At 57.9% G+C, this 142,863-nt stretch overlaps 5 protein-coding genes across 7 annotated transcripts in view; 2 read left to right on the top strand and 3 right to left on the bottom strand.

Annotated features, from left to right (window-relative positions):
• LOC135894801 (myosin-6) overlaps window positions 1-14,745 on the bottom strand; it is a 35,107-nt gene extending 20,362 nt beyond the window's left edge. For both annotated transcript variants that reach the window (XM_065422894.1, XM_065422895.1), the window contains exons 1-14: window positions 14,545-14,745; window positions 13,966-14,109; window positions 12,865-13,021; window positions 7,193-7,220; window positions 6,970-7,078; window positions 6,708-6,800; window positions 6,095-6,158; window positions 5,718-5,816; window positions 5,444-5,547; window positions 3,621-3,759; window positions 3,185-3,303; window positions 2,170-2,319; window positions 893-1,063; window positions 1-209 (exon numbers count right to left, since the gene is read on the bottom strand). The exon at window positions 1-209 is cut by the window's left edge. In XM_065422894.1, coding sequence (XP_065278966.1) covers window positions 1-209; window positions 893-1,063; window positions 2,170-2,319; window positions 3,185-3,303; window positions 3,621-3,759; window positions 5,444-5,547; window positions 5,718-5,816; window positions 6,095-6,158; window positions 6,708-6,800; window positions 6,970-7,078; window positions 7,193-7,220; window positions 12,865-13,021; window positions 13,966-14,109; window positions 14,545-14,745 — 1,787 coding nt within the window. The remainder of the gene's footprint in view (window positions 210-892; window positions 1,064-2,169; window positions 2,320-3,184; window positions 3,304-3,620; window positions 3,760-5,443; window positions 5,548-5,717; window positions 5,817-6,094; window positions 6,159-6,707; window positions 6,801-6,969; window positions 7,079-7,192; window positions 7,221-12,864; window positions 13,022-13,965; window positions 14,110-14,544) is intronic.
• On the top strand, window positions 4,706-5,359 carry LOC135894807 (guanine nucleotide exchange factor subunit RIC1-like; the record flags this gene model as incomplete). Its single annotated transcript, XM_065422904.1, has 1 exon — window positions 4,706-5,359. A coding segment is annotated over one exon (654 nt), but the record flags the coding sequence as incomplete, so codon positions are not given.
• A 66,590-nt stretch (window positions 14,746-81,335) lies between the features above and the next one.
• LOC135894802 (myosin-7) lies at window positions 81,336-108,134 on the bottom strand. 2 transcript variants are annotated; one of them, XM_065422896.1, is made up of 38 exons: window positions 107,934-108,134; window positions 107,339-107,482; window positions 105,817-105,973; window positions 105,270-105,297; window positions 104,804-104,915; window positions 104,345-104,437; window positions 103,761-103,824; window positions 103,545-103,643; window positions 102,757-102,860; window positions 102,498-102,636; window positions 102,280-102,398; window positions 101,315-101,464; window positions 100,855-101,025; window positions 99,584-99,893; window positions 99,338-99,411; window positions 98,862-98,949; window positions 98,054-98,171; window positions 97,829-97,952; window positions 97,309-97,445; window positions 96,926-97,181; window positions 96,436-96,678; window positions 95,852-96,028; window positions 95,427-95,572; window positions 95,144-95,234; window positions 93,883-94,272; window positions 93,459-93,585; window positions 92,408-92,532; window positions 91,831-92,021; window positions 90,565-90,748; window positions 88,763-88,928; window positions 88,494-88,618; window positions 86,148-86,456; window positions 85,799-86,002; window positions 84,400-84,525; window positions 83,998-84,273; window positions 82,076-82,171; window positions 81,513-81,647; window positions 81,336-81,356 (listed from the first exon to the last, which is right to left on the bottom strand). In XM_065422896.1, the coding sequence occupies exons 1-38, from the start codon at window positions 108,132-108,134 to the stop codon at window positions 81,336-81,338; spliced, it is 5,820 nt and encodes a 1,939-aa protein (XP_065278968.1). The 2 variants fall into 2 exon arrangements, with proteins under 2 accessions (XP_065278968.1, XP_065278969.1); XM_065422897.1 differs by having other exon boundaries at window positions 81,336-81,353.
• A 17,988-nt stretch (window positions 108,135-126,122) lies between these two features.
• Window positions 126,123-129,767, top strand: NGDN (neuroguidin). The gene is given in 12 exon segments (XM_065422903.1): window positions 126,123-126,232; window positions 126,234-126,441; window positions 126,822-126,881; window positions 126,971-127,042; window positions 127,297-127,434; window positions 127,911-127,995; window positions 128,080-128,132; window positions 128,358-128,472; window positions 128,727-128,895; window positions 129,109-129,265; window positions 129,348-129,408; window positions 129,644-129,767. Coding segments are annotated over 12 exon segments (1,245 nt in total). The 3' UTR covers window positions 129,661-129,767.
• A 1,062-nt stretch (window positions 129,768-130,829) lies between these two features.
• THTPA (thiamine triphosphatase) lies at window positions 130,830-131,961 on the bottom strand. The gene is given in 5 exon segments (XM_065422881.1): window positions 130,830-130,961; window positions 130,963-131,034; window positions 131,036-131,148; window positions 131,229-131,669; window positions 131,718-131,961. Coding segments are annotated over 5 exon segments (1,002 nt in total).
• Between the last annotated feature and the right edge of the window lie 10,902 nt (window positions 131,962-142,863).

The raw sequence follows: 142,863 nt of genomic DNA, 5'->3' as shown, positions 1-142,863 counted from the left end.
TTCTGCAGCCAGCCAGTGATATTGTAGTCCACCGTGCCGGCATAGTGGATGAGGGAGAAATGCGCCTCCGGCTTCCCCTTGATGTTCCGTGGCTTGCCGAAGTTCCCTGACTTGCCCAGGTGGTTGTCGTAAAGCTTGGCCTTGAAGGTTATGTCCGACGCCTTGGGGAACATGCACTCCTCCTCCAGGATGGACATGATGCCCATGGGCTGGTGGGGGGATGGAGAGAAGAGAAGAGAAGAGAAGAGAGGATAGAGTGAGAGAAGAGATGGATAGCATGAGAAAGGAAGAGAAGTATAAAAGGAGAGTTAAGAGAGAAAGGATGAGCAGAAGAGGAGAAGAGATGAATACAATGAGGAAGGGAAAGAAGAAAAGGATAGAATGAGAGAGAAGAAAAATAAAAGAGAAGGGATGGATAGAACAAGAAGAAAAGAGAGAGAATAGAAAAGAAAGAATGGGAAAGTAAAAGAGAGAGTTCAGTTTTAAGATTAAGAGACTGGCTGCCTCAAGGAGGTGGGGAATGGGACATGGAAGAGGTCTCTTTATGCCTGACCTGACCCAGGTCCACCCAAGCTGAGCCCAAGAGGGTCAAGTTGTTTTCTGACCCAACCCCGATCCTTCCCCCGACCCTGAGTCAGTGCCCCTGCCTCCTGTCCATGGGCTTGGCATGGCGCCAGTGGCTGCGTGCCCCGCACCTGCCATCCGCTGCCCCCTGCCGCACTGGGTGTGCTGCGGTGCCAACCCCCCGGGCAGGAGGAGGAGAGCCAACCTGATCTGAACCCCACACTTGTAGCTGGATCCCACCAGGCTTGGGTTGGGCTGCAGGGCTCTAGGACATGGGACCTTTCCCCTCTAGGGGGCGCCAGGAGGGGGCTGTCTCAGGGGGAGGTACCTTCTCGATGAGGTCTATGCAGGCCTGCAGGTCCATGCCGAAGTCGATGAACTCCCACTCGATCCCCTCCTTCTTGTACTCCTCCTGCTCCAGCACGAACATGTGGTGGTTGAAGAACTGCTGCAGCTTCTCGTTGGTGAAGTTGATGCAGAGCTGCTCGAAGCTGTTGAACTGGGGAGGAGGTTGGGGAACAAGAGACGAATGAGAACAAAAAGTGCCTCTGCTATGGAGAGCCCAGAGCTCAGGGGTTTGCCAACGTTTTTTCTGGCAACCCAGTTGAATAAATTGTTGATGCCCATGACCCGACGGAGCTGGGGATGAGGGGTTTGAGGTGTGGGAGGGGCTCAGGGCTGGGGCAGAGGGTGGGGGTGCAGGGGTGAGGGCTGCAGGGTGGGGCCAGGAATGAGGGGTTCAGGGTGTGGGAGGGGCTCTGGACTGGGGCAGGGGGTTGGGGTGTAGGAGGGGGGTCAGGGCTCTGAGCTGGAGGTGTAGGCTCTGGGGTAGGGCTGGGGATGACGGCTTTGGGGTGCAGGAGGGGTTCTGGGTCTGGGGAGGCTCAGGGCTGGGGTAGAGGATTGGGGTGCAGGGGTGGGGCATGGGCTTAACTGTGGTGGCTCCCGGTCAGTGGCGCAGCAGGGGTGCTAAGACAGGCTTCCCGCCTGTCCTGGCACTGCGGACCGCGCTCTGCCCTGGAAACGGCCAGCAGCAAGTCTAGCTCCTAGGTGGAGGTGTGCAAGCAGGTCCGCGAGGCTCTCGCCTGCAGGCACTGCCCCCCCACAGGAACTGCCTCCCAGTGCGGAGTCAGTGCTCCTGGCGGGGGCAGCGCATGGCGCTCCGTGGCCCCCCCACCTAGGAACCGCACCTGCTGTTGGCCACTTCCGGGGCTCATCACTGTCTCAGAACAAGTAGGGACTAGCCTGCCTTAGCTGAGCAGCGCCGCTGATGGGACTTTTTACGGCCTGGTCGGTGGTGCTGACCAAAGCCGCCACGACTCAGTGCCTTACATTCCGTGACCCAGTCCTGGGTCGTAACCCGCAGTTTGAAAACCACTGCCATAGAGGCATCTGGGGAAGACATACCAGAGTGTAACTGCGTCTACCAGGTGGTGCTTTTCTATGGAGCCACCTAATGGAGGAAGGGAGGAACTGCACCACAGCCAGCACTCCCTACAGCGCCCTCTGCTGGGAGAGGCTGGGGCTGGAGTAGCTGGGAGCTCCCCCACAGCCAGTGCCCCTGCCCTGCTCCCTACAGTGCCCCCTGCTGGGGGAATCACTTACATCGAAGATCTCAAAGCCAGCAATGTCCAGCACCCCGATGAAATACTGACGCGGCTGCTTCGTCTCGAGGGTGTTGTTGATCCTGGTCACCATCCAGCCGAACATCTTCTCATACACAGACTTGGCCAGGGCTCCGATAGAGTAATACACCTGCGGGGGATCGCCAGAGGTATGTCAGAGATAGGGAGGAGGGGTAAGTGTTTGAGGAGAAAAGAATGGGGTGAGACATGTGTGAGCTCTGGAAAGAAAGAAAGGAAGAAAGAAAGAAAGAAAGAAAGAAAGAAAGAAAGAAAGAAAGAAAGATGGAGGAAGGAAGGGAGGGAGGGAGGGAGGAACGAAGGAAGGAAGGGAGGGAGGAAGGAAGGAAGAAGGAAGGAAGGGAGGAAGGGAGGGAGGAAGGAAGGGAAGGAGGGAGGAAGGAACGAAGGAAGGAAGGGAGGAAGGAAGGGAGGAGGGCGGAAGGAAGGAAGGGAGGAAGGAATAGAGGAAGGAAGGGATGGAGGAAGGAAGGGAGGGAGGGAGGGAGGGATAGAGGTAGGGAGAGAGGAAGGAAGGGATGGAGGAAGGAAGGAAGGGAGGAGGGGGGAAGGAAGGAAGGGATAGAGGTAGGGAGAGAGGAAGGAAGGGATGGAGGAAGGAAGGAAGGGAGGAGGGGGGAAGGAAGGAAGGAAGGGATAGAGGTAGGGAGGGAGGAAGGAAGGGATAGAGGGAGGAAGGAAGGGAGGGAGGAAGGAAGGAAGGGATAGAGGAAGGAAGGGATAGAGGAAGGAAGGGAGGAGGGGGAAGGAAGGAAGGGAGGGAGGAGGGGGAAGGAAGGGAGGGAGGGAGGAGGGGGGAAGGGATAGAGGTAGGGAGGAAGGAAGGGATAGAGGAAGGAAGGGAGGGAGGAAGGAAGGGAGGAGGGGGAAGGGATAGAGGTAGGGAGGAAGGAAGGAAGGGAGGAAGGAAGGGAGGAGGGGGGAAGGGATAGAGGTAGGGAGGGAGGCAGGGAGGGAGGAGGGGAGTGGAGTCTCACCTGCTGGACATTCTGCCCCTTGGTGACATACTCATTCCCCACCTTGACCCGGGGGTGACACAGCCCCTTCAGCAGGTCGGCCGAGTTCAGCCCCATCAGGTAGGCGGATTTATCCGCATCTGCAGGTGGAGAGACGTGGGCAGTGATCCCTATGTGTGACCACACCTCTCCTGCTTCCTCCCCTTTGCCTCCCAGTGGTCCCTCCCCACACCACCATCCCCTCAACCCCCTTGAACACCCCACCCGCTGTGGTCCCTGCACCCCACCTCCTGCCGAGTGTCCCCCCCACTCCCTGGATCTTCCCGCTGTTTTCTGGTGGTCCCTCCTCCCTCTGCGTTCCTGGAGGCCCCCAGTGGTCCCCTCCCTGCATGGCTCACTCTTCTCATTGGTGTCCCCCATAATCCATCCCTCCCCCCTGTGCCTGCCCCCTGCCCACCCTCAGTGCCGTCGGGCTCAGCCTGCTCCTCGCGCTGCTTCTGCTTGAACTTCATGTTTCCGAAGTGCATGATGGCGCCCGTCAGCTTGTAGACCCCGACCTTCTCCTCGGGCGTGAAGCCCAACACGTCGAACGCGCTCTGGGGACCCAGGTGGGGGGAGGGAAGGGATGGAGGGTCAGGTTCAGGGCAGCCTCTCCTCCAACCCCAATGCTGCATGATGTGCCTTAAGGGGCTTGGAGACTCTTTAGTGCGGAGGAGGGGACTGAGTCCTCATTCCCCCCATCCTTCAATGCCATTGTCCATCCATCTATCACTACACACGTCCCTCCATCCATCCTCCCACCCTCCATCTGTCCCTCCTTCCCCACACACAGTCTTCCATCCACCCACCAACTGTCCATCCATTGTTCCCCATACGCACCCCTCTATCAATCCATACACTCACCAACCGCCCATCCCCTATTCCCTATAGATACCCCTCCAGCCATGCATCGATCCCCACATGCATCCATCCATCCCCACATGCACCCATCCATCCATCCATCCATCCTTCCATCCCCATACACACCCATCCATCCATCCATCCATCCATCCATCCATCCATCCATCCATCCCCATACGCACCCATCCATCCATCCATCCCCACATGCACCCATCCATCCATCCATCCCCATACACACCCATCCATCCATCCCCATACGCACCCTTCCTCCCATCCATCCATCCATCCCCAGACACACCCTTCCTCCCATCCATCCATCCATCCCCACATGCACCCTTCCTCCCATCCATCCACCCACCAACTGTCCATCCATTGTTCCCCATACGCACCCCTCTATCCATCCATACACTCACCAACTGCCCATCCACTATTCCCTATAGATACCCCTCCATCCATGCATCCATCCCCACATGCACCCTTCCTCCCATCCATCCATCCATCCATCCCCATACGCACCCTTCCTCCCATCCATCCATCCATCCCCATATGCACCCTTCCTCCCATCCATCCATCCATCCATCCCCATACACACCCTTCCTCCCATCCATCCATCCATCCCCATACACACCCTTCCTCCCATCCATCCATCCATCCATCCATCCCCATACACACCCTTCCTCCCATCCATCCATCCATCCATCCATCCATCCATCCATCCATCCATCCATCCATCCATCCATCCATCCCCATATGCACCCTTCCTCCTATCCATCCATCCATCCATCCATCCATCCATCCATCCATCCATCCCCATATGCACCCTTCCTCCTATCAATCCATCCATCCATCCCTCCCCATATCCATCCATCCATCCATCCCCATACGCACCCTTCCTCCCATCCATCCATCCATCCATCCCCATATGCACCCATCCATCCATCCATCCATCCATCCATCCATCCCCATACACACCCTTCCTCCCATCCATCCATCCATCCCCATACACACCCTTCCTCCCATCCATCCATCCATCCATCCATCCATCCCCATACACACCCTTCCTCCCATCCATCCATCCATCCATCCATCCATCCATCCATCCATCCATCCATCCATCCATCCATCCATCCCCATATGCACCCTTCCTCCCATCCATCCATCCATCCATCCATCCATCCATCCATCCATCCAACTGTTCAGCCAGCCATTCATTTACTCAACTCTTCATCCATCCTCGCAGATGTCTGTCAACACACCCACCCTTCCTGTCATGGTAACTACCCCCTCCCCCCATAACGTATCATCTCCCAGTGGAGCCTTGCCCCAGGGACCCTGAGGCCAGGTCTCTCCCTGCTCCTCCCCCAGCCCGTCATCTCTCACGTCAGTGGCCATCAGCTCCTCGGAGTCATCGATAGAAGCAACAGTCACTTCTCCTTGGGAGACGAAGCTGTAGTCGTACGGGTTGTTTGTGATCAGCATCATGTCTGCTCCAGGTGATTTGGGGGTTGGGGGGAAGGAAGGAAGGTTGGTTGGTTAATGGCTGAATTGATTTCCAGGATTTCCTCAGAGCCCATAGTGGGCCCTGATCCTGGACTCAGAGAAGAGCAACTTGCTATGGGGCATCTTTCCCACTGCTGCCCCCTCACTGACTCACCAAGAAGTTCTGGCTTCTGGTTGGACAGGATCTGGTAGAAGATGTGATAGTTCCTCTCCGCCTTGAGCTGGCAGATGACCCGGGATTTCTCCAGGAGATCTGATAGATAGATAGATAGATAGATAGATAGATAGATAGATAGATAGATAGATAGATAGATAGATGGGTGGATGGGTGGATGGGGATAGATAGATAGCTAGATAGATAGATGGGGTGTGTGGGGAGCTAGATAGATAGATAGATAGATGGGGTGTGTGGGGATAGATAGATAGATAGATAGATAGATAGATAGATAGATAGATAGATAGATAGATAGATAGATAGATGTGGATGGAGAGACAGACAGAGCTGAGAACGTTGACACTCGTCTCACTCACAGGTCTCGATATCAGCTGAAGCCAACTTTCCTGTCGCCCCAAAGTGGATCCGTATGAATTTACCCTAGAGGAAGCGAATGTGACGGGTATGTGGGGTGTGTCCAGTGGGGGAGGGGGGCTGATCCATCAAGGGCAGCCCCACAGATGCCTCCTAACCCAGGCACAGCCCCACAGACCCTCATCCCTGTTGTCACCAGGGCTGGAGCACCCATGGGAAAAAATTAGTGGGTGCTCAGCACCCACGGGCGACCCCGCCAATCAGCTCCTATCCCTCCCAGTGTCTCCCGCCCACCGCGATCAGCTGTTCAGGGCCACGCAGAAGGTGCTGGGGGGCGGGGGAGGAGCGGGGGAGGGACGTGCTGGGGGGATGGGGCAGAAGAGGTGGGAAGAGGCAAGGTGGGGTGGGGCTTTGGGGGCAGGGGTGAAGTGGGGGTGGGGCCTGGGGCGGAGCGGGGTTGAGCACCTCTGGGGAAAGGAGGAAGCCGATGCCTGTGATCCCAGCCCCACACAGACACCTCAGCCATCCAGCCTCCCTCTCCACCGGTACAGTCCCTGGACACACCCACAGAAACACCCCAGACATCTCACCCCCCGCCCCACCCCGGACACTCACGAATCGGGACGAGTTGTCGTTCCGCAAGGTCTTGGCGTTGCCGAAGGCCTCCAGGGCGGGGTTGGCCTGGATGATTTGATCCTCCAGGGTCCCCTGGGACAAAACAGAAGGGGGAGGTTAGAACTGGCTGCAGATCCTCCCCACAACCTCCCCAGCCCACCCCCTGTGGGGCACTGTCATGGGGAAGCTTGCAGCACTGGGGGTACTGAGCTCACAGCGTGGGGGGGTCTGCGGCGGGGTAGCATCAGGGTGGAGGTCTCACCTTGTTGGCGCTGGTCCCTTCTTTCTTGCGGTCGCTGATGGCCGCGATGCTGGCGAAGTACTGGATGACCCGCTTGGTGTTCACCGTCTTCCCTGCGCCGGATTCTCCGCTGGGGAGAGAGAAGGAGGCGAGTGAGATGGGGGGTGGCGCAGGGGGGCAGGAAGCAGTTGGGCCCCCCAGGGGGACAGTGGGTGGGGTGGGTGGGGGGATGATAGGTACTCACGTGATGAGGATGGACTGGTTTTCTCGGTCTGGAAGAGAGAAGAGGGGTTAGTGGGCAGCAGTGGGGGAGTAGGGGGGTGACGGGGGGTGTGAGGGAGATATGGGGTGGCTGGGATTGGAGGGAGGGTGAATGGGTGGGAGGGAGCCAGGACAAGGAGTGGGTAGGGCAGGAGGGGGCGTTAGGTCTGGGAGGGTGGATGAGGAAGGGGTACGGGACAAGAAGGGTGTGAGGGGACGACTGGAGTGGGAGGGAGGTGGGTTGAATTGGGGGGTCAGTTAGGGGGTAGGAAGGATGAGAGGGGGGTGCCCAGGTGTGTGGGTCGGGACAGTGACGTCAGGGACGGGGTGGTGTGTCGGGGAGATGCACCTCTCAGCTTTTGCTGGTAGGTGTTTTTGGCGATGCAGAAGGTGTGTGTGTGTTGGGGGGTTGGGGCTATGGTTATGGCTGGGGTATAGTTAAGGTTATGGTTATGGCTGGGGTATAGTTAAGGTTAGGGTTATATTTATGGTTACGGTAAGGGGTATGTGACGTAGTGGGGATTTTTTCTTGTTATGTTGTATGAGCCTATGTGAGTCTTCCTGTTTTGCATGAATGGTGTGTGTGCCTCAGTTTCCCTGTGCATTGCACCAATGTCTAGGTGGTGGGAATAGGGGTGTGTGACTTTTGCGGGGTTGCTCCAGCTGTCTGCAGGGATGCTATGGCCGCCCCTTCGTAACCTGAGACCCAGGAGGGGGATGGGACCAGGTGACTCTTGGCCCCAAAGCGAGACAAAGGCAGGAGGAGGAGCAACGGGCAGGGCAGGGGCCAGGCGGCTGGAAGCGAGTCAGTCTCGGCTGGCTTGGGGCGCAGGGGGAGGACAAGAGCCCTAGCTCTGGGCTCTCCTCCCCCGGAGATGGACTTGGCTGAAAGTCAGTGATTTCTGTGCTAACAAGCTCTGTTCTGTGCTGTGTTCCTGTCGACTGATAAACCTTCTGTGTTACGCTGGCTGAGAGTCACGTCTGACTGCGGAGTCGGGGGGCAGGGCCCTCTGGCCCCCCCAGGACCCCGCCTGGGCGGACTCGCTGCGGGAAGCGCACGGTGGGGCAGGGGATGCTGAATGCTCCGGGGTCAGACCCAGGAAGGTGGAAGCTGTGGAAGCTTCTTGCCCTGGAGACAGTCTGCTCCGAGAGAGGAGGCTCCCCCCGAGTCCTGCCTGGCTTCGTAGGGAGCAGTTCCAGAGCATCGCCCGGTGACTCCGGGACAATTGGTGCCAGCGGTGGGATAAACTGCACCCCGGGGACAGGGCATCCTGCAGTAAGTGTCTGGGGAGCAGTAAAACGAAGGGGGATCAGTGAGAGACGGGAATGCTGGAGGCTCCAAGAGGTGCGGTTCCAGGAGGCAGAGGAGCCTACGGTTTAACCCCGAGAGAGAGTGGCCCCCCAAGAAGGGCTGTCACACTGAAGGGTTCCTCCCAGGGATCATGGGGAGCGAAGAGACCACAGCCTGTGAGTCCATGAGCACTTGGGAACAGCGTGGAGATGGCCTATAACCGTCTCCTTAAGAAGGACCTTGTAGAGCTGTGCAGAGAGAGATGGCTGCACACTGGAAAGCTCACAGCTGACAGCTCAGTTGGAAGAGGAGGATCACTCTAAGGAGCCGGTTCCTGACCCAGCTGGGGCGCGAGAGAGGCTGGGAACAGTCAGGTGTCCCGGAGACCTGTGTCCCCAACCAGCCGGGGGTCTCCACCGGGTTCCCCGTCAGTGGATCTGGGACGGTTGGAATTGGAGCTAGGATCGAAGGAGTCAGAGGACCATGAGAGACAGCGAAGGCATGAAGCAGAACTGCAGGAGAGACAGAGGCAGCAGGAACAGGCGATGGCTGAGCTGAGAGGCAGAATGACCTGCCCAGGGGTGAGTGGGGATGGACACCGGGCTGCCACTTCCACAGGGAACCTCGACACTAAATTGCTGCCCCAGGTTCAGAAGGGGGGAGATGTAGATGCCTGTCTCGTGGCCTTTGGGGAGGCTGGCAATTGGAACCAGGCTGGGCCTGCAGAAAGGCTCCGGTGTCTAGCCCTTTTCCTGGGTCCCAAGACCATAGAGCTGTTTAGCCAGATGGGTGGGGTGGTGGACAGGCTCCCACTCCTGGCCCAGGCCTATATGTCTGTGTGGAGTCTCCTGGGCTCAGGCTCCTCGCAACCCCAGTGGGAGCAGAAGGTGGTGGTCAATGGGGAGACGTTCCTGGGGTGGCGAGACCCTGGGACAGAGAGAACTGTTGTCAGGCCCCATGTGGTGCAGCCGCAGATGCTGAGGGGCTGGGTGACCTGGGTGAAGGTCCCCGGGATGAAGCCCCTCACCCTGCCTATGGCCGGGATCCCTGTGCAGACCCAGGAGAGGTCGGGCTGGCTGGTCGTTGGGGTTCTCCAAGCTATCGGCTGTGAGGTCCTGTTCGGGGGTGACTGTGTCTGTTTGGGGCAGGATCCAGGCCCTGCTCCTGTAACGGCCGAGGGTTTGAATTTGAATCCAGGGAACCAATCGGCTGAGACTGAAGCGGTCAGTGAAAATGCAAATGACCTGGCTGGCAGGGGGAGGAGCTGCTGGGCTCAGGATACCTGCCTGTCTGTCACCAGAGCCCTTGGGCTCCTTGCCCCCTTGCACACGGGGGAGGTGGCTCACGCTGGCTCTGATGCGGTGAGCAAAGCTGCGGGCTCGCTGCCTGCCCTCACTGGGACAGCAGGGGTAAAGCTGAGCCCAGGGGGTTCGGAGACCCCAGCTGAGTGTGGGGAACCACAGCCGGGTGGGACAGCTGCCAGCCAGGGCTGCCTTGTCCAGAGGGGCAAATGGCCTGGGACAAGGGGAAAGAGCCTTGGGACACCTGCCTGTCCTAGAGGAGCCTGTTCAGTAGATGGCCCTGGGCTTGGTGAGGGACGGATGGGAGGGGGACGCCTCCCCCGATGGAGAATCAGTGGTGGAGCATGTGCTGACTTTCCGGGAAAAGCTCGCTGAGTTCATGGGTCCGGCCAGGGAGAACCTAGCCAGGGCCCAAGGGAGGCAGAGGGTCTGGGACGACCACTCAGCCTATGGCACCGGGGACCAGGTGAGGGTCTCGTCCCGGTGAGGAAGAATAAGCCGGAAGCTGCCTGGGACGGGCCCTTCAAGGTCATCCAGCAGCTGAATGAGGAGAACAAAGTGGTGGAACTGCCCAACCGGGCTCACAGCCACCGAGGGGACCAGGTCAACGTGATAGATACACATTGTGACAGGGAGAGGCTGGTACTGGCCGTGTGTGGCCAGTGGGAGAAGGGGGAAGATCCCCTTGTGGGTCTCTTTCCTGAGAGCCGGACTGTTGCTGAAATCAATTCCCCTCTCTGACCATCTAACCCCTGCCCAGCAGGCAGAGATCAGAGAGATGCTGCATTCGTACCAACAGCTGTTCTCCAACCGGCCTGGGCTCACTAACCGAGCTGTCCGCTGGGTGGAGACGGGAGCCGGCCCGCCCATCAGGTGTTCCCCATTCAGAGTAACTGGGAACACAGCCCAGGCCCTGGAGGGAGAGGTCAGAGACACGCTGACTTTAGGGGTGATCCAGCCACCCACCAGCCCTGGGGCCTCTCCCGTGGTGCTGGTCGCCAGGAAAGATGGGTCGATCTGAGTCTGTGTGGCCTATCGGCAGGCCGGCCCCAGGCACCAGCGGAGGAAGCATGTGCCTGGGGTGGCACATGCTAAGGGGCGGCACAGTCCGGGCAGCTTTTTTGTTTTTGCTTGAGGCGGCAAAAATGGTAGAGCCGGCCCTGCCTATCGGAAGCTCAAAGCCATCACCATGTCTGGTGCCTGCCCATACCTAGGCCTGACGAGATCCTAGATGAGTTGGGGGGCGGACTCGGTATCCCGTGACCACGGATCTCACCAAAGGCTACTGGCAGGTGCTTTTGGATCCAGATGCCAGGTGGAAACCTGCTTTTGTCACCCCTCTGGGGCTGTACAAGTCCCTGGTCCAACCATTCAGGCTCAAGGAGGCGCCGGTCACCTACCAGCACCAGGTGGATCAGTTACTGAGGGGGATGGAGACTTTTACCCTACCGTACATGGATGATATTGGTGTCATTAGCCAGACCTGGGAGGACCATGTGTCCCAGGTGAAGAGGGGGCTGAGTCGCCTCCAGGATGCAGGGCTGACTGTAAAAGTTGGGACGTGCAAGGTGGGGATGGCAGAGGTGTCGTACCTGGGCCACACTTTAGCTCTGTGTCAGCTCCCATCACTGAGCTATGCAGGAAGGGGAAGCCAGACAAGCTGGTCTGGACCGGGCAGTGCCAGAGGGCTCTCTGCACGCTGAAGGAGGATCTGGTCAAGGGCCCGGTGCTGGGAAACCCAGACTTTGACAAGCCCTTTATGGTGTTCACCGATGCCCCAGACACAGGGCTGGGCGCGGTGCCGACGCAGGCCAATGCAAAGGGGGAGAAACACCCCGTTATGTACCTGAGGAGGAAGCTGCTGCCCGGGAGCAGGGCTCTGCGGCCATAGAGAAGGAGTGCCTGGCCATGGTGTGGGCTCTTAAAAGGCTGCAGCCGGATCTATTTGGGCAGCGCTTCACTGTGTACCTGGATCACTCGCCCTGCCGTGGCTGCACCAGATGAGGGGCCAACGCCAAGCCCCTGAGGTGGAGTCTGTCTCTCAGGATTATGAGAGGGAGGTGGTCCACGTTAAGGGGAGTGCAAATGTTATAGCTGATGCTTTGTCCCAGAGAGGGGGGCCTGAACTTCCCCAGGTCACTGGCTAAACTGACCCCGCTCAGTTCAGTCTCGAAGGGGGGAGAGATGTGACTAAGTGGGGATTTTCCCTTGTTATATTGTATGTGAGCCTATGTGAGTCTTACTGTTTGGCATGAATGCTGTGTGTGCCTCAGTTTCCCTGTGCATTGCATCAATGTCTAGGTGGTGGCAATAGGGGTGTGTGACTTTTGCGGGGGCTGCTCCAGCTGCCTGCACAGATGTTATGGCCGCCCCTAACCTGAGACCCAGGAGGGGGGTGGGACCAGGTGACTCTTGGCCCAGGAAGTGAGACAAAGGCCGGAGGAGGAGCAACGGGCAGGGCAGGGGCCAGGCGGCTGGAAGCGAGTCAGTCTCGGCTGGCTTGGGGTGCAGGGGCAGGGCCAGAGCCCAAGATGGACCACCAAGATGGACTCAGCTGAAAGTCAGTGATTTCTGTGCTAACAAGCTCTGTTCTGTGCTGTGTTCCTGTCGACTGATAAACCTTCTGTGTCACGCTGGCTGAGAGTCATGTCTGACTGCGGAGTCAGGGGGGCAGGGCCCTCTGGCCCCCCCAGGACCCCGCCCGGGCGGACTCACTGTGGGAAGCGCACGGTGGGGCAGGGGATGCTGGATGCTCCGGGGTCAGACCCAGGAAGGTGGAAGCTGTGGAAGCTTCTTGCCCTGGAGACAGTCTGCTCCGAGAGAGGAGGCTCCCCCCGAGTCCTGCCTGGCTTCGTAGGGAGCAGTTTCAGAGCATCGCCCAGGGACTCCGTGACAGGGTATAGTTAAGGATAGGGTTATGGCTCAGGTAGAGTTAAGGTTAAGGTTATATTTATGATTATGGTTAGGGGTATAGTTAAGGATAGGGTTACGGCTGGGGTAAAGTTAAGGTTAAGGTTATATTTATGGTTAGGGCTATAGTTAAGGATAGGGTTAGGTCCCTACCCGTCAGCATGTTCTGGTAGGCACTGTCAGAGATGGAGAAGATGTGGGGTGGGGCTTCGCTTCTCTTCTTGCCCCTGTAAGCGGCCACCACCTCCGCATTATAGACCGGTAACCACTTGTAGGGATTGACCGTCACGCAGAACAGCCCCGAGTAGGTCTGGAGAGGGGGAACAGGACAGGAGGAAGGATGGAGAGAGAGCGAGAGAGAAGAATCAAAGCAGCGAGGGAAGGCCCATGGTGAAGAGATTGAGAACCTACCCTAGAGTGAGTGAGAACTGACGGAGAGGGAGAGGATCGGTGCTATGCAGTGGCCCCCCTCCTCTGTTCTAGAACAGGAGACATCTTCCCTTCTTGATCTAGAATGGGAGACGATGCACCGTCTTCTCTATAGAACTGGACATGATGCCCCTCCCCTGATCTAGAAGCAGAGATTCATCCATCTCCCCAATCTAGAATGGGAGACAATGCACCTGCCCCATCTAGAATGGGATAAAACACCTCTTCCCTGATCTAGATCCAGAGACGCACCTGTCTCACCAATATAGAACTAGAGACAAGCCCCACCCACCAAGAATGGAAGAACATACCCCTTCCTTTATCTAGATTAGAAGACAATAACCCTCCCCTGATCTAGAACATGAGATGCCAGAAAGGAAGACAATGTCACATCCTTTGATCTAGAACAGGACTTGATAGATCGGGGAGAAATTATAACAGGAGACAATGCTCACTCTCTGATCTAGAATGGGGGGATGGTCTCTTCTCTAATCTCGAACAGGGGATGACAGCAACAGACCCCCAATCTAACAAGGAACTGGTGACCCCCTTGGTCTAGAACAGGGACAAGAACACCTCTCTCATTCTAGAACAGGAGGGAATTCCCCTGATGTAAAATGGCAGATGATGCCCACCCTGATCTAGAACAGCAGGCTATTCCCCCTGTTCTAGAAGGGAGATGATGCTCCCCCTGATCTAGAAGTCAGCAACTCCCAGAGGGGCATAATGCAGGGTGGAAACCCCAGGAACTCCCCCACCCTATGGGTACCCCAGCAAGGTGTGTGTGGGGGAGCTAGTGGACTGCAGGGCCCTCCCCAGACTCACGTAGATCATCCACGCGGCGTATCGCTCCTTGAGGTTGTAGAGCACGGCCGGCTCGTGCAGGAACGTCAGCATGGCCATGTCCTCAATCTTGTCGAACTTTGGCGGGTTCTGCTGGTGGACGTCCGACTCCTTCACCGTCACCGTCTGGGCAGGAAGAGAGAATCATGGGGGGTCAGGATGGGGGATGGTACTACCTCCACCCAACTGCACCCAGCCATCCTGCTGACCCCTCCACCCCCTCACCAGCTGTGGGGTCAGACCAGCACCCCGCATCTCTGTTTCTTCCAGCCTCCTCCCCTTATTTGGCCTTTAACCCCTAACCCCTGGTGCACCACAGCCTGTCCTCCCCTCTAGCCCCTGACTGCAGTTGCTAATATCAACCCCTCCTTGCCCCATCTTCCCCTTTGACCTCTGACCTCTCACCACCCCTGCCCCTAACCTCCCCTTTGATCTCTGACCCCTCACAGTCCCTGCCCCTCCCCTTTGACCTCTGGCGCCTCACAGTCCCTACCCCTAACCTCCCCTGTGACCCCCTGACCTCACCCACCTGCCCCCCGACTCCGGTGTACCCAGCCTCACCTTGCCGTTCTCGGTCTCGACGGTCACCTTCTCCCCGTCCCGGCTGACGATCTTGCCCTTGACGAACTCCTCCTTGTCGTCGGACACGAAACACTCGCTGCGGAGGTCGAAGATCCGGGTCTGCGCCTCCAGGCGCTCCTTGTCCGACTTCCGCAGGTAGGGGGCAGCCGCCCCGAACTCGGCCATGTGGGCATCACCCATGCTGGGGTGGGGGGAGGGGGAGAGAGCTGGGCAGTGAGAGTGCCCCCTCCCCTGGCGGGCACCCCCCCTGCACCATCAGGGGGGCCAACACCCCAGAGATAGTGCCCCCTGCTGTTCCCCCCCCCACTCCCAGCCCTGGGAACCCCCCTGTGCTGCCAGTGCCCCCCCGTCCCGGGCAGAGCGCCCCCTGCTGTCCGGTCCCTCCTCCCAGCCCTGGGGTCCCCCCCCCTGCCCCACCTAAATTCCCCTCCCCTTCTGTGTGTGTGAGAGACTCACCTAATTAGAGTTTCACAGGAGAGATTGGAAAGACCTGGGTGGGGGGGGGAGAGAGAAAGAGATGGGGGGCAGTTTAGAGTCACCCAAGCCCCCTCCTCAAATCCCCTGCCCATCCCCCCACCCTCTCTCCACAGCCCCTCTCCCCTTCTTCCCCAACCCTGCACTCCCTTCCTCCCCATCCCCCCACCCTGCCTCTCCCCCAACCCACAACAATCCCCCCATCTCCCCACCCTGCCTCTCCCCCCAACCCCCAACAATCCCCCCATCCCCCACCCTGCCTCTCCCCCAACCCCCAACAACCCCCCATCCCCGCCTCTCCCCCAACCCCCAACAATCCCCCCTCCCCCCTCCTGCACCCTGCCTAACCCCTTCCCACCTCCCGCCCCGAGCCCCCCACTCCCTCAACGCAGTGTCCCCCCGCTACCTCCCAGCCCCAGCTACCCCCACCCCAACCTCCCCCTCCCGCCATGGGGTGACCTGGCCCCACATCTCACCAGAGGCAGGTGGGGCAGCCGGAGCCCTGGTGCGATCTGTGTCACCCGGGGCCCTCCGCCCCCCCTTTATACCCCCTGCTCCCCCCCCCCCCGGGAGTGACGGGCCAGGAGCCGGTGTGAACGTGCCCATGAATGGAGCGGCTCAGTCCGCAGACCCCCCCCCCCCGCCTCTGTCCCCCCCTCGGGGCGCATTCCAGAGAGGGGCTGGGAGGGTCCCAGAGGCTGATAACGGGGGGAGGGAGGGGGGGCTGTCAGCGAGAGGGGGGAGGGGGAGAGAGACAGAAATCTCAGCTCCCCTCCCATTGTCCTTCCGCGCCTCTTTCTCCTGCTTGTTTTCATCTTTCCGGGGGTGTCTGACAGATCCCAGCGTGGGGAGTTACTTTCAGCCCCCCGCCCCCGCCGCCTTCTCTGCAGGGCTCTGGACCCACCAGACCCCTTCCAGAGCCAGGGAGGGAACCCAGGAGTCCTGGCTCCCAGCCATCCCCCCGCTCTAACCATTAGACCCCACTCTCCTCCCAGAACTGGGGAGAGAACCCAGGAGTCCGGGCTCCCTGTCCCCCTGCTCTAACCACCAGACTCCACTCCCCTCCCAGAGCCGGGGAGAGAACCCAGGAGTCCTGGCTCCCAGACCACCCCCCCCCCCACTCTAACCACCAGCCCCCACTCCCCTCCCATAGCCAGGGAGAGAACCCAGGAGTCCTGGCTCCCCAGCGGTGTGACACAGAAGTCAGGTCAGACAATTCTGTCTGGTGTTATTACTGTGAGAAGATTTAACATTAACATTAATGTTAATGGTGGGAGGGGGGGGGGTTGAAAGGATCAGAGCCCCTTGATATCCCCTCACACTCATCGCACCCCAGGGCCTTCCTGCCTTTAATTCAGTTTCATTCCTTTCGGTTGCTCCGGGCAAAACGTAGGTCCCATTGTATCCATCCCCCCTGCACCCCTCCATCTCCCCAGACCCCTCATCCCTCCCAGCTCTCTATCCATCTCCCGCGAGGCCCGTCTTCACGCATCCACCCACCGCCCTTCCACCCCTCCAGCTGCTCTTAGTTGTGTAGTTAGGTGGTTGTTGTGCTGTGTTGTTTGCTGGTTCATTCCTTGGGGTCAGTGTAGTTGTGACTTGTTTAGTTGACACTTTGGGGCTGGGTGGCTCCATTAGGAGGTGTCACTTTTCTGCTTGCTTACATTTTCTTTCTCATTTCGAGGCAGTTTCTTTTTGCCTTGGCGGGCTGTTGTGTAGTTGTGTGTGTGTTTCATTAATTGCTTGCTGTTAGAATTGTTTAATTGTCAGTTGTCTGTGGAATTATTTAGTTGTTTGGCTGTTCGCTGTGTTCATTGTTTAGTTGTTTGGTGTGTTAGTTGTTTTGTTTGGTTGTGTTAGTTTTTTGATTGTTGGGTTAGCTGTTTTCTTGTGTTAGGTGTTTCTTTTAGTTTGGTGTGTTGGTTGTTTGGTTGTGTTAGGTTTTGATTGTTGGTTGGGTTAGTTTGGTATGTTAGGTGTTTGTTTATTTGTATTTGCTGATACAGACTAACACGGCTGCTACTCTGAAACCTGTCTTTATTTGTTGTGTTAGTTGTTTGGTATGTCAGTTGTTTTATTGTTTCTTGTGTAGGTTTGTTGCATTAATTATTTAGCGTGCGTTATGTTAGTAGTTTGTTTAGTGTAGTTGTTTGCTCTGTTGTTTAGTGGCTGTATGCTGTGTTAGTTGTTTGCTGTGCTGGTTATTCATTGTGTTAGTTGTGTGCTGTGGCAATTTGGTGTGATAGTTGTTTGGTGTGTTATTTGTTTCTTTCATTGTTGATTCTTTGTTTAGTTGTTTGTCATGTTCATTGGGGTTTCAGTGATTTGGTTGGTTGGTGTGTTCATAGTTTGTTTAGTTACTTGCTGGGTTAGTTGTTTATTTGCGGTGCTACTAGACATTTCTGTCTTTGCTGGGTTAGCTGTTCACTTGTTTGCAGAGCTCATTGGCCACTTATTTTGTTGTTTGGTGCATTGGTTGTTTTGCTGTTTGGATGGTTCAGTTGTGTTTATTGTGTTAGTTGTTGCATTGGTGTGCTAGTTCCTTGCTGTGTCAATTGCTCCTGTGTTGAGTTGTTTAGCTCTTGGGGTGTTGACTCCTGTAGATGTTGGTGTGTTGAGTTGTGTAGCTGTGAGGTGTTCAGTCTTGTAGTTGCTGGGATATGGGGCCCTGTAATTGCTGGAGTGCTGAGTTGTGTGACTGTTGGGGTGATGAATTGTGTAGTTGTTGGGGTGTTGAGTCCTGTAGCTGTTGGGGTGTTGAATTGTATAGTTGTTGAATTGTGTAGTTGTTGGGGGGTTGTGTTGTGTAGTTGTTGAGTTGTGTAGTTGTTGGGGGGTTGCATTGTGTAGTTGTTGAGTTGTGTAGTTGTTGGGGTGATGAATTGTGTAGCTGTTGATGGGTTGAGCTGTGTAGTTGTTGGGGTGTTGAGTCCTGTAGCTGTTGGGGTGTTGAACTGTATAGTTGTTGAGTTGTGTAGTTCTTGGGGGGTTGAATTGTGTAGTTGTTGGGGGGTTGCGTTGCGAAGTTGTTGCGTTGTGTAGTTGTTGAGTTGTGTGGTTCTTCCCTCTCCACGCTGCTCCCTGCTGGGTTCTGTCTCTGTCCGAAGCCCCCAACGCCCCGTCCAGCCCCCAGCCCCATCACCCCAGAGCTGGGGGTTCACCAGGTGCCTGCTGCCCCCCAGGGAGGCTGTTGGGGGGGGGGGGGCGGGACCCGCTCGCTGGCCTCCCCCGGCTCCATCAGCTGCTGTTGTTGACTCAGGCGCTGGGGAGATGCTGGGGGGGGGGACAGGTGCCAAAAGTTGGGCCAGGCCCAGGGGCAGGATGCGGGGGGGGGGGGGGGGGGGGCTCGGGTTTGTCGGGCCTGGGGATTAGCAACTCTTCTGCCTGGGTCGCTCTGAAGGTTTAGGGCAATTTCCTGCCATGCCTCTGTGACAGAGCCCAGGGCCGGGCTGCGGGGGCTGCGGATCGGGAGTGAGGGGCACCGGCCGGGCGGGCGGGGGGCAGGGCCGGGCTGGGGGGGCTGGGGGTCGGGAGTGAGGGGCACCGGCCGGGCGGGGGTGGCAGGGCCGGGCTGTGGGGGCTGTGGGTCGGGACTGAGGGGCACTGGACGGGCGGGGGGGGGGCAGGGCTGGGCTGGGGGGGCTGCGGGTCGGGAGTGAGGGGCACCGGCCAGGCGGGGGGGGGCAGGGCCGGGCAGGGGGCTGTGGGTCGGGAGTGAGGGGCACCGGCCGGGCGGGGGGGGCAGGGCCGGGCTGGGGGCTGTGGGTCGGGAGTGAGGGGCACCGGCCGGGCGGGGGGGGCAGGGCCGGGCTGGGGGCTGTGGGTCGGGAGTGAGGGGCACCGGCCGGGCGGGGGGGGGCAGGGCCGGGCTGGGGGCTGTGGGTCGGGAGTGAGGGGCACCGGCCGGGCGTGGGGGCGGCAGCACATGGAAATTCTCTCACTTCACACCCCGCGGCTGCTGACAGGTCTCCTGCGGGCCCGGCTGCGGCGGCCTGTCCTGCTGTATGGAGACAAAAGAAGCAAGGGGGGGGGCGGGGGGAGGTTCATTATCGCGGAGCCCGGAGCGCCCCGCAGGGGAGGGGGGAACCTGGCTTTGTTCCCCGGACATAATGTCCACTTAGTCCGCGTCAAGTGCCTCCCCCGGGAGAACAACTGCGGCCCTGGGAAAGGTGCGAGATTCCGGGGGGGGGGGTCACTCCCGCCCCGCAGCCCCCCCTCGCTGGCCCTGCCCCCCCCCGCCGGTGCCCCTCACTCCCGCCCCGCAACCCCCTGCTCTTCTACCTCATTGCAACAGCACTGCAAATAACAGGGGCAGGGCTGGGCTGGCAGGGGCTGCGGGTCGGGAGTGAGGGGCACCGGGCGGGCGGGGGGGGGCAGGGCTTGGCTGGCAGGGGCTGCGGGTCGGGAGTGAGGGGCACCGGCAGGATGGGGGGGGCAGGGCAGGGCTAACAGCGGGCTGTGGGTCGGGAGTGAGGGGCCCCGGCAGGGCGGGGGGGGCAGGGCTGGGCTAGCAGGGGGCTGCGGGTCGGGAGTGAGGGGCACTGGCAGGGCTGGGGGGGGGCAGGGCTGGGCTGGCAGGGGGCTGCGGGTCGGGAGTGAGGGGCACTGGCAGGGTTGGGGGGGCAGGGCTGCGCTAGCAGGGGGCTGTGGGTCGGGAGTGAGGGGCCCCGGCAGGGCCGGGCTGGCAGGGGCTGCGGGTCGGGAGTGAGGGGCACTGGCAGGGCTGGGGGGGGGGCAGGGCTGGGCTAGCAGGGGGCTGCGGGTCGGGAGTGAGGGGCACCGGTAGGGCTGGGGGGGGCAGGGCTGGGCTGGCAGGGGGCTGCGGGTCGGGAGTGAGGGGCACCGGCAGGGCGGGGGGGGGCAGGGCTGGGCTGGCAGGGGGCTGTGGGTCGGGAGTGAGGGGCCCCGGCAGGGCCGGGCTGGCAGGGGCTGCGGGTCGGGAGTGAGGGGCACCGGGGGCAGGGGGCTGGGGGGTGTCACACCGGTTTCACCTGCTGGAGTTGGCGCCTCCATTGACGTCAGTGAAATATTTCCCTGGTGAGGGGTGAGGGAGGTGACAGCTGGGGGGGGGGGATCCTGGTGCGATGGGGAAGGGGCGGAGCTGACGGGGGAGGGGAGAAGGGGCTGCAGGAGGAGGACAGGTGGGGAGGGGACTTACGAGGTGGGGGTTTGGGGGAGGTAACGAGGGTTGTGTAGGGCAGGGGGCTGGGGAGACAATGGGGGGGCTGGCAGTGGGGCAGGGGAAGAGGAGGGAGGGCAGAGCCAGAGGGCGGTGGGGGGCTGTATAGGGCAGAACGGGTGGGGAGTCGGGGGCTGCATGGGGCAGAGGGGGCTGGGGGGCTGGGAGGGTAGGAGGCACACGAGGGGTGATCCTTGGAGGGGAGATCCAGAGTCCCCAGTCTTGGGGTCCCGCCCCACTCGCTGCTCCCCCCTCCGGCGTGTGTGGGGGAAAGGACGTGCGGGACAGGAGGGCGCAGGGAGAACAGGCTGCTGGACTCCCCCATCCAGTCCAGTCCGGGGGCGGCAGCGCAGGGGAAGGCGGGTCCATGCGGTGTCCGCGGGGGGGGGGGGGGGGCAGACAGGAGACAAGCGGACAGACAGACAGAGCCTCCGCTGGGAAGCACGTTGATAAACCCCGAGCCTCCGCCCGGACTCCTGGGTCCCATCTCCCTGCCACCCCCCAGGGCAGTCAGCACAACAGAGGGGCAGTTCGGGGGTCTGGACAGTAGGGGGCGCCACGGTGGGGAGTCGGAGGCTGGTGTTTTCTAGAATAGATAGATAGATAGATAGAGGGGGTGTACAGGGATAGATAGATAGATAGATAGATAGATAGATAGATAGATAGATAGATAGAGGGGTGGATGGGGATAGATAGATAGATAGAGGTGGTGGTGGATGGAGATAGATAGATAGATAGAGGGGTGGATGGGGATTGATAGATAGATAGATAGATAGATAGATAGATAGATAGATAGATAGATAGATAGATGATGGGTGGATGGGGATGGATAGATAGAGGGGTGGATGGGGATAGATAGATAGGGAGAGGGTGTGTGTGGAGATAGATAGATAGATAGATAGATAGATAGATAGATAGATAGATAGATAGATAGATAGATAGATAGATAGAGTGGGTGGATGGGGATAGATAGATAGATAGAGGTGGTGGTGGATGGAGATAGATAGATAGATAGAGGGGTGGATGGGGATAGATAGATAGATAGATAGATAGATAGATAGATAGATAGATAGATAGAGGGGTGGATGGGGATAGATAGATAGCTAGAGGGTGTGTGTGGAGATAGATAGATAGATAGATAGATAGATAGATAGATAGATAGATAGATAGATAGAGGGGGTGGATGGGGATAGATAGATAGAGGGGGTGGATGGGGATAGATGGGTGGATGGGGATAGATAGATAGAGGGGGTGCATGGGGATAGATAGATAGCTAGAGGGTGTGTGTGGAGATAGATAGATAGATAGATAGATAGATAGATAGATAGATAGATAGATAGAGGGATGTACAGGGATAGATAGATAGATGGGGTGGATGGGGATGAATGGGGCGATGGATGCAGGGGGCATATGGGGGTAGAGGGGGTGGATGGGGATGGATAGATATGGGGATGAATGGGGGGATGGATGCAGGGGGCGTATGGGGGTCGATGGAGGAGGTGGATGGGGATGAATGGGGGGGATGCAGGAGGCGTATGGGGGTCGATGGAGGAGATGGATGGGGATGAATGGGGGGATGGATGCAGGGGGTGTATGGGGGTAGATAGAGGGGATGGATGGGGATGGATAGATGGATGGTGGGTTCATGGGGATGAATGGGGGGATGGATGCAGGGGGCTTATGGGGGTCGATGGAGGAGGTGGATGGGGATGGATAGATGGGTGGATGGGGATGAAGCGGGAGATGGATGCAAGGGGCGTAAGGGGGTAGATAGAGGGGGTGGATGGGGATGGATAGATGGCTGGTGGGTGGTTGGGGATGAAGGGGGGGATGGATGCAGGGGGCGTATGGGGGTCGATGGAGGAGGTGGATGGGGATGGATAGATGGGTGGATGGGGATGAAGGGGGAGATGGATGCAAGGAGCGTATGGGGGTAGATAGAGGGGGTGGATGGGGATGGATAGATGGCTGGTGGGTGGTTGGGGATGAAGGGGGGGGATGGATGCAGGGGGCGTATGGGGGTCGATGGAGGAGGTGGATGGGGATGGATAGATGGGTGGATGGGGATGAAGGGGGAGATGGATGCAAGGGGCGTATGGGGGTAGATAGAGGGTGTGGATGGGGATGGATAGATGGATGGTGGGTGCATGGGGATGAAGCGGGGGATGGATGCAGGGGGTGTATGGGGGTCGATGGAGGAAGTGGATGGGGATGGATAGATGGGTGAATGGGGATGAAGGGGGGATGGATGCAAGGGGCGTATGGGGGTAGATAGAGGGTGTGGATGGGGATGGATAGATGGATGGTGGGTGAATGGGGATGAAGGGGGGGATGGATGCAGGGGGCGTATGGGGGGTCAATGGAGGAGGTGGATGGGGATAGATAGATGGGTGGATGGGGATGAAGGGGGGGTCGATGCAGAGGGTGCATGGGGGTAGATAGAGGGTGTGGATGGGGATGGATAGATGGATGGTGGGTGCATGGGGATGAAGGGGGGGATGGATGCAGGGGGCATATGGGGGTCGATGGAGGAGGTGGATGGGGATGGATGGGGATGAATGGGGGGATGGATGCAAGGAGCGTATGGGGGTAGATAGAGGGGGTGGATGGGGATGGATAGATGGATGGTGGGTGAATGGGGATGAAGGGGGGGATGGATGCAGGGGGCGTATGGGGGGTCAATGGAGGAGGTGGATGGGGATAGATAGATGGGTGGATGGGGATGAAGGGGGGGTCGATGCAGAGGGTGCATGGGGGTAGATAGAGGGTGTGGATGGGGATGGATAGATGGATGGTGGGTGCATGGGGATGAAGGGGGGGATGGATGCAGGGGGCATATGGGGGTCGATGGAGGAGGTGGATGGGGATGGATGGGGATGAATGGGGGGATGGATGCAAGGAGCGTATGGGGTAGATAGAGGGGGTGGATGGGGATGGATAGATGGATGGTGGGTGAATGGGGATGAAGGGGGGGATGGATGCAGGGGGCGTATGGGGGTCGATGGAGGAGGTGGATGGGGATAGATAGATGGGTGGATGGGGATGAAGAGGGGGTGGATGCAGGGGGTGTATGGGGGTAGATAGAGGGTGTGGATGGGGATGGATGGGGATGAATGGGGGGATTGATGCAAGGAACGTATGGGGCTAGATAGAGGGGGTGGATGGGGATGGATAGATGGCTGGTGGGTGGATGGGGATGAAGGGGGGGATGGATGCAGGGGGCGTATGGGGGTCGATGGAGGAGGTGGATTGGGATAGATAGATGTGTGGATGGGGATGAAGGGGGGGTGGATGCAGGGGGTGCATGGGGGTAGATAGAGGGGGGCGTATCTGCTTCCCCAGCCCGGGGGGAAGGCCCAGAGAGGGTCAGACTGGGAGAGCAGCACACCACGGATAGACCTGGCCTCAATTCCACTCTGCACCCAGCTGTGACGCCTGCCCAGCGCCATCCCCTGCCCGCTGCCGGTCTGAGCGTTCAGCTCCAGTCGGTATGTTCTGATTTATAGTAATCCAGGCTGTGTATATGCCTATGCGTCCATCCACCCACCGCTCCCTCCACCCCTCCATCCATCCGTCCACCCCTCCATCCATCCCCCCACCGCTCCCTCCACCCCTCCATCCATCCATCCACCCCTCCATCCATCCCACCACCGCTCCCTCCACCCCTCCATCCATCCATCCACCCCTCCATCCATCCCCCCACCGCTCCCTCCACCCCTCCATCCATCCATCCACCCCTCCATCCATCTACCCACCGCTCCCTCCACCCCTCCATCCATCCATCCACCCCTCCATCCATCCCCCCACCGCTCCCTCCACCCCTCCATCCATCCATCCACCCCTCCATCCATCCACCCACCGCTCCCTCCACCCCTCCATCCATCCACCCACCTGTCCCCACCCACCCTCCTATCCATCCATCCATCCATCCATCCATCCACCCACCTGTCCCCATCCACCCCCTGCACCCATCCATCCATCCATCCATCCAGCCAGCCAGCCAGCCACCCATCGCTCCCTCTACCCCTCCCTCCATCCCTCCATCCATCCACCCACCGTTCCTTCCATCCATCCATCCATCCATCCATCCATCCATCCATCCACCCCTCTCTCCAGCCTTCACATCTCCAGCCAGCCATCCCCATACACGCCTCTCCCTCCATCCATTCCTTCTTCCATCCATCACCTTTCCATCCATCCATCCCCATACACTCCCCTCTATCCATTCATCCACTCCTCCCTCCACCCCTCCATCCATCCACCCCCCCACCCACTCATCACAGACTTGTCTATCCATCTAGTCATTGTTACCCATTGTTGACCATCTGTGCAGCTAACGGCCTCCAATCCAATAGAGCCCCCTGGATTTTCTTTGCCTTTGACATAGGTTTACATCTAATCAAATCAAGCTTCTGCTAATCCCTCTGACTCATCTCCCTCTCTGGTCTAATCCGGTCAGATAAACCAATCTGTCTCCCCCAATCCCTGCTAAACCCTCAACTCTATTTTTATCAATTTCCCTCTAATCTCTGATTTAATCTCACCCTTTGGTCCCTTTCCATCTCTCTAATCCAGTGGAGCCCAATTGGCCAATCTCCATGGAGCCTGTGTAACTTCTCTGGGTACCACAAATCACGCCGATATTTTATGGAACCATCTATTTTAGGCTTTGTCTTCACTACCCGCCGATCCGGCGGGTAGCAATCGGTCTATCGGGGATCGACTTACCGCGTCTAGTGAAGACGCGGTCAAATCGATCCCTGATCGCTCTGCCGTCGACTCCGGAAATCCACCTCGGCAGGAGGCGGCAGCGGAGTCGGCGGCAGCGCGGCAGCGGTCGACTTTCCCGCGTCCTCACCGCTAGGTAAGCCGACCTAAAATACGCAACTTCAGCTACGGTATTCACGTAGCTGAAGTTGCGTATCTTAGGTCGGACCCCCGCTGCAGTGTAGACCTAGCCTTAGTCTGTGTCCCGATCATAATCTGTCTAAAATGTATGTCATCATCCGTCATATATTGTGGTTATGGATTATAATCTGTGTAATCGAATATATTCTGTCGAATGTCTCTAGCATAATGCATCTGATAGACTATAATTAGAGAGACAAGGTAGATCAGGAAATATCTTTCACTGGACCACCAAGGTCTTCTTCTGGTCCCCAGAAAGATGGACTTTCACCAACGTTATGGTGAGGAAGAGCTCAGCGTAAACTCACAAGTTTGTCTCTTTCACCAAGAGACGTCGGTCTCATAAAAGATATCCCACCTTGTCTCTCTCATCTCAATCCGGCCACACCACCGCTGCAAACAGATTCTCATGGAGGATTTTAGTCTCGTTAATCTATTATAATCTGTGTGAACTCAGTACACCAAAAACCACTCGAATCTGGTGTATTCTGTACTTTGACTAACCTATTATAACTGCTGTAATCGCCATAGCTAGTAGCCTGTGAGCTGTGTGTTCTCATAGCTACGTATCGCCCCGTTTTTCATCTCCCGTGTCCAGCCCTGGAACCAGCGCTAAACTAAACTGTCTCATTTAAAATTGAGGAGGGGAAATGGAGGCACGCTGCACTCCGGCATAGCGGGAAAGGTGGGAATGGGGGAGAAGAGGCCATGGGGCAGTGGGTGGCGCCCCTCCAGACGTTGAGTGGGATGGGAGGGGACATCCAGGGAGTTTCGGGTGGGGTCAGTTGGAGAGATAGAAAGATTGGCCAACAGAAGCAACAAAGTGTGTGACCCAGCCCCCACTGTCACCTATTTTAATCTGACATTCTGGAGAGCTAGATAAAGGGAGGATGGGGGAGGGATAGCTCAGTGGTTTGAGCATTGGCCTACTTAAACCCAGGGTTGTGAGTTCAATCCTTGAGGGGGCCATTTAGGGATCTAGTGCAAAAATCTGTCTGGGGATTAGTCCCCCTTTGAGGAGGGGGTTGGACTAGATGACCTCCTGAGGTCCCTTCTAACCCTGATATTCTGTTACAAAGTCCCAGGCCAAGCCATGTTCATCCAGTGTCTGGCTGTGCATTGCAGCGAACGTCTGGCTGGGCATTGAATCTACTGGCCAATATCTTGCATAGACCCATTCCCAGCAATTTTCAACTTTCTTATAGCCACGCACTTTTCTCCAGTCTCTACTTGGAGCTGTCTGGGCCGCTCTAGTAATCTGTCTCGAGGATATTTATCCACCTGTCATCCCAGCCGTAACATCTATCTGTGTCAGTCCCCTTTACAATGTCCATCCATCCACATCCCCGTCCCCTCTGATCTCGCCTTCCCGGCATGTACACAGCAATTCATCCCTTCATCCTCCCACCCCTCCATCCCCATCAAGAGCCCTCCGTCCCCCATCCCTCCATCCCTATCCACAGCCCTCCATCCCTCCATCCTCCCACCCCTCCATCCCCATCCAGAGCCCTCCGTCCCCCATCCCTCCATCCCCATCCACAGCCATTCATCCCTCCATCCTCCCACCCCTCCATCCCCATCCAGAGCCCTCCATCCTCCCACCCCTACATCCCCATCCACAGCCATTCATCCCTCCAGCCCATCGCTCCATCCCCATCCACAGCCCTCCATCCCTCCATCCTCCCACCCCTCCATCCCCATCCAGAGCCCTCCATCTTCCCACCCCTCCATCCCCATCCACAGCCCTCCATCCTCCCACCCCTCCATCGCCATCGACAGCCATTCATCCCTCCATATTCCCACCCCTCCATCCCCAGAGACAGCAATTCATCCTTCTATCCTCCCACCCTTCCATCCCCATCCACAGCCGTTCATCCCTCCATCCTCCCACCCCTCCATCCCCATCCACAGCCATTCATCCCTCCATCCCCCATCCCTCCATCCCCATCCACAGCCATTCATCCCTCCATCCCCCATCCCTCCATCCCCATCCACAGCCATTCATTCCTCCATCCCTCCATCCCCATCCACAGCCATTCATCCCTCCATCCTCCCACCCCTCCATCCCCATCCAGAGCCCTCCATCCTCCCACCCCTACATCCCCATCCACAGCCATTCATCCCTCCAGCCCATCGCTCCATCCCCATCCACAGCCCTCCATCCCTCCATCCTCCCACCCCTCCATCCCCATCCAGAGCCCTCCATCTTCCCACCCCTCCATCCCCATCCACAGCCCTCCATCCTCCCACCCCTCCATCGCCATCGACAGCCATTCATCCCTCCATACTCCCACCCCTCCATCCCCAGAGACAGCAATTCATCCTTCTATCCTCCCACCCTTCCATCCCCATCCACAGCCGTTCATCCCTCCATCCTCCCACCCCTCCATCCCCATCCACAGCCATTCATCCCTCTGTGACGTTATTGATGTAATCTGGGACCATATAGATCATTGTTGCAACCAAGGTCCTGTAGTGGCACGCAAATCTTGTATAAAGGGGGTCAAATGCGTGTCTAAGACAAGGTTATGGTTTACTGGTTATGATTAGGCTGTCTATATGTGTGTATCAATTTTGTAGTTGAAGTTATGAATATTGGCTCTATACTGCCTGTATTTCAAACTTATGCTATGCTGCTGGGTGACATCCCAGACAAACTGGTGTTAGCTCTGCCTAGCCTGCTTGATGGCCCATTAAGGACCATCAGCTATACAATGGACCCATTGAGAGAAGGCCAATATGCCTTCAGACTCCGCAAAGTATGCAGGGACTGGCCCATGTGACTCCAGACTCCATTTTGCTGTAATTTTCCACAGTAAGAACAAAGAGGTGTTCTTACACATGGAAAAGACTATAAAAGGCTGATGCCTCATCTCCATCTTGTCTTCAATCCTGCTTCATACCTCTGGAGGAACTTTGCTACAAGCTGAAGCTTTGAACAAAGGACTGAGGACCCATCCCAGCGGGGGATGTATTCCAGAGACTTGATTTGAACCTGCAGTTTATTCTATCACTGCTGCAAGCCTGAACCAAGAACTTTGCCATCACTGTATGTAATTGATTCCATTTAACCAGTTCTAACTCTCATCTCTATCTTTTTCCTTTTATGAATAAATCTTTAGATTTTAGATTCTAAAGGATTGGCAACAGCGTGATTTGTGGGTAAGATCTGATTTGTATATTGACCTGGGTCTGGGGCTTGGTCCTTTGGGATCAGGAGAACCTTTTTCTTTTACTGGGGTCTTGGTTTTCATAACCATTTGTCCCCATAACGAGTGGCACTGGTGGTGATACTGGGAAACTGGAGTGCCTAAGGAGATTGCTTGTGAGACTTGCGGTTAGCCAGTGGGGTGAGACCGAAGTCCTCTTAGTCTGGCTGGTTTGGTTTGCCTTAGAGGTGGAAAAAACCCCAGCCTTGGGCTGTAACTGCTCTGTTTGAGCAATTTGTCCTGAGTTGGCACTCTCAGTTGGGTTCCACCAGAACCGCATTGTCACACCCCTATCCCTCCATCCCCATCCACAGCCATTCATTCCTCCATCCCCCATCCCTCCATCCCCATCCACAGCCATTCATCCCTCCATCCCCATCCACAGCCATTCATTCCTCCATCCTCCCACCACTCCATCCCCATCCACAGCCATTCATCCCTCCATCCCCCATCCCTCCATCCCCATACACAGCCATTCATCCCTCCATCCCCATCCACAGCCATTCATCCCTCCATCCCCCATCCCTCCATCCCCATACACAGCCATTCATCCCTCCATCCTACCCCTCCATCCTCATCCACAATCATTCATCCCTCCATCCTCCCACCCCTCCATCCCCATCCACAGCCATTCATCCCTCCATCCTACCCCTCCATCCTCATCCACAGCCATTCATCCCTCCATCCTCCCACCCCTCCATCCCCATCCACAGCCATTCATCCCTCCATCCTCCCACCCCTCCATCCCCATCCACAGCCATTCATCCCTCCATCCTCGCACCCCTCCATCCCCATCCACAGCCATTCATCCCACCATCCCCCCACTCCTCCATCCCATTACACAGTCATTCATCCCTCCATCCTCCCACCCCTCCATCCCCATACACAGTCATTCATCCGTCCATCACCATCCACATCCCTTCATCCTCCACCCCATTGCTGCATCCCCATCCACAGCCATTTAGCCCAATGTACATTCAAACTAATCTATTTCTTTGACCTATTTCAATCTTGAAATCTGGTAATTTCACGGTAACACATAATTGCCTCGAATCTCTTTTTATCCAATTGAATTTAATTGGAATTAGTAAAGTTAATCTTGTTATCTCAGTCTGAACTAATTTAACTATTCATTGTTCTTCAGTATCTATGGAACGATCCCTCCCTCCCTGTGCGATATCCATCCGTCCATACCCATCTGCCGCCACATCATTCATCCATCCCTCCCTGTGTGATATCCATCCGTCCATACCCCTCCCCCTCCACAACAGCCCTCCCTCCCTGTGCGATATCCATCCGTCCATCCCCCTCTCCCTCCACAACATCCCTCCCTCCCTGTGCGATATCCACCCGTCCATCTCCCTCTCCCTCCACATCATCCCTCCCTGTGTGATATCCATCCGTCCATCCCCCTCTCCCTCCACATCATCCCTCCCTGTGCGATATCCATCCGTCCATACCCCTCTGCCGCCACATCATTCATCCATCCCTCCCTGTGTGATATCCATCCGTCCAGCCCCCTCTCCCTCCACATCATCCCTCCCTCCCTGTGCGATATCCATCCGTCCATCCCCCTCTCCCTCCACAACATACATCCCTCCCTGTGTGATATCCATCCGTCCATACCCCTCTCCCTCCACAACATCCATTCCTCCCTATTCGATATCCATCCGTCCATCCCCTTCTCCCGCCACAACATCCCTCCCTGTGTGATATCCATCCGTCCATCCCCTTGTCCCTCTACATCATCCCTCCCTCCCTGTGCGATATCCATCCATCCATCCCCCTCTCCCGCCACAACATCCCTCCATCCCTGTGTGATATCCATCCGTCCATCCCCCTCTCCCGCCACAACAGACCTCCCTCCCTGTGTGATATCCATCCGTCCATCCCCCTCTCCCACTACAACATCCATCCTCCCTGTGCGATATCCATCCGTCCATACCCCTCTCCCTCCACATCATCCCTCCCTCCTTCCCTGTGCGATATCCATCTGTCCATCCCCCTCTCCCTCCACAACATCCATCCTCTCTGTGCGATATCCATCCGTCCATCCCCTTCTCCCGGCACAACATCCCTCCCTGTGTGATATCCATCCGTCCATCCCCACTGCCACCACAACATCCCTCCCTCCCTGTGTGATATCCATCCGTCCATTCCCCTCTCCCTCCACAACATCCCTCCCTGTTCGATATCGATCCGTCCATCCCCCTCTCCCTCCACATCATCCCTCCCTCCCTGTGTGATATCCATCCGTCCATCCCCCTCTCCCGCCACAACATCCATCCTCCCTGTGCGATATCCATCTGTCCATCCCCCTCTCCCGCCACAACATCCCTCCCTCCCTGTGTGATATCCATCCGTCCATCCCCCTCTCCCTCCACATCATCCCTTCCTGTGTGATACCCATCCGTCCATCCCCCTCTCCCTCCACATCATCCCTCCCTGTGTGATATCCATCTGTCGATCCCCGTCTCCCACCAGATCATCCCTCCCTCCTTCCCTGTGTGATATCCATCTGTCCATCCCCCTCTCCCTCCACATCATCCCTCCCTCCTCCCCTGTGCGATATACATCTGTCCATCCCCCTCTCCCTCCACAACATGCATCCGCCCTGTGTGATATCCATCCGTCCATCCCCTTCTCCCGCCACAACATCCCTCCCTGTGTGATATCCATCCGTACATCCCCCCCTCTCCCTCCACAACATTCCTCCCTCCCTGTGTGATATCCATCCGTCCATCCCCCCTCTCCCTCCACATCATCCCACCCTCCCTGTGCGATATGCATCTGTCAATCCCCTTCTCCCTCCACATCATCCCTCCCTGTGTGATATCCATCCGTCCATCCCCCTCTCCCTCGACATCATCCCTCCCTGTGTGATATCCATCCGTCCATCCCCCTCTCCCTCCACATCATCCCTCCCTGTGTGATATCCATCCGTCCATCCCCCTCTCCCGCCACATCATACCTCCCTCCTTCCCTGTGCGATATCCATCTGTCCATCCCCCTCTCCCTCCACAACATCCATCCTCCCTGTGTGATATCCATCCGTCCATCCCCCTCTCCCTCCACATCATCCCTCCCTGTGCGATATCCATCCGTCCATCCCCCTCTCCCTCTAAATCATCCCTCCCTGTGTGATATCCATCCATCCATCCCCCTCTCCCTCCACATGGTCCCTCCCTGTGTGATATCCATCCGTCCATCCCCCTCTCCCTCAACATCATCCCTCCCTGTGTGATATCCATCCGTCCATCTCCCTCTCCCTCCACATCATCCCTCCCTGTGTGATATCCATGCGTCCTACCCCCTCTCCCTCCACAGCATCCCTCCCTGTGTGATATCCACCCGTCCATCCCCCTCTCCCTCCACATCATCCCTCCCTGTGTGATATCCATCCGTCCATCCCCCTCTCCCTCCACAATATCCCTCCCTGTGTGATATCCATCCGTCCATCCCCCTCTCCCTCCACATCATCCCTCCCTGTGCGATATCCATCCGTCCATCCCCCTCTCCCTCAAATTGATCCCTACCTGTGCGATATCCATCCATCCATCCTCCTCTCCCTCCACAACATCCCTCCCTGTGCGATATCCATCCGTCCATCCCCGTCTCCCTCCACATCATCCCTCTCTCCCTCTGTGATATCCATCCGTCCATCCCCCTCTCCCTCCACATCATCGCTCCCTGTGTGATATCCATCCGTCCATCCCCCTCTCCCGCCACATCATACCTCCCTCCTTCCCTGTGCGATATCCATCTGTCCATCCCCCTCTCCCTCCATAACATCCATCCTCCCTGTGTGATATCCATCCGTCCATCCCCTTCTCCCGCCACAACATCCCTCCCTGTGTGATATCCATCCGTCCATCCCCCTCTCCCTCCACATCATCCCTCCCTGTGCGATATCCATCCGTCCATCCCCCTCTCTCTCGAAATCATCCCTCCCTGTGTGATATCCATCTATCCATCCCCCTCTCCCTCCACATGGTCCCTCCCTGTGTGATATCCATCCGTCCATCCCCCTCTCCCTCAACATCATCCCTCCCTGTGTGATATCCATCCGTCCATCTCCCTCTCCCTCCACATCATCCCTCCCTGTGTGATATCCATGCGTCCTACCCCCTCTCCCTCCACAGCATCCCTCCCTGTGTGATATCCACCCGTCCATCCCCCTCTCCCTCCACATCATCCCTCCCTGTGTGATATCCATCCGTCCATCCCCCTCTCCCTCCACAATATCCCTCCCTGTGTGATATCCATCCGTCCATCCCCCTCTCCCTCCACATCATCCCTCCCTGTGCGATATCCATCCGTCCATCCCCCTCTCCCTCAAATTGATCCCTACCTGTGCGATATCCATCCATCCATCCTCCTCTCCCTCCACAACATCCCTCCCTGTGCGATATCCATCCGTCCATCCCCGTCTCCCTCCACATCATCCCTCTCTCCCTGTGCGATATCCACCCGTCAATCCCCCTCTCCCTCCACATCATCCCTCCCTGTGCGATATCCATCCGTCCATCCCCCTCTCCCTCCACATCATCCCTCTCTCCCTCTGTGATATCCATCCGTCCATCCCCCTCTCCCTCCACATCATCGCTCCCTGTGTGATATCCATCCGTCCATCCCCCTCTCCCGCCACATCATACCTCCCTCCTTCCCTGTGCGATATCCATCTGTCCATCCCCCTCTCCCTCCATAACATCCATCCTCCCTGTGTGATATCCATCCGTCCATCCCCTTCTCCCGCCACAACATCCCTCCCTGTGTGATATCCATCCGTCCATCCCCCTCTCCCTCCACATCATCCCTCCCTGTGCGATATCCATCCGTCCATCCCCCTCTCTCTCGAAATCATCCCTCCCTGTGTGATATCCATCTATCCATCCCCCTCTCCCTCCACATGGTCCCTCCCTGTGTGATATCCATCCGTCCATCCCCCTCTCCCTCAACATCATCCCTCCCTGTGTGATATCCATCCATCCATCTCCCTCTCCCTCCACATCATCCCTCCCTGTGTGATATCCATGCGTCCTACCCCCTCTCCCTCCACAACATCCCTCCATGTGTGATATCCACCCGTCCATCCCCCTCTCCCTCCACATCATCCCTCCCTGTGTGATATCCATCCGTCCATCCCCCTCTCCCTCCACAATATCCCTCCCTGTGTGATATCCATCCGTCCATCCCCCTCTCCCTCCACATCATCCCTCCCTGTGCGATATCCATCCGTCCATCCCCCTCTCCCTCAAATTGATCCCTACCTGTGCGATATCCATCCATCCATCCTCCTCTCCCTCCACAACATCCCTCCCTGTGCGATATCCATCCGTCCATCCCCGTCTCCCTCCACATCATCCCTCTCTCCCTCTGTGATATCCATCCGTCCATCCCCCTCTCCCTCCACATCATCGCTCCCTGTGTGATATCCATCCGTCCATCCCCCTCTCCCGCCACATCATACCTCCCTCCTTCCCTGTGCGATATCCATCTGTCCATCCCCCTCTCCCTCCATAACATCCATCCTCCCTGTGTGATATCCATCCGTCCATCCCCTTCTCCCGCCACAACATCCCTCCCTGTGTGATATCCATCCGTCCATCCCCCTCTCCCTCCACATCATCCCTCCCTGTGCGATATCCATCCGTCCATCCCCCTCTCTCTCGAAATCATCCCTCCCTGTGTGATATCCATCTATCCATCCCCCTCTCCCTCCACATGGTCCCTCCCTGTGTGATATCCATCCGTCCATCCCCCTCTCCCTCAACATCATCCCTCCCTGTGTGATATCCATCCGTCCATCTCCCTCTCCCTCCACATCATCCCTCCCTGTGTGATATCCATGCGTCCTACCCCCTCTCCCTCCACAGCATCCCTCCCTGTGTGATATCCACCCGTCCATCCCCCTCTCCCTCCACATCATCCCTCCCTGTGTGATATCCATCCGTCCATCCCCCTCTCCCTCCACAATATCCCTCCCTGTGTGATATCCATCCGTCCATCCCCCTCTCCCTCCACATCATCCCTCCCTGTGCGATATCCATCCGTCCATCCCCCTCTCCCTCAAATTGATCCCTACCTGTGCGATATCCATCCATCCATCCTCCTCTCCCTCCACAACATCCCTCCCTGTGCGATATCCATCCGTCCATCCCCGTCTCCCTCCACATCATCCCTCTCTCCCTGTGCGATATCCACCCGTCAATCCCCCTCTCCCTCCACATCATCCCTCCCTGTGCGATATCCATCCGTCCATCCCCCTCTCCCTCCACATCATCCCTCTCTCCCTCTGTGATATCCATCCGTCCATCCCCCTCTCCCTCCACATCATCGCTCCCTGTGTGATATCCATCCGTCCATCCCCCTCTCCCGCCACATCATACCTCCCTCCTTCCCTGTGCGATATCCATCTGTCCATCCCCCTCTCCCTCCATAACATCCATCCTCCCTGTGTGATATCCATCCGTCCATCCCCTTCTCCCGCCACAACATCCCTCCCTGTGTGATATCCATCCGTCCATCCCCCTCTCCCTCCACATCATCCCTCCCTGTGCGATATCCATCCGTCCATCCCCCTCTCTCTCGAAATCATCCCTCCCTGTGTGATATCCATCTATCCATCCCCCTCTCCCTCCACATGGTCCCTCCCTGTGTGATATCCATCCGTCCATCCCCCTCTCCCTCAACATCATCCCTCCCTGTGTGATATCCATCCATCCATCTCCCTCTCCCTCCACATCATCCCTCCCTGTGTGATATCCATGCGTCCTACCCCCTCTCCCTCCACAGCATCCCTCCCTGTGTGATATCCACCCGTCCATCCCCCTCTCCCTCCACATCATCCCTCCCTGTGTGATATCCATCCGTCCATCCCCCTCTCCCTCCACAATATCCCTCCCTGTGTGATATCCATCCGTCCATCCCCCTCTCCCTCCACATCATCCCTCCCTGTGCGATATCCATCCGTCCATCCCCCTCTCCCTCAAATTGATCCCTACCTGTGCGATATCCATCCATCCATCCTCCTCTCCCTCCACAACATCCCTCCCTGTGCGATATCCATCCGTCCATCCCCGTCTCCCTCCACATCATCCCTCTCTCCCTCTGTGATATCCATCCGTCCATCCCCCTCTCCCTCCACATCATCGCTCCCTGTGTGATATCCATCCGTCCATCCCCCTCTCCCGCCACATCATACCTCCCTCCTTCCCTGTGCGATATCCATCTGTCCATCCCCCTCTCCCTCCATAACATCCATCCTCCCTGTGTGATATCCATCCGTCCATCCCCTTCTCCCGCCACAACATCCCTCCCTGTGTGATATCCATCCGTCCATCCCCCTCTCCCTCCACATCATCCCTCCCTGTGCGATATCCATCCGTCCATCCCCCTCTCTCTCGAAATCATCCCTCCCTGTGTGATATCCATCTATCCATCCCCCTCTCCCTCCACATGGTCCCTCCCTGTGTGATATCCATCCGTCCATCCCCCTCTCCCTCAACATCATCCCTCCCTGTGTGATATCCATCCGTCCATCTCCCTCTCCCTCCACATCATCCCTCCCTGTGTGATATCCATGCGTCCTACCCCCTCTCCCTCCACAGCATCCCTCCCTGTGTGATATCCACCCGTCCATCCCCCTCTCCCTCCACATCATCCCTCCCTGTGTGATATCCATCCGTCCATCCCCCTCTCCCTCCACAATATCCCTCCCTGTGTGATATCCATCCGTCCATCCCCCTCTCCCTCCACATCATCCCTCCCTGTGCGATATCCATCCGTCCATCCCCCTCTCCCTCAAATTGATCCCTACCTGTGCGATATCCATCCATCCATCCTCCTCTCCCTCCACAACATCCCTCCCTGTGCGATATCCATCCGTCCATCCCCGTCTCCCTCCACATCATCCCTCTCTCCCTGTGCGATATCCACCCGTCAATCCCCCTCTCCCTCCACATCATCCCTCCCTGTGCGATATCCATCCGTCCATCCCCCTCTCCCTCCACATCATCCCTCTCTCCCTCTGTGATATCCATCCGTCCATCCCCCTCTCCCTCCACATCATCGCTCCCTGTGTGATATCCATCCGTCCATCCCCCTCTCCCGCCACATCATACCTCCCTCCTTCCCTGTGCGATATCCATCTGTCCATCCCCCTCTCCCTCCATAACATCCATCCTCCCTGTGTGATATCCATCCGTCCATCCCCTTCTCCCGCCACAACATCCCTCCCTGTGTGATATCCATCCGTCCATCCCCCTCTCCCTCCACATCATCCCTCCCTGTGCGATATCCATCCGTCCATCCCCCTCTCTCTCGAAATCATCCCTCCCTGTGTGATATCCATCTATCCATCCCCCTCTCCCTCCACATGGTCCCTCCCTGTGTGATATCCATCCGTCCATCCCCCTCTCCCTCAACATCATCCCTCCCTGTGTGATATCCATCCATCCATCTCCCTCTCCCTCCACATCATCCCTCCCTGTGTGATATCCATGCGTCCTACCCCCTCTCCCTCCACAACATCCCTCCATGTGTGATATCCACCCGTCCATCCCCCTCTCCCTCCACATCATCCCTCCCTGTGTGATATCCATCCGTCCATCCCCCTCTCCCTCCACAATATCCCTCCCTGTGTGATATCCATCCGTCCATCCCCCTCTCCCTCCACATCATCCCTCCCTGTGCGATATCCATCCGTCCATCCCCCTCTCCCTCAAATTGATCCCTACCTGTGCGATATCCATCCATCCATCCTCCTCTCCCTCCACAACATCCCTCCCTGTGCGATATCCATCCGTCCATCCCCGTCTCCCTCCACATCATCCCTCTCTCCCTCTGTGATATCCATCCGTCCATCCCCCTCTCCCTCCACATCATCGCTCCCTGTGTGATATCCATCCGTCCATCCCCCTCTCCCGCCACATCATACCTCCCTCCTTCCCTGTGCGATATCCATCTGTCCATCCCCCTCTCCCTCCATAACATCCATCCTCCCTGTGTGATATCCATCCGTCCATCCCCTTCTCCCGCCACAACATCCCTCCCTGTGTGATATCCATCCGTCCATCCCCCTCTCCCTCCACATCATCCCTCCCTGTGCGATATCCATCCGTCCATCCCCCTCTCTCTCGAAATCATCCCTCCCTGTGTGATATCCATCTATCCATCCCCCTCTCCCTCCACATGGTCCCTCCCTGTGTGATATCCATCCGTCCATCCCCCTCTCCCTCAACATCATCCCTCCCTGTGTGATATCCATCCGTCCATCTCCCTCTCCCTCCACATCATCCCTCCCTGTGTGATATCCATGCGTCCTACCCCCTCTCCCTCCACAGCATCCCTCCCTGTGTGATATCCACCCGTCCATCCCCCTCTCCCTCCACATCATCCCTCCCTGTGTGATATCCATCCGTCCATCCCCCTCTCCCTCCACAATATCCCTCCCTGTGTGATATCCATCCGTCCATCCCCCTCTCCCTCCACATCATCCCTCCCTGTGCGATATCCATCCGTCCATCCCCCTCTCCCTCAAATTGATCCCTACCTGTGCGATATCCATCCATCCATCCTCCTCTCCCTCCACAACATCCCTCCCTGTGCGATATCCATCCGTCCATCCCCGTCTCCCTCCACATCATCCCTCTCTCCCTGTGCGATATCCACCCGTCAATCCCCCTCTCCCTCCACATCATCCCTCCCTGTGCGATATCCATCCGTCCATCCCCCTCTCCCTCCACATCATCCCTCTCTCCCTCTGTGATATCCATCCGTCCATCCCCCTCTCCCTCCACATCATCGCTCCCTGTGTGATATCCATCCGTCCATCCCCCTCTCCCGCCACATCATACCTCCCTCCTTCCCTGTGCGATATCCATCTGTCCATCCCCCTCTCCCTCCATAACATCCATCCTCCCTGTGTGATATCCATCCGTCCATCCCCTTCTCCCGCCACAACATCCCTCCCTGTGTGATATCCATCCGTCCATCCCCCTCTCCCTCCACATCATCCCTCCCTGTGCGATATCCATCCGTCCATCCCCCTCTCTCTCGAAATCATCCCTCCCTGTGTGATATCCATCTATCCATCCCCCTCTCCCTCCACATGGTCCCTCCCTGTGTGATATCCATCCGTCCATCCCCCTCTCCCTCAACATCATCCCTCCCTGTGTGATATCCATCCATCCATCTCCCTCTCCCTCCACATCATCCCTCCCTGTGTGATATCCATGCGTCCTACCCCCTCTCCCTCCACAACATCCCTCCATGTGTGATATCCACCCGTCCATCCCCCTCTCCCTCCACATCATCCCTCCCTGTGTGATATCCATCCGTCCATCCCCCTCTCCCTCCACAATATCCCTCCCTGTGTGATATCCATCCGTCCATCCCCCTCTCCCTCCACATCATCCCTCCCTGTGCGATATCCATCCGTCCATCCCCCTCTCCCTCAAATTGATCCCTACCTGTGCGATATCCATCCATCCATCCTCCTCTCCCTCCACAACATCCCTCCCTGTGCGATATCCATCCGTCCATCCCCGTCTCCCTCCACATCATCCCTCTCTCCCTGTGCGATATCCACCCGTCAATCCCCCTCTCCCTCCACATCATCCCTCCCTGTGCGATATCCATCCGTCCATCCCCCTCTCCCTCCACATCATCCCTCTCTCCCTCTGTGATATCCATCCGTCCATCCCCCTCTCCCTCCACATCATCCCTCCCTCTGTGATATCCATCCGTCCATCCCCCTCTCCCTCCACATCATCCCTCCCTGTGTGATATCCATCCGTCCATCCCCCTCTCCCTCCACAACATCCCTCCCTCCCTGTGAGATATCTATCCGTCCATCCCCCTCTCCCTCCACATCATCCCTCCCTGCCTGTGTGATATACATCCGTCCATCCCCCTCTCCCTCCACATCATCCCTCCCTGTGTGATATCCATCCATCCATCCCCCTCTCCCTCCACATCATCCCTCCCTCCCTGTGCGATATCCATCCGTCCATAGCCCTCTCCCTCCACAACATCCCTCCCTCTGTGATATCCATCTGTCCATCCCCCTCTCCGTCCACATCATCACTCCCTGTGTGATATACATCCGTCCATCCCCGTCTCCCTCAACAATATCCATACCTCCCTGTGTGATATCCATCCGTCCAGCCCCCTCTCCCTCCACATCATCCCTCCCCTCCCTGTGTGATATCCACCCGTCCAGCCCCCTCTCCCTCCACATGATCCCTCCCTGTGTGATATCCATCCGTCCATCCCCTTCTCCCGCCACAACAACCCTCCCTGTGTGATATCCATCTGTCCATCCCCCTCTCCCTCCACAACATCCATCCTCCCTGTGCGATATCCATCGGTCCATCCCCCCCTCCCGCTAAAACATCCATCCTCCCTGTGCGATATCCATCCGTCCATCCCCCTCTCCCTCCACATCATCCCTCCCTCCTTCCCTGTGCGATATCCATCTGTTCATCCCTCTCTCCCTCCACAACATCCATCCTCTCTGTGTGATATCCATCCGTCCATCCCCTTCTCCTGGCACAACATCCCTCCCTGTGTGATATCCATCCATCCATCCCGACTGCCACCACAACATCCCTCCCTCCCTGTGTGATATCCATCCGTCCATCCCCCTCTCCCTCCACAACATCCCTCCCTGTGCGATATCCACCTGTCCATCCCCCTCTCCCTCCACAAGATTCATCCCTCCCTGTTCGATATCGATCCATCCATCCCCCTCTCCCGCCACAACATCCCTCCCTCCCTGTGTGATATCCATCCGTCCATCCCCCTCTCCCACCACAACATCCCTCCCTGTGCGATATCCATCCGTCCATCCCCGTCTCCCTCCACATCATCCCTCTCTCCCTGTGCGATATCCACCCGTCAATCCCCCTCTCCCTCCACATCATCCCTCCCTGTGCGATATCCATCCGTCCATCCCCCTCTCCCTCCACATCATCCCTCTCTCCCTCTGTGATATCCATCCGTCCATCCCCCTCTCCCTCCACATCATCCCTCCCTCTGTGATATCCATCCGTCCATCCCCCTCTCCCTCCACATCATCCCTCCCTGTGTGATATCCATCCGTCCATCCCCCTCTCGCTCCACAACATCCCTCCCTCCCTGTGAGATATCTATCCGTCCATCCCCCTCTCCCTCCACATCATCCCTCCCTGTTCGATATCGATCCGTCCATCCCCCTCTCCCTCCACATCATCCCTCCCTCCCTGTGTGATATCCATCCGTCCATCCCCCTCTCCCGCCACAACATCCATCCTCCCTGTGCGATATCCATCTGTCCATCCCCCTCTCCCGCCACAACATCCCTCCATCCCTGTGTGATATCCATCCGTCCATCCCCCTCTCCCTCCACATCATCCCTTCCTGTGTGATACCCATCCGTCCATCCCCCTCTCCCTCCACATCATCCCTCCCTGTGTGATATCCATCTGTCGATCCCCGTCTCCCACCAGATCATCCCTCCCTCCTTCCCTGTGTGATATCCATCTGTCCATCCCCCTCTCCCTCCACATCATCCCTCCCTCCTCCCCTGTGCGATATACATCTGTCCATCCCCCTCTCCCTCCACAACATGCATCCGCCCTGTGTGATATCCATCCGTCCATCCCCTTCTCCCGCCACAACATCCCTCCCTGTGTGATATCCATCCGTACATCCCCCCCTCTCCCTCCACAACATTCCTCCCTCCCTGTGTGATATCCATCCGTCCATCCCCCCTCTCCCTCCACATCATCCCACCCTCCCTGTGCGATATGCATCTGTCAATCCCCTTCTCCCTCCACATCATCCCTCCCTGTGTGATATCCATCCGTCCATCCCCCTCTCCCTCGACATCATCCCTCCCTGTGTGATATCCATCCGTCCATCCCCCTCTCCCTCCACATCATCCCTCCCTGTGTGATATCCATCCGTCCATCCCCCTCTCCCGCCACATCATACCTCCCTCCTTCCCTGTGCGATATCCATCTGTCCATCCCCCTCTCCCTCCACAACATCCATCCTCCCTGTGTGATATCCATCCGTCCATCCCCTTCTCCCGCCACAACATCCCTCCCTGTGTGATATCCATCCGTCCATCCCCCTCTCCCTCCACATCATCCCTCCCTGTGCGATATCCATCCGTCCATCCCCCTCTCCCTCTAAATCATCCCTCCCTGTGTGATATCCATCCATCCATCCCCCTCTCCCTCCACATGGTCCCTCCCTGTGTGATATCCATCCGTCCATCCCCCTCTCCCTCAACATCATCCCTCCCTGTGTGATATCCATCCGTCCATCTCCCTCTCCCTCCACATCATCCCTCCCTGTGTGATATCCATGCGTCCTACCCCCTCTCCCTCCACAGCATCCCTCCCTGTGTGATATCCACCCGTCCATCCCCCTCTCCCTCCACATCATCCCTCCCTGTGTGATATCCATCCGTCCATCCCCCTCTCCCTCCACAATATCCCTCCCTGTGTGATATCCATCCGTCCATCCCCCTCTCCCTCCACATCATCCCTCCCTGTGCGATATCCATCCGTCCATCCCCCTCTCCCTCAAATTGATCCCTACCTGTGCGATATCCATCCATCCATCCTCCTCTCCCTCCACAACATCCCTCCCTGTGCGATATCCATCCGTCCATCCCCGTCTCCCTCCACATCATCCCTCTCTCCCTCTGTGATATCCATCCGTCCATCCCCCTCTCCCTCCACATCATCGCTCCCTGTGTGATATCCATCCGTCCATCCCCCTCTCCCGCCACATCATACCTCCCTCCTTCCCTGTGCGATATCCATCTGTCCATCCCCCTCTCCCTCCATAACATCCATCCTCCCTGTGTGATATCCATCCGTCCATCCCCTTCTCCCGCCACAACATCCCTCCCTGTGTGATATCCATCCGTCCATCCCCCTCTCCCTCCACATCATCCCTCCCTGTGCGATATCCATCCGTCCATCCCCCTCTCTCTCGAAATCATCCCTCCCTGTGTGATATCCATCTATCCATCCCCCTCTCCCTCCACATGGTCCCTCCCTGTGTGATATCCATCCGTCCATCCCCCTCTCCCTCAACATCATCCCTCCCTGTGTGATATCCATCCGTCCATCTCCCTCTCCCTCCACATCATCCCTCCCTGTGTGATATCCATGCGTCCTACCCCCTCTCCCTCCACAGCATCCCTCCCTGTGTGATATCCACCCGTCCATCCCCCTCTCCCTCCACATCATCCCTCCCTGTGTGATATCCATCCGTCCATCCCCCTCTCCCTCCACAATATCCCTCCCTGTGTGATATCCATCCGTCCATCCCCCTCTCCCTCCACATCATCCCTCCCTGTGCGATATCCATCCGTCCATCCCCCTCTCCCTCAAATTGATCCCTACCTGTGCGATATCCATCCATCCATCCTCCTCTCCCTCCACAACATCCCTCCCTGTGCGATATCCATCCGTCCATCCCCGTCTCCCTCCACATCATCCCTCTCTCCCTGTGCGATATCCACCCGTCAATCCCCCTCTCCCTCCACATCATCCCTCCCTGTGCGATATCCATCCGTCCATCCCCCTCTCCCTCCACATCATCCCTCTCTCCCTCTGTGATATCCATCCGTCCATCCCCCTCTCCCTCCACATCATCGCTCCCTGTGTGATATCCATCCGTCCATCCCCCTCTCCCGCCACATCATACCTCCCTCCTTCCCTGTGCGATATCCATCTGTCCATCCCCCTCTCCCTCCATAACATCCATCCTCCCTGTGTGATATCCATCCGTCCATCCCCTTCTCCCGCCACAACATCCCTCCCTGTGTGATATCCATCCGTCCATCCCCCTCTCCCTCCACATCATCCCTCCCTGTGCGATATCCATCCGTCCATCCCCCTCTCTCTCGAAATCATCCCTCCCTGTGTGATATCCATCTATCCATCCCCCTCTCCCTCCACATGGTCCCTCCCTGTGTGATATCCATCCGTCCATCCCCCTCTCCCTCAACATCATCCCTCCCTGTGTGATATCCATCCATCCATCTCCCTCTCCCTCCACATCATCCCTCCCTGTGTGATATCCATGCGTCCTACCCCCTCTCCCTCCACAACATCCCTCCATGTGTGATATCCACCCGTCCATCCCCCTCTCCCTCCACATCATCCCTCCCTGTGTGATATCCATCCGTCCATCCCCCTCTCCCTCCACAATATCCCTCCCTGTGTGATATCCATCCGTCCATCCCCCTCTCCCTCCACATCATCCCTCCCTGTGCGATATCCATCCGTCCATCCCCCTCTCCCTCAAATTGATCCCTACCTGTGCGATATCCATCCATCCATCCTCCTCTCCCTCCACAACATCCCTCCCTGTGCGATATCCATCCGTCCATCCCCGTCTCCCTCCACATCATCCCTCTCTCCCTCTGTGATATCCATCCGTCCATCCCCCTCTCCCTCCACATCATCGCTCCCTGTGTGATATCCATCCGTCCATCCCCCTCTCCCGCCACATCATACCTCCCTCCTTCCCTGTGCGATATCCATCTGTCCATCCCCCTCTCCCTCCATAACATCCATCCTCCCTGTGTGATATCCATCCGTCCATCCCCTTCTCCCGCCACAACATCCCTCCCTGTGTGATATCCATCCGTCCATCCCCCTCTCCCTCCACATCATCCCTCCCTGTGCGATATCCATCCGTCCATCCCCCTCTCTCTCGAAATCATCCCTCCCTGTGTGATATCCATCTATCCATCCCCCTCTCCCTCCACATGGTCCCTCCCTGTGTGATATCCATCCGTCCATCCCCCTCTCCCTCAACATCATCCCTCCCTGTGTGATATCCATCCGTCCATCTCCCTCTCCCTCCACATCATCCCTCCCTGTGTGATATCCATGCGTCCTACCCCCTCTCCCTCCACAGCATCCCTCCCTGTGTGATATCCACCCGTCCATCCCCCTCTCCCTCCACATCATCCCTCCCTGTGTGATATCCATCCGTCCATCCCCCTCTCCCTCCACAATATCCCTCCCTGTGTGATATCCATCCGTCCATCCCCCTCTCCCTCCACATCATCCCTCCCTGTGCGATATCCATCCGTCCATCCCCCTCTCCCTCAAATTGATCCCTACCTGTGCGATATCCATCCATCCATCCTCCTCTCCCTCCACAACATCCCTCCCTGTGCGATATCCATCCGTCCATCCCCGTCTCCCTCCACATCATCCCTCTCTCCCTGTGCGATATCCACCCGTCAATCCCCCTCTCCCTCCACATCATCCCTCCCTGTGCGATATCCATCCGTCCATCCCCCTCTCCCTCCACATCATCCCTCTCTCCCTCTGTGATATCCATCCGTCCATCCCCCTCTCCCTCCACATCATCGCTCCCTGTGTGATATCCATCCGTCCATCCCCCTCTCCCGCCACATCATACCTCCCTCCTTCCCTGTGCGATATCCATCTGTCCATCCCCCTCTCCCTCCATAACATCCATCCTCCCTGTGTGATATCCATCCGTCCATCCCCTTCTCCCGCCACAACATCCCTCCCTGTGTGATATCCATCCGTCCATCCCCCTCTCCCTCCACATCATCCCTCCCTGTGCGATATCCATCCGTCCATCCCCCTCTCTCTCGAAATCATCCCTCCCTGTGTGATATCCATCTATCCATCCCCCTCTCCCTCCACATGGTCCCTCCCTGTGTGATATCCATCCGTCCATCCCCCTCTCCCTCAACATCATCCCTCCCTGTGTGATATCCATCCATCCATCTCCCTCTCCCTCCACATCATCCCTCCCTGTGTGATATCCATGCGTCCTACCCCCTCTCCCTCCACAACATCCCTCCATGTGTGATATCCACCCGTCCATCCCCCTCTCCCTCCACATCATCCCTCCCTGTGTGATATCCATCCGTCCATCCCCCTCTCCCTCCACAATATCCCTCCCTGTGTGATATCCATCCGTCCATCCCCCTCTCCCTCCACATCATCCCTCCCTGTGCGATATCCATCCGTCCATCCCCCTCTCCCTCAAATTGATCCCTACCTGTGCGATATCCATCCATCCATCCTCCTCTCCCTCCACAACATCCCTCCCTGTGCGATATCCATCCGTCCATCCCCGTCTCCCTCCACATCATCCCTCTCTCCCTGTGCGATATCCACCCGTCAATCCCCCTCTCCCTCCACATCATCCCTCCCTGTGCGATATCCATCCGTCCATCCCCCTCTCCCTCCACATCATCCCTCTCTCCCTCTGTGATATCCATCCGTCCATCCCCCTCTCCCTCCACATCATCCCTCCCTCTGTGATATCCATCCGTCCATCCCCCTCTCCCTCCACATCATCCCTCCCTGTGTGATATCCATCCGTCCATCCCCCTCTCCCTCCACAACATCCCTCCCTCCCTGTGAGATATCTATCCGTCCATCCCCCTCTCCCTCCACATCATCCCTCCCTGCCTGTGTGATATACATCCGTCCATCCCCCTCTCCCTCCACATCATCCCTCCCTGTGTGATATCCATCCATCCATCCCCCTCTCCCTCCACATCATCCCTCCCTCCCTGTGCGATATCCATCCGTCCATAGCCCTCTCCCTCCACAACATCCCTCCCTCTGTGATATCCATCTGTCCATCCCCCTCTCCGTCCACATCATCACTCCCTGTGTGATATACATCCGTCCATCCCTGTCTCCCTCAACAATATCCATACCTCCCTGTGTGATATCCATCCGTCCAGCCCCCTCTCCCTCCACATCATCCCTCCCCTCCCTGTGTGATATCCACCCGTCCAGCCCCCTCTCCCTCCACATGATCCCTCCCTGTGTGATATCCATCCGTCCATCCCCTTCTCCCGCCACAACAACCCTCCCTGTGTGATATCCATCTGTCCATCCCCCTCTCCCTCCACAACATCCATCCTCCCTGTGCGATATCCATCGGTCCATCCCCCCCTCCCGCTAAAACATCCATCCTCCCTGTGCGATATCCATCCGTCCATCCCCCTCTCCCTCCACATCATCCCTCCCTCCTTCCCTGTGCGATATCCATCTGTTCATCCCTCTCTCCCTCCACAACATCCATCCTCTCTGTGTGATATCCATCCGTCCATCCCCTTCTCCTGGCACAACATCCCTCCCTGTGTGATATCCATCCATCCATCCCGACTGCCACCACAACATCCCTCCCTCCCTGTGTGATATCCATCCGTCCATCCCCCTCTCCCTCCACAACATCCCTCCCTGTGCGATATCCACCTGTCCATCCCCCTCTCCCTCCACAAGATTCATCCCTCCCTGTTCGATATCGATCCGTCCATCCCCCTCTCCCGCCACAACATCCCTCCCTCCCTGTGTGATATCCATCCGTCCATCCCCCTCTCCCACCACAACATCCCTCCCTGTGCGATATCCATCCGTCCATCCCCGTCTCCCTCCACATCATCCCTCTCTCCCTGTGCGATATCCACCCGTCAATCCCCCTCTCCCTCCACATCATCCCTCCCTGTGCGATATCCATCCGTCCATCCCCCTCTCCCTCCACATCATCCCTCTCTCCCTCTGTGATATCCATCCGTCCATCCCCCTCTCCCTCCACATCATCCCTCCCTCTGTGATATCCATCCGTCCATCCCCCTCTCCCTCCACATCATCCCTCCCTGTGTGATATCCATCCGTCCATCCCCCTCTCGCTCCACAACATCCCTCCCTCCCTGTGAGATATCTATCCGTCCATCCCCCTCTCCCTCCACATCATCCCTCCCTGCCTGTGTGATATACATCCGTCCATCCCCCTCTCCCTCCACATAATCCCTCCCTGTGTGATATCCATCCATCCATCCCCCTCTCCCTCCACATCATCCCTCCCTCCCTGTGCGATATCCATCCGTCCATAGCCCTCTCCCTCCACAACATCCCTCCCTCTGTGATATCCATCTGTCCATCCCCCTCTCCGTCCACATCATCACTCCCTGTGTGATATACATCCGTCCATCCCCGTCTCCCTCAACAATATCCATACCTCCCTGTGTGATATCCATCCGTCCAGCCCCCTCTCCCTCCACATCATCCCTCCCTCCCTGTGTGATATCCACACGTCCAGCCCCCTCTCCCTCCACATGATCCCTCCCTGTGTGATATCCATCCGTCCATCCCCTTCTCCCGCCACAACAACCCTCCCTGTGTGATATCCATCTGTCCATCCCCCTCTCCCTCCACAACATCCATCCTCCCTGTGCGATATCCATCGGTCCATCCCCCCCTCCCGCTAAAACATCCATCCTCCCTGTGCGATATCCATCCGTCCATCCCCCTCTCCCTCCACATCATCCCTCCCTCCTTCCCTGTGCGATATCCATCTGTTCATCCCTCTCTCCCTCCACAACATCCATCCTCTCTGTGTGATATCCATCCGTCCATCCCCTTCTCCTGGCACAACATCCCTCCCTGTGTGATATCCATCCGTCCATCCCCCTCTCCCTCCACAACATCCCTCCCTGTGCGATATCCACCTGTCCATCCCCCTCTCCCTCCACAAGATTCATCCCTCCCTGTTCGATATCGATCCGTCCATCCCCCTCTCCCGCCACAACATCCCTCCCTCCCTGTGTGATATCCATCCGTCCATCCCCCTCTCCCGCCACAACATCCATCCTCCCTGTGCGATATCCATCTGTCCATCCCTGTCTCCCACCACATCATCCCTCCCTCCCTGTGCGATATCCATCCATCCATCCCCCTCTCCCTCCACAACATCCCTCCTCCCTGTGTGATATCCATCCGTCCATCCCCCCCTCTCCCTCCACAACATTCCTCCCTCCCTGTGTGATATCCACCCGTCCATCCCCCCTCCCTCCACATCATCCCTCCCTGTGCGATATCTACCCGTCCATCCCCCCTCTTCCTCCACATCATCCCTCCCTCCCTGTGCGATATCCATCCGTCCATCCCCTTCTCCCTCCACATCATCCCTCCCTCCCTGTGCGATATCCACCCGTCCATCCCCCCTCCCTCCACATCATCCCTCCCTGTGCGATATCCATCCGTCCATCTACGTCTCCCTCCACATCATCCCTCTCTCCCTCTGCGATATCCATCCGTCCATCCCCCTCTCCCTCCACATCATCCCTCCCTGTGCGATATCCATCCATCCATCCCCCTCTCCCTCCACATCATCCCTCTCTCCCTGTGTGATATCCATCCGTCCATCCCCCTCTCCCTCCACAACATCCCTCCCTCCCTGTGAGATATCCATCCGTCCATCCCCTTCTCCCTCCACATCATCCCTCCCTCCCTGTGTGATATCCATCCGTCCATCCCCCTCTCCCACCACATCATCCCTCCCTGTGCGATATCCATCCGTCCATCCCCCTCTCCCTCAAATTGATCCCTACCTGTGCGATATCCATCCATCCATCCTCCTCTCCCTCCACAACATCCCTCCCTGTGCGATATCCATCCGTCCATCCCCGTCTCCCTCCACAAAATGCCTCCCTCTGCGATATGCATCTCTCCATCCTCCTCCCGTCCACATCACCACTGCCTGTGTGACATACATCCGTCCATCCCCATCTCCCTCAACAATATCCATCCCTCCCTGTGCGATATCCATTTGTCCATCCTCCCTCTCCCTCCACAACATCCATCCTTCCCTGTGTGATATCCATCCGTCCAGCCCCCTCTCCCTCCACATCATCCCTCCCTCCCTGTGTGATATCCACCCGTCCAGCCCCCTCTCCCTCCACATCATCCCTCCCTGTGTGATATCCATCCGTCCATCCCCCTCTCCCTCCACAACATCCATCCTAGCTGTGCGATATCCATCCGTCCATCCCCCTCTCGCACCACATCATCCCTTCCTCCCTGTGCTATATCCATCCGTCCATCCCCCTCTCCCTCCACATCATACCTCCCTCCTTCCCTGTGCGATATCCATCTGTCCATCCCCCCTCTCCCTCCACCATATCCATCCTCCCTGTGTGATATCCATCCATCCATCACCCTCTCCCTCCACATCATCCCTCCCTCCCTGTGCGATATCCATCCGTCCATCCCCCTCTCCCTCCACATCATCCCTCCCTGTGTGATATCCATACGTCCATGCCCCTCTCCCTCGACATCACCCCTCCCTGTGTGATATCCATCCGTCCATCTCCCTCTCCCTCCACATCATCCCTCCCTGTGTGATATCCATCCGTCCATCCCCCCTCTCCCTCCACATCATCCCTCCCTCCCTGTGCGATATCCATCCGTCCATCTCCCTCTCCCTCCACATCATCCCTCACTTTGCGATATCCATCCGTCCATCCCCCTCTCCCTCGACATCACCCCTCCCTGTGTGATATCCATCCGTCCATCCCGCTCTCCCGCAACATCATCCCTCCCTCCCTGTGCGATATCCATCCGTCCATCCCCCTCTCCCGCCACATCATCCCTCCCTGTGTGATATCCATCCGTCCATCCCCCTCTCCCTCAACATCAACCTTCGATGTGTGATATCCATCCGTCCATCCCAGTCTCCCTCCACATCATCCCTCCCTCCCTGTGTGATATCCACCCGTCCATCCCCCTCTCCCTCCACATCATCCCTCCCTGTGTGATATCCATCCGTCCATCCCCCTCTCCGTCCACATCATCCCACCCTCCCTCTGCTATATGCATCCGTCCATCCCTCTCTCCCTCAACATCATCCCTCGCTCCCTGTGCGATATCCATCCGTCCATCCCCCTCTCCCTCCACATCATCCCTCCCTGTGCGATATCCATCCATCCATCCTCCTCTCCCTCCACAACATCCCTCCCTGTACGATATCCATCCGTCCATCCCCGTCTCCCTCGACATCATCCCTCTCTCCCTGTGCGATATCCACCCGTCCATCCCCCCTCCCTCCACATCACCCCTCCCTGTGCGATATCCATCCGTCCATCCTCGTCTCCCTCCACATCATCCCTCCCTCCCTGTGCGATATCCACCCGTTCATCTCCCTCTCCCTCCACATCATTCCTCCCTGTTTGATATCCATCCGTCCATCCCCCTCTCCCTCCACAACATCCCTCCCTGTGTGATATCCATCCGTCCATCCCCCTCTCCCTCCACATCATCCCTTCCTGTGTGATATCCATCCGTCCATCCCTCTCTCCCTCCACAACATCCCTCCCTGTCACAACATCCCTCCCTGTGTGATATCCATCCGTCCATCTCCCTCTCCCTCCACATCAACCCCCCCTGTGTGATATCCATCCGTCTATACCCCTCTCCCTCCACATCATCCCTCCCTGTGCGATATCCATCCGTCCATCTCCCTCTCCCTCCACATGAACCCCCCCTGTGTGATATCCATCCGTCCATCCCTCTCTCCCTCCACAACATCCCTCCCTGTCACAACATCCCTCCCTGTGTGATATCCATCCGTCCATCTCCCTCTCCCTCCACATCAACCCCCCCTGTGTGATATCCATCCGTCTATACCCCTCTCCCTAAACATCATCCCTCGCTGTGCGATAATCATCTGTCCATCCCCGTCTCCCACCAAATCATCCCTCCCTCCCTGTGCGATATCCATCCATCCATCCCCCTCTCCCTCCACATCGTCCCTCCCACCTTCCCTGTGCGATATCCATCTGTCCATCCCCCTCTCCCTCCACAACATCCCTCCTCCCTGTGTGATATCCATCCGTCCATCCCCTTCTCCCGCCACAACATCCCTCCCTGTGTGATATCCATCCGTCCATCCCCCCTCTCCCTCCACAACATTCCTCCCTCCCTGTGTGATATCCACCCGTCCATCCCCCCTCCCTCCACATCATCCCTCCCTGTGCGATATCTACCCGTCCATCCCCCCTCTCCCTCCACATCATCCCTCCCTCCCCGTGCGATATCCATCCGTCCATCCCCTTCTCCCTCCACATCATCCCTCCCTCCCTGTGCGATATCCACCCGTCCATCCCCCCTCCCTCCACATCATCCCTCCCTGTGCGATATCCATCCGTCCATCTACGTCTCCCTCCACATCATCCCTCTATCCCTCTGCGATATCCACCCGTCCATCCCCCTCTCCCTCCACATCATCCCTCCCTGTGCGATATCCATCCGTCCATCCCCCTCTCCCTCCACATCATCCCTCTCTCCCTGTGTGATATCCATCCGTCCAACGCCCTCTCCCTCCACAACATCCCTCCCTCCCTGTGCGATATCCATCCGTTCATCCCCCTCTCCCTCCACAGCATCCCTCCCTCTGCGATATCCATCTCTCCATCCTCCTCTCCGTCCACATCATCACTCCCTGTGTGATATACATCCGTCCATCCCCGTCTCCCTCAACAATATCCATCCCTCCCTGTGCGATATCCATTTGTCCATCCTCCCTCTCCCTCCACAACATCCATCCTTCCCTGTGTGATATCCATCCGTCCAGCCCCCTCTCCCTCCACATTATCCCTCCCTCCCTGTGTGATATCCACCCGTCCAGCCACCTCTCCCTCCACATCATCCCTCCCTGTGTGATATCCATCCGTCCATCCCCCTCTCCCTCCACAACATCCATCCTAGCTGTGCGATATCCATCCGTCCATCCCCCTCTGGCACCACATCATCCCTCCCTCCCTGTGCTATATCCATCCATCCATCCCCCTCTCCCTCCACATCATACCTCCCTCCTTCCCTGTGCGATATCCATCTGTCCATCCCCCTCTCCCTCCACCACATCCATCCTCCCTGTGTGATATCCATCCGTCCATCCCCCTCTTCCTCCACATCATCCCTCCCTCCCTGTGCGATATCCATCCGTCCATCCCCCTCTCCCTCCACATCATCCCTCCCTGTGTGATATCCATACGTCCATGCCCCTCTCCCACGACATCACCCCTCCCTGTGTGATATCCATCCGTCCATCTCCCTCTCCCTCCACATCATCCCTCCCTGTGTGATATCCATCCGTCCATCCCCCCTCTCCCTCCACATCATCCCTCCCTCCCTGTGCGATATCCATCCGTCCATCCCCCTCTCCCTCCACATCATCCCTCCCTCCCTGTGCGATATCCATCCGTCCATCCCCCTCTCCCTCCACATCATCCCTCCCTCCCTGTGCGATATCAATCCGTCCACCCCCTCTCCCTCCACATCATCCCTCCCTGTGTGATATCCATACGTCCATGCCCCTCTCCCTCGACATCACCACTCCCTGTGTGATATCCATCCGTCCATCTCCCTCTCCCTCCACATAATCCCTCCCTGTGTGATATCCATCCGTCCATCCCCCCTCTCCCTCCACAACATCCCTCCCTCCCTGTGCGATATCCATCCGTCCATCTCCTTCTCCCTCCACATCATCCCTCCCTTTGCGATATCCATCCGTCCATCCCCCTCTCCCTCGACATCACCCCTCCCTGTGTGATATCCATCCGTCCATCCCGCTCTCCCTCAACATCATCCCTCCCTCCCTGTGCGATATCCATCCATCCATCCCCCTCTCCCTCGACATCACCCCTCCCTGTGTGATATCCATCCGTCCATCTCCCTCTCCCTCCACATCATCCCTCCCTGTGTGATATCCATCCGACCATCCCCCCTCTCCCTCCACATCATCCCTCCCTCCCTGTGCGATATCCATCCGTCCATCCCCCTCTCCCTCCACATCATCCCTCCCTCCCTGTGCGATATCCATCCGTCCATCCCCCTCTCCCTCCACATCATCCCTCCCTGTGCGATATCCATCCGTCCATCCCCCTCTCCCTCCACATCATCCCTCCCTGTGTGATATCCATCCGTCCATCCCCCTCTCCCTCCACATCATCCCTCCCTGTGTGATATCCATCCGTCCATCCCCCTCTCCCTCCACAACATCCCTCCCTGTGTGATATCCATCCGTCCATCCCCCTCTCCCTCCAGATGATCCCTCCCTGTGTGATATCCATCGGTCCATCTCCCTCTCCCTCCACATCAACCCTCCCTGTGTGATATCGATCCGTCCATACCCCTCTCCCTCCACAACATCCCTCCCTGTGTGATATCCACCCGTCCATCCCCCTCTCCCTCCACATCATCCCTCCCTGTGCGATATCCGTCCGTCCATCCCCCCTCTCCCTCCACTTCATCCCTCCCTCCCTGTGCGATATCTATCCATCCATCCCCCTCTCCCTCCACATTATCCCTCCCTCCCTGTGCGATATCCATCCGTCCATCCCCCTCTCCCGCCACATCATCCCTCCCTGTGTGATATCCATCCGTCCATCCCCCTCTCCCTCAACATCAACCTTCGCTGTGTGATATCCATCCGTCCATCCCCGTCTCCCTCCACATCACCCCTCCCTCCCTCTGTGATATCCACCCCTCCATCCCCCTCTCCCTCCACATCATCCCTCCCTGTGTGATATCCATCCATCCATCCCCCTCTCCCTCCACATCATCCCTCCCTCCCTGTGCTATATCCATCCGTCCATCCCTCTCACCCTCCACATCATCCCTCCCTCCCTGTGCGATATTCATCCGTCCATCCCCCTCTCCCTCAACATCATCCCTCGCTCCCTGTGCGATATCCATCCGTCCATCCCCCTCTCCCTCCACATCATCCCTCCCTGTGCGATATCCATCCATCCATCCTCCTCTCCCTCCACAACATCCCTCCCTGTGCGATATCCATCCGTCCATCCCTGTCTCCCTCCACATCATCTGTCTCTCCCTGTGCGATATCCACCCGTCCATCCCCCTCTCCCTCCACATCACCCCTCCCAGTGCGATATCCATCCGTCCATCCCCGTCTCCCTCCACATCATCCCTACCTCCCTGTGCGATATCCACCCGTCCGTCTCCCTCATCCTCCACATCATTCCTCCCTGTGTGATATCCATCCGTCCATCCCCCTCTCCCTCCGCAACATCCCTCCCTGTGTGATATCCATCCGTCCATCCCCCTCTCCCTCCACATCATCCCTTCCTGTGTGATATCCATCCGTCCATCCCCCTCTCCCTCCACAACATCCCTCCCTGTGTGATATCCATCCTTCCATCCCCCTCTCCCTCCACAACATCCCTCCCTGTGTGATATCCATCCGTCCATCTCCCTCTCCCTCCACATCAACCCCCCCTGTGTGATATCCATCCCTCCATACCCCTCTCCCTCCACAACATACCTCTCTGTGTGATATCCATCCGTCGATCCCCCTCTCCCTCCACATCATCCCTCCCTGTGCGATATCCATCCGTCCATCCCCCCTCTCCCTCCACATCATCCCTCCCTGTGTGATATCCATCCGTCCATCCCCCTCTCCCTAAACGTCATCCCTCCCTGTGTGATATCCATCAGTCCATCCCCGTCTCCCTCCACATGATCCCTCCCTCCCTGTGTGATATCCATCCGTCCATCCCCCTCTCCCTCCACATCATCCCTCCCTGTGCGATATCTATCTGTTCATCCCTCTCTCCCTCCACATCATCCCTCCCTCCCTGTGCGATATCCATCCGTCCATCCCCCTCTCCCTCAACATCATCCCTCGCTCCCTGTGAGATATCCATCCGTCCTTCCCCCTCTCCCTCCACACCATCCCTCTCTGTGTGATATCCATCCGTCCATCCCCCTCTCCCTCCACATCATCCCTCCCTGTGCAATATCCATCCGTCCATCCCCGCTCCCTCCACATTATCCATCCCCCCCTGTGTGATATCCATCCGTCCATCCCCCTCTCCCTCAACATCATCCCTCCCTGTGCGATATCCAACCGTCCATCCCCCTCTCCCTCCACATCATCCCTCCCTGTGCGATATCCACCCGTCCATCCCCCTCTCCCTATACAACATCCCTCCCTGTGCGATATCCATCCATCCATCCCCCTCTCCCTCCACATCATCCCTCCCTGTGCGATATCCATCCGTCCATCCCCCTCTCCCTCCACAACATCCCTCGCTGTGCGATATCCATCCGTCCATCCGCGTCTCCCTGCACATCATCCCTGCCTGTGCGATATCCATCCGTCCATCCCCCTCTCCCTCCACATCATCCCTCCCTGTCTGATATCCATCCGTCCATACCCCTCTCCCTCCACATCATCCCTGCCTGTGCGATATCCACCCGTCCATACCCCTCTCCCTCCACATCATCCCTCCCTGTGCAATATCCATCCGTCCATCCCCGCTCCCTCCACATTATCCATCCCTCCCTGTGTGATATCCATCCGTCCATCCCCCTCTCCCTCCACATCATCCCTCCCTGTGCGATATCCATGCGTCCATCCACCTCTCCCTCCACATCATCCCTCCCTGTGCGATATCCACCCGTCCATCCCCCTCTCCCTCCACAACATCCCTCCCTGTGCGATATCCATCCATCCATCCCCCTCTCCCTCCACATCATCCCTCCCTGTGCGATATCCATCCGTCCATCCCCCTCTCCCTCCACAACATCCCTCCCTGTGCGATATCCATCCGTCCATCCGCGTCTCCCTCCACATCATCCCTGCATGTGCGATATCCATCCGTCCATCCCCCTCTCCCTCCACATCATCCCTCCCTGTCTGATATCCATCCGTCCTTACCCCTCTCCCTCCACATCATCCCTGCCTCTGCGATATCCACCCGTCCATTCCCCTCTCCCTGCACATCATCCCTCCCTCCCTGTGGGATATCCATCCGTCCATCCCCCTCTCCCTCCACATGATCCCTACCTGTGCGATATCCATCCGTTCATCCCCCTCTCCCTCCACATCATCCCTGCCTGTGCGATATCTATCCGTCCATCCCCCTCTCCCTCCACATCATCCCTCCCTCCCTGTGCGATATCCATCCGTCCATCCCCCTCTCCCGCCACATCATCCCTCCCTGTGTGATATCCATCCGTCCATCCCCCTCTCCCTCAACATCAACCTTCGCTGTGTGATATCCATCCGTCCATCCCCCTCTCCCTCCACATCATCCCTCCCTCCCTGTGTGATATCCACCCGTCCAGCCCCCTCTCCCTCCACATCATCCCTCCCTGTGTGATATCCATCCGTCCATCCCCCTCTCCCTCAACATCATCCCTCCCTGTGTGATATCCATCCGTCCATCCCCGTCTCCCTCCACATCATCCCTCCCTCCCTGTGTGATATCCACCCGTCCATCCCCCTCTCCCTCCACATCATCACTCCCTGTGCTATATCCATCCATCCATCCCTCTCTCCCTTCACATCATCCCTCCCTCCCTGTGCGATATCCATCCATCCATCCCCCCTCTCCCTCCACAACATCCCTCCCTCCCTGTGCGATATCCATCCGTCCATCCCCCTCTCCCTCCACATCATCCCTCCCTGTGCGATATCCATCCGTCCATCCCCCTCTCCCTCCACATCATCCCTCCCTCCCTGTGCGATATCCATGCGTCCATCCACCTCTCCCTCCACATCATCCCTCCCTGTGCAATATCCATCCGTCTATCCCCGCTCCTTCCACATTATCCATCCCTTCCTGTGCGATAGCCATCCATTCATGCCCCCTCCCTCCACATCATCCCTCCCTGTGCGATATCCATCCGTCCATCCCCATCTCCCTCCACATCATCCCTCCCTCCCTGTGCGATATCCATCCGTCCATCCCCCTCTCCCTCTACATCATCCCTCCCTGTGCGATATCCATCCGTCCATCCCCCTCTCCCTCCACATCATTCCTCCCTGTGCGATATCCATCCGTCCATCCCGCTCTCCCTCCACATGATCCCTCCCTGTGCAATATCCATCCGTCCATCCCCGCTCCCTCCACATTATCCCTCCCTCCCTGTGCGATAGCCATCCGTTCATCCCCCTCTCCCTCCACATCATTCCTCCCTGTGCGATATCCATCCGTCCATCCCCCTCTCCCTCCACATCATCCCTCCCTGTGCGATATCCATCCATCCATCCTCCTCTCCCTCCACAACACCCCTCCCTGTGCGATATCCATCCGTCCATCCCCGTCTCCCTCCACATCATCCCTCTCTCCCTGTGCGATATCTGTCCGTCCATCCCCCTCTCCCTCCACATCATCCCTCCCTGTGCGATATCCATCCATCCATGCCCCTCTCCGTCCACATCATCCCTCCCTCCCTGTGCGATATCCATCCATCCATCCCCCTCTCCCTCCACATCATCCTTCCCTGTGCGATATCCATCCGTCCATCCCCCTCTCCCTCGACATCATCCCTCCCTGTGTGATATCCATCCGTCCATCCCGCTCTCCCTCCACATCATCCCTCCCTGTGCAATATCCATCCGTCCATCCCCGCTCCCTGCACATTATCCCTCCCTCCCTGTGCGATAGCCATCCGTTCATCCCCCTCTCCCTCCACATCATCCCTCCCTGTGCGATATCCATCCGTCCATCCCCCTCTCCCTCTCATTATCCCTCCCTCCCTGTGCGATATCCATCCGTCCATCCCCCTCTCCCTCCACATGATCCCTCCCTGTGCGATATCCATTCATCCATCCTCCTCTCCCTCCACAACACCCCTCCCTGTGCGATATCCATCCGTCCATCCCCTTCTCCCTCCACATCATCCCTCTCTCCCTGTGCGATATCTGTCCGTCCATCCCCCTCTCCCTCCACATCATCCCTCCCTGTGCGATATCCATCCATCCATGCCCCTCTCCCTCCACATCATCCCTCCCTCCCTGTGCGATATCCATCGGTCCATCCCCCTCTCCCTCCACAACATCCCTCCCTCCCTGTGCGATATCCATCCGTCCATCCCCCTCTCCCTCCACAACATCCCTCCCTGTGCGATATCAATCCGTCCATCCCCCTTTCCCTCCACAACATCCCTCCCTGTGCGATATCCACCCGTCCATCTCCCTCTCCCTCTACATCATCCCTCCCTCCCTGTGTGATATCCATCCGTCCATCCCCGTCTCCCTCCACATCATCCCTCGCTCCCTGTGCGGTATCCATCTGTCCATTCCCCTCTCCCTCCACAACATCCCTCCCTGTGTGATATCCATCCGTCCATCCCCCTCTCCCTCCACATCATCCCTCCCTGTGTGATATCAATCCGTCCATCCACCTCTCCCTCCACATCATCCCTCCCTGTGTGATATCCATCCGTCCATCCCCCTCTCCCTCCACATCATCCCTCCCTGTGTGATATCCATCCGTCCATCCCCCTCTCCCTCCACATCATCCCTCCCTCCCTGTGCGATAACCATCTGTCCATCCCCCTCTCCCTCCACATGATCCCTCCCTGTTCGATATCTATCCATGGATCCTCCTCTCCCTCCACAACATCCCTACCTGTGCGATATCCATCCGTCGATCCCCGTCTCCCTCCACATCATCCCTCCCTGTGCGATATCCATCCATCCATCCCCCTCTCCCTCCACATCATCCCTCCCTCCCTGTGCGATATCTATCAGTCCATCCCCCTCTCCCTCCACATCATCCTTCCCTGTGCGATATCCATCCGTCCATCCCCCTCTCCCTCCACAACATCCCTCCCTGTGTGATATCAATCCGTCCATCCCCCTTTCCCTCCACAACATCCCTCCCTGTGCGATATCCACCCGTCCATCTCCCTCTCCCTCCACATCATCCCTCCCTGTGTGATATCCATCCGTCCATCCCCTCTCTCCCTCCACATCATCCCTCCCTCCCTGTGCGATATCCATCCGTCCATCTCCCTCTCCCTCCACATCATCCCTCCCTTTGCGATATCCATCCGTCCATCCCCATCGCCCTCGACATCACCCCTCCCTGTGTGATATCCATCCGTCCATCCCGCTCTCCCGCAATATCATCCCTCCCTCCCTGTGCGATATCCATCCGTCCATCCCCCTCTCCCTCCACATCATCCCTCCCTGTGTGATATCCATACGTGCATGCCCCTCTCCCTCGACATCACCCCTCCCTGTGTGATATCCATCCGTCCATCTTCCTCTCCCTCCACATCATCCCTCCCTGTGTGATATCCATCCGACCATCCCCCCTCTCCCTCCACATCATCCCTCCCTCCCTGTGCGATATCCATCCGTCCATCCCCCTCTCCCTCCACATCATCCCTCCCTGTGCGATATCCATCCGTCCATCCCCCTCTCCCTCCCCATCATCCCTCCCTGTGTGATATACATCCGTCCATCCCCCTCTCCCTCCACATCATCCCTCCCTGTGTGATATCCATCAGTCCATCCCCCTCTCCCTCCACAACATCCCTCCCTGTGTGATATCCATGCCGTCCATCCCCCTCTCCCTCCAGATCATCCCTCCCTCTGTGATATCCATCCGTCCATCCCCCTCTCCCTCCACAACATCCCTCCCTGTGTGATATCCATCCGTCCATCCCCCTCTCCCTCCACAACATCCCTCCCTGTGTGATATCCATCCGTCCATCTCCCTCTCCCTCCACATCAACCCTCCCTGTGTGATATCCATCCGTCCATACCCCTCTCCCTCCAAAACATCCCTCCCTGTGTGATATCCACCCGTCCATCCCCCCTCTCCCTCCACATCATCCCTCCCTGTGCGATATCCATCCGTCCATCCCCCCTCTCCCTCCACATCATCCCTCCCTCCCTGTGCGATATCTATCCGTCCACCCCCCTCTCCCTCCACATCATCCCTCCCTCCCTGTGCGATATCCATCCGTCCATCCCCCTCTCCCGCCACGTCATCCCTCCTGTGTGATATCCATCCGTCCATCCCCCTCTCCCTCAACATCAACCTTCGCTGTGTGATATCCATCCGTCCATCCCCGTCTCCCTCCACATCATCCCTCCCTCCCTGTGTGATATCCACCCGTCCATCCCCCTCTCCCTCCACATCATCCCTCCCTGTGTGATATCCATCCGTCCATCCCCCTCTCCGTCCACATCATCCCACCCTCCCTCTGCTATATCCATCCGTCCATCCCTCTCTCCCTCCACATCATCCCTCCCTCCCTGTGCGATATTCATCCGTCCATCCCCCTCTCCCTCAACATCATCCCTCGCTCCCTGTGCGATATCCATCCGTCCATCCCCCTCTCCCTCCACATCATCCCTCCCTGTGCGATATCCATCTATCCATCCTCCTCTCCCTCCACAACATCCCTCCCTGTGCGATATCCATCCGTCCATCCCCGTCTCCCTCCACATCATCCCTCTCTCCCTGTGCGATATCCACCCGTCCATCCCCCCTCCCTCCACATCACCCCTCCCTGTACGATATCCATCCGTCCATCCCCCTCTCCCTCCACATCATCCCTCCCTCCTTCCCTATGCGATATCCATCTGTCCATCCCCCTCTCCCTCTACAACATCCCTCCTCCCTGTGTGATATCCATCCGTCCATCCCCTTCTCCCGCCACAACATCCCTCCCTGTGTGATATCCATCCGTCCATCCCCCCCTCTCCTCCACAACATTCCTCCCTCCCTGTGTGATATCCCACCCGTCCATCCCCCCTCCCTCCACATCATCCCTCCCTGTGCGATATCTACCCATCCATCCCCCCTCTCCCTCCACATCATCCCTCCCTCCCCCGTGCGATATCCATCCGTCCATCCCCTTCTCCCTCCACATCATCCCTCCCTCCCTGTGCGATATCCATCCGTCCATCTACGTCTCCCTCCACATCATCCCTCTCTCCCTCTGCGATATCCACCCGTCCATCCCCCTCTCCCTCCACATCATCCCTCCCCTCCCTGTGCGATATCCATCCGTTCATCCCCCTCTCCCTCCACAGCATCCCTCCCTCTGCGATATCCATCTCTCCATCCTCCTCTCCGTCCACATGATCACTCCCTGTGTGATATACATCCGTCCATCCCCGTCTCCCTCAACAATATCCATCCCTCCCTGTGCGATATCCATTTGTCCATCCTCCCTCTCCCTCCACAACATCCATCCTTCCCTGTGTGATATCCATCCGTCCAGCCCCCTCTCCCTCCACATCATCCCTCCCTCCCTGTGCGATATCCATCCGTTCATCCCCCTCTCCCTCCACAGCATCCCTCCCTCTGCGATATCCATCTCTCCATCCTCCTCTCCGTCCACATGATCACTCCCTGTGTGATATACATCCGTCCATCCCCGTCTCCCTCAACAATATCCCTCCCTCCCTGTGCGATATCCATTTGTCCATCCTCCCTCTCCCTCCACAACATCCATCCTTCCCTGTGTGATATCCATCCGTCCAGCCCCCTCTCCCTCCACATCATCCCTCCCTCCCTGTGTGATATCCACCCGTCCAGCCACCTCTCCCTCCACATCATCCCTCCCTGTGTGATATCCATCCGTCCATCCCCCTCTCCCTCCACAACATCCATCCTAGCTGTGCGATATCCATCCGTCCATCCCCCTCTGGCACCACATCATCCCTCCCTCCCTGTCCTATATCCATCCATCCATCCCCCTCTCTCTCCACATCATACCTCCCTCCTTCCCTGTGCGATATCCATCTGTCCATCGCCCTCTCCCTCCACCACATCCATCCTCCCTGTGTGATATCCATCCGTCCATCCCCCTCTCCCTCCACATCATCCCTCCTCCCTGTGCGATATCCATCCATCCATCCCCCTCTCCCTCCACATCATCCCTCCCTGTGTGATATCCATACGTCCATGCCACTCTCCCTCGACATCACCCCTCCCTGTGTGATATCCATCCGTCCATCCCCCTCTCCCTCCAGATCATCCCTCCCTCTGTGATATCCATCCGTCCATCCCCCTCTCCCTCCACAAACATCCCTCCCTGTGTGATATCCATCCGTCCATCCCCCTCTCCCTCCACAACATCCCTCCCTGTGTGATATCCATCCGTCCATCTCCCTCTCCCTCCACATCAACCCTCCCTGTGTGATATCCATCCGTCCATCCCCCCTCTCCCTCCACATCATCCCTCCCTCCCTGTGCGATATCCATCCGTCCATCTCCCTCTCCCTCCACATCATCCCTCCCTTTGCGATATCCATCCGTCCATCCCCATCGCCCTCGACATCACCCCTCCCTGTGTGATATCCATCCGTCCATCCCGCTCTCCCGCAATATCATCCCTCCCTCCCTGTGCGATATCCATCCGTCCATCCCCCTCTCCCTCCACATCATCCCTCCCTGTGTGATATCCATACGTGCATGCCCCCTCTCCCTCGACATCACCCCTCCCTGTGTGATATCCATCCGTCCATCTTCCTCTCCCTCCACATGATCCCTCCCTGTTCGATATCTATCCATGGATCCTCCTCTCCCTCCACAACATCCCTACCTGTGCGATATCCATCCGTCGATCCCCGTCTCCCTCCACATCATCCCTCCCTGTGCGATATCCATCCATCCATCCCCCTCTCCCTCCACATCATCCCTCCCTCCCTGTGCGATATCTATCAGTCCATCCCCCCTCTCCCTCCACATCATCCTTCCCTGTGCGATATCCATCCGTCCATCCCCCCTCTCCCTCCACAACATCCCTCCCTGTGTGATATCAATCCGTCCATCCCCCTTTCCCTCCACAACATCCCTCCCTGTGCGATATCCACCCGTCCATCTCCCTCTCCCTCCACATCATCCCTCCCTGTGTGATATCCATCCGTCCATCCCCCCTCTCCCTCCACATCATCCCTCCCTCCCTGTGCGATATCCATCCGTCCATCTCCCTCTCCCTCCACATCATCCCTCCCTTTGCGATATCCATCCGTCCATCCCCATCGCCCTCGACATCACCCCTCCCTGTGTGATATCCATCCGTCCATCCCGCTCTCCCGCAATATCATCCCTCCCTCCCTGTGCGATATCCATCCGTCCATCCCCCTCTCCCTCCACATCTTCCCTCCCTGTGTGATATCCATACGTGCATGCCCCTCTCCCTCGACATCACCCCTCCCTGTGTGATATCCATCCATCCATCTTCCTCTCCCTCCACATCATCCCTCCCTGTGTGATATCCATCCGACCATCCCCCCTCTCCCTCCACATCATCCCTCCCTCCCTGTGCGATATCCATCCGTCCATCCCCCTCTCCCTCCACATCATCCCTCCCTGTGCGATATCCATCCGTCCATCCCCCTCTCCCTCCCCATCATCCCTCCCTGTGTGATATACATCCGTCCATCCCCCTCTCCCTCCACATCATCCCTCCCTGTGTGATATCCATCCGTCCATCCCCCTCTCCCTCCACAACATCCCTCCCTGTGTGATATCCATCCGTCCATCCCCCTCTCCCTCCAGATCATCCCTCCCTCTGTGATATCCATCCGTCCATCCCCCTCTCCCTCCACAACATCCCTCCCTGTGTGATATCCATCCGTCCATCCCCCTCTCCCTCCACAACATCCCTCCCTGTGTGATATCCATCCGTCCATCTCCCTCTCCCTCCACATCAACCCTCCCTGTGTGATATCCATCCGTCCATACCCCTCTCCCTCCAAAACATCCCTCCCTGTGTGATATCCACCCGTCCATCCCCCTCTCCCTCCACATCATCCCTCCCTGTGCGATATCCATCCGTCCATCCCCCCTCTCCCTCCACATCATCCCTCCCTCCCTGTGCGATATCTATCCGTCCATCCCCCTCTCCCTCCACATCATCCCTCCCTCCCTGTGCGATATCCATCCGTCCATCCCCCTCTCCCGCCACGTCATCCCTCCCTGTGTGATATCCATCCGTCCATCCCCCTCTCCCTCAACATCAACCTTGGCTGTGTGATATCCATCCGTCCATCCCCGTCTCCCTCCACATCATCCCTCCCTCCCTGTGTGATATCCACCCGTCCATCCCCCTCTCCCTCCACATCATCCCTCCCTGTGTGATATCCATCCGTCCATCCCCCTCTCCGTCCACATCATCCCACCCTCCCTCTGCTATATCCATCCGTCCATCCCTCTCTCCCTCCACATCATCCCTCCCTCCCTGTGCGATATTCATCCGTCCATCCCCCTCACCCTCAACATCATCCCTCGCTCCCTGTGCGATATCCATCCGTCCATCCCCCTCTCCCTCCACATCATCCCTCCCTGTGCGATATCCATCTATCCATCCTCCTCTCCCTCCACAACATCCCTCCCTGTGCGATATCCATCCGTCCATCCCCGTCTCCCTCCACATCATCCCTCTCTCCCTGTGCGATATCCACCCGTCCATCCCCCCTCCCTCCACATCACCCCTCCCTGTACGATATCCATCCGTCCATCCCCCTCTCCCTCCACATCATCCCTCCCTCCTTCCCTATGCGATATCCATCTGTCCATCCCCCTCTCCCTCTACAACATCCCTCCTCCCTGTGTGATATCCATCCGTCCATCCCCTTCTCCCGCCACAACATCCCTCCCTGTGTGATATCCATCCGTCCATCCCCCCCTCTCCCTCCACAACATTCCTCCCTCCCTGTGTGATATCCACCCGTCCATCCCCCCTCCCTCCACATCATCCCTCCCTGTGCGATATCTACCCATCCATCCCCCCTCTCCCTCCACATCATCCCTCCCTCCCCGTGCGATATCCATCCGTCCATCCCCTTCTCCCTCCACATCATCCCTCCCTCCCTGTGCGATATCCATCCGTCCATCTACGTCTCCCTCCACATCATCCCTCTCTCCCTCTGCGATATCCACCCGTCCATCCCCCTCTCCCTCCACATCATCCCTCCCTCCCTGTGCGATATCCATCCGTTCATCCCCCTCTCCCTCCACAGCATCCCTCCCTCTGCGATATCCATCTCTCCATCCTCCTCTCCGTCCACATGATCACTCCCTGTGTGATATACATCCGTCCATCCCCGTCTCCCTCAACAATATCCATCCCTCCCTGTGCGATATCCATTTGTCCATCCTCCCTCTCCCTCCACAACATCCATCCTTCCCTGTGTGATATCCATCCGTCCAGCCCCCTCTCCCTCCACATCATTCCTCCCTCCCTGTGCGATATCCATCCGTTCATCCCCCTCTCCCTCCACAGCATCCCTCCCTCTGCGATATCCATCTCTCCATCCTCCTCTCCGTCCACATGATCACTCCCTGTGTGATATACATCCGTCCATCCCCGTCTCCCTCAACAATATCCATCCCTCCCTGTGCGATATCCATTTGTCCATCCTCCCTCTCCCTCCACAACATCCATCCTTCCCTGTGTGATATCCATCCGTCCAGCCCCCTCTCCCTCCACATCATCCCTCCCTCCCTGTGTGATATCCACCCGTCCAGCCACCTCTCCCTCCACATCATCCCTCCCTGTGTGATATCCATCCGTCCATCCCCCTCTCCCTCCACAACATCCATCCTAGCTGTGCGATATCCATCCGTCCATCCCCCTCTGGCACCACATCATCCCTCCCTCCCTGTCCTATATCCATCCATCCATCCCCCTCTCTCTCCACATCATACCTCCCTCCTTCCCTGTGCGATATCCATCTGTCCATCGCCCTCTCCCTCCACCACATCCATCCTCCCTGTGTGATATCCATCCGTCCATCCCCCTCTCCCTCCACATCATCCCTCCCTCCCTGTGCGATATCCATCCATCCATCCCCCTCTCCCTCCACATCATCCCTCCCTGTGTGATATCCATACGTCCATGCCACTCTCCCTCGACATCACCCCTCCCTGTGTGATATCCATCCGTCCATCCCCCTCTCCCTCCAGATCATCCCTCCCTCTGTGATATCCATCCGTCCATCCCCCTCTCCCTCCACAACATCCCTCCCTGTGTGATATCCATCCGTCCATCCCCCTCTCCCTCCACAACATCCCTCCCTGTGTGATATCCATCCGCCCATCTCCCTCTCCCTCCACATCAACCCTCCCTGTGTGATATCCATCCGTCCATACCCCTCTCCCTCCAAAACATCCCTCCCTGTGTGATATCCACCCGTCCATCCCCCTCTCCCTCCACATCATCCCTCCCTGTGCGATATCCATCCGTCCATCCCCCCTCTCCCTCCACATCATCCCTCCCTCCCTGTGCGATATCTATCCGTCCATCCCCCTCTCCCTCCACATCATCCCTCCCTCCCTGTGCGATATCCATCCGTCCATCCCCCTCTCCCGCCACGTCATCCCTCCCTGTGTGATATCCATCCGTCCATCCCCCTCTCCCTCAACATCAACCTTCGCTGTGTGATATCCATCCGTCCATCCCCGTCTCCCTCCACATCATCCCTCCCTCCCTGTGTGATATCCACCCGTCCATCCCCCTCTCCCTCCACATCATCCCTCCCTGTGTGATATCCATCCGTCCATCCCCCTCTCCGTCCACATCATCCCACCCTCCCTCTGCTATATCCATCCGTCCATCCCTCTCTCCCTCCACATCATCCCTCCCTCCCTGTGCGATATTCATCCGTCCATCCCCCTCTCCCTCAACATCATCCCTCGCTCCCTGTGCGATATCCATCCGTCCATCCCCCTCTCCCTCCACATCATCCCTCCCTGTGCGATATCCATCTATCCATCCTCCTCTCCCTCCACAACATCCCTCCCTGTGCGATATCCATCCGTCCATCCCCGTCTCCCTCCACATCATCCCTCTCTCCCTGTGCGATATCCACCCGTCCATCCCCCCTCCCTCCACATCACCCCTCCCTGTACGATATCCATCCGTCCATCCCCCTCTCCCTCCACATCATCCCTCCCTCCTTCCCTATGCGATATCCATCTGTCCATCCCCCTCTCCCTCTACAACATCCCTCCTCCCTGTGTGATATCCATCCGTCCATCCCCTTCTCCCGCCACAACATCCCTCCCTGTGTGATATCCATCCGTCCATCCCCCCCTCTCCCTCCACAACATTCCTCCCTCCCTGTGTGATATCCACCCGTCCATCCCCCCTCCCTCCACATCATCCCTCCCTGTGCGATATCTACCCATCCATCCCCCCTCTCCCTCCACATCATCCCTCCCTCCCCGTGCGATATCCATCCGTCCATCCCCTTCTCCCTCCACATCATCCCTCCCTCCCTGTGCGATATCCATCCGTCCATCTACGTCTCCCTCCACATCATCCCTCTCTCCCTCTGCGATATCCACCCGTCCATCCCCCTCTCCCTCCACATCATCCCTCCCTCCCTGTGCGATATCCATCCGTTCATCCCCCTCTCCCTCCACAGCATCCCTCCCTCTGCGATATCCATCTCTCCATCCTCCTCTCCGTCCACATGATCACTCCCTGTGTGATATACATCCGTCCATCCCCGTCTCCCTCAACAATATCCATCCCTCCCTGTGCGATATCCATTTGTCCATCCTCCCTCTCCCTCCACAACATCCATCCTTCCCTGTGTGATATCCATCCGTCCAGCCCCCTCTCCCTCCACATCATCCCTCCCTCCCTGTGCGATATCCATCCGTTCATCCCCCTCTCCCTCCACAGCATCCCTCCCTCTGCGATATCCATCTCTCCATCCTCCTCTCCGTCCACATGATCACTCCCTGTGTGATATACATCCGTCCATCCCCGTCTCCCTCAACAATATCCATCCCTCCCTGTGCGATATCCATTTGTCCATCCTCCCTCTCCCTCCACAACATCCATCCTTCCCTGTGTGATATCCATCCGTCCAGCCCCCTCTCCCTCCACATCATCCCTCCCTCCCTGTGTGATATCCACCCGTCCAGCCACCTCTCCCTCCACATCATCCCTCCCTGTGTGATATCCATCCGTCCATCCCCCTCTCCCTCCACAACATCCATCCTAGCTGTGCGATATCCATCCGTCCATCCCCCTCTGGCACCACATCATCCCTCCCTCCCTGTCCTATATCCATCCATCCATCCCCCTCTCTCTCCACATCATACCTCCCTCCTTCCCTGTGCGATATCCATCTGTCCATCGCCCTCTCCCTCCACCACATCCATCCTCCCTGTGTGATATCCATCCGTCCATCCCCCTCTCCCTCCACATCATCCCTCCCTCCCTGTGCGATATCCATCCATCCATCCCCCTCTCCCTCCACATCATCCCTCCCTGTGTGATATCCATACGTCCATGCCACTCTCCCTCGACATCACCCCTCCCTGTGTGATATCCATCCGTCCATCTCCCTCTCCCTCCACATCATCCCTCCCTGTGTGATATCCATCCGTCCATCCCCCCTCTCCCTCCACATCATCCCTCCCTCCCTTTGCGATATCCATCCGTCCATCCCCCTCTCCCTCCACATCTTCCCTCCCTCCCTCTGCGATATCCATCCGTCCACCCCTTCTCCCTCGACATCACCCCTCCCTGTGTGATATCCATCCGACCATCCCCCCTCTCCCTCCACATCATCCCTCCCTCCCTGTGCGATATCCATCCGTCCATCCCCCTCTCCCTCCACATCATCCCTCCCTGTGCGATATCCATCCGTCCATCCCTCTCTCCCTCCACATCATCCCTCCCTGTGTGATATCCATCCGTCCATCCCCCTCTCCCTCCAGATCATACCTCCCTGTGTGATATCCATCCGTCCATCCCCCTCTCCCTCCACAACATCCCTCCCTGTGTGATATCCATCCGTCCATCCCCCTCTCCCTCCACAACATCCCTCCCTGTGTGATATCCATCCGTCCATCTCCCTCTCCCTCCACATCAACCCTCCCTGTGTGATATCCATCCGTCCATACCCCTCTCCCTCCACAACATCCCTCCCTGTGTTATATCCACCCGTCAATCCCCCTCTCCCTCCACATCATCCCTCCCTGTGCGATATCCATCCGTCCATCCCCCCGCTCCCTCCACTTCATCCCTCCCTCGCTGTGCGATATCTATCCGTCCATCCCCCTCTCCCTCCACATCATCCCTCCCTCCCTGTGCGATATCCATCCATCCATCCCCCTCTCCCGCCACATCATCCCTCCCTGTGTGATATCCATCCGTCCATCCCCCTCTCCCTCAACATCAACCTTCGCTGTGTGATATCCATCCGTCCATCCCCATCTCCCTCCACATCATCCCTCCCTGTGTGACATACATCCGTCCATCCCCCTCTCCCTCCACATCATCCCTCCCTGTGTGATATCCATCCGTCCATCCCCCTCTCCCTCCACAACATCCCTCCCTGTGTGATATCCATCCGTCCATCCCCCTCTCCCTCCAGATCATCCCTCCCTGTGTGATATCCATCCGTCCATCCCCCTCTCCCTCCACAACATCCCTCCCTGTGTGATATCCATCCGTCCATCCCCCTCTCCCTCCACAACATCCCTCCCTGTGTGATATCCATCCGTCCATCTCCCTCTCCCTCCACATCATCCCTCCCTGTGTGATATCCATCTGTCCATACCCCTCTCCCTCCAAAACATCCCTCCCTGTGTGATATCCACCCGTCCATCCCCCTCTCCCTCCACATCATCCCTCCCTGTGCGATATCCATCCGTCCATCCCCCCTCTCCCTCCACATCATCCCTCCCTCCCTGTGCGATATCTATCCGTCCATCCCCCTCTCCCTCCACATCATCCCTCCCTCCCTGTGCGATATCCATCCGTCCAGCCCCCTCTCCCTCCACGTCATCCCTCCCTGTGTGATATCCATCCGTCCATCCCCCACTCCCTCAACATCAACCTTCGCTGTGTGATATCCATCCGTCCATCCCCGTCTCCCTCCACATCATCCCTCCCTCCCTGTGTGATATCCACCCGTCCATCCCCCTCTCCCTCCACATCATCCCTCCCTGTGTGATATCCATCCGTCCATCCCCCTCTCCGTCCACATCATCCCACCCTCCCTCTGCTATATCCATCCGTCCATCCCTCTCTCCCTCCACATCATCCCTCCCTCCCTGTGCGATATTCATCCGTCCATCCCCCTCTCCCTCAACATCATCCCTCGCTCCCTGTGCGATATCCATCCGTCCATCCCCCTCTCCCTCCACATCATCCCTCCCTGTGCGATATCCATCCATCCATCCTCCTCTCCCTCCACAACATCCCTCCCTGTGCGATATCCATCCGTCCATCCCCGTCTCCCTCAACATCATCCCTCGCTCCCTGTGCGATATCCATCCGTCCATCCCCCTCTCCCTCAACATCATCCCTCGCTCCCTCTGCGATATCCATCCGTCCATCCCCCTCTCCCTCCACATCATCCCTCCCTGTGCGATATCCATCCATCCATCCTCCTCTCCCTCCACAACATCCCTCCCTGTGCGATATCCATCCGTCCATCCCCTTCTCCCTCCACATCATCCCTCCCTCCCTGTGCGATATCCATCCGTCCATCTACGTCTCCCTCCACATCATCCCTCTCTCCCTCTGCGATATCCACCCGTCCATCCCCCTCTCCCTCCACATCATCCCTCCCTGTGCGATATCCACCACATCATCCCTCTCTCCCTGTGTGATATCCATCCGTCCATCCCACTCTCCCTCCACAACATCCCTCCCTCCCTGTGCGATATCCATCCGTTCATCCCCCTCTCCCTCCACAGCATCCCTCCCTCTGCGATATCCATCTCTCCATCCTCCTCTCCGTCCACATCATCCCTCCCTCCCTGTGCGATATCCATCCGTCCATCTACGTCTCCCTCCACATCATCCCTCTCTCCCTCTGCGATATCCACCCGTCCATCCCCCTCTCCCTCCACATCATCCCTCCCTGTGCGATATCCACCACATCATCCCTCCCTCCCTGTGCGATATCTATCCGTCCATCCCCCTCTCCCTCCACATCATCCCTCCCTCCCTGTGCGATATCCATCCGTCCAGCCCCCTCTCCCTCCACGTCATCCCTCCCTGTGTGATATCCATCCGTCCATCCCCCACTCCCTCAACATCAACCTTCGCTGTGTGATATCCATCCGTCCATCCCCGTCTCCCTCCACATCATCCCTCCCTCCCTGTGTGATATCCACCCGTCCATCCCCCTCTCCCTCCACATCATCCCTCCCTGTGTGATATCCATCCGTCCATCCCCCTCTCCGTCCACATCATCCCACCCTCCCTCTGCTATATCCATCCGTCCATCCCTCTCTCCCTCCACATCATCCCTCCCTCCCTGTGCGATATTCATCCGTCCATCCCCCTCTCCCTCAACATCATCCCTCGCTCCCTGTGCGATATCCATCCGTCCATCCCCCTCTCCCTCCACATCATCCCTCCCTGTGCGATATCCATCCATCCATCCTCCTCTCCCTCCACAACATCCCTCCCTGTGCGATATCCATCCGTCCATCCCCGTCTCCCTCAACATCATCCCTCGCTCCCTGTGCGATATCCATCCGTCCATCCCCCTCTCCCTCAACATCATCCCTCGCTCCCTCTGCGATATCCATCCGTCCATCCCCCTCTCCCTCCACATCATCCCTCCCTGTGCGATATCCATCCATCCATCCTCCTCTCCCTCCACAACATCCCTCCCTGTGCGATATCCATCCGTCCATCCCCTTCTCCCTCCACATCATCCCTCCCTCCCTGTGCGATATCCATCCGTCCATCTACGTCTCCCTCCACATCATCCCTCTCTCCCTCTGCGATATCCACCCGTCCATCCCCCTCTCCCTCCACATCATCCCTCCCTGTGCGATATCCACCACATCATCCCTCTCTCCCTGTGTGATATCCATCCGTCCATCCCACTCTCCCTCCACAACATCCCTCCCTCCCTGTGCGATATCCATCCGTTCATCCCCCTCTCCCTCCACAGCATCCCTCCCTCTGCGATATCCATCTCTCCATCCTCCTCTCCGTCCACATCATCACTCCCTGTGTGATATACATCCGTCCATCCCCGTCTCCCTCAACAATATCCATCCCTCCCTGTGCGATATCCATTTGTCCATCCTCCCTCTCCCTCCACAACATCCATCCTTCCCTGTGTGATATCCATCCGTCCAGCCCCCTCTCCCTCCACATCATCCCTCCCTCCCTGTGTGATATCCACCCGTCCAGCCACCTCTCCCTCCACATCATCCCTCCCTGTGTGATATCCATCCGTCCATCCCCCTCTCCCTCCACAACATCCATCCTAGCTGTGCGATATCCATCCGTCCATCCCCCTCTGGCACCACATCATCTCTCCCTCCCTGTCCTATATCCATCCATCCATCCCCCTCTCCCTCCACATCATACCTCCCTCCTTCCCTGTGCGATATCCATCTGTCCATCCCCCTCTCCCTCCACCACATCCATCCTCCCTGTGTGATATCCATCCGTCCATCCCCCTCTCCCTCCACATCATCCCTCCCTCCCTGTGCGATATCCATCCATCCATCCCCCTCTCCCTCCACATCATCCCTCCCTGTGTGATATCCATACGTCCATGCCACTCTCCCTCGACATCACCCCTCCCTGTGTGATATCCATCCGTCCATCTCCCTCTCCCTCCACATCATCCCTCCCTGTGTGATATCCATCCATCGATCCCCCCTCTCCCTCCACATCATCCCTCCCTCCCTGTGCGATATCCATCCGTCCATCCCCCTCTCCCTCCACATCTTCCCTCCCTCCCTCTGCGATATCCATCCATCCACCCCCTCTCCCTCCACATCATCCCTCCCTGTGTGATATCCATACGTCCATGCCCCTCTCCCTCGACATCACCCCTCCCTGTGTGATATCCATCCGTCCATCTCCCTCTCCCTCCACATAATCCCTCCCTGTGTGATATCCATCCGTCCATCCCCCCTCTCCCTCCACATCATCCCTCCCTCCCTGTGCGATATCCATCCGTCCATCTCCCTCTCCCTCCACATCATCCCTCCCTTTGCGATATCCATCCGTCCATCCCCCTCTCCCTCGACATCACCCCTCCCTGTGTGATATCCATCCGACCATCCCCCCTCTCCCTCCACATCATCCCTCCCTCCCTGTGTGATATCCATCCGTCCATCCCCCTCTCCCTCCACATCATCCCTCCCTGTGCGATATCCATCCGTCCATCCCCCTCTCCCTCCACATCATCCCTCCCTGTGTGATATCCATCCGTCCATCCCCCTCTCCCTCCAGATCATCCCTCCCTGTGTGATATCCATCCGTCCATCCCCCTCTCCCTCCACAACATCCCTCCCTGTGTGATATCCATCCGTCCATCCCCCTCTCCCTCCAGATCATCCCTCCCTGTGTGATATCCATCCGTCCATCCCCCTCTCCCTCCACAACATCCCTCCCTGTGTGATATCCATCCGTCCATCTCCCTCTCGCTCCACATCAACCCTCCCTGTGTGATATCCATCCATCCATACCCCTCTCCCTCCACAACATCCCTCCCTGTGTTATATCCACCCGTCCATCCCCCTCTCCCTCCACATCATCCCTCCCTGTGCGATATCCATCCGTCCATCCCCCCTCTCCCTCCACTTCATCCCTCCCTCGCTGTGCGATATCTATCCGTCCATCCCCCTCTCCCTCCACATCATCCCTCCCTCCCTGTGCGATATCCATCCGTCCATCCCCCTCTCCCGCCACATCATCCCTCCCTGTTTGATATCCATCCGTCCATCCCCCTCTCCCTCAACATCAACCTTCGCTGTGTGATATCCATCCGTCCATCCCCCTCTCCCTCCACATCATCCCTCCCTGTGTGATATACATCCGTCCATCCCCCTCTCCCTCCACATCATCCCTCCCTGTGTGATATCCATCTGTCCATCCCCCTCTCCCTCCACAACATCCCTCCCTGTGTGATATCCATCCGTCCATCCCCCTCTCCCTCCAGATCATCCCTCCCTGTGTGATATCCATCCGTCCATCCCCCTCTCCCTCCACAACATCCCTCCCTGTGTGATATCCATCCGTCCATCCCCCTCTCCCTCCACAACATCCCTCCCTGTGTGATATCCATCCGTCCATCTCCCTCTCCCTCCACATCATCCCTCCCTGTGTGATATCCATCTGTCCATACCCCTCTCCCTCCAAAACATCCCTCCCTGTGTGATATCCACCCGTCCATCCCCCTCTCCCTCCACATCATCCCTCCCTGTGCGATATCCATCCGTCTATCCCCCCTCTCCCTCCACATCATCCGTCCCTCCCTGTGCGATATCTATCCGTCCATCCCCCTCTCCCTCCACATCATCCCTCCCTCCCTGTGCGATATCCATCCGTCCAGCCCCCTCTCCCGCCACGTCATCCCTCCCTGTGTGATATCCATCCGTCCATCCCCCACTCCCTCAACATCAACCTTCGCTGTGTGATATCCATCCGTCCATCCCCGTCTCCCTCCACATCATCCCTCCCTCCCTGTGTGATATCCACCCGTCCATCCCCCTCTCCCTCCACATCATCCCTCCCTGTGTGATATCCATCCGTCCATCCCCCTCTCCGTCCACATCATCCCACCCTCCCTCTGCTATATCCATCCGTCCATCCCTCTCTCCCTCCACATCATCCCTCCCTCCCTGTGCGATATTCATCCGTCCATCCCCCTCTCCCTCAACATCATCCCTCGCTCCCTGTGCGATATCCATCCGTCCATCCCCCTCTCCCTCCACATCATCCCTCCCTGTGCGATATCCATCCATCCATCCTCCTCTCCCTCCACAACATCCCTCCCTGTGCGATATCCATCCGTCCATCCCCGTCTCCCTCCACATCATCCCTCTCTCCCTGTGCGATATCCACCCGTCCATCCCCCCTCCCTCCACATCACCCCTCCCTGTGCGATATCCATCCGTCCATCCCCCTCTCCCTCCACATCATCCCTCCCTCCTTCCCTGTGCGATATCCATCTGTCCATCCCCCTCTCCCTCCACAACATCCCTCCTCCCTGTGTGATATCCATCCGTCCATCCCCTTCTCCCGCCACAACATCCCTCCCTGTGTGATATCCATCCGTCCATCCCCCCCTCTCCCTCCACAACATTCCTCCCTCCCTGTGTGATATCCACCCGTCCATCCCCCCTCCCTCCACATCATCCCTCCCTGTGCGATATCTACCCATCCATCCCCCCTCTCCCTCCACATCATCCCTCCCTCCCCGTGCGATATCCATCCGTCCATCCCCTTCTCCCTCCACATCATCCCTCCCTCCCTGTGCCATATCCATCCGTCCATCTACATCTCCCTCCACATCATCCCTCTCTCCCTCTGCGATATCCACCCGTCCATCCCCCTCTCCCTCCACATCATCCCTCCCTGTGCGATATCCATCTGTCCATCCCCCTCTCCCTCCACATCATCCCTCTCTCCCTGTGTGATATCCATCCGTCCATCCCCCTCTCCCTCCACAACATCCCTCCCTCCCTGTGCGATATCCATCCGTTCATCCCCCTCTCCCTCCACAGCATCCCTCCCTGTGCGATATCCATCTCTCCATCCTCCTCTCCGTCCACATGATCACTCCCTGTGTGATATACATCCATCCATCCCCGTCTCCCTCAACAATATCCATCCCTCCCTGTGCGATATCCATTTGTCCATCCTCCCTCTCCCTCCACAACATCCATCCTTCCCTGTGTGATATCCATCCGTCCAGCCCCCTCTCCCTCCACATCATCCCTCCCTCCCTGTGTGATATCCACCCGTCCAGCCACCTCTCCCTCCACATCATCCCTCCCTGTGTGATATCCATCCGTCCATCCCCCTCTCCCTCCACAACATCCATCCTAGCTGTGCGATATCCATCCGTCCATCCCCCTCTGGCACCACATCATCCCTCCCTCCCTGTCCTATATCCATCCATCCATCCCCCTCTCCCTCCACATCATACCTCCCTCCTTCCCTGTGCGATATCCATCTGTCCATCCCCCTCTCCCTCCACCACATCCATCCTCCCTGTGTGATATCCATCCGTCCATCCCCCTCTCCCTCCACATCATCCCTCCCTCCCTGTGCGATATCCATCCATCCATCCCCCTCTCCCTCCACATCATCCCTCCCTGTGTGATATCCATACGTCCATGCCACTCTCCCTCGACATCACCCCTCCCTGTGTGATATCCATCCGTCCATCTCCCTCTCCCTCCACATCATCCCTCCCTGTGTGATATCCATCCGTCCATCCCCCCTCTCCCTCCACATCATCCCTCCCTCCCTGTGCGATATCCATCCGTCCATCCCCCTCTCCCTCCACATCATCCCTCCCTCCCTCTGCGATATCCATCCGTCCACCCCCTCTCCCTCCACATCATCCCTCCCTGTGTGATATCCATACGTCCATGCCACTCTCCCTCGACATCACCCCTCCCTGTGTGATATCCATCCGTCCATCTCCCTCTCCCTCCACATCATCCCTCCCTGTGTGATATCCATCCGTCCATCCCCCCTCTCCCTCCACATCATCCCTCCCTCCCTGTGCGATATCCATCCGTCCATCTCCTTCTCCCTCCACATCATCCCTCCCTTTGCGATATCCATCCGTCCATCCCCCTCTCCCTCGACATCACCCCTCCCTGTGTGATATCCATCCGACCATCCCCCCTCTCCCTCCACATCATCCCTCCCTCCCTGTGCGATATCCATCCGTCCATCCCCCTCTCCCTCCACATCATCCCTCCCTGTGCGATATCCATCCGTCCATCCCCCTCTCCCTCCACATCATCCCTCCCTGTGTGATATCCATCCGTCCATCCCCCTCTCCCTCCAGATCATCCCTCCCTGTGTGATATCCATCCGTCCATCCCCCTCTCCCTCCACAACATCCCTCCCTGTGTGATATCCATCCGTCCATCCCCCTCTCCCTCCAGATCATCCCTCCCTGTGTGATATCCATCCGTCCATCCCCCTCTCCCTCCACAACATCCCTCCCTGTGTGATATCCATCCGTCCATCTCCCTCTCCCTCCACATCAACCCTCCCTGTGTGATATCCATCCGTCCATACCCCTCTCCCTCCACAACATCCCTCCCTGTGTTATATCCACCCGTCCATCCCCCTCTCCCTCCACATCATCCCTCCCTGTGCGATATCCATCCGTCCATCCCCCCTCTCCCTCCACTTCATCCCTCCCTCGCTGTGCAATATCTATCCGTCCATCCCCCTCTCCCTCCACATCATCCCTCCCTCCCTGTGCGATATCCATCCGTCCATCCCCCTCTCCCGCCACATCATCCCTCCCTGTGTGATATCCATCCGTCCATCCCCCTCTCCCTCAACATCAACCTTCGCTGTGTGATATCCATCCGTCCATCCCCCTCTCCCTCCACATCATCCCTCCCTGTGTGATATACGTCCGTCCATCCCCCTCTCCCTCCACATCATCCCTCCCTGTGTGATATCCATCCATCCATCCCCCTCTCCCTCCACAACATCCCTCCCTGTGTGATATCCATCCGTCCATCCCCCTCTCCCTCCAGATCCTCCCTCCCTGTGTGATATCCATCCGTCCATCCCCCTCTCCCTCCACAACATCCCTCCCTGTGTGATATCCATCCGTCCATCCCCCTCTCCCTCCACAACATCCCTCCCTGTGTGATATCCATCCGTCCATATCCCTCTCCCTCCACATCATCCCTCCCTCCTTCCCTGTGCGATATCCATCTGTCCATCCCCCTCTCCCTCCACAACATCCCTCCTCCCTGTGTGATATCCATCCGTCCATCCCCTTCTCCCGCCACAACATCCCTCCCTGTGTGATATCCATCCGTCCATCCCCCCCTCTCCCTCCACAACATTCCTCCCTCCCTGTGTGATATCCACCCGTCCATCCCCCCTCCCTCCACATCATCCCTCCCTGTGCGATATCTACCCGTCCATCCCCCCTCTCCCTCCACATCATCCCTCCCTCCCCGTGCGATATCCATCCGTCCATCCCCTTCTCCCGGCACAACATCCCTCCCTGTGTGATATCCATCCGTCTATCCCCCTCTCCCTCCACATCATCCCTCCCTCCCTGTGCGATATCCACCCGTCCATCCCCTTCTCCCGGCACAACATCCCTCCCTGTGTGATATCCATCCGTCCATCCCCACTGCCACCACAACATCCCTCCCTCCCTGTGCGATATCCATCCGTCCATCCCCCTCTCCCTCCACATCATCCCTCCCTCCCTGTGTAATATCCACCCGTCCTACCCCCTCTCCCTCCACATCATCCCTCCCTCCCTGTGCGATATCCATCCGTCCATCCCCCTCTCCCTCCATATCATCCCTCCCTCCCTGTGCGATATCCACCCGTCCATCCCCCCTCCCTCCACATCATCCCTCCCTCCCTGTGTGATATCCATCCGTCCATCCCCCTCTCCCTCCACATCATCCCTCCCTCCCTGTGCGATATCCACCCGTCCATCCCCTTCTCCCGGCACAACATCCCTGCCTGTGCGATATCCATCCGTCCATCCCCCCTCTCCCTCCACTTCATCCCTCCCTCGCTGTGCAATATCTATCCGTCCATCCCCCTCTCCCTCCACATCATCCCTCCCTCCCTGTGCGATATCCATCCGTCCATCCCCCTCTCCCGCCACATCATCCCTCCCTGTGTGATATCCATCCGTCCATCCCCCTCTCCCTCAACATCAACCTTCGCTGTGTGATATCCATCCGTCCATCCCCCTCTCCCTCCACATCATCCCTCCCTGTGTGATATACGTCCGTCCATCCCCCTCTCCCTCCACATCATCCCTCCCTGTGTGATATCCATCCATCCATCCCCCTCTCCCTCCACAACATCCCTCCCTGTGTGATATCCATCCGTCCATCCCCCTCTCCCTCCAGATCATCCCTCCCTGTGTGATATCCATCCGTCCATCCCCCTCTCCCTCCACAACATCCCTCCCTGTGTGATATCCATCCGTCCATCCCCCTCTCCCTCCACAACATCCCTCCCTGTGTGATATCCATCCGTCCATCTCCCTCTCCCTCCACATCATCCCTCCCTCCTTCCCTGTGCGATATCCATCTGTCCATCCCCCTCTCCCTCCACAACATCCCTCCTCCCTGTGTGATATCCATCCGTCCATCCCCTTCTCCCGCCACAACATCCCTCCCTGTGTGATATCCATCCGTCCATCCCCCCCTCTCCCTCCACAACATTCCTCCCTCCCTGTGTGATATCCACCCGTCCATCCCCCCTCCCTCCACATCATCCCTCCCTGTGCGATATCTACCCGTCCATCCCCCCTCTCCCTCCACATCATCCCTCCCTCCCCGTGCGATATCCATCCGTCCATCCCCTTCTCCCGGCACAACATCCCTCCCTGTGTGATATCCATCCGTCTATCCCCCTCTCCCTCCACATCATCCCTCCCTCCCTGTGCGATATCCACCCGTCCATCCCCTTCTCCCGGCACAACATCCCTCCCTGTGTGATATCCATCCGTCCATCCCCACTGCCACCACAACATCCCTCCCTCCCTGTGCGATATCCATCCGTCCATCCCCCTCTCCCTCCACATCATCCCTCCCTCCCTGTGTAATATCCACCCGTCCTACCCCCTCTCCCTCCACATCATCCCTCCCTCCCTGTGCGATATCCATCCGTCCATCCCCCTCTCCCTCCATATCATCCCTCCCTCCCTGTGCGATATCCACCCGTCCATCCCCCCTCCCTCCACATCATCCCTCCCTCCCTGTGTGATATCCATCCGTCCATCCCCCTCTCCCTCCACATCATCCCTCCCTCCCTGTGCGATATCCACCCGTCCATCCCCTTCTCCCGGCACAACATCCCTGCCTGTGCGATATCCATCCGTCCATCCCCCTCTCCCTCCACAACATCCCTCCCTGTTCGATATCGATCCATCCATCCCCCTCTCCCTCCACATCATCCCTCCCTCCCTGTGTGATATCCATCCGTCCATCCCCCTCTCCCTCCACATCATCCCTCCCTCCCTGTGCGATATCCATCCGTCCATCCCCGTCTCCCTCCACATCATCCCTCTCACCCTGTGTGATATCCATCCGTCCATCCCCCTCTCCCTCCACAACATCCCTCCCTGTGTGATATCCATCCGTCCATCCCCCTCTCCCTCCATATCATCCCTCTCACCCTGTGTGATATCCATCCGTCCATCCCCCTCTCCCTCCACAACATCCCTCCCTGTGAGATATCCATCCGTCCATCCCCCTCTCCCTCCACAACATCCCTCCCTCCCTGTGCTATATCCATCCATCCATCCCTCTGTCCCTCCACATCATCCCTCCCTGTGTGATATCCATCCGTCCATCCCCCTCTCCGTCCACATCATCCCTCCCTCCCTGTGCGATATCCATCCGTCCATTCCCCTCTCCCTCCACAACATCCCTCCCTGTGTGATATCCATCCGTCCATCCCCCTCTCCCTGAAATTGATCCCTTCCTGTGCTATATCCATCCGTCCATCCCCCTCTCCCTCCACAATGCCCCTTTCCATTCCCCGCCCTCGCGTCTCAACTGGCAGGTGCTGAGCAGCGTCCTGGATGCCTGGGTCCCAGGCCCCATCCCGGGCTGTAACCCTGTCCCCTCCGGTTCATTGTGCAATACGGAAACTGGGCACTAGTGGGCAGGTGATGCCAATGAGAGCACACGGTCTCAGCTCAAATCATCTATGGGTAGAGAGGACACGGGTGTGTAGCGCTCGGGGCGCCAGGCTGTTCAGAGCCGGGGGCGGGGCTCGACTGGGGGCGCTGCGCCGTGGGGAGACAGGGATGGGGCTCGGCGGGGGGCGCTGCGCTGTGGGGAGCCGGGGGTGAGGCTCGGCGGGGGGCGCTGCGCCGTGGGGAGACAGGGGCGGGGCTCGGCGGGCGGCGGTGCGCCGTGTGGAGCCGGGGGTGGGGCTCGGCGGGGCGTGCCATGCCGTGGGGAGCTGGGAGCGGGGCTCGGCGGGGGGCGCTGCGCTGTGGGGAGTCGGGGGTGGGGCTCGGATGGGGGAGTCGGGGGTGGGGCTCGGATGGGGGGCACTGCGCTGTGGGGAGCAGGGAGCCGGGCTCTGCGTGGGACGCTGCGCTGTGGGGATCCCGGGGCAGGGCTTGGCGGGGGGCGCTGCTCTGTGGGGAGCCGGGGGTGGGGTTCGGATGGGGGAGCTGGGGGTGGGGCTCGGCGGGGGGCACTGTGCTGTGGGGAGCCAGGGGCAGGGCTTGGCAGAGGCGCTGTGCCGTGGAGCGTGTTTATTTAAAGTCACACGCAGAGTGCATGGTGCTGTACAATGCATTTTATTCTACAGTCTGGGAAGGGGGCATGGGGGCCGACACTGATATACAGAGAGCAGGGGTGAGTCGGGGTGGTGGGGTCTGTCAGTCGCAGCCGGGGGGGTTCCGGGGGGTCACGGGAGTTACTCCTCATTCAGCCCCTTCTGCAAAAGAACAGAGAGAAAGCGAGTGTCAATACAAGGGCAAAGACGTGGGAGGGAAGATGGGAGGGGAGAAGAGGTGACAGGAGAAATGGGGAAGGAGAGGAGAAGAGGGGGTGGGGTCAGAGGAGGGGGAGGGGCAGCCCCAGCATGGCCTACCTTGGCTCCGATGTCGCGGCTCTTGGCCCGCAGCTTGTTGACCTGGGACTCGGCGATGTCGGCCCGCTCCTCCGCCTCGTCCAGTTCGTGCTGCACCTTCCGGAACTTGGCCAGGTTGGTGTTGGCTTGTTCCTCCTGCCGGGGGAGAGAAACCGGAGTGTTACCCTGTGGAACTGCCCGCTACTGGGTCTGCAGCGCAGCCCAGAGTTCAGCATGGCCAGGCCCCTGCACCTACCTGGGTACTGCCCCAAGGCAGGGGGTGCCTGTCCCACTGGGGACACAGAGAAGAAAATGGGACGTGTTAACCTGTGGAACTACCCACCACTGGATTTCCAACAGATAAGGGCTCAGGGAAGAATAGGAGGGGGCCAGCTCCCCTGTACTGATTGGTTACAATCCATCCATTCTTCCATTTTCTCATCCAACCTTTCCATCAACTCTCCATCTATCCACCCACTCAACTGTCCATCTGCCCGTCCATCTGGGTTCTGGGGTCCGGGGGAGGAGGAGGTCTGGATTCCAGAATGCATCATGGGGAGGATCTAGAAGTTCTGGACACTCACCGCCTCCTCGGCCTGCCTCTTGTAGGCTTTGACCTTCAGCTGGAGTTTGTCTACCAGGTCCTGGAGACGGATCAGATTCTTCCTGTCCTCCTCAGTCTGGAGAGATGAGGGGGGAAGAAATTCTGGATTCAGCCAGTGGCTCTGGAACCCAGCTGCTCGAGAACCATGGGGGTCTGGATTAATCCCCAACCTCCGTTCATGACCATAAGTCTATGTGTGCTTCCTCAAGTGGGGGTGGTAACAAAAGAGCCCCATAATTACTCTAAACCTGTCTAAAACCCAAGGGCTGCTGGGGTATCCTTGATCTACAATTTAAAAAGGCCAGTGTGAGGGGTGATGGTTTCTAGATCCATCATGTTCTAGACCAAAAGCCAAGCCAGTTAGGAGTTGGTTGTAGAGCAGGACTGGGTAAGAGCCTGGCTCTAGAACAGCAGGATGGCTGGGGATGCGGAGATACTCCTGGCTGTTACTGTAGAATATGGAGGTAACCCATGGGGATTTCATGCAGGGTTTGAGACTATGGAGTGAATGGTGTTCTTGAGTTTGGCAATGGAACAGAGCGCTAATGGGTGTGCTATGCTCTAGAGCAGGGGTGGGCAAACTTTTTGGCCTGAGGGCCGCATCGGGTTTAGTAAATTGTATGGAGGGCCGGTTAGGGGAGGGGTTCTTTGGCCGGCCCCCACCTCCTATCTGCCCCCCCCGGGGACTCCTGCCCCATCCAACCCCCCTGTCCCCTGACTGCCCCTGGACCTCTGACACCCCATCCAACCCCTCCTCTCATTCCTGATGGCCCCCTGGGACCTCTGCCCCATCCAACCACCCCTTCTCCCTGTCCCCTGACTGCCCCCGGAACCCCTGCCCCTGACTGCCCCCTGCCGCCCCATCCAACCCCCCTTCTTCTTCCTGACTGCCCCCCCGGGACCCCTGCCCCCATTCAACCCCCTGTTTCCCCCTGACCACCATCCACACCCCTGCCCCCTGACCACCACCCTGAACTCCCCTGCCCTCTATCTAACACCCCCTGCTCCCTGCCCCCTTACCACGCTGCCTGGAGCACTGGTGGCTGGCGGCGCTACAGCCGCGCTGCCTGGCTGGAGTCAGGCCACGCCACCACCCCCACCACGCAGCACAGAGACCAGGTCAGGCCGGGCTCTGCAGCTGCGCTGCCCCAGGAGCTCACAGCCCCGCTGCCCAGAGCATTGCGCCGGCGGCGGAGCGAGCGAGCTGGGGCTGCGGGGGAGGGGGGAGAGCAGGGGAGGGGCCAGGGGCTAGCCTCCCGGGCCAGGAGCTCGGGGGCTCTAGAACATGTGAAAACTATTCTAGAACAAGTCAGGGAAGTCTATGGCCTGTAATATACAGGAGATCTGGCTAGATGACCACAATGGTCCTTTCTGAACTTGGATCTATGATTCTAGGTCATCTATGGTCTAGCATAGATCAGGTTATGTTCTGCGCCACATGTCCCACGTTCTCGAGTGGATAGCTTGTGTTCTGGTGCAGAGGTTTCTGGAACAGGACATGCTCACCGAGGTCTACAATGATCAGTAAGATGTTCTAGACCAGGCAAACAATTCTGTAGCATGTGTCTTGAGTGTGATGCTCAAGTCCTAGTGTGGGATGGTCAGAAGCCAGGTATTTGCAATTCAGAACAGCTAGGATGATGTTCTGGATAGGACCGTACATGCCCTGGGGCATGTGTCATATGTTCTAGAGAATACATAGCGTGTTTGGGGGCAGGCTATTTGTGTTCCATGTCAGACAACTCATGTTCTAGACTGCAAGTTCTGGGGCATGCACTTCAGGTTCTAGAGCACACGTGTTCTAAGGCATGCGACTCGCATTCTGGAGCATATCACTTGTATTCTGGACTGCAAGATTTGCAGCTCCTCTTGTTTCCAGACCCACCCCCTCCCAGCAGGTACCTGGTAGGTGAGCTCCTTGATGCGCCGCTCTGATTTGCGCAGGCCCTTGATGCTCTCCGCGTTGCGCTTCTGCTCCGACTCCAGCTCGTTCTCGAGCTCCCGGACACGCGCCTCCAGCTTCTGCAGCTGCTTCTTGCCGCCCTTGAGGGCCAGCTGCTCGGCCTCATCCAGCCGCAGCTGCAGGTCCTTGATGGTCTGCTCCATGTTCTTCTTCATCCGCTCCAGGTGAGCGCTGGTGTCCTGCTCCTTCTTCAGCTCCTCCGCCATCATCGCCGCCTGCCGGCCAGAAAGAAGAGTCATTCCCTGCCCCCCTGAGCCAGCCAGTACCCCCACCCTGGGACTAGATCGGAGCTGGTGCCCCCTAGAGGGGAAAGGCCTCGTGTCCCATTCCCTCACACTCACGTCAGTGATGGCTTTCTTGGCCTTCTCCTCGGCATTCCTGCACTCCTGCACGGCCTCCTCCACCTCTGTCTGCAGCTGGGACAGATCCGCCTCCATCTTCTTCTTCTGGTTGATCAGGCTGGTGTTCTAGATCAGTGGGTGAGGGGAGATAAGCTCAGAGGCGGCATTGTTCCATCAGATCTAGAGATAGTTCCCTGACAGCTCAGGATCCGAGCCATCTGAGTTCCTTCCCTGGTGGGCTAGAACCCCATGCTGGCAGGTCTGTTCTAGATTTGCCTCTCTGGGAGAAATGCCATTCCCTAAAATGTTCTAGCTCCTTGATCTTGAATTAAATGGAATCAGGGGGTGGTTGTTGAGACTCAAGCTCTAGATTGGCCTAAAACCAGCTGGTGGAATGAGGTCTGTACAGGCACCAGACAAATAAGAGACTCTTGTCTCTCACACACAGAGCAGTGACTATTTTCTAGACTTATCCCACTCAAAATGGGCATATTCTAGACTATTATCTGCAGAAAAGGAGTAATTATCATATTCTAGACTGTCACCCCACCCAAATGTTCTACATTATTGCCCCAGCCAAATGGTGCAGTGATCCCATTCCAGGATGTTATTTTACCTGACCAAGACAAGTTCTAGACATTTCCCCCCAAGCAATCAGGACACTGGCCATATTATACATATATTCTAGACTATCACCTCACTCAAAACATGTTTGTCATGTTCTAGACTCTTAGTCAGACTAAACTGGGTGATAACCATCTTCTAGATGATTATTCAGAACAAATAAAGTGATGTTTATATTTCAGAGTATTATCCAGAACAAATAAAATGGCCACCATGTTCTAGATGACTATTCTGAATGAACTTGGCAATGGCCATCTTCTAGACTACTATCCAGAAAGTGCTGAGCTCTAGCCATGTTCCAGAGCATCACCCAAACCCATTCCTGTCATGAATGAACAGGGTAGCCCATATGGTTGTGATCTTGTGCTACGTTGTTTTCCAGACAGAGTGGATATTCTAGACTATTAGTGGATATTCTAGACTATTATCTAGAACAAATCAAGTGGCAATCACATTCTAAATGGTTATCCAGACACAAAATGGCAGTATCGAGGCTCTAGACCACTTCCTAGAGCAAACAAAGTGCTGCTCATGTTCTGGATTACAATCCAACCTCAACACAGCAGCACCCACACTCTAGATTATGGCTGTCATGTTCTAGATCACTCTCCAGACCCAACAGGGCAGTGTCAATGTTCTAGGCTCCTGTCATGAATGAACAGGGAAGCTCACATGGGTCAGTGAAGGGAACCGCTGCTGGGGCCAGGTTTTCTGTAGTGGACCAAAGGGGGTTCCGCTCAAGGGGTCAGATGTCGGGGGTCCCCATCTCTCTCACCTGGGTGTGGAGCAGCTGGACTCTCTCACTGGCTTCTATCAGCTCCTGCTCGGCCAGTTTCCGGGCGCGCTCCGTCTGCTCCACCACAGCTCGCAGCTCCTCCAGCTCGGCCGTCAGCAGGTTGTTCCGCCGCTCCACAATGGCGATGTTCTCCTTTAGGTCCTCATTGGCCCGGACAACGTCGTCCAGCTGGATCTGGGTGTCCTGGGGTGGAGGGAGAACAGGCCATGAGTGGGTAGACAGGGCATGGCCAGGACCCTCCCCTCCACAGCACAGCGCCCCCTAGGGCCAGGCTGGGAGACAAGGAACCATTGGGACCCCCTCACAGCACAGCGCCCCCTGGAGGTACCTTGAGCAATCCCTGCAGCAGCTTGACTTGCTTCTGGGCCTCGGCCGCCATGCGGTTGGCGTGGCTCAGCTGGATCTCCATCTCGTTGAGGTCGCCCTCCATCTTCTTCTTGACTCTCAGCGCCTCGTTGCGGCTGCGTGTCTCGGCGTCCAGCGAGGTCTGCAGCGAATCCACCACCCGCAGGTGGTTGCGCTTGGCCTGCTCCATCTCCTCGTCCTTCTCCGCCAGCTTCCGCTCGAAATCCGCCTTGAACTGGTTAAACTCCAGCTGCGCCCGCAGGATCTTCCCCTCCTCGTGCTCCAGAGAGGCCTGGGGGGTGGGGGGGAGGAGGGAGGATGAATGAATGAGAGAAAAGAGAGAGAGAGATTAATACAAAGAAAGAAAGAAAGAAAGAAAGAAAGAAAAGGAGAGGGGAGGTGGAGAGAGAAGGAAGGAGTAAATATATCACAGGAAGAATGAAAAATGAGGCAGAAAGATTTAAAGAATGAATGAAAAAGGGAAGAGTGAATGAAATAGAAAGAATGGAGAAAGGATTGGAAAGAGAAAGAGAGGAAAAATGAAATCCCAAATAAGAAAGAAAGAAGAAATATGTTAAAGGATGGATGAAAAAAGACAGAGAGGAGGAAGGAGTGAGTGGAAAAAGAAGAGTGGATGAAGAGGAAAGAATGGGGAAGGCATTGGAAAGACAGAGAGGCAAAATGAAACCAGAAATGCATGAAAGAAGGAATGAAAAAGAAGACAGGGAGAAAAAAATGAATCCAAGACAGAGGGAGAAAGAAAGGAGGAATGAAAAAAGCAGAGATGGAAAGAAAGAAGAAATTAATGAAGGAGGAGAGGAATGGAGACCAAAAGAGAGAGAAGAAATGAATGGAGGGAAAAGATAGAAAGAAGGAATAAAGAAAAGCAAAGAAAGAGAGGAAGGAGAAATCAATAGAAAGAAAGAAAGAAAGAATTGAAAAAGTGGCAGTGTGGAGGGACCAGGCAACCCTGCCTTAGCCCAGAAGGAGTTAAGCCCCAGGGACTAGAGGGAGGGGCCAAGCAACCCCGCCTTAACCCGGAAGGAGTTAAGCCCCAGGGACTGACAGCGGAAGTCCCGCCTCCCTGGGCGGACTGGGCATGCTCCAAGTGCTATAGGAGTATAAAGGGAGGGAGACCGGCTCAGTCTGGGGGGGAGCCCGTAGGTGCAGGACCTGCCGGGGAAGCTCCTGCGGCGGACCAGCCACAGCCGGTGGCTACGCCGGGAAGAGACGCCGTCCACGGCCCGCCGGCGCCCCGGTGCTTAGAGGAGACCCAGGGGACGACCGAACTCGCCGAGCACCAAGTACCTGTTGACTCCTGGGAGACCCCAGCGGAGACTCTGGTAGGAAGGGACCCCGGGAGGGTGACAGAGTGGTACCTCCCCCCCCCCCCCCCCGCCGGGGAATCTCAGCGTGTTTCAGTCGGAACCCCCCCGCTGAGTTGGTGAAAAAGCCTCACGCTGCCCTCCGCCCGAGGGTGGCTCTGGGGGACTCGGGCCGCTGGGCCGCGCTGCCCTCCGCCCGAGGGTGGCTCTGGGGGACTCGGGCCGCTGGGCCGCGCTACCCTCCGCCCGAGGGTGGCTCTGGGGGACTCGGGCCGCTGGGCCGCGCTGCCCTCCGCCCGAGGGTGGCTCTGGGGGACTCGGGCCGCTGGGCCGCGCTGCCCTCCGCCCGAGGGTGGCTCTGGGGGACTCGGGCCGCTGGGCCGCGCTGCCCTCCGCCCGAGGGTGGCTCTGGGGGACTCGGGCCGCTGGGCCGCGCTGCCCTCCGCCCGAGGGTGGCTCTGGGGGACTCGGGCCGCTGGGCCGCGCTGCCCTCCGCCCGAGGGTGGCTCTGGGGGACTCGGGCCGCTGGGCCGCGCTGCCCTCCGCCCGAGGGTGGCTCTGGGGACTCCGGCCTATAGGCCCTCCCGCCCGGTAGCCACGGGCTGGGTTGCAGACTCTTGCCGTTAGGTTGCGTCCCCTTGAGGCAAAGGGGACGTCAGAGACTTTGGCCGCTAGGCTACACAGCCCTGGATTAAAGGGCTAGTTAACAGACGGTGGCGGATAGTCCACGCCGCCCGCAACCTTAGGGGCGTGGACCGTCACAGGCAGACAGAAGAAAAGAATGAGTGAAAAAAGCAAGGATGAATGAAAGGGGAAGACCGGGGAAAGGGTTGGAAAGAGAGAAAGGGAAAATGAAATCAGAATAGGCAGAGCCAGCGCTGGGGGGGTTCCCGGCTGACCCCCACGCGGCTCTGGGAAGGGGTTCCCGGCTGACGGCGCTGGGAAGGGGTTCCCGGCTGACCCCCACGCGGCTCTGGGAAGGGGTGCTCGGCTGTGCCCCTCACCTCAGCCTCCTCCAGCGCCGCCTGCAGCTCCATCTTCTCGGCCTCCAGCTGTTTCCGCACCTTCTCCAGCTCATGGATGGTTTTGCCGCTGGTTCCCAGCTGCTCCGTCAGGTCCGAGATCTCCTCTGCGGGGGGAGAGAGACCGCGCTAAGCCGGAGGCGGGTCATGGCTAGGGTGGGAGATTGTCCTACCCCAGCGTGGGGCCAGGGGGCGCTGTGCTGCAGGGAGCGGGGGCAGGGGGTGCCGGGGAGTGGGCTGGGGAGTCTCACCCTGTAGGTTCTTGTTCTCCCTCTTGAAGGTCTCCAGATGCTCCAGCGACTCCTCGTAGGCGTTCTTCAGCTTGAAGAGCTCGGTGCTGAGTGACCGCGCCTCCTTCTGCGACGACTCCAGCTCCGTCTGCGACTCCTCGAACTTCTGCTTCCACTCGGACAGGATCTGGGGGGTGGGGTGGGGGGTGAGAGAGTCACCCCAATGGATGAGCCTTCTGCTCAGTGGAGAAAACTCCCTGCTCTGGGCCCCTCTCCCTTCTCTCCCCTTTCCTCTAGCTTTTCATTCCTTCCTGCTTTCCCTGTCCTCGGTCTCTCCCCCTTTCCGTAGATTCTAAGCCCAGTCACCCATGTCTCCAGCCCATATCTGACAGCTGAGCTAGAACATGTCTTAAGAGACGCCAGTTCTTGATTTAAAGATGCCAAGTGACGGAGAAGCCACTGTCGGCCTAGGCTGGCTCTTCTAAGGGTTAATTCCTGTGCCCGTGAAAAATTTGCACCTTATTTCTAGTCTGAACATGTCGTACTTCAGAGTCCAGGCACTGGGTCTCGTTCTCCTTTGGGTGCTGAGATTCAAGAGCGCCCTACCAGAAAACCTCTTGCCGAGGTAGATCCTTGTAGACCAGGGATCGGCAACGTTTGGCCTGCAGCCTGCCAGGGTAAGCACCCTGGCAGGCCTGGCCGGTTTGTTTACCTGCCACGTCCGCAGGTTCGGCTGATTGCGGCTCCCACTGGCCGCGGTTCGCCGCTCCAGACCAATGGAGGCTGCAGGAAGCGGCGTGGGAGGAGGGATATGCTGGCCGTCACTTCCCGCTGGCCCCATTGGCCTGGAGCGGCGAACCACGGCCAGTGGGAGCTGTGATCGGCCGAACCTGCCGACGCGGCAGGTAAACAAACTGGCCCGGCCCGCCAGGGTGCTTACCCTGGCGAGCCACATGCCAAAGGTTGCCGATCCCTGTTGTAGCCCATGATCAAGTCACCTCGTAAGCTGAGATATTATGGTCTCCCCATCTTCGAAAGGAGAACGAGATGGGAGGGGGGTGGAAATGTTGACTTTTCGGGGAAACAATTTTTTTTCACCTCTTAGCAACCCAAATGAGAATGTTTTCTGCTGAAAAATACCCAATTGTTGGTTGCTGAAAAGTATTTTTTGCCTTCCTTGGCTCTATTTCCTTCATTCTTTGGCTCTTTTCATTCACTCGTTCTTTATTTGGCTCTCTCTATTTCATTTTCTTTCCATCTTTCACCCTATCTATCTTTTGCCTCCATTTAAGTCCCTCTTTGCTCTGTTTCATTCATTTGTTCATTGGCTTTTTATTCAATTTTTCTTTGTACTTCATGCTCTCTCATTCTTTGGCTCCTTCCCTCTAGTCCATTTTTACTTTTGTTCCATTTTTTTGTTCTATTTTATTTATATTTGGTTTTGCTTCTTTCTTTCCTAGGCTCTATTTCATTCCTTCTGTGCTCTGTTTCCTTCTTTATTTCCTTCTAGTCTTTCTTTGATCTATTTCATTCATTCACTCTGTTTTATCCCTTCCTTCCTTCCTTGATTTTATTTAATTTATTATTTTTTGGCTTTGTATTCAATTTTTCTGCGGCTCTACCTCTTTCTTTCTTTCTTTCTTTCTTTCTTTCTTTCTTTCTTTCTTTCTTTCTTTCTTTCCTCGCCTCTATTTAATTCATGCTTCATTTCTTTAGTTCTGTTTTATTCTGTCTTCCTTTGGCCCTGTTTCATTCTTTCTTTGCTCTGTTTCATCCATTCATTCATTCTCTCTCCCCCTCTCTCCCCCCTCCCCCAGCCCCACCTTGTCAAAGTTTCTCTGCTTCTTGTCCAGGGCAGCTGCGGCAGCGTTTGACCGCTCCACATCCACCATCAAGTCCTCGATCTCATTCTGCAGCCGGTGCTTGGTCTTCTCCAGCGACGAGCACTTGGCGTTCACGGCCTCCACAGCCTCCTCCGCCTCCTGCAGCCGCTGCGCCAGCTTCTTCCTGCCACCGGGGGACGACAGACACCATTGGTCACCAAAGAGCGACCTGGGCTCTTCCCCACCTCCCTCAGCCTTGGAGTTACAGGGGGTTCCCGGCAGAAAAATGCCTGTCACACCTGCCTGATGGTCTGGACCATTCTAGACATGTTCCCTGTAGAAAATTACCAAGACACGGGATTCTTATATTCTAGACTGCTCTAGACCATTGTAGACAATCTTCCAGCTGTACATGACCAAGACACTGGCGGGATGAATGGGAACCTTATGTTCTAGACCCTTCAAGACAAAAGGAGTTTCTGGTCCGTGGTGGGGAATAGAGAGACACACACACCTTCACTTCAGGGCAAGATGGAAGGAAATAGGAGAGATGGTGGGAATGTCGAACCAAGCATAAGAGAGGATTAAAGGAAAGGAAAGGGGAGGGGAGGGAAGGAAAGGATGAACAGGAAGAACAAACAATTAGGAAGAAAGAATGAACAAGAAAAAAGAAAGAACAAGAAGGTGAAAGGAAAAAAGAAAAAGAATGAGACAAACAATAAAAAAGGAAAAAAGAAAAAACAGAAGGAATGCAAGAAGGAACAAAAGAACAAAAAAGGATGAAAGGAAAAAAGAACAGGCGGACAAAAGAACAAACAAATGAAAAGCCAAGAGAAAGAAAGGAAGCAAGAGAGATGGGAAGATAGAACAAACAAAACAAGAAATGAAAGAACAGAAAGAAAAAATGACAGAACAAACGACAATGAATGTGGAAAAAAAAGAATGAATGAGAGAAATAAGAGGAGCGGATGAAAGAAAAAGCACAAAAGAATAAGAGAATGCACAAAAAAGTAAAAGAACAAGGGAACAAAAAGAAAATAGGAGGGATTGAATGAGAGGGTGAAAGCAAACAGGAGTGGAAGAACGGGGGAATGGAAGGGTTCTAGACCGCTCTAGACAAGTCACCAGGAGAAAACATCCAAAACACTGGCCTGCCACATGGGATCCTCATGTTCCAGATGGCACTAGAGCATTCTAGACAAGTTCCCAGGACGGGGGGGAAGGCAGGGAGGGAGACGGCGATAGGGAAAGCCACCTGGCACTCACTTGGCCTCCTCCAGCTCCTCTGTCCTCTGGATGGCGTCCGTCTCGTACTTGGTTCTCCACTGCGCCACCTCGGAGTTGGCCTTGGAGAGCGAGCGCTGCAGCTCGGCCTTTGCCTCCGTCTCCTCCTCGTACTGCTCCCGCAGCAGGTCGCAGTCATGCCGGGCTGACTGCAGCGCGTGGGCCAGGGCGTTCTTCGTCTGGGGTGGGGGGACAAAGAGCTCTGCCAGTGCCCCTCACTCCTGACCCGCAGCCCCCTGCTAGCCCAGCCCTGCCCCCCCCAGCTCTGCCGGTGCCCCTCACTCCCGACCCACAGCCCCTGCCCGTCCAGCCTTGCCCCCCCCCCAGCTCTGCCAGTGCCCCTCACTCCCAACCCGCAGCCCCCTGCTAGCCCAGCCCTGCCCCCCCCAGCTCTGCCGGTGCCCCTCACTCCCGACCCACAGCCCCTGCCCGTCCAGCCCTGCCCCCCCAGCTCTGCCAGTGCCCCTCACTCCCAACCCGCAGCCCCCTGCTAGCCCATCCCCTCCCCCCCCCCGCCGGTGCCCCTCACTCCCGACCCGCAGCCCCCTGCCAGCCCAGCCCTTGCCTTGGCCTCTTCCTCCAGTTGTCTCTTGAGATCTTCCAGCTGCTGGGTGTACGTCAGCTTCCCCCGTGTCAGCTGGTTGACCAGCGCATCCTTCTCGTCCAGCTGCCTGGCCAGCTCACCTGGGCGCAGGGCAGAAAGGGAGAATAGGGAACCATCCTCCGCGGGGACCCCGCACCCCTCACCCCAGTGCACGAGGACTGTGAGGGGGGCTCCCAGGGGTGTGGGGGGAGGATCCCTCATATGGAGTGCAGGGGGTTGGGAGAGAGCTCTTGGGGGGTCCCCCAGGGAGGGGCAGAGGGCGGGGAGGAGGGTTAGAGGGCTCAGGGGCTCGTACATGGCGTGTGGGGTGCAGGGGGGAGGGAGGGGACATGGGGGGAAAAGAGGGGGCTCCCAGAGGGCACATCCCTCATGGGGTGGTCAGGAGGATGCAGCAAGACTCTCAGGGGCGGGTGGGGGAGTCCCAGGGGCATAGGGGGCAGGGAGGGGGTCCCAAGATTGCAGGGGATACCAGTGGTGTAGGGTCCCAGGGGTGTAGGGCGATGGGGGGTCCCAGGGGTGTAGGGTGATGGGGGGGTCCCAGGAGGCAGGGCGATGGGGGGGTCCCAGGGGTGAAGGGCGATGGGGGGTCCCAAGGGTGTAGGGTGAAGGGCGATGGGGGTCCCAGGGGGCAGGGCAATGGGGGATCCCAGGGGTGTAGGGTGATGGGGGGGTCCCAGGGGTGAAGGGCGATGGGGGGCCCCAGGGGTGTAGGGTGAAGGGCGATGGGGGATCCCAGGGGTGTAGGGTGATGGGGGGGGTCCCAGGGGGCAGGGCGATGGGGGGGTCCCAGGGAGCAGGGGGATGGGGGGTCCCAAGGGTGTAGGGCGAGGGCGATGGGGGTCCCAGGGGGCAGGGCAATGGGGGATACCAGGGGGCAGGGCGATGGGGGGTCCCAGGGGTGTAGGGTGATGGGGGGGGGTCCCAGGGGGCAGGGCGATGGGGGGTTCCAGGGGTGAAGGGCGATGGGGGGTCCCCGGGAGCAGGGCGATGGGGGGTCCCCACTCACCGTTCTCAGCCTGGAGCTTGGCACGCTGGGTGGTGAGGTCGTTCACCATGCGCTGCGCCTCCTCGGACTTGGTCCTGTGTTCGTTCATCTGGTCCTCCACCGTCCGGCACAGCTTCTCCAGGTTGGCCTGGGGAAGGGGAGACGTCGGGGCGGCGAAGAGGGGAAGAAACCAACGGGAGAATGAAGGAGCGACAGGAAAAGGAGACCCCGAAAAACCAGGAGGGCGGCAGAAAGAGAGGCACCTCCCCCTGCCCACTAGCTTCGGCCCCACCTCCCTGCCTTTGTCTGGCCCTCATGAGCACCGGTTCTAAGTAGTGGCTCCTCCCCCACTGATGCTGCCCTCACAGCTATGATTGGCCCCTCCATCCTTAGCCCCTCCAACTACCCATGGCCCCTCCCCTCCATCGGCCTGCCCCCGGGGCACCTTGGCTTTGAGCAGCTGCTCCAAGTTGGAGCTGACATCATCCAGCTCCAGCTTGAGCTCGCTCTTCTCCTTCTCCAGCTTCTGCTTGACGCGCTGCAGGTTGTCGATCTGCTCGCCCAGCTCGGCCACCGAGTCGGCGTGTTTCTTGCGCAGGGTGGCGGCCGTGGCCTCATGCTGCAGCGTGGCCTCCTCCAGGTCCCGCCGCATCTTCTGGAACTCCGCCTCCCGCTTCTTGTTCATCTCGATCTGCACCGAGGTGGCGCCGCCCGCCTCCTCCAGCCGCTCGCTGATCTCCTCCAGCTCCCGCGACAGGTCCGAGCGCAGCTTCTCCACCTTGGCCCGGGCCGTGCGCTCTGCCTCCAGCTCCTCCTCCAGCTCCTCGATGCGCGCCTGCAGCCGGAGAGAGACCCACGGGCTTAGACAGGCCTAGAACATCTCACATGCTAGAGCAGGCAGGAACACGTGGGACAGAGGAGCAAAGGTCCTCAGCCAAATCTGGAACGTGACATATGCTAGATACAATAGAAAAGTTCTAGAAACAAAGGTCATTAGCCAGATCTCACACACCCAGTTTCACATACAGCATGTAGACATCCTAGGTCATGGGAAAGAATGCTTTGGGTTCCAGAAGTAAAGTGCCTGAACTGGGTCTACAACACGCAGCTCCAAAGGACAGAATGTAGATGTTCTAGATCAGGGAAAGCATGGGGGGTCTAGAAGCAAGTGGCCTTAGCAGCATCTAGAGCGCCCAATGTTGAAAATGACTGGTGGACATTCTAGAGCAGGGAAGGAATAGTACGGGTTCTGGAGATTCCCTGTTCAATCAGCAGAGAGCTCAGATAACCCATTTCTTTAAACAGATCTAGACCCCACAGCGCCAAATAAAACATGTAGATGTTCTAGATCATTATAAAAGTAGTCTAAGTTCTAGAAGCAAAGGACCATAGGCTCAGACCAATATGAGATCTTCTCCCTTTTGGGGCATACTGTTCTACAGCAGAGAGGAAGAGAATTTTCCTGAGACACAGAAGAGGGGACCCTCAATGTCTCTATTGGTTCTAGACTTTCGATGGAGGAGAGCTCCTCCTTCCTAATTCTCGACCGGAGAGAAAGGGGGGAGGGATTGTGGAGACACCCCCAAGCAACACAGAGTAACGTCTGGAGAGGAGATGAGCACCGAGATCATCCTGCTACCAGCCCAGCTAGGTGGGGAGCATTTCTGGACCCCAACTCTGGTGACGTACAAGCCAGCCTGCCTCACCTGAAGCTCTTTGAGCTTTTTCTGGAGCTGGGCAGCTATCAGTTGCTCATCCTCGATCCGGGCATTCAGTGCGCTGAGCTCAAAGTCTTTCCTGAAGGAGACAGAAAACAAGTTCTCTCTCTGGCTCTGCAAGGGGAGTGGGGTCTAGTGGTTAGAGTGGGAGGTTAGGAGCCAGGACTCCTGGATTCTACCCCTGGCTCTGGGAGGGAGTGGGGTCTAGGGGTTAGAGCAAAGAGGGGCTGGGAGTCAGGACTCCTGGTTGGCGACACAAGGAGGCCCCTACTTTTTCAGCTTCTCGTCCAGCTGCTGCCTGTCATTCTCCAGGTCCATGATGCTCTCCTGGGCCAGTTTCAAATCCCCTTCTAGCTTCCTCTTGGCCCGTTCTAGGTCCATGCGGATCTTCTTCTCCTGCTCCAGGGAGCCCTCCAACTGAGAGAGAAAGAAAATGAACCCAGGAACCCGGGGTCCGCTCAACAGGATGTTTTTAGTGGGAAACCCCCCAGTGATGGATCACCCTCCATCGGAGACACTCTGCTCTGTGATCCCCCCTGACACCCTCGCTGGACCCCCACTTGGACCCCTCAGAGATAACCTCTCCAGACGCAACATCCCCCAGAGTCTAAGGAGTTACCAAACGGGGAGGAAGTAATAACCTATCAGTAATGCCATCTAGCTCCTTAGCCCCATCCCCAGGCTGCTGGTACTTACGTCATCCACCTGCTGCTCCAGTTTGACCTTGGCTTTGGTCAAGGTGTTGACCTTGTCCTCCTCGGCCTGCAGGTCGTCCAGTGCTTGCTGATGGGCCTCCTGCAGGGCCTTCTTCTCCTTGGTCAGCTTGGCTATTATCTCATCCAGCCCGGCCATCTCCTCTGTCAGGTTCTTCACCTGCAAGTAGATAAATCAGGTGGGTTTAGATATTGGGTGGCCCAATGGGCAAAGCTCAGTGTTGGAGATTAGTGGCTTCATGGCAGGGCGGAGGATTGAGGCCACTTAACTCAAAACAGCAATCCTTGAACCCACTTGACCAACCCAACGCAATCATCCCTCAGGCCACTGAACCAACCCAACCATCCTTGATGACACTCAACCCAACCCAAACATCCCACAGGCCACTCAATCCAACCCAGCCAGTCTTGAGAACGCTCAGTCTAACCAGGTCTCAGGCCACGAAATCCAACCCAACCCAACCAACCTTGTGGCCACTCGCCTCAATCCAACTAGCCTTGATACCACTCAACCGCAATAGTCTAGAAGCCACTTATCGCAAGTCAAACTCCCATCTCTGCCCTCACCTTGTTCTCCGTCGCGTGTTTCTCCTTCTCCACCTTGGCCAGGGTCAGCTCCAGGTCGTCAATGTCCTTCTTGAGCTCCGAGCACTCGTCCTCCAGCTTCCTCTTCTTGGCCGTCAGCTCAGCATTCATCTCCTCCTCGTCCTCCAGCCGCTCCGTCTGCTCCTTCACCTTGGCCTCCAGCTGGATCTTGTTCTTGATCAACTGGTCGCAGCGCTCCTCAGCATCTGCAAGATTGTCTTGCTCCTGAAAGGAAAGAAGAAAAAGATGGAGAGAATGAAGGAAAGAAAGAGTGTGATAGGTTCATAGGTGAAGCATGGGGTTCAAGGATAGGGGAATCCCTTCTTCTAAGCCTACAGGGCAGGAGTTGGAGCTCCTCCATGGGTGTCAGGAGGATTCAAACGGGGGGATCTCCATCATTCATGGCCCAACCCAACCTCACTGACCACGGGGCCCAGAGGGGTCAAGGGGGGGGAACACTTCCATCACTCACAGCCTGCACTTGCAGCTGGAGGTCGTTCTTCTCCTGCAGCAGAGAGACCATCTTCTCCTCCAGCTCCTTCCTCCGGGCCTCCGACTTCTCCAGCGCCTCCTTCAGGCGCCCAAACTCCTCCTTCATGGCCAGCATCTCCTTCTCCGTCTCAGCGCTCTTCAGGAGCGGCTTGATCTTGAAGTAGAGCTTCATCCAGGGCCAGTTCTTCACCCCCATGAAGGCCCGGATGTTCCACTGTATAACCAGCAGGGAGTCCCTGGCAGGGAGGGAGGCCACATGAGCTGAAGCTGTGAACTTCCCTACAGCAGTGCCCAAGCCAGAAATGGCTACGAGCTGCCCTACAACAACAACGTCTCCTATGACACCTTCGCACCCCACCCTACCTTCGTTCCAAGATCTTCTTGAATTCAAGGCGGGAGAGGAGGCCCCGGGACTGGGCCTGGAGGCGGGTGATGATCCGGGCGAGCCGCTCATCACGCATCTCCTCCAGCAGCCCCAGCAGCCCGGCCTTGAAGAACACCTGGGACAGCCAGCGAAATACAAACATCAGCAGAGCGCCCCCTAGCGCCAGGCTGGGACCCCCCCCTGGCCCAGCGCCCCCTGGCACCAGGCTGGGACCCCCCCCCCCCGGCCCAGCGCCCCCTAGCACCAGGCTGGCACCCCCCCCGGCCCAGCGCCCCCTGGCACCAGGCTGGGACCCCCACCCCGGCCCAGCGCCCCCTGGCACCAGGCTGGGACCCCCACCCCGGCCCAGCATCCCCTAGCGCTAGGCTGGGAGACAGGGCACAGCTGGGACCCCCCCCAGCACAGTGCCTCCTAATGCCAGCACAACCGTATGGTCCCTGGTCCCTAGAGGTGTGGCTAGCTGGGATCCTGTCCCCCACACAGACTCCTCCCCCTCACCTTGGTGTGCCCGAATTTGTACTGGCTGGAGTCGATATCGAGGGAGCCCAGCAGCTTTTCCGCCCCCTTGCGGCTGTCGATGAACTGCCCCTCGGGGATGGCCGCGGGGTTCAGGATACGGTACCTGGGGGAGGGGATCGTTAGTGACCCTGGATCTCTGAGGCCATCCCGTGGTGGTGCGAGCTTCCCCTGCAGCAGTGCCCCGGGGGGGTGGGGCAGACCTACCTCTGTCTGAAGTCCCCGTAGAGGATGCGGTTGGGGAAGCCCTTCCTGCAGATGCGGATGCCCTCCAACACCCCGTTGCAGCGCAGCTGGTGCATCACCAGGGGGTTGTCCATCACCCCTGGGGCGGGAAAACGGGGGTTAGTGATGGAAAGGGGTGGAGCCTGGCAGTCACAGGCCCCGCCCTTTACCTCTTGGCCATGCCCTTTGCCTCTGGAGAGGGGGTGGATAGGGAGCTTTATTCATGCAAATAAAGGCCCCGCCCCTTCCCATTGAGCCACGCCCCCGTGCCCTTAGCCCTGCCCAGCACCTTTGGGGAGGGATTGATTTGGGTGGGGGGCAATGTATGCCCGTTAGACCACACCCACTCTGCTCTTTAGGTAGGGACAGAAGTGGAAGGGGGCCCAATCTATAAACCACGCCCCCATCACATGCAGCCACGCCCATTTTCCCATTAATCACACCCCTCGGCCATAGGGAGAAATAGAGTTATGCAAAAAATGAACATGCCCCTCTTCCCCTTAGCCCCGCCCCTCTTCCTTTAGCCAGGTCCCCTCACCTCTGGGGAGGGATGGAGGGCAACAGAGACAGGAAAACCATGCAGACATACTCCTCACCCCCTCATCATTTAGCCTTCGGCCCTTAGCCACACCCCTCTCCCCTTTAGGACCGCCCCCCAGTCCTTAGCCATGCCCCCTCCCTCTGAACAGCCCTGAGCAACCATGGAGCCTGTGACTTCCCCTCCCCCGGAGGGGGGGGGGGTAACGGCGCCCAGTGGGCAGAGGCAGGTGAGGGAGGGGGGATCACGTGCCTGGAGCCTTGATCTCATTGGGGATGATGCAGCGGACGAAGTGGGGGTGAGTTGAGCGCAGGTTTGTCATCAGCTTGTTCAGGTTCTCCTGGGGAGGGGGGGAGAGAGAGATGGAGAGAACAGGACAGAAACGGCGGGACGGATGGATAAAGAGAATGAGGCAGAGAGGAATGGAGAGAACAAGAAAGAAAGAAAGAAAGAAAGAAAGAAAGAAAGAAAGAAAGAAAGAAAGAAAGAAAGAAAGAAGCAAGAGAGATGAACAATGAAACACAGAGAGAAAAACAGATGGATGGAATGAGACAGAAAGGGGGGCAGAAAGATGGATGGAATGAGAAAGCAAGAGTCAAGGAGAAGCAAAGAAGAAAGAACAAGAAACAGAGAGAGACAAGAGGGTCTGTTAGGAATCTCGTCTGGCAGAGCCGATCCTACAGGAGGTCAGGACCCTAGCTCTGCCGTCTGCCCCCGGGTCCCCTTACCCTATGCAGCGCTGACACCGTCTGGAAAGATGAACCCTTCTTCTTTGATCCTTTCCCCTTCCCGCCATCATGGGCTGTGAGGGAGAGAGACCCGCACCCATTAGAAAGGGAATGGGGACTAGTGGTTAGAGTGGGGGGGAGGGGCTGGGAGCCCAGGACTCCTGGGTTCTTTCTCTGGTTATGGGAGGGGAGTGGGGTCTGGTGGTTAGAGTGGGGGGGCTGGGACTCAGGGGAGAGAGGTCTTACCTGCGTCAGTCCCCGCATAGTTGGCGAAGAGGAGGGCAAGGAGTTTGAGGGCGGATTTCTGGTAGAGCCCCACCACCGTCTCATTGAGCGGGTCCTTGTTCTTCTGCAGCCAGCCCAGGATGTTGTAGTCCACCGTGCCGGCGTAGTGCATGAGGGAGAAATGCGCTTCCGGCTTCCCCTTGATGTTCCGCGGCTTGCCGAAGTTGCCTGACTTGCCCAGGTGGTTGTCGTAGAGCTTGGCCTTGAAGGTCATGTCCGACGCCTTGGGGAACATGCACTCCTCCTCCAGGATGGACATGATGCCCATGGGCTGCAGGACAGAGACACCACAGGCAAACAGCAAAGGATTAAGGCTGCCTCTCTACCCTTAACTCTGCCCCTCATGAGAGACAGACTTCAATTCCATGATCATGTGCTGTATTCCCACAGGACCCTGCCTCAATTAGCGCCTGGCCTTGCCGGCTCTGGGGCTGAACGAGGGCTGTGTCTGCCGACCCTGCCTCAATCAGCGCCCAGCTCCGGGCCCAGCCAAGCCTCTGTCTGCTGGACCCTGTCTCCTTCAGCGCCTGGCATGGACTGAATCAGGCCTGTGTCTGCCAGCCCCTGCCTCACGAGTTGCAAGGCATGGAGTGAATGAGGCAGGGGCTGCAGGAACAGAAAGGCCGGTCTTGGGGCTAAGCAGCTGAATGCTGCCCCGGAGAATTAGATTCTCTCCCTGCCAAATTCTTGTAGGCCCTGCCTCAGTGTCCAGAGTGCCCCGAGCTCTCACCTGGAAACTGACATTGTAACTGATGTGACGTTGCTGTGGAAAAGGACAACGCTGTCCTACAGCTTGTCAGGACAGGTTTTTCCAGGAGAGATAGGGAGGTTTTAATGCCATTGGACAAGGCACTGGCAAAACCTCATCGGGGATCCGGTGTGCAATTCCGGTCGCCTGTTCCAGAAAGAGGGCGTCCTACCGGGACAGGTGCTGAGCAAAGGGCTGCTGGGACAATCAGGGGAACGGAGACCAGGTCTTATGGGAGGCAAATGAAAGAGCTGGGCCTGGTTAGCATCAAACACAGGCTGAGAGGGGATCTGAGTGCTCTATGAATACATTGTGGGAGGGAGAAGAGCTGATGAAGCGAAAGGAGAACGTCAGCACAAAAGCAAAATGGATGAAATGGCCAGGGATCAGCCTGGGAATGAGACGCAAAACCCGACTGTAGATCCTACTCCAGCGGCCGTGACGGAGGCGTGGAGGGTCGCGATGGAGTGGCGGTGGGAGGTACCTTCTCAATGAGGTCTATGCAGGCCTGCAGGTCCATGCCGAAGTCGATGAACACCCACTCGATCCCCTCCTTCTTGTACTCCTCCTGCTCCAGGACGAACATGTGGTGGTTGAAGAACTGCTGCAGCTTCTCGTTGGTGAAGTTGATGCAGAGCTGCTCGAAGCTGTTGAACTGGGGAGGAGGTTGGGGAACAAGAGACGAATGAGAACAAAAAGTGCCCTCTGCTATGGTGAGACCATAGAGGCATCTGGGGAAGACATACCAGAGTGTAACTGCGCCTACCAGGTGGTGCTTTTCTATAGAGCCACCTAATGGAGGAAGGGAGGAACTGCACCACAACCAGCACTCCCTACAGTGCCCTCTGCTGGGAGAGGCTGGGGCTGGAGTAGCTGGGAGCTCCCCCACAGCCAGTGCCCCTGCCCTGCTCCCTACAGTGCCCCCTGCTGGGGGAATCACTTACATCAAAGATCTCAAAGCCAGCAATGTCCAGCACCCCGATGAAATACTGACGCGGCTGCTTCGTCTCAAGGGTGTTGTTGATCCTGGTCACCATCCAGCCGAACATCTTCTCATACACGGACTTGGCCAGGGCTCCTACAGCATAAGATACCTGGGGGATGACAGATGACCTGGTTACCTATCGCTCTTGCAGGCTGAGAGGGTGAATCCCAGGCCTGGTGGTCCCTGGGCATGGATCCCCGCACTCTGGGCTGAACTCATGAGTCCCATTTCCAATCACCCAGGCTCAATTCAGGTGAAAGCAAGAATGAAAGAAAAGAATGAGAAACAGGGAAGAAACAGTGAAATGTAGAGAGAAAGAAAGAAAGAAAGAAAGAAAGAAAGAAAGAAAGAAAGAAAGAAAGAAAGAAAGAAAGAAAATGGAAGTTATGATGGAAAATAGAGATGAAGCCGTGAGAGAAGGAGAAACACACAAAGTAAAAGAATAAAAGAAAGAAAAACATCAGAAGAAACCGAGACAGAAAGCATGGAAGAAAGAAAGGGAAAGTGAACGAAATAAAAGAAAGAATGAGACACAAAGAAAAAGTGAAAGAAAAAACTAAGGCTAGGTCTACACTGCAGCGGGGGTCCGACCTAAGATACGCAACTTCAGCTACGTGAATACCGTAGCTGAAGTTGCGTATTTTAGGTCGGCTTACCTAGCGGTGAGGACGCGGGAAAGTCGACCGCTGCCGCGCTGCCGCCGACTCCGCTGCCGCCTCCTGCCGAGGTGGATTTCCGGAGTCGACGGCAGAGCGATCAGGGATCGATTTTACCGCGTCTTCACTAGACGCGGTAAGTCGATCCCCGAAAAACCGATTGCTACCCGCCGGATCGGCGGGTAGTGAAGACAAAGCCTAAGACACAGAAAGAGGAGAGGAAAGAAGGAGTGAAAAAGGAGAAGGAAGGAAGGAAGTGGGTTCTCACCTGCTGGACAGTCTGCCCCTTGGTCACATATTCGTTCCCCACCTTGACCCGTGGGTGAACAAGCCCCTTCAGTAGATCTGACGAGTTCAACCCCATCAGGTAGGCAGATTTGTCCGCCTCTGGAAAAGCAAAGGAGACAATGTTTGTCTTCCATTCCCCCAGCCCTGGGCATGACCAATCCCCACCCTGCATTGGCCCCAGTTGCCACTGGTGCCCACCCTCGGTGCCGTCAGGCTCGGCCTGCTCCTCGCGCTGCTTCTGCTTGAACTTCATGTTCCCGAAGTGCATGATGGCGCCCGTCAGCTTGTACAAGGAGTTCTTCTCCTCCTGAGTGAAGCCCAAGATGTCAAAGGCACTCTGTGGTGGGAGAGGGACAAAATGTCAAGGCTTCCAACTGAAGAAGAGGCAGCAATGGCTTCCCAGCCAGTGGTCCCTCGAGAGGCTTCCCGGCCCCCTGCTGCCCCTGGCTATACTCACATCGGTGGCTATCAACTCTTCGGCATCATCGATGGAAGACACCGTGGTCTCTCCTTGGGAGATGAAGGCGTAGTCATATGGGTTGTTGGTCACCAGCATCATGTCTGCAGAGGGAAGCTGATGGGTTACGGATGGACACAAGACCCGTGTCTATATGACGCATCTGCGCAACTCAAGTCAGTGAAAGAGTGAGGATGCCACTCAACCGAAACCAGCTCAGCAAGGAAAGGTCAAGGACTTGGGGCCACTCAGTTCAATTCCTCAAGACCTGAATTCACTCAACCCAACATGAATCAAATTACCCAGACTCAACAGGACTTGAGGACACTGAATTCAGCTCTTCTGGATTTGAGGGATTTCAGCCAGACTTGAAGATGCTAAGCTCAATCTAACAAGACTGGAGGCCATGCAACTCAACAAGATTTGATGCCTCTAAACATACTAAGATGTGAGGACGCTTGGCTCATTTCAAATTAACACGACATAAGGTCACTCCACTCTACTTGCAAGACTCAAGGGAACTCAGTTTAAGGATACTAGAGTTCATCATCTCACTGAGACTGGAAGGGATTCAATGCAAGGATACTAGAGGTCACTCCGCTTGAATCAGACTCAAGGGAACTCAACTTTACTTAAGGATACTAGAGTCCAGTCGCCTTAACAAGATTTGTGGACACACCACTCAACTCATGAAGACACGAAGCCACTCAACTAGACCAACTCATGTAGACATGAGGCTGTTCAGTACAGCCCAAGCACAATCTGCCTGGGTTGCTGAAGATTCTCACCCAGGAGTTCTGGCTTTTTGTTGGACAGGATCTGGTAGTAGATGTGATAGCTCCTCTCGGATTTGAGCTGGCAGATGACCCGGGATTTTTCCAGGAGATCTGAGGGAAAGGGGAAAAGAGTGGGTTAGAGAGAAGGTATGGGGAGAGGCAGAGAACAAACACGAATCCATGAGGCACAGGATGGAGGCAGAGAACATCGACATTCATCACACTCACAGGTCTCTATATCAGCTGAAGCCAACTTCCCCGTCGCCCCGAAATGAATCCGGATGAATTTACCCTAGGGAGGGAGGGAGAATGCTCAGGATTAGGGGCTAATACAGCAGGGATAGCCCCACAGACTCCAAACACAGACCCCTTCCCCCGACTCCTACACAGCCCCGCAACCTTCTTCCCCACAGCCACTCACCCCACACATGGCCCTTCAGACCTCAAACCCCATAGACAGCCACAGAGACTTCTCCCCCAGATCTCCCACCTGACATACAGCCCCACAAATCTCCTTCCCTATAGACTCTCCAATCCAAGACACTGCCCTTCAGACTCCCAAACTCCATACACAGCCCCATAGATCCCTCCCCCAAAGACACCTCCACCCCACACACAACCATACAGACCTCTCCCCACATATAACCACACAACCTCCTTCCCCACCGCCTCCTCCCCATAACCTCCTCCACCGACCCCCACATCTGAGACAACAGCCCCATGGCTTCCTTCTCCAGAGCTCCCACCCCAGACACAGCCCCACATGCCCCACCCCCAGCTCTCCACCTCCACCCCAATTCCAGGACACTCACGAATCGGGACGAGTTGTCGTTCCTCACGGTCTTGGCGTTGCCAAAGGCCTCCAGGGCGGGGTTGGCCTGGATGATTTGATCCTCCAGGGTCCCCTGAGTGAGGAACATCATACAGGTGAGGGGAAAGGAAAAGGAAATAATCAGAGGGCAGAAAGGGAGGCGTGAGACAGAGAATGGGTGATGGGAAGAATGAGAGATAGATGGATGGACATATGTGAGGATGGACAGACAGACATGGGGATGGATGGGTGAACAGATATAGGAATGGGACAGATAGATGGGTACAGAGATGGAGGGATGGGGATGGATGGATGGATGGATGGATGGTAGCAGATAAACGCAAGGCCAGGGATGGACAGACTAGTAAAGGGATGGACATGGGGATAGGCATAGGCGGATGGACATGGGGATGGATACAGGCATAGATGGATGGTTCAGATAGATGGGTGGAGGCCACACCTTGCTCTTGTCCACCTGTTCCTTCTTGCTGCGGTCACTGATGGCTGCGATGACGGCAAAGTACTGAATGACCCGCTTGGTGTTCACGGTCTTCCCCGCCCCGGATTCTCCGCTGGGGTACAGGAGGGGAGAGAGTGAGACACAGCCCCTCCTGCCTGTGTCCCACCCACCCCGAGCGCTGGAGAAGCAGGAAGACTCCATGCAGAATTCAGGAGTCAGGACTTCAGAGAGGGGGCGGGGCTTCAGAATTCAGAGAGGGGGCGGGGCTTCAGAATTCAGAGTGGGGGCAGGGAGGTTAAAACTTTAATAGATGGGGCTAAGACTTGAAGGGTCGGGGCTACAATACAAGAAGGGTTAAAACTTTGGGGGGTGGGATCAAACTTCAAGGGGGCTGTTAAAGGTTTTGGGGTGCAGTGATTTTGCGGGGGGGAGGGGGTAAGAGAGGAAGGGATGGGGTGACACTCACGTGATGAGGATGGACTGGTTCTCTCGATCTGAAAAGAAGGGGAGGAGAAACAGCATGAGGTGGATAGAAGCTACCTAGCCCCGTCTTGCCCACCCCAGGGTGCCCTCCACCCAGATCAGAGTGGATATCCTGTACCCATCCACATGTGCTGGTAGGCAGAGAGGGAAAGGAAGCAGTGGGATAGGTCTGCAGGTTAGGGGTTTATGCTTAGGGATAGAGACTATGGCTATGGCTAGGGGTATAGTTAGGGTTAGGGGTATATTTATGGTTATGATTATGGGTATAATTAGGGTTAGGCTTATGGATAGGAGTATAATTAAGGTTAGGTTTATATTTATGGTTATGGCTGGAGTAGAGTTAAGGTTAGGGTTATATTTATGGTTATGGTTAGGGATATAGTTAAGGATAGGGTTATGGCTGGGGTAGAGTTAAGGTTAGGGTTAGGGTTAGGGATATAGTTAAGGATAGGGTTATGGCTGGGGTAGAGTTAAGGTTAGGGTTATATTTATGGTTATGGGTATAGTTAAGGATAGGGTTAGGTCCCTACCGGTCAGCATGTTCTGGTAGGCGTTGTCAGAGATGGAGAAGATGTGGGGTGGGGCTTCGCTTCTCTTCTTGCCCCTGTAAGCGCCCACCACCTCCGCGTTATAGACCGGCAACCACTTGTAGGGATTGACCGTCACGCAGAACAGCCCCGAGTAGGTCTGGAGAGGGAGAATGGGGGGGGGGGAGGAAGGCCAGAGAGAGGGAAGATAATAGAGATGATGCCTCCCCCTCCCCCGTGATCCAGGAAAGGAAAAAATGACACACCCAACCTCCATCTAGAATAGGGGTGCGCAAACTTTTTGGCCCAAGGGCCACTTTGGGGTTGCGAAATGGTATGGAGGGCCAGGTAGGGAAGGCTGTGCCCCCCCCAAACAGCCTGGCCCCCACCCCCCATCCACCCCCTCCCACTTCCCACTCCCTGACTGCCCCCCGGGACCCCTCCCCATCCAACCCTCCCTGCTCCTTGTCCCCTGACCGACCCCTCCCAGAACCCCACTCCCCAAACTGCCCCCCTGGGATCCCACCCCCTATCCAACCTCCTCTTCCCTGTCCCCTCACTGTCCCAACCCCTATCCACACCCCCGTCCCCTGACAGGACCCCTGGGACCCCTGACCTATCCAACCCCCACACACTCCTTGTCCCCTGTCTGCCCCCTCCCGGGACCCCCATCCCTAACTGCCTCCCCAGGACTCCACTCCCTATCCAACCCCCCCTGCTCCCTGTCTCCTGACCGCCGCCCCATCCAACCGACCCATGTCCCCTGCCTGCCCCCCGAGACCCCCTGCCTCTTATCCAACCCCCCGCCCCCTTACCATGCCGCTCAGAGCGGCAGAACTGGCTTATTGGAAAGCCTGGGAGGTTGGCGGGTGCAAGCCGTGCTGCCTGCGCAGCGGTGTGCCTGCAGAGGAGGGGCTGGGGGTAGCCTCCCCGGCCGGGAGCTCAGGGGCCGGGCAGGACGGTCCCACGGGCCGTAGTTTGCCCACCTCTGATCTAGAAGAAGAGATAATGCCACCCAATCCCAGTCTAGAAGGAGAGGAAACCCCCACCAATACGGAATGACACTAACATCCTTGATCTAGAAGGGGAGCGGAAGCCCCTCCTCCAGAATTGCTCTAACACCCCTCCCCCCCGATCTAGAAGAGACATTGAGTTTCTGCTCTAAAATGGCTCCAATGCCCCGATCTAAAACAGTGAATGAGTTTCTTTTCTAGAACGGCTCTAAACTAGAAGATGGAGAGAGTCCTCAACCCCTGAACCTTGGATCTAGAAGATGGACTGATTTGCTGATGTAGAAGGGCTCTAAACAGAGCCATTGGATGGGGAATGGCTCTAAAGTCCCCTGATCAAGAACGTCCGACTCCAGAACGGCTCTAGATGTAGAGCTCCCAGAAATACTACAGCGCCGACGCAGGGGTGGGTCGCACAGCATGGAGGTCTGGGTATTTTCTCCCTCGCCCCACGGGGGAGGCCGGGGAAGGGAAGCTGGCAAAGCCCAGCAGGGGGCACCCCCCCGCAGACTCACGTAGATCATCCAGGCGGCGTATCGCTCCTTGAGGTTGTAGAGCACGGCCGGCTCGTGCAGGAACGTCAGCATGGCCATGTCCTCGATCTTGTCGAACTTTGGCGGGTTCTGCTGCATGATCTGATCCTCCTTCACCGTCACCGTCTGCAGGGACACCCCCAACACACACACCAAGAGAGCCCCGGGCAGCGTTAGCGTGGGGGACCATGGGGAGGCAGGTGCCATCTGGGGCAAGCAGCCCCCAGAGGAACCGGGATTAGCCTCCAGGGGACACTGTAGGAGTTGGAGGGGGAGGAGTTTGGGGGGCCCCTGAGGTGAACTCATGAGGGGTAGGGGCTGGAGGGGGGTTCCCTGGAGGAGGAGGGGTCACTTTGGGGGTGTTGGGTGTATTGTGTGGGGGAGGAGCAGTCACCCCTTCATGAACAGGGGCCCCAGGAGGCACTGAGGGGCCCCATGGAGGATGGTGTCTGGAGCCTGTTGGGGGCGCTGTGCTTGGGGGCAGTGACACTGGAGGGGGGCAGGAGAGAGCTGTGTGGATGGGGCTGTCTGGGGCAACCCCCCACCCCCCACCCCACACACACACCCTCCCCCGCACCTGGCCGTTCTCGGTCTCGGCGGTGACTTTGGCCCCATCCCGGGAGATGATCTTGGCCTTGACAAACTCCTCCTTGGGGTCCGGCACGAAGATGTCCTTCTTCAGGTCGAAGGGCCGGGTCTGCGCTTCGAGCCGCAGCTTGTCCGACTGGCGCAGGTAGGGGGCGGCAGCCCCAAACTCGGCCATCTCTGCGTCCGGCATGGCGAGCACTGCGGGCGGCAGCGGGACGGTAGGCAACCCAGGCCCCTCCCCAGCCAGGATTCGAACCCACAGCCCTGGGGTGCTGTAGTTCCCTGACAGACCGCGAGGGGCAGACCCCTCCCCGAGCATCCCCGGGGTGCTGAAATGTGGGGTGCGCTTCCTACAGCTGCTAACAAGGGGCAGCAACCTCCTCTTGCTGAGGGGTCCCCGTATAACCAGCCCCTGCACCCCACCCCAGAGCCAGACGCATCTCAGAGCCAGGCGAGGGGTCCCCATATAACCAGCCCCTGCGCCCCCCCCACCCAGATGGGCTGCATTTCGGCGCCAGACGAGGGGTCCCTGTATAACCAGCCCCTGCACCCCACCCCAGAGCCAGCCGCATCTCAGAGCCAGGCGAGGGGTCCTGTATAACCAGCCCCCGCGCCCCCCTCCCCCCCCACCGACAGGCCGCATTTCGGCCTACCTTTTCTTTTCCTCTGACGCTCCTACGGGGGAAGAATGAGGTGGGCTGGGCTGGCTGCCACGGGTCTGGAGTCCTGTCAGGCAGAGGGAGCAGGTCAGAGAGGAGCCAGGGATCGAGGGATGCCCTTAGAGGGGCCCAGACCCCCACGCCCCACCCCACATCCACCATTCATGTGAGACACCCCCCCTCAGGGCAGGGCCCAGCCCCACCAGGAGGGGGCACACACACACACACACACACAACGACAGAAACACAAAACCTCTCGGCCCCCCACAACTCCAGCCCCCCCTTCAATCTCACCCGACTCCCCCAACACCACACATCCCCACAGAGACCCCAACCCCTCTGTACCACAGTTCCCCCTCCACCCTCTTCCTCCCAAATTCCCCAGGGAGCCCCCCATCAACCACCTAAAACTGCTAGCACCCTCCAACTCCTCGTCCCCCCCGGGGACGCCCCCAGAACCTCCCATCCCCCTACATCCCCTGGGAAGACCCCCATCAGCACCATAACACTGCTACCACCCTCCAGCTCCTTCCCCCCATGCTCCCCAGGGAGCCTCCACACTCACAGGGAACCCCACATCCCCCCTTTCCCCTTGCCCCAACCAGAGGCCTGACCCCCCCATTCCCTTTGCCCCCCAGTCCCCAGGGAGCACCCCCCCCGAGCTCTAACATTGGGGACCTACCTCACACCGACACAAACGGGGCTGTGGAGGGGTGGCCGAGGTGGGTTCCCCGTTATATAGCCCGCGCCCCGCCCTGGCTGGGGCTCCCGCCCGATATGGGCACAGCCCCCCCTCCCCCCCACGGAACAATTGGAAGCTCTCGTCATTGTCCTGGAACGATGAAGAATGGGAACAGGTTCGGGGCGGGGGCCGCAGGGTTGGGATTCCAGAGCGGAAGGACGGAGGGTCCCAGGGGAGGAGGGACAGGAACACGGACACCCCATTACGCCAGCCCCCCTCAATCCCGCCCTGCACCCCCGCTAGCCCAGCTCTGGGCTCCCCCCAGCTCTGCCGGTGCCCCTCACTCCCGATCCGCAGCCCCTGCTAGCCCAGCTCTGCCGGTGCCCCTCACTCCCGACCCGCAGCCCCTGCTAGCCCAGCTCTGCCGGTGCCCCTCACTCCCAACCCGCAGCCCCTACTAGCCCGGCCCTGCCCCCCCAGCCCTGCCGGTGCCCCTCACTCCCGACCCGCAGCCCCTGCTAGCCCGGCCCTGCCCCCCCAGCCCTGCCGGTGCCCCTCACTCCCGACCCGCAGCCCCTGCTAGCCCAGCCCTGCCCCCCCAGCCCTGCCGGTGCCCCTCACTCCCGACCCGCAGCCCCTGCTAGCCCAGCCCAGCCCTGCATTCCCCCCACCCGGCCCTGCTGGTGCCCCTCACTCCCGACCCACAGCCCCTGCTAGCCCTGCCCTGGGCTGCCCCCCGCAGGTGTATAGGGTGCTTTCTAACATCCATGTAGTTGTTCTGGGATGGGGGGGGAGGGGGGGTGGAATGAGGGATCTTGGTTGGTCCTGTATCAGCATCAGGAATATTATGGGATTGTGCCTGAGCACTCAAGTTTCCATGGAAACGTATCTCCATAAAGATCTACCCTATCCTGGGCTTTCACAACAAAACCCAGAACTGGGCGCCAGGACTCCTGGGTTCCAGGCCCAGCTCTGGGAGGCGAGTGGGTTCTAGTTGTTAGAGCGGGGGGCTGGGAGTCAGGACTCCTGGGTTCTCTCCCCAGCTCATGGAGCAGAGTGGGGTCTAGTGGTTGGGGGGGGACTGGGAGCCCGGACTCCTGGGTTCCAGGCCCGGCTCTGGGAGAGCAGTGGGGTCTAGTGGTTAGAGTGGGGGGGCTGGGAGCCAGGACTCCTGGGTTCCATCCCAGCTGTGTGATCCGCTCCCTTCCCCCTGCGCTGTGCTCAGACGGACAACAAGCAGGTGGCCGCTGGGGGTGGGAGACAAAGCCGGGAGCATGTGTCCGGCTGGAATCCGGGACGCGGCTCTGGGCACGGAGGGGGGCAGCATGCCAAGCACTGGGAGTTCCCGGACATTAACCCTGCGCTCGCTAGAGACCGCCCCTCCCACCGGCACCCCTTGGCCTCCGGACCCGCCTGCTCTTCCCCCTTCTCTCGCTCGTCCGCCCCATCCTTCCTTCCTCTTCCCCCTTCTCTCGCTCGTCCCCCCCCACCCCGCTCCCTTCTTTCTGTCCCTTTCCTTCCATCCACTCTCGCTCCCTGGCTCTTCCGGCTCTTTCCCCCTCGGTTCTGTTCTTTGTTAATTCTCTCCCTTTTTCTTCCCCCCTCCCTCCCTCCCACTGGTGTAATTTTAGCCTCCTAGATGCAAAGGACGCGCCCCCCCCCCTGCATGCCCCCCCTCCCGCTCCTGTCACTCGATCCCTGGGTAACAAAGAGGGAGGATGGGACAATAGCAAGGAGGACAGACGGTCACCTTGCCCAGCAACAGGCCTTATATAGACCTACCCAGTGCACGGGCCCCAAAAGGCCTGGCCATATTAATAGTAGCCAGAGCTGAAAATAGAACCCAGGAGTCCTGACTCCCAACCCCCTCTCCTCTGACCACTAGCCCCTACTCCCCTCCCAGAGCCGGGGATAGAACCCAGGAGTCCTGGCCCCCAGCCCCCACTGCCCTCCCAGAGCCAGGGAGAGAACCCAGGAGTCCTGGCCCCCAGCCCCCACTGCCCTCCCAGAGCCAGGGAGAGAACCCAGGAATCCTGGCCCCCAGCCCCCTCTGCTCTGGCCACTAGACCCCACAGCATTGCTAGCCAGACCGATGGGCAGGTAGCAGGGAGAGCGGCCTGGGGGGATGTGCCAGGCCAAAGGGGAAGCGAGGGAAGCCCTGGCCCGGGCAGCAGCATTCCCTGGAACAACAGGCAGGTGAGGGATGCCCCTGGAATGGGACCCAGACAATGGGAAACCCCCATCCCGCAGGAATGCGCCTGGCCATTGTTCCAGCAGAGCGAGAGAATCCGTGGGGCAGCCAGCCAGGGCCACCGGCAGAGCTGAGCGGGGGGCGGCTAGGATCCCAGGGGCTGCAGGTCGGGAGTGAGGGGCACCGGCAGGGCTGGGCTAGCGGGGCTGCGGGTCGAGAGTGAGGGGCACCGGCAGGGCTGTGGGGGGCAGAGCTGGGTTAGCAGGGGCTGCGGGTTGGGAGTGAGGGGCACCGGCAGGGCTGAGGGGGGCAGAGCTGGGCTAGCGGGGCTGCGGGTCGAGAGTGAGGGGCACCGGCAGGGCTGTGGGAGGCAGGGCAGGGCTAGCAGGGGCTGCGGGTCGGGAGTGAGGGGCACCGGCAGGGCTGGGCTAGCAGGGGCTGCGGGTCGGGAATGAGGGGCACTGGCAGCGCTGAGATAGGTGCCCCTCACTCCCGACCTGCAGCCCCTGGGATCCTAGCCCCCTCCCCTCCCCCCACCCCAGCTCTGCTGGTGGCCCTGGCTGGCTGCCCCATGGATTCTCTCACTCTGCTGGAACAATGGCCAGGCACATTCCTGTGGGGTGGGGGTTTCCCATTGTCTGGGTCCCATTCCAGGGGCATCCCTCACCTGCCTGTTGTTCCAGGGAATGCTGCTGCCCGGGCCAGGGCTTCCCTCGCTTCCCCCCCGGCCGCACTGCCAGCCGGCTGCCCATCGGTCTGGTTCCCATCCCCGTCACCCAGGACAACCTGGACAATTGCAGTTTGTACCCACGGGTCTTCGCCCGGCTCCCCAGACCAATTTGGGAAGAACAACGTTGGCCGCCCGGAACACCAAGAGCCAGTCGCCCGGTTGGGGCCTGGCGCCGTGTGGTGCCGGCGGTTGCTGGCCACGTGAAGATCAAGGCAGAAATATTCACCTCGTGCAGGTTTTGTTCCAGAACCTCGTCCAAGAATTCCAGCCGCCTCCCGGTGCCAGAGCTTAAACTGGGAGATAGAATTTGCTTTGCTAGACAGGTCTCCAGCCGGTTCGTCTCGGTTGGGTGCAAATCAAGTGAGCCTTGATACCAACCAAACCAAGACTTGTGCACTGGCCCCCAGTCCTTCCTTTGAGGCCCAGCAGTCGTTGGAAACAGCTGGAAACGGACAAGCTTTGTAAAGTCCCGGTTTCCTGCCCGTAGAGCAATGTTGTGACCACAAGGGCATTCTAGACTTTGTGTTTTGTCCACTGACACATTGTGTGCTGCACCCAGAGTCGCTGAAAAGGCGACCACGTGCGTTCTTATTTCGCGCATCCACTTCACAATTGATTGTTGCTGCCTTATTTAACCTGCCGCCGAGTCAGTGAACTCCCTGGCAGCTCGGAGCGGGGTATCCTCCCTGCGGACTGATGGATCAGGGGAAAGCTGTTGAGCGACTGGCTGTTCATAGTCTCGTTCGGCTGATGGCAAGGCCAACCTTACCAGCTGCCCCAGCCAAGCGGGTTGTAAGATTTTGTCCTGCTCCTTCAGATTGTGCTACCAAGGGACAGTCATAAGCACCCAAGAACGGCAACACTGGGTCAGACCGAAGGACCATCTAGCCCAGTGTCCTGTCTGCCGACAGTGGCCAATGCCAAGTGCTTCAGAGGGAATGAACAGAACAGGGAGTCATCCAGTGATTCATTCCGTCGCCCATTCCCAGCTTCTGGCAAACAGAGGCTGGGGACATCATTGGTGTAGAGCAGTTCCTGGATCAATGCTTCAATCTCCTTGATAGTTGCATGTAGACGAGAGAGAATCAAAAGCTTGCCACTATAGAGATGCTGTGAAGGGTTGGATCACAGAACTCCCCTTTGGGAACTGCCACCTGATGTGCTGAGACTACCTCTGAGCCTGTTTCCCTTGCCAGCTTGGGACTTCAGGACCCTGCTTGGTTGTGCCAGACACGCTAGCCTGCTACAAACCCAGACACAGGTCTGAATCACGTCCCCCAAAAGCTGCAGGCTTAACTGACAACAGCTTAAGAAGTGCTCCTGTCTCCAGCACTCAGATACCCAACTCCCAATGGGGTCCAAACCCCAAATAAATCCATTTTACCCTGTATAAAGCTTACATTGTTCGCCCTCTGTAACACTGATAGAGAGAGATGCACAGCTGTTTGCCCCCCCCACCCTGGTATTAATACTTACTCTGGGTTCATTAATAAGTAAAAAGTGATTTTATTAAGTATACAAAGTAGGATTTAAGTGGTTCCAAGTAGTAACAGACAGAACAAAGTGAATTACTAAGCAAAATAAAACAAAACACGCAAGTCTAAGCCTAATACAGTAAAAATAACTGATTACAGATAAAATCTCACCCTCAGAGATGTTTCAATAAGCTTCTTACACAGACTGGACACCTTCCTAGTCTGGGCCCAATCCTTTCCCCTGGTACAGCCCTTGTTCCAGCTCAGGTGGTAGCTAGGGGATTTCTCATGATTGCAGCCCCCTTTGTTCTGTTCCACCCCCTTATATAGCTTTGTACAAGGCAGGAATCCTTTGTCCCTCTCTGGGTTCCCACCCGTCCTTCTCAATGGAAAAGCACCAGGTTAAAGATGGATTCCAGTTCAGGTGACATGATCACATGTCACTGTAAGACTTCGTTACCCACTTGCCAGCACACAGGTATATAGGAAGACTTACAAGTAAACAGAGCCATCTACAGTCAATTGTTCTAGTTGATGGGAGTCATCAAGATTCCAAACCACCATTAATGGCCCACACTTTGCATAATTACAATAGGCCCTCAGAGTTATACTTCATATTTCTAGTTTCAGATACAAGAGTGGTACATTTATACAAATAGGATGATCACACTCAGTAGATTATAAGCTTTGTAATGATACCTCACAAGAGACCTTTTGCATGAAGCATATTCCAGTTACATTATATTCACACTCATTAGCATATTTTCATAAAATCATATAGAGTGCAACATCACAGATGCCATTTGAAGGGCCATGGAGGGCTTGCTCTAGCATTGTAGACCAAGAAGGCTAGGAGCAAGGACACATCCTTGCTTCACCCCATTCGTGATTGGAAACAGGTCTGTTAGATCACCATGCACACAAACTCTTCCAACCAAGCCTTTGTGGCATTGCCGACTGTTGTTAATACATTTGTCTGGATGTCCAGATTTAGCAAGGACTTTCCAGATGGCAGTGGGGGTTGACCATGTCGAAAGCTTAGACCAGGAACGATGATGTACAAAGGTTGATGCTGTTCGCGATATTTTTCCTGTATTTGTTGAAGGATGCAAATCACGTCAACAGTGCTCCGGGGAGCACAAAAGCTGCACTGTGACTTTGTCGATAATTTGGCTCAGAAGCTGGATCCAAGCAAGAATCTTACCGGCCGTGAAGAGGAAGCAGATGCCGCAGCAGTTACCACAGTTGCTATTTGAGCTTTTGTGCTTATAGATCGTGATAATTTTGGCCTCTTTCCATGATTGTGGTGTGACTCCTTGAAGCCAGAGACACGTGAGAAGAATGCACAAAGCCCGTCAAAGAGAAGGTTTCCTCTGTGTTTCAAAACTTCAGCTGAAATAGCATCGTGACCAGGAGATTTGTTGTTTTTCATTGCCTGGATGGCCTTCAACACCGCAGCTCACGTGGGTGGATCTGCAAGTGTGTAAGATGCAGGCTATTTGTGGGCATTATTCAGTGACTCAGAGACAGTAGAGAGACAATTAAGTAATTCCCAAAAGTGTTCACGCCGCCGTTGGTGGACGGCAGTGCAATCCTTGATAAAAAGTTTGCCATCAGCACTTGTTAGCGGCATCAAGGCAAATCGGGTAGGGCTGTACCTCATCATAGAAGCTTCTGGAGTCACTTTTTCGACACAAGGACCTGGCGTTCATCCACTCTGCGGTCAAGCCACATATTTTGCATTTGGTGGAGTTTGCGCTGAAGAGTGCCACAAGCTACTATCTATCTGGCCTTTTTCGACTCGGAGAACGGGTCAGCTAAGAGCACATCACATCCTTGCTGTTTGGCATCAAGAAGATTCGATATTTCAGGATCGTGATCAGCAAACCAGTTTGCATGATGGTGTTTCTTACATCCGGCGCAGTCCACAACAGTATTTTAGATTGTAGCACGCATTTGGCAGATGCCTCATCACTGATCGTTGGAAGAGTTTCCAAAATCGTAGCTGAAAATTGTTTGGCAGTCAACAGCTCTTACAACCAGGCAACAGTTAGATGCTTGGCGGACTGGGTTTTGTGCATTTTTGGCCAAATAAAAAGGGAAAACTCCAACTCAACAAGATGGTGGGCAGTCCACCAATCAGCTCCGTATAATACTCGGGTTATACTCACAATGATGCTGGCAAACCGGGTGCCTGCTCATGCCAAAACCGGTCTCAGCTGAACGCTGACAAGTAGCTGGAACCAGTCTGGCTCAACCTGTATGGTAGAGTTGTTAAAATAGGTGTCAGAGTTCTAAAACCGTGTTGAGTGTTTAGACTTCATGAAATGCTCGTGAGTTGCCACCTGCACTAATCTCACTTATAGCCCTGTAGCCCAGTGGTTCTCAAACTTGGGCCGCCGCTTGTTCAGGGAAAGCCCCTGGCGGGCTGGGCCGGTTTCTTTACCTGTCGCGTCCGCAGGTTCGGCCGATCACGGCTCCCACTGGCCGCGGTTCGCCACTCCAGGCCAATGGGGGCTGCACAAAGCAGCGTGGGCCGAGGAGCTGCAAACCGCAGCCAGTGGGAGCTGCGATCGGCCGAACCCGCGGACGCAGCAGGTAAACAAACCGGCCCGGCCCGCCAGGCACTTTCCCTGAACAAGCGGCGGCCCAAGTTTGAGAACAACTGCTGTAGCCCACGCTATAAGGTAATACTGATGGGTTTGCATTGAAACTTTGGACATCAGCCGACAGGAGAGAAGCATTAGCAAGCGTGAAATACTAGCTGCCAGCAGGAGGAGATATGTCTTGCCCAACGGAAAACGGCCCGTCAACCCCAGATGAACCATAGTGGAACATCAGAAGACCAACGATTTTGTGGATTGCTCCCCTCACCCTATGAAGAGGAGCCGTGCAACTGACTTCCTCCCAACAGCTAAATCTGCAACTCGAACCAGAAGCGGGAAAGGAATAAAAAGCCCTAACAAGGAGGAGCTGCTTTGAGTCTGAGGGGAGAGGATTAATAAGCATAAGAAGAAGATCCCTGGATTAGCCCTAAAAGACATATTTGCGTAGGGCAGGTCTATGCTACAAAATGAAGACGACCTAACTTACGTTGGCATACAGCTGCCGCAGTAATGACATCACTTGTGGCGTCTACACTTTGCTCCTTGTGTTGGTGGTGTGCGTCCTCACAGCACTTATCCCGATTGTACTGTCGGTGCGGGGCGCTGCGGGACGACTTCTGAAAGCCAGTAACAGCCAATTTTGTGGGAGCACAATTTTAGTGTAGACACGTCCATAGGCAAGTTGCCATAAATTGCCTTGCGTCGACCTAGTCTGTAGCCTAGACCAGACCTTATTATAGAAGCTTCTATTCACCTTTTGAAACTTAAGCCTGTAACTCATTTGTATGTGTGTTTACCTGCTTTAACCTTGTCAATAACTCTCTGATTTCCCGTTGCTAGGTAATAAAGCTTTCAACAGTTTATTATAGGATTGGCTACAAGCCTTGTCTTTGGTGTGAGATCGAAGGGGCAATTGACCTGAGGTCAGTGACGGGTCCTTTGGGACTGGGAGTAACTTGACTATTGTTTCAGAGGGGTAGCCGTGTTAGTCTGTATCAGCAAAAACAACGAGGAGTCCTTGTGGCACCTTAGAGACTAACACATTTATCTGGACATAAACTTTCGTGGGCTAGAACCCACTTCATCAGATGCATGGAGTGGAAAATACAGCAGGCAGGTATAAATATACAGCACATGAAAAGATGGGAGTTGCCTTACCAAGTGGGGGGTCAGTGCTAACGAGGCCAATTCAATCAGGGTGGATGTGGCCCATTCCCAGCAGTTGACAAGAAGGTGTGAGTAGCAACAGAGGGAAAATTACTTTTTGTAGTGATCCAGCCACTCCCAGTCTTTATTCAGGCTTAATTTGATGGTGTCAAGTTTGCAGATTAATTCCAGTTCTGCAGTTTCTCGTTGAAGTCTGTTTTTGAAGTGTTTTTGTTGCAGAATGGCCACTTTTAAGTCTGTTATTGAGTGTCCAGGGAGACTGAAGTGCTCTCCTACTGGTTTTTGTATGTTACAATTCTTGATGTCTGATTTGTGTCCATTTATTCTTTTGTGTAGAGACTGTCTGGTTTGGCCCATGTACATGGCAGAGGGGCATTGCTGGCATATGATGGCATATATCACATTGGTAGATGTGCAGATGAACGAACCCTGATGGTGTGGCTGATGTGGTTGGGTCCTATGATGGTGTCCCTTGAATAGATATGTGAACAGAGTTGGCAACAGGGTTTGTTGCGGGGATTGGTTCCTGGGTTAGTGTTTCTGTTGTGTGGTGTGTAGTTGCTGGTGAGTATTTGCTTCAGGTTTGGGGACTGTCTGTAAGTGAGGACTGGCCTGTCTCCCAAGATCTGTGAGAGTGATGGATCGTCCTTCAGGATAGGTTGTAGAGCCTTGATGATGTGCTGGAGAGGTTTTAGTTGCGGGATGTAGGTGACGGCTAGTGGCATTCTGTTACTTTCTTTGTTGGGCCTGTCCTGTAGTAGTGACTTCTGGGTACCCTTCTGGCTCTGTCAATCTGTTTCTTCAGTTCCCCAGGTGGGTATTGTAGTTTTAAGAACGCTTGATAGAGATCCTGTAGGTGTTTGTCTGAGGGATTGGAGCAAAGGGCTTGGCTGTAGACAATGGATCGTGTGATGTGGTCTGGATGGAAGCTGGAGGCATGTAGGTAAGTATAGCGGTCAGTAGGTTTCCGGTATAGGGTGGTGTTTATGTGACCATCACTTATTTGCACTGTAGTGTCCAGGAAGTGGATTTCTTGTGTGGACTGAATATTGTTGTGATTTTTGGTATACGGGACCATCGATCTTGACAAGCTTGACAAGAAAGTGCACAAGGGGACTGTCTGTGACTCCATGGTTAGCCTGTTATACACTTGATACGTGGCTGGTGACATCTAAGTACAGTAGAACCCCATTTATCCGACCCTCCATTAACCTGGACCCCAGGCCCAGAAGCAGACGATCTCTCCTGCAGCCACTAGATGGCGCTGCAGCGCTGCACTTTCCCATTCTCCGGCTTAACGGCCCTTTTGACTATCCAATCTAGCCGGGTCCCAATTAGATGGGATAAACGGGGTTCTGCTCTGTAGCACTCACAGCCAACTGGGGGCTCGTGCCCCGCTTCCTGAGAGTCTGCCCTGAGGTTGGTTCTCACTGCAGGTCAGCTTGACCCTCCCAGCCCATAGGTCCCGCTGTCAAACCAACCTGTAGTCAATTGGATGCCAACAATGCAAGGGAGGGCATGTTCAGGTTGGATTGTATTTCTCGGGGAGCCGAAAGCCAGCATTTGTGATAAGTAACTGGTGCCCGACGCACACCACCAGCAGAAGTACGCCGTTACTGTTCATCTTGCCATGTTTGCCACAGAGGCCATGCCACGGAGAATGGTTAAAGTCACCGAGGCGAATCCACTCATTTTCCTGGGGAGTCAATGAAACGAGATCATTTAGTTAGGAGCAAAATGGCTCCTTCCCCTCATTAGGGTTAGTCATTGTCAGGGCACAGGCACTGTTCAGTCGGCATTTCCTTGATCTGTCATTTATTCTAGGGGTTCTCAAGCACGGATACATGTACCCCAGGGGGTACGCACAGGTCTTCCAGGGGGGACATCAACTCATCTAGAGATTTGCCTAGTTGTACAACCGGCTACTTGAAAAGCAGGAGCGAAGTCAGGACACACGAAGATTTCACACAGACACTGACTTGTTTATGCTGCTCTATCTACGACATCAGTGGTTCTCAAACTGTGAGTCGCAACTCCAAAGCGAGTTGCGAGTTTATTTTTATGGGCTGGCGTTAGACTCACTGGGGCCCAGCGCAGAAAGTCGAAGCCCGAGCAATTTAGCTTCACCCCGCTTGCCACGCCCCCAACTCCGGCCTTGAGAGTCGGAATAGACTCTATGTGGAGAAAAACGTCATTGTTGCTGTCGTTTCACCGCCTCCCAGAATGCCAAGGCTCACAAGTGGAAAACGGGGTCATGTATCACACGGAAATGGAAGTACCATATTTATATTCCCATCGATTTATTTTATAACTAGATGGTAACAATGAGAAAGTCGGCAATTTGTCAGTACCAGTGCGCTGGGACAATTCTGAATTTTTACGCCTGATTTTGTAAGCAAGTCGTTTTTAAGTGAGGTGAAACTTGGGGTACGCAAGACAAATCAGACTCCCGAAAGGGGGACAGTCGTCTGGAAAGGTTGAGAGTCCTGCTATGAGGACAGACGACTAGACTAGATGATCGCTTGAGGTCCCTTCCAGTCCTACGAGTCTACGATTTATCCCGATGGGCAGGCTCTCCAAACGAGATTCTTTCTCATTGTGACACCGATGCCCAAGTCACCCGGCGGGTTTCGTGGCCGTCCCTTCCACAAGAAACATCTCATCACATCTTGTTCAGCGCTGCAATGGCGCCGGGGCTGAGTATCCGAGCAGCCAGAGCGCAGGGGTCAGCTGGATTTGGACGATGAAGAAGCATTCGGACATCCCATGTCATAACACGGAAGCGTTTCAAGGCTTATGTGTTGACGGCAGCTGGCCAAGGTTGTCCGGGAGGAACAATTTTTCGTGTGTGTTTTCGAGCACCCCCGTCAGCTGGAGGCGGGCTGGGCGCTTGCTGAATAGAGCAGCCGGGGCGGCGAAGAAGTGGCCAAGCTACAGCCCCACCCCCCATCCCCGCCAAGTCAACGCACAAGTGGCCGAAGCCTCGACCCGCCCGCACGCCATGACGACGACTCCCAGCAGCGTCCATTGTGGGTCACTTCCGCCCGCCCCCATCGCTGCGGGACCCGTGGGATCCGCGAAGGCTGGAAGGGAGGGAGCTTAAAGTGGACGAGTGGCTGCCAACAACTTCCACGCGCGCTCGGCCGGCAAGGCCATTTCCATCAACGGGGCTGTCCCGGAGTCCCCGGGCGACGCTCTGGAGCTGCTCCCTTCGAAGCCAGGCAGGACTCTGGGGAGCCTCCTCTCCCATGGAGCAGACTGTCTCCAGGGCCAGACGCTCACACGGCTTCCACCTTCCTGGGTCTGACCCCGGAGCATCCAGCATCCCCTGCCCCACCGTGTGCTTCCCGCGGCGAGTCCGCCCAGGGGAAGCCAGAGGGTCCTGCACCCCGACTCCGCAGTCAGACGTGACTCTCAGCCAGCCAGTAAAACAGGTTTATTAGATGACAGGGACACGATCTAAAACAGAGCTTGTAGGTACAGAGAACAGGACCCCTCAGTCGGGTCCATTTTGGGGGGCAGGGAACCAGACACCCAGGTCTGCACTCACTCCACAACCCCAGCCAGCTCCAAACTGACTCACCCTCCAGCCCCTCCTCCTCGGGCTTTGTCCCTTTCCCGGGCCAGGAGGTCACCTGATTCCTTTGTTCTCCAACACCTCTAGCTATCACCTTGCAGGGGGGAGGGGCCCAGACCATCAGTTGCCAGGAGACAGAGTGTCGGCCATTTATGTACACTGGCCCTTTGCTCTGCAACAATTACACCCCCTTATCCCACCACCTAGAGACTTAAGAACTGCATAGGGGAAACTGAGGCACCCACACAGTATTCAGAGAAAACATTAAGAACATTCCCACTTCGTCACATCTCTCCCCCCTTCGAGACCAAACTGAGTGAGGTCACTTTAGCCGGTGACCTGGGGAAGTTTGAACCCACCAACATTCCCATGGATGCCCCAGCATCTCTCCCGTTCCTTGGTGGGAGTTACACCAGGCCGTTCCAGTTTTACGCCCTTCCTTGGGCTGGGTGTGCTTGATGCCCGTGCCCTTTTTCCACCCCAATACCCCTGTGGTTCAAACTGAGATCGGGTCTTCTCCCAGGGCTCCAGTTTGGAGGGGTGTGATTCGGGCTCTCTTGGTTAAGAGCCCCCCTCTTGACCTTGGCCACCCTCTGACCAGGTCTCTCTGTCACCCGCTGCTCAGCATCAGCCCCTTTCATTGGATGCAGCCACGTCAGGGCAGAGGGGTCAGTATACACAGCTTTTTAAGGGCCTGCCCCATGGCCAGGCATTACTTCTTCATGGCCATGTAGTTCTGCTCCCGGGGCAGCAGCTTCTTGCTTGGGCACCCAATGGGGTGTCTCCCCCTTAGCATCGGCCTGCATCAGCACAGCGCCCAGCCCTGCGTCTGAGGCGTCGGTGAACACTGTCCGGGTTTACCAGATTTACCAGGCCCTGGATTAGAGCCTCCTTCAGCGCACAGAGAACCCTCTGGCACTGCTCGGTCCAGACCACCTCGTCTGGCTTCCCCTTCTTACATAGCTTGGTGATGGGAGTAGCTAAGGAGCTGAAGTGGGGTACAAACCCCCAGTAGTACCCCGCCATCCTGATAAAGGCCTGGACCTGTTTCTTGGTCTGGAGAACGGGCCAATCTCTGATCCTCTTCACCAGCCCGTTGGACTGAGGGTGATATGCAGAGGTCCAGGGCCAGACCCCACATTTCTCCCACAAGCCTCGGAGCCAGGCTGACATGAAATTTGACCCCTGGTCTGTAAGGACCTTGATGGGGACCCCCACTTTGCTGAAGATGGTCAGCAGCACGTCTGCCTCGCGGAGGGCAGATCCCCACCCCTGGGTAGCGGTTGGCGAAATCCATCACCACCAGGATGCATTTCTTCCCCAACCGGATCGCCTTGCTGGGGGGCCCCACTATATCCAGAGCCCCCTCCCTGCCATGGAATCACTTCCCAGCAGCACGTCTGGACCAGGCAAACCTGGTTGGCAGCCGACCTGCCCTGCCTGGGTGTCCCCCCACTCAGCTGGGGTCCCAGCTCCCACTGTGCTCAGCGCTGCCCAGGCTGTCCCAGTGGGGGCAGGCAGCGAACTCTCTGCTCTGGTCACAGCATCAGAGCCAGCGTGAGCCCCCTCTCCGGTGTGCAGGGGGGCAGGGAGCATCTCTCCCTCCCACTCAGCCCCAGGGGTCTGGTGACAGACAGGCAGGTAACCTGAGCCCAGCAGCCCCTCCCTCCTGCCAGCCAGGTCATTTGCATTTTCACTGACCGCTTAGTCTCAGCCGATTGGTTCCCTGGATTCAAATTCAAACCCTTGGCCGTCAGAGGAGCAGGGCCTGGATCCTGTCCCAAAGAGACACAGTCACCCCCCACCAGGACCTCACAGCCAATATCCTGGAGAACCCCAACGACCAGCCAGCCCGACCCCTCCTGGGTCTGCACAGGGATCCGGGCCATAGGCAGGGTGAGGGGCTTCATCCCGAGGACCTTCACCCAGGTCACCCAGCCCCTCAGCATCTGCGGCTGCACCACCTGGGGCCCAACAACAGTTCTCTCTGTCCCAGGGTCTCGCCACCCCAGGAACGTCTCCCCATTGACCCCCACCTTCCGCTCCCACTGGGGGTCCGAGGGGCCTGAGCCCAGGAGACTCCACGCAGACATATAAGCCAGGGCCAGGAGTGGGAGCCTGTCCACCACCCCACCCATCTGGCTGACAGCGTCTATGGCCTTGGGACCCAGCAAGGGAGCTAGATACAGAGGCTTTTCCGCAGGGTCCCCCTGGTTCAAATCACCCGCCTGCGTGAAGGCCGTGCGGTGGGCATCCACACCCCCCCCCCCTTAACCAGGGGCAGCAATTTAGTGTCGAGGCTCCCTGCGGAACTGGCAGCCCGGGGTCTATCCCCACTCATCCCTGGGAAGCCCCCTATGCCTCTCCGCTCCACTATCGCCAGTCCATGCTGCTGCTGCTTCTCCTGCAGCTCTTTCTCGGGCTCTTGCTGTCTCTCACGGTCCTCTCTCTCTCTCGGACTCAGCTCTAATCCCATCCATCTCCGATCCCCCGATGGGGAACCCGATCGTGAAGACCCCGTCTGGTCGGAGACAGGAGTCTTGGGGATGCCTGGCTACTGCTCCTGCTGCTTCCAGTTCCTCTTGTAGCCCCGTCTGGGTCAGGAATCTGCTCCTTAGAGCGGTCCTCGTCCTCCAGTTGCACGATTAACTGGGTCTTGGTGAACTTCCCAATGCATACCCCTCTCTTTTTACACAGGATTACAATGTCCTTCTTGAGGAGATGGTGATAGGCCATCACTTCACTGTACCAAAGTTGCTGTGGACTCACAAGCCTGTGTGCTCTCAGCTCCCCCATGGTTTCCAGGAAGAACCCCTAGTGTGTCAGCCCTTCTCCAGGTCACCACCTCTTTGCCAGGGTCGAGCTGCAGACTCCTCCACCCCTGGGACCGCTCGCTGCAATCCCCAGGGGAACCCTGTCACTGCAAAAGTCCTTCTCACTGGTCACACACTCCCAGGGGTTAACCGTCCCCTGAAACTGTCCCTCTCTAAGCCTTCAGCACACCTGGTCCTCAGTATCCCCCGTTCGTTTTACTGCTCCCCAGTCACTTACTCCAGGAAGCGCTGTCCACAGGGGTGCAGTACATCCCACCGCTGCCACCAGTTGTCTTGGAGTCCCCGGGCGATGCTCTGGAGCTGCTCCCTACGAAGCCAGGCAGGACTCTGGGGGAGCCTCCTCTCTCGGAGCAGACTGTCTCCAGGGCAAGAAGCTCACACGGCTTCACCTTCCTGGGTCTGACCCCAGAGCATCCCGCATCCCCTGCCCCACTGTGCGCTTCCCGCAGCGAGTCCGCCCGGGCGGGGTCCTGGGGGAGCCAGAGGGCCCTGCCCCCCGACTCCGCAGTCAGACGTGACTCTGAGCCAGCGTAAAACAAAGGTTTATTAAACGACAGGAACACAGCGTAGAACAGAGCTTGTAGGTACAGAGAACAGGACCCCTCAGTCGGGTCCATTTCGGGGGGCAGGGAACCAGACACCCAGGTCTGCACTCACTCCACAACCCCAGCCAGCTCCAAACTGACTCACCCTCCAGCCCCTCCTCCTCTGGGCTTTGTCCCTTTCCCGGGCCAGGAGGTCACCTGATTCCTTTGTTCTCCAACACCTCTAGCTATCACCTTGCAGGGGGGAAGGGCCCAGGCCATCAGTTGCCAGGAGACAGAGTGTCGGCCATTTATGTACACTGGCCCTTTGCTCTGCAACAATTACACCCCCTTATCCCACCACCTAGAGACTTAAGAAATGCATAGGGGAAACTGAGGCACCCACACAGTATTCAGAGGAAACACTAAGAACAGACCTACTTCGTCACAGCGGCAGACTCTGTGGGGCTAGTGGTTGGCGGGGGGAGCCAGGACTCCTGGGTTCTCAGGGGGGGCTAGTGGTTAGAGTGGGGGGGCTGGGAGCCAGGACTCCTGGGTTCTATGGGGGGGGTTAGTGGTTGGGGGGGCTGGGAGCCAGGACTCCTGGGTTTTCGGGGGGGGGCTAATGGTTGGGGGGGGTGACGAAGTGGGGGATTGTCTTGTTTTTTCCTTGTTTTTCCAATGGGTTGCATGCGGAGGGGGTGGGACTCAGTTTCCCTGGGTGTTACTGGTTTAACGAGGGGAGGGGAGAGGGAGTTGGTTGTTGCAGAGGACCAGACAGGGAACTTGGGACCCCAGCCAATGGCCTGGGGGATGGACACCCCAGCGACTGGTGACCTGACGACCCAGAGACCCAGCTCAGGAGTTGCAGCTGGGTCTGGCCAGTGGGAGGACAAAGGGCTGCGGAGAGAGGACCCCGGTGACCTGACCAGCCCGATCCAGCCAGAGGGGGCCAGAGGACAGAAGAAGGGAGAGGAGGCCGAGGTGACCCTGTTTCCCTGGAGAGAAGACAATGGCCAGAGGCCGGGCTTGGGGCCGGGGGTTTCAGATGCCCAGCTGCGAGCAGGGGGGCTCTGGGCTGGAGAGGGGGAGCAGGCAGAGCCCACCTGGATGCAGGGAGACTGGGATGTGCTGGGCTGAGGGAGGCCAGGCCTGAGGCCCTGAGAGTTTCCTGTGCTGGGTTCAACACTCAATAAACCCTCCTGTGTGACGCTGGCTGGGAGTCACTCCGGTCTAGAGAACAGGGCGGGGGTGGGGGTGGGGGCATCGTCCCCTTTGGGGGGTGGAGGCCCCAGGGGTCCAGAGCGAGTGGACTCCCTGAGGGGGCCCACGGCAGAGAAAAGACGTGCTAAGGCTCAGAGAGGTGCGGCTCCAGGAGGTGGTGGGGCCTGACCCCGAGAGAGAGTGGACCCCCGAGAAGGGCTGTCGCCCTGGAAGGGGCACCCCCCACGGACCGCACGGGGCCAAGAGTGGGCACAATCTGTGAGTCCGTGACAGGGGGGCTGGGAGCCAGGACTCCTGGGTTCTCGGGGGGGGGGGGGCTGGGAGCCAGGACTCTTAGCTTCCATGTGGGGCGGGGGTGGGGGGGTGGGGGGGGGAATCAAACAAGACCCGCCTTCCCCCTGCCTGTTTTCCCCTCAGACTCCATCCTTTAGGCTGCTAGGGCATCTCTCCCTCCCATTGGTCGCAATCCCTGCCAGTCACTCTCAGCCCGCCCCCCCCGATCCCAGTTTATGATTGGCCCCTTAGGGCCATGTGGGAGGAGCCCGGGGGCTGATTGGCTTAAATTTTGTGCGCTGAGGCGGACACGGAGCTCTGATTGGTTGATTCCACTCCCCACCGGATGCCGGGTTAAGCTCATCAGATGCCAAGCCGCGATTGGTCGGGTCCGCGCTAACGAGGCGGAAGAGAGGCTCTGATTGGCTCGAGCAGCCGTCAGGAGGCGGGACCCGGGGTGCCGATTGGCCGAGGCGGAAGTGGCGAGAGCGCCCGGCGCCGCGTGTCCCAGTGTGCGGGGAGGCCGGGATGGCGGCGGCGGGGCCCGGGCTGCGGGTGAGCGGGGGGGGGGAATCTGGGTATGGGGTGCACGGGGAGGCTTGGGAACGGGGTCTGTGGGGCACACGGTGGGGGCTGGGGAAGGGGATCTGGATGGGGGCGCACGGGGAGGGGATCCGGGTGTGGGGTACATGGGGGGGGATCTGGGTGTGGGGCACGTGGGGGAGGGGCTGGGGAAGGGGATCCGGGTGTGGGGTACACGGGGGGAGCTCTGTAGGGGGTGCACGGGGGCGGGCTGGGGGAGGAGGTTCAGGGGGGCACATGGGAGGGGGCTTGGGGAGGGGATCCGGGTGTGGGGCACACGGGGAGGCTGGGGGTACACTGGTGGGAGGGGGAGTGGCGGGGGTGGCTCGGTTTAAAGTCTCCCCACCCTGCAGGGACAGCTGGTGTCCGACCTGCCCCCCGCGCTGGCCCTGCTGGGATCACTCCAGGAGCAGGTGAGAGAGACCCCGACCCCCCCAGATCCTGGATCGTTGCTGCCCCCCAGGGGAAAGGCCCAGATTCACTCCCTTTCTCCCCCCCCCAGGTTGTCGGGGTCACGGCCCATGTCCAGGGGCTGCTGCAGAGGGTCCGGGCCGGCGCCTTCCCCACGGAGAAGGTGAGAGCGCAGGGGGGGACCTGCTGCGTCCTCTTCTCCCTCCCCATGGTGATCCGCCCCCTACTCTGACACCAGACCCCCCTAGGTGTCCCCCCCCATCCTGCCCCGCCTCTCCCCTACCCTGGGTGTCCCCCCCATCTTGCCCCTGTCGCACTGTCCTTCTCCCGGGTGTCCCCCCAATCCTGCCCTGTCCCCCTGTCCCTCTCCCGGGTGTCCCCATCCTACCCCCGTTGATGTCTCTCCCCCTTCCACAGGGGCTGAGTTTCCTGGAGCTGAAGGCCCAGCTGCTGCTGTTCTATCTCCAGGACCTGGCCCAGCTGGTGCTGCAGAAGACCTCGGGCCGGTCCCTGGCCGCCCAGCCGGCTGTCCTGCGCCTGGCCGAGCTGCGCACGGTGGGTGGGCGATGGAGCCTATGGGGGCCCGGGGGAGAGGTCTTGGGGGGGAGGGCAGAGAAACTGCTGGAGGGCAGGTTCTGGCTCTGGAGGGTATCTCCAGGAGAGGAGTGGGGTCCAGTGGTTAGAGCAGGGGGAGGGGCTGGAAGCCAGGACTCCTGGGTTCTATCCCTGGCTCAGGGAGGGGAGTGGGGTCCAGTGGTTAGAGTGTGTAAAGGGGTGGGGGTGGGGCTGTGAGCCAGGACTCCGGGGTTCTATCCTGGCTGAGAGGAGAGGGGGACTAGTGGTTAGAGCAGAGGGGTCTGGGAGCCAGGACTCCTGGGTTCTATCCCTGGCTCTGGGAGGGGAGGGGGACTAGAGGTTAGAGCAGAGGGGGTACTGGGAGCCTGAACTCCTGGGTGCGGTGGGTGGTTCTTAGGGGGCAGGGTCTCCCCACGTCTGACCCCCCACCACACTCTTCCTCCCCCCCCCCCCAGGTGTTGGAGAAGATGCGCCCCATTGAGCAGAAACTCCGGTACCAGGTTGACAAGCTGGTGAAGGCGGCTGTGACGGGCGCCGTGGGTGAGTTGGGGGCACCGAGGGGGGTGGGTGCGGGGTGACCGGGCCCCCTGCTGACCACACCCCCCCGGGGCGCTCTCGTTGCAGGAGACGACAATCCGCTGAGATTCAAACCAGACCCCGGGAACATGATGAGCAAGGTGAGGGGGAGGGGCAGGGGCAGGACTCCTGGCTTCCATCCCCAGCTCTGGGAAGGGAGTGGGGTCTAGTGGTTGGAGCAGGGGAGGGGCCGGGAGCCAGGACTCCTGGGCTCTGTCTTGACTCTGGAAGGAGGAATGGGGTTCCCCACATTCCCCTGGGATTGGCCTGCCATGGGGGGAGGGCGGGGCCAGCCCTTGATTGACAGGCTGTTTTCTCTCCGGCAGCTGAGTGACGAGGAGGAGGCGGACGGGACTGAAGGCAAAGCTGCTGGGAAGAAGCCCCTGGCCAAAGGAGGGGTCCGGAAATACGTCCCACCCCGGCTGGTCCCGGTGCATTATGGTACGTGCTGGGAGCCGGGCCACCTGGGTTCTAGCCAGAAAGAGAGCGGGGTTTGTATAACCAGCCCCCGCGCCCCACCCAAGAGATGGCCGCATCTCAGCGCTGGGTGAGGGGTCCCCCTATACTCAGCCCCTGCGTCCCACCCCAGAGGTGGCCGCATCTCAGCGCTGGGTGAGGGGTCCCCCTGTACGCAGCCCCCGCGTCCCACCCCAGAGGTGGCCGCATCTCCATCTGTCCCCCCTTCCACCCCTCAGATGAGACAGCGGCCGAGCGGGAGAAGAAGGTCCTGGAGCAGGCGAAGAAGCGAGCGCTGAGCAGCTCCGTCATCCGGGAGCTGAAAGAACAGTTCTCGGAGGCGCCGGAGGAAATCCGCGAAGGGCGCTACCTGCACGCGACCAGGCAGAGCCAGGAGGATGAGCACAGGTGAGTGTGGGCTAGGGGTTAGAGTACGGGGGGGCTGGGAGCCAGGACTCCTGGGTTCTCTCCTGGCTCTGGAGGGGAGTGGTGGGGGCTAGTGGTTAGAGCGGGGGGCTGGGAGCCAGGACTCCTGGGTTCTCTTCTGGCTTGGGGGGGGGCAGAGGGGAGTGGGGCTGGTGGTTCGAGCGGGACCCAGGCTCCCTGTTCCGGTTGTTGCAGGAGGCGCTACGAGGAGGCCATGCTGGTGAGGCTGAACGTGAGCCGGCAGGACAAGGCCCGGCGGCGCCGGGCGGCCGCGCTGGGGGCCCAGCTCCATTCCCTGACCCACTTCGGTGACATCAGCGCCCTGACGGGGGCAGCGCCCCCCACTGGAGAGGTGAGGCAGCACGGAGCTGGGGGGGAGGGGAGGAAGCTGGGGCTGAGCCTCCCTCAGCTAATTGTCTCCGTTCCCCTGCCAGGCTCTGAGCCCCCAGCGGAAGAGGAGGAAGAAGATGAGTGCGAAGAGGGGAAGGAAGAAGGGTGAGTGGAAGGGCAGTCCCTCCAAAGCCAGTGGTGGGGGGTTCCACAGGTGAACAGCAGCCCGAGGAGCTGCTAGAACCAGCTGGGAGTCCGGTCACCAGGGGCCTGGCCCTGGAAGGCGAGTGGGCTGTAATGGGTTAGAGCTGGGGGGGGCAGGATGCCAGGGTTCTCTCCCGCCTCTGGGAGGAGAGTGGGGGCTGGGATCTGTCACTCCCTTATTTGCTTTCTTTCGTAGGTTTCCAGAGGCGATAGCGGAGCGACGCGCCACCCCCCCCCCCTCCATGGAGCGATGACCCCACCACCACCACCCCCCCAGCAACTCTCACACGTGGACAGAATGTTTAGACAATAAAATCGAGCCCCTGAACATGTCTCTTGGTCCAAGTGTCCACTAGGGGGCACTGTGCCCTGGGGCCCGTTGCCGAGCTGGTCACTAGGGGGTGCTGTGCCCCGTCACCCGGCCGGTCCCTAGGGGGCACTGGGGCCTGTTGCCTGGCCGATCCCTAGGGGGCACTGTGCCCCGTCGCCTGGCCCGTCACTAGGGGGCACTGTGCCCTGGGGCTCGTCGCCTGGCCCGTCACTAGGGGGCGCTGTGCCCTGGGGCCTGTTGCCCAGCTGGTCACTAGGGGGTGCTGTGCCCCGTCGCCCGGCCGGTCACTAGGGGGCGCTGCGCCCCGGGCCCATCGCCCGGCCGGTCACTAGGGGGTGCTGTGTCCCGTCGCCTGGCCGGTCACTAGGGGGCGCTGTGCCCTGGGGCCCATCGCCCGGCCTGTATGTAGGGGGCCCCATGCTGCTGGGGCCCGTCCCCCGGCCACCAGGAGGTGCTGCGCTGCAGCATTGCCTGCTCAGCTTAGGCTAAGGGTCCCCCGACGGGAGCTGACGGACGCTGGGTCCCCGTCCTCTCCCGTTGCTCGGCCAGGGGGCAACCAGAGCCCAGCATGACCCTTACCATCCCCCCCATAGCCCCCAGCTCTTTGCCAGCCCCCTCCGTAACTGGGTTGAATTTATTGGGGGGGGGGGGCGGCTGTCCATGTTCTCCCCACAGGGGATCAAACGGGGGCGGATCCCACAGCTGCAGCTTTCCTCTGTTCCCGCCCTTGGGACTGGGGCCAAGCCGGGCGCGTGCTGGCGTGTGACTGGGGGTCACGCTGCAGTGAGCCACTGAGGCCAACGGAGCAGGGAGCTGCTCGGCCATGGGCCGGCCCTATGGCGCTCTGGTGTTAGAGCCCTGTTCTGTGACCGGGGGATCCTTAGATGGGCTGCAGCTGGGGGGAGGGGGAGGGGGCGCTGTGCTACAGAGGGGGCCGGTCCGTGCCCAATCCCCCCTGGCGGTAGGGAATGCTGTGCTGCAGAGGGGGGCCAGTCCATGCCCACTCTCCCCCCAGTGCTATGGGGCACTGTGCCCAATCCCCGCCCCAGCACTAGGGGGCGCCGTGCTGCGGAGGGGGCCGGTCCATGCCCAATCTCCACCCAGCGCTAGGGGGCCGGTCCGTGCCCAATTCCCCCCCCCCCCGGGCGCTAGGGGGCCCCATTTCGCCCTCCGCCCCCCCCCCCCAGTTCCATGACTTTGGAGGGGCCCCGTGGGGCCAGCGTCTCAGGCTCGGAAGCGTTGTCATGGGGGGGGCGGCTGCGGGTCCCCGGCCAGGACCCCCGCCCGGAGTAGCTCCTGGTAGTGCTGGGGGCGATGCCGCTGGAGGTAGACACTCATCTTGCCCGGCACACGGGTGGCACCGTCCCGCCCTGGGAGGGGAGAGAAGCCCTGGTCAGTGGGGGCGTCCCTGCCCCCCAACCCCCGCTCTGGTGTCCCCGGCGCTGCTCACCCAGTGCCCGCCGGAGCTGCAGCACCTCCTCCAGCGCTGCCGGCACGTCCTCCTGGGCCCCCACCAGGGCCTCCACCTCGGCCACGGCGTAGCCGAAATCCGCCTGGTCCAGGTCCACCCGCAGGCCCCCCAGTTGGTAGCTGCGGCGCCGGGTCACAAAGCTGGCAAACTCCTGCAGGCCCAGCCCAGCCACGGCCCCGGGCACCTGGTCCCAGCCGGGCACCGGGGCCACGCCCAGCACCCCGCATAGCCGGCCCACGATGGCGCAGGGGCTCGTCAGCTCCTGGTAGGTGGTGGCCACGGCGGGAGGCTCCGGGGACGCGGCATCTGGGACGTGGCTGGAGTCTCTGGTGCCCCCTGCTGGCGGCTCCGGGGACAGGGCAGCCGGGACGAGGCTGGACCCTCCGGCGCCCTCTGCTGGTGGCTCCGGGCACAGAGCATCTAGGATGTGGCTGGACCCTCCGGTGCCCTCTGCTGGCGGCTCGGCACCCAGGCCATGGCTGGACCCTCCGGCTCCTCCACATGGCACCGGGGGGCACTTGAGCTCCCAGCCGGCCCCCTGGCGGAGCCGCAGCCAGTGGTCGGCCCGCGTGAGGCGCAGGTCGGGGGTGTCGTAGTAAAGGTCGCGGAAGGACGAGCTCCCGGCCAGGGCTGCCCCCAGCGCCGCCAGCCTGGCCTCCGTGTCCGGCCCGGCCGCGAACTTCGACTCCACCTCGATGCTACCCGACGGCATCGCGGCCCCTCTGGGGGCAGGAGAAGGGGAGTGAGCCACGGAGCGACCCCCTGGTCCCGGCCCCCCGGTGCCCCCCGCTCCTTCCCCACAGCACCCCAGCCCAGCTCCCTGCCCCACATGACACCCCCCACCCAGCCCAGCTCCCTGCCCCACATGACACTCCCCACCCAGCCCCACAGTGCCCCAGCCCAGCTCCCTGCCCCACGATACCCCCCACCCAGTCCCACGGTGCCCCAGCCCAGCTCCCTGCCCCACGGCACCTCCCATCCAGTCCCACTCCCTGCCCCACAGCACCCCAGCCCAGCCCAGCTCCCTGCCCCATGGCACCCCCCACCCAGCCCCACGGTGCCCCAGCCCCGTTCCCTGCCCCAGGGTGCTCCACTCCCGACAGCACGTGCACCTCGCTCACCCCCACCCCACTCCCTGCTGCCCGGGGGGGGTCCCGGGGCCAGCACTGACCTGACCCGTCCCAGCTCCCGGCAGGGTCCCAGCTGTCGCGCGGCCAGCGGCGTGGGGGCGGGGCTGGAGTTTTCTCTTTGGAGAATGAATTTGCTTCGTCACGCGAGAGTGGTGGGGAGCGAGGCATACTGGGAGCTGCAGTTCCAGGGGAGCAGGGCATGCAGGGAGCTGTAGTGCTAAAGGGAGTGGGGCATTTTGGGCATAGTAGTTCCAAGAGGTCAGGGCATTCTGGGAGCTGTAGTGCCAGAGGGAGCAGGGCATTCTGGGAGCTGTAGTTCCAGGAGAGCAGGGCATTCTGGGAGCTGTAGTGCCGGAGGGAGCAGGGCATTTTGGGAGCTGTAGTGTCAGAGGGAGCAGGGCATTCTGGGAGCTGTAGTTCCAGACGACTAAGGGACTGGGAAAACCGGTGTCTTTGGCCTCTATCTCTGTCTCACTCCCCCGCCCCGCCAACTGCGTCTGTCTCGCTTCTTTGCTCCCAGTTGCTATGGTGACCGGAAAGCTGCAATTAAGAGCAGCAGGATGGGGGGTCCTTAATGAGGAGATGGGGTTAACCCCTTGTGGACCAGGAGGCAGGGACTACTGAGTTCTATTCCGGGCTCTGGGAGGGGAGTGGGGGCTAGTGGTTAGAGCAGGAGGGCTGGGGGCCAGGACTCCTGGGTTCTCTCCCTGGCTCTGGGAGGGGAGTGGGGTGTAATGGTTAGAGCAGGGGGGGCTGGGGGCCAGGACTCCTGGGTTCTCTCCCTGGCTCTGGGATGGGAGTGGGGGCTAGTGGTCAGAGCAGGAGGGCTGGGGGCCAGGACTCCTGGGTTCTCTCCCTGGCTCTGGGAGGGGAGTGGGGGCTAGTGGTCAGAGCAGGAGGGCTGGGGGCCAGGACTCCTGGGTTCTCTCCCTGGCTCTGGGAGGGGAGTGGGGTGTAATGGTTAGAGCAGGGGGGCTGGGGGCCAGGACTCCTGGGTTCTCTCCCTGGCTCTGGGATGGGAGTGGGGGCTAGTGGTTAGAGCAGGGGGGCTGGGGGCCAGGACTCCTGGGTTCTCTCCCTGGCTCTGGGAGGGGAGTGGGGGCTAGTGGTCAGAGCAGGAGGGCTGGGGGCCAGGACTCCTGGGTTCTCTCCCTGGCTCTGGGAGGGGAGTGGGGTGTAATGGTTAGAGCAGGGGGCGCTGGGGGCCAGGACTCCTGGGTTCTCTCCCTGGCTCTGGGAGGGGAGTGGGGTCTAGTGGTTAGAGCAGGGGGGCTGGGGGCCAGGACTCCTGGGTTCTCTCCCTGGCTCTGGGATGGGAGTGGGGGCTAGTGGTTAGAGCAGGAGGGCTGGGGGCCAGGACTCCTGGGTTCTCTTCCTGGCTCTGGGATGGGAGTGGGGGCTAGTGGTTAGAGCGGGGGGGCTGGGACTATTTGGCAGGCACACAGCTGATTATTGGTGTTCTCTCTTAGTCTGACAGCACCACTGGCCACGGAAGGGAGTGCAGAGGCAGCCGGGGGGAGATGCGGGCTGAAGAAGGCGGCGGGGCGGGGGTGGGTGATTACGAGTGAAAGGCTGTGGGGCGGAGGGGAGATGGGGAGGTTGTAGGGGGCGTGAGCGAAGGGGTCTGGGATCAGGGGTGGGTGGGGAGGGGGTCAGGGGATGTGGTGTGGGGCAGATTTAGGGGGAAGGGAAGGGATCTAGGGTGTATGGAAGGCGGGGTGGGGGAGGCTCAGGACTATGGGTGTGGGGGGCATTGGAGCAATGGGAGTGGGGGTTAGCAGGGGCTGGAGGATTGGGGTTTGGGAACGGTTGGAGGGTCAGGTTGGGGTGGGGTGGGGTGAGGTGAGGGAGATGGGATGGTGGAGGGGGGTGGAGGGTTGGGGGAGGAGCACAGACACCCCTGCCACTCTCCCCATCCCCCAGCTGTCACCCCCAAGGCAGGGTGGAGTTTAAGGGTGCCCTGTCCAGACAGGCCGGCTGGCCCCAAGCTCCCGGCCCTGCCACGGGCTGGGCCGGGGGTGGGGTGAACCCCCTGAGCTGCTCCGTGACTCAGTTTCCCCATGCAGAGAATAACCCTGCTCTCCCTCGCAAGGGGGTCGGGAGGGGAAAGCTTGTGGGGGGGGTGGGATACTGTGGGACTGGGTTGGGGGGCCTGGCTGGCTCAGAGGGGCGCTGCCTCCAGGCCCAGGGTGGACTTGCTGGCCGGGGTGGAGACACAAGGCCTTTCCCCTCTAGGGGCCGCTGTGGCGCAGTGGGGGAGGCAGTGCACCTGCTGGGGGGGGGGGTCAGACACTCCCAGCCCATCCCCCCGGCTCCCCCCCCCCCGCACACTTTTGTCCTTCCCAGGGTGCAGAGGCGGGGGGGGGGGGGGCAGAGCCCGCGGGGGGGGGGGGCGAGAGACTACATTTCCCATCATGCTCAGCTGCACCTGCTCCCTGCCGCCCCCCCGCCGGGGCGCTGGAGGGCGGGGGGGGGAGGGAAATTGATTATTCCATTGTGTGGCGCGGCTGCCGGCAGCTCCGGAGCGAGGGAGCGGAGCAGGGCGGGCGCGGGCCAGTGTAAATCAATGGGGAAGCCCCGGCGGCGCCCCGATCGATCCGCGGGCCGGGCCTGAGCCAGGGGGAGGCGCTGGAGGAGGGGAGCGGCCGGAGCCCAGCTCCCCCCCCATCCCCACCCCCGGCGGAGCCCCCTCTTCCAGCGAGCAGAGTAAGTGGGATCGATTTCCCATCGCTTCACTCCGGCTGGCAGCGTGTGAACGGGCGGGGGGGGGGGGGAGAGGGAGGGGGATGGAGAGAGGGAAGGAGACAGGAGGATGGAGGGGTATGGAGAGAGGGAAGGAGACAGAGGAGGATGGAGAGGGGGAAGAAGACACAGGGGGATGGAGAGAGGGAAGGAGACAGAGGGGGATGGAGAGAGGGAAGGAGACAGAGAGGGATGAAGGGGGAAGGAGACAGAGGAGGATGGAGGGGGTATGGAGAGGGGGAAGGAGACAGAGGAGGATGGAGGGGGGATGGAGAGGGGGGAAGGAGACAGAGGAGGATGGAGGGGGAAGGAGAGGGCGAAGGAGACAGAGGAGTGAGGGAGGGGGATGGAGAGGGGGAAGGAGACAGAGGGGGAAGGAGACAGGAGGATGGAGGGGGGATGGAGAAAGGGAAGGTGACAGGGATGGAGGGGTATGGAGAGGGGGAAGGAGACAGAGAGGGATGGAGGGGGAAGGAGACAGAGGAGAGAGGGAGGAGGATGGAGAGGGGGAAGGAGACAGAGGGATGGAGGGGGAAGGAGAGGGGGAAGGAGACAGAGGAGGATAGAGGGGGATGGAGAGGGGGAACGAGACAGAGGAGGATGGAGGGATGAGGAGACAGAGGATGGAGGTGGGATGTGGAGGGGGAAGGAGACAGAGAGGGATGGAGGTGGGATATGGAGGGGGAAGGAGACAGAGAGGGATGGAGGCGGGTGGAGGGGGAAGGAGACAGAGGGGGATGGAGAGAGGGAAGGAGACAGAGAGGGATGGAGGGGGAAGGAGAGGGGGAAGGAGACAGAGGAGAGAGGGAGGAGGATGGAGAGAGGGAAGGAGACAGAGAGGGATGGAGAGGGGGGAAGGAGACAGGGAGGGATGAGGAGACAGAGGAGGATGGAGGTGGGATGTGGAGGGGGAAGGAGACAGAGAGGGATGGAGGGGGATGGAGAGGGGGAAGGAGACAGATAAGGACAGAGAGGAAGGAGAGGGGGAATGGGACAGGGAGAATGAGGGGAGGGGAAGGAGAGGAGAGCGATGAAGGGGGATGGAGGAAGAGGAGGAGAGAGGACTTGAGACAGGAAGATGGAGGGGTGTGGGGGATGAAGTGAAGGATGGATGGAGAGGAGGATGGAGGGGTGTAGTGATGGGGGATGGGAGGATGGATGGAAGGTGGGATGGGAGGAGGGATGGAGGCAGGTGGACGGGGCATGGAGAGATGGATGGAAGGAGAGCTGGAGGAGATGGGAGGAGGGATGGGGGTGGATGTGGGGAGGGATGGGGTGGATGGAAGGAGGGATGGAGGGGATGTGGAGATGGAGGGGTGGGGGATGGAGGGAGGGAGGGGTGGATGGGGCATAGAGGAATGGATGGAGGGGGGGTGGATCGAAGGAGGGATGGAGGGGTGGATGAAGGGATGGGTATGTGAGGATGGATGGAGGGGATGTGGAGATGGAAGGATGGGGGATGGAGGGATGGGAGGAGGGGTGTGGAGATGGAGGGATGGATGGAAGGAAGGATGGAGGGGTGTGGAGATGGAGGGAGGGATGGGAGGAGGGATGGGGAATGGGAGGATGGATGGATGGATGGAGGGATGGGGGGTGGGAGGATGGATGGAGGGGTGGATGGGGCATGGAGGGATGGGTGGATGGAAGGAGGGATGGGGAATGGGAGGATGGAAGGATGGGTGGATGGAAGGAGGGATGGGAGGATGGAGGGAGGGAGGGACGGGCGGATGGAGCATGAAGGGATGGGTGGAAGGAGGGATGGGAGAAGGAGTGTGTGTGGGGGGGGTGAGGGCCAGGCCCAGACAGGGGGTGTGTGTTCTGCTGGGGGTCCCGGTATTGGGTCCTCCCCCAGCAGGGCCCCCTTGTTTGGATCCAGACACCCACTCCTGCCAGAGGTGGGGGATGGGGGTGGGTAGCAATGTGGGGAGGTGGAGGGAAGCAGACAGGGATGGAGGGAAGGAAGGAGCCGGGCCGGTGGAGGGATGGAGGGAAGGAGGGAACTGGGCCGGCAGAGGGCTGGAAGGAAGGAAGGAGCCGGGCTGGTGGAGGGATGGAGGAAAGCAGACAGGGATGGAGAGAAGGCAGGAGCCGGGACGACGGAGGGATGGAGGGAAGGAAGGAGCCGGGCCGGTGGAGGGATGGAGGGAAACAGACAGGGATGGAGGGAAGGAAGGAGCCGGGCCGGTGGAGGGATGGAGGGAAGGAAGGAGCCGGGCCAGCGGAGGGATGGAGGGAAACAGGACAGGATGGAGGGAAGGAAGGAGCCGGGCCGGCGGAGGGATGGAGGGAAGGAACGAGCCGGGCCGGCAGAGGGATGGAGGGAAACAGGAAACAGGATGGGATGGAGGGAAGGAAGGAGCCGCGCCGGTGGAGGGAAGGAGGGAACCGGGCCGGCGGAGGGATGGAGGGAAGGCAGGAGCCGGGCCGGCGGAGGGATGGAGGGAAACAGGACGGGATGGAGGGAAGGCAGGAGCCGGGCCGGCGGAGGGATGGAGGGAAGGAGGGAACTGGGCCAGCAGAGGGATGGAGGGAAGGAAGGAGCCGGGCCGGCGGAGGGATGGAGGGAAACAGGCAGGGATGGAGGGAAGGAAGGAGCCGGGCCGGTGGAGGGATGGAGGGAAGGAGGGAAGGAGGGAACTGGGCCGGCGGAGGGATGGAAGGAAGGAAGGAGCCAGGCTGGCGGAGGGATAGAGGGAAACAGGCAGGGATGGAGGGAAGGAAGGAGCCGGGCCGGCGGAGGGATGGAGGGAAGGAAGGAGCCGGGCCAGCGGGAGGGATGGAGGGAAGGAAGGAGCCAGGCCGGTGGAGGGATGGAGGGAAGCAGACAGGGATGGAGAGAAGGAAGGAGCCAGGCCGGTGGAGGGATGGAGAGAAGGAAGGAGCTGGGCCGGCGGAGGGATGGAGGGAAGCAGACGGGGATGGAGGGAAGGAAGGAGCCGGGCCAGCGGAGGGGTGGAAGTCGGAGTGTATCAAGGAAGCTCATATATCCATGTGGGCGACAGCTCCGTGCCCTGGCTGGCTCAGCCCATCGATTTTACAATCCTTCTTCCTCCGTCACCTGCTTCTTCGCTCCCTCGCTCCCCCCTTCCCCCCCACAGCATAGAACCCACAGCGCGGGAGGGGGGCGGTTACAGCGAGCGGGCTAGGAGCCAGGACTCCTGGGTTCTCTCCCTGGTTTTACGGGACTCCCGCCTCTGGGCAGCGTGGGGTGTTTGAATCACTCGTTCTCTCTGGCTGGGGCCCAAAGGAGGTTGTTGCCGTGTTGCCGTTCTGTGCGCGTTGAGTTGTGTAGCAGCCCCAAGGGGCTCGTGATGGGACACAGCAGAGGAGATGGCAACACAAACACACCAAACACAAGCCAACAGCAGGACACAACACATGCAAAACACAACCAAGCAGGGGTATCCAGCGCACAATCGCACAGGAGAGAATCACAACCCAGACCCACAACACAACAGTTAACCCCTTACCTCCGAAGTCCCACACAACGCAAAGATAAAACACAACCAACCGACATGCCACACAAAAACACACCCTCGCAAAACACAACCTGCCAGAGGGATGCCGCACACAAACACACAACCAGGCCACACAACAGGCAAATGAAGCAACAAAAGACAACACCACAACAGCCCAGGACAAACACATCTCCCAAAATGAAGCCAAACACAACATGACAAATGTAACACAGAATCATACAAACCCCACCAAGGTTTCACAAAACACCCCCTCCAAATGATGACACAACCCCCAGAAATCAAACACCAAAAAGCACAACCAAGCAACAACACACAAAATACAAATCACACAACCTCAGAGAACCCACAATACAACCAGAAACATACAAAACCCTCACAACGCAAACCCACAAAACAACAATGCACAAAGCCCCAAACCCAACCCCACAAAAACTCCCACCGCCAAGACACAAAATACAAAACCCACAACACCCCCCGCCAAAAACACAACCAACCAACACAAAATCCAACCAATAACACACACTATACAAAACCCTCTACAACCACAAAGGACAACCAGCCAACAATATGCAAAATGCAAAACCCACAAGAAACACAGACCACAACCAACAACACACACAAACCCAACCTTCACAAAAAGTACACAACAGACACCCAGAAAACCAGTCACAACAAAGTAGAAACATTGTCTAATACAACCCAACAAACATATGACTTCAACACAAACCCTAAAGACACCCACACACCCTAACTGCACACTACAAACAGAAACCCACAGCACACAACTGGAGAACAAATACAACAACACAAAACCCACCTGACACACTCTCCAAATGGAAACAACATCACAGCACATACTTCAATAACACAACCCCCCTGCAACAACACAACCACCACCACATACCCCTCCCATTCCTTGCCACAGTAATACAACCCACCCCACCAACACACCACCGTCTTTTTCTCTCTCTCTCTCACACACACACACACACACAATCCACTCCCACAGCCAGATACAACCACACAATCCCCAGTAACACAACACTTGCTGTCAGCCACACACACACCCCGACACTGAATAATGTACACACAACCACCGACACCCAAATGCACACAACTTACATGTGGACACTTCTATATGCCCCCCCCAATCACACACGCCATATACATATAGGTACAAACCAAAACACACAACACCGTCACACCACTACACAACACCACAACATATACACAAGCATCTCACAGGAATACACAGGAATACACACAACATCTTACACAAATACACAACATGCATGCCAACACACATGCAACCCTCCACCCTCCAAAAATATGGGTCACGCAACTGCGACTACACAAACGCAACACACTGAGCCACACAACCCAGCACACACGGAGACAGCACTCCCTGCATAACCTCATTCTGTAACACCCCACAAACATCCCCACAGAGGCTACACACAGAGTAGCACAATGACACACTCGGCACGAACATGACAGTCGCACATGTGTGCAGTCGACACACACAGCAAGTGCACCAATGCACAGCTGGTACACAATTGACACACACAACATAAACAGCACACACAATGGATATACACAACACACACAATATACACATACACAATTGACACACTCAATTGATAAACACAACACACCCAAGCGACACACCCAATCAATATACACAACACACACACACACAGTGGACACACCCGATCGATATACATAACACACATCCAAGCCACACAGCTGATCGATATACACCACACATACAGTTGCCACACCCAATTGATATACACAACACACACACAGAGTCGATGCACCTGGTGGATATACACAACACACACCCAATCGATATATACAACACACACTTGATGGATATACACAACATGCACATGCACAGTCGACACATCCGATGGATATACACAACACACACCCGATTGATACACACAACACACACCTGCAAAGTCGACACACCTGTTGGATCTACATAACACACACCCGATTGGTATAGAAAACACACACCCAATGGATATACACAACACACACCCGATCGATACACACAACACACACATGCACAGTCGACACACCTGATGGATCTACACAGCACACACCTGATTGATATACAAAACACACCCACGATGGATATACACCACACACATGCACAGTCAACACACCCGATGAATATACACAACACACATCCAATCGATACATACAACACACACATACAAAGTGGAACACACCTGATGGATATACACAACACACACCCAATTGGTATACAAAATGCACACCCGATGGATATACATGACACACACCCGATTGATACATACAACACACACAGTTGACACACCCTACCGATATACACAACAGACACCCGATCAATACACACACACACACACAGAGTTGACACACCCAATGGATATACATAACACACACCTGATCGATACACACAACACACAGTTGACACATCCGATGGATATACATGACACACACCTGATTGATGCACACACACGCACAAACACACAGTCGACACACCCTACCGATATACACAACACACACCCGATTGATACACACAATACACACATGAACAGCCGACACACCCGATGGATATACATGACACACACCCGATCGATATACACACACATGCACACACACAGCTGACTCACCTGATGGATATACATGACACACACCTGATTGATGCACACACACGCACAAACACACAGTCGACACACCCTACCGATATACACAACACACACCCGATTGATACACACAATACACACATGAACAGCCGACACACCCGATGGATATACATGACACACACCCGATCGATATACACACACATGCACACACACAGCCGACACACCCGATGGATATACATGACACACACCCGATCCATACACACAACACACAGTTGACACACCCGATGGATATACACGACACACACCCGATCGATGCACACACACACACACACACACACACAGCCGACACACCCGATCCATACACACAACACACAGCTGACACACCCGATGGATATACATCACACACACGCACATGCACAGCCAACACACCCGATGGATATACAGGACACACACACACACAGCCGACACACCCGATGGATATACAGGACACACACGCACAGCCGACACACCCGATGGATATACAGGACACACACCTGATAGATAGACACACGCACATGCACAGCCGACACACCCAATGGATATACACGACACACACCCGATCGATACACACACACGCATGCACACACACAGCCGACACACCCGATGGATATACAGGACGCACACGCACAGCCGACACACCTGATGGATATACAGGACACACACACACATGCAGCCGACACACCCGATGGATATACATCATACACAAACACGCACACACACACGCACAGCCGACACACCCGATGGATATACAGGACACACACACACATGCAGCCGACACACCCGCTGGATATACATCACTCACACACACACAGACGACACACCCGATGGATATACATCACACACACACGCACAGCCAACACACCCGATGGATATACACGACACACACCCGATCGATACACACACACGCATGCACACACACAGCCGACACACCCGATGGATATACAGGACGCACACGCACAGCCGACACACCTGATGGATATACAGGACACACACACACATGCAGCCGACACACCCGATGGATATACATCATACACAAACACGCACACACACACGCACAGCCGACACACCCGATGGATATACAGGACACACACACACATGCAGCCGACACACCCGCTGGATATACATCACTCACACACACACAGACGACACACCCGATGGATATACATCACACACACACGCACAGCCGACACACCCGATGGATATACAGGACACACACCTGATAGATAGACACACGCACATGCACAGCCGACACACCCAATGGATATACATGACACACACCCAATCGATACACACACGCACATGCACAGCCGACACACCCGATGGATATACACGACACACACACGCACACGCACAGCCGACACCCGATGGATATACAGGACACACACCCAATCGATACACACACGCACAGCCGACACACCCGATGGATATACACGACACACACCCGATCGATACACACACGCACGCACACACACAGCCGACACACCCGATGGATATACAGGACACACACCCGATCGATACACACATGCACGCACACGCAGAGCCGACACACCTGATGGATATACAGGACACACACACACGCAGCCGACAC

The sequence above is a fragment of the Emys orbicularis genome (assembly GCF_028017835.1).
Source record: "Emys orbicularis isolate rEmyOrb1 chromosome 12 unlocalized genomic scaffold, rEmyOrb1.hap1 SUPER_12_unloc_1, whole genome shotgun sequence".
Lineage (NCBI taxonomy): Eukaryota > Metazoa > Chordata > Testudines > Emydidae > Emys > Emys orbicularis.
The sequence above is the reverse complement of the archived record's forward strand: the minus strand, read 5'-3'. Positions and strand labels throughout refer to the sequence as shown.

What these genes read in the sequence shown, in the direction of transcription:
- LOC135894802 (XM_065422896.1), bottom strand. Translation starts at nt 108,134, where the DNA reads ATGCCGGACGCAGAGATGGCCGAGTTTGGGGCTGCCGCCCCCTACCTG. An exon ending in AACAGGTGGACAAGAGCAAG is followed by an intron (nt 104,438 to 104,803) that starts GTGTGGCCTCCA and finishes TTCCTCACTCAG; the next exon opens with GGGACCCTGGAGGATCAAAT. An exon ending in TCAAGGAGCTCACCTACCAG is followed by an intron (nt 82,172 to 83,997) that starts GTACCTGCTGGG and finishes TCATCTCTCCAG; the next exon opens with ACTGAGGAGGACAGGAAGAA.